Source organism: Lepidochelys olivacea (genome assembly GCF_965140295.1).
Source record: "Lepidochelys olivacea isolate rLepOli2 genome assembly, chromosome: 2".
NCBI classification, from domain to species: domain Eukaryota; kingdom Metazoa; phylum Chordata; order Testudines; family Cheloniidae; genus Lepidochelys; species Lepidochelys olivacea.
In genome coordinates this window covers 52,429,444-52,573,622 of record NC_140412.1, presented here as the reverse complement: position 1 = coordinate 52,573,622, position 144,179 = coordinate 52,429,444, and the positions used below count along the sequence as shown (strand labels likewise).

The 144,179-nt window shown below is 42.9% G+C and overlaps 3 protein-coding genes across 5 annotated transcripts; 1 reads left to right on the top strand and 2 right to left on the bottom strand.

Annotated features, from left to right (window-relative positions):
• Positions 1-83,245: 83,245 nt before the first annotated feature.
• LOC311516503 (myelin P2 protein-like) lies at positions 83,246-88,711 on the bottom strand. The gene is made up of 4 exons (XM_084620639.1): positions 88,542-88,711; positions 85,140-85,312; positions 84,775-84,876; positions 83,246-83,480 (listed from the first exon to the last, which is right to left on the bottom strand). Exons 1-4 carry the CDS (start codon positions 88,612-88,614, stop codon positions 83,430-83,432), a joined length of 399 nt encoding a protein of 132 aa, XP_084476765.1. The 5' UTR covers positions 88,615-88,711; the 3' UTR covers positions 83,246-83,429.
• A 10,010-nt stretch (positions 88,712-98,721) lies between these two features.
• On the bottom strand, positions 98,722-133,513 carry LOC311516504 (myelin P2 protein-like; the record flags this gene model as incomplete). The annotated part of the gene is made up of 4 exons (XM_084620640.1): positions 98,722-98,908; positions 99,798-99,899; positions 131,557-131,729; positions 133,441-133,513. 4 exons carry the CDS (start codon positions 133,511-133,513, stop codon positions 98,858-98,860), a joined length of 399 nt encoding a protein of 132 aa, XP_084476766.1. The 3' UTR covers positions 98,722-98,857.
• On the top strand, positions 111,902-138,374 carry LOC311516498 (fatty acid-binding protein, adipocyte-like). Of its 3 annotated transcripts, XM_084620631.1 has the most exons (7): positions 111,902-111,986; positions 121,698-121,792; positions 122,792-122,906; positions 127,192-127,302; positions 135,687-135,859; positions 137,116-137,217; positions 138,169-138,374. In XM_084620631.1, exons 3-7 carry the CDS (start codon positions 122,876-122,878, stop codon positions 138,217-138,219), a joined length of 468 nt encoding a protein of 155 aa, XP_084476757.1. In that variant the 5' UTR covers positions 111,902-111,986; positions 121,698-121,792; positions 122,792-122,875; the 3' UTR covers positions 138,220-138,374. The 3 variants fall into 3 exon arrangements, with proteins under 3 accessions (XP_084476757.1, XP_084476758.1, XP_084476759.1); XM_084620632.1 differs by lacking the exons at positions 111,902-111,986; positions 121,698-121,792 and adding an exon at positions 122,456-122,569; XM_084620633.1 differs by lacking the exons at positions 111,902-111,986; positions 121,698-121,792 and adding an exon at positions 122,604-122,692.
• Positions 138,375-144,179: the final 5,805 nt, after the last annotated feature.

Below are 144,179 nucleotides of genomic sequence, written 5' to 3'. Positions count from 1 at the left end.
GGTTTACCCTTCCCTTTATATTTATGACAGGTCATTATACAAAGTAAAACTATTTCGCCATGTTTATTCCCCCCCCCCCCCCGACTGTTCCTCAGACATTCTTGTCAACTGCTGGAAATGGCCCACCTTGATTATCACTACAAAAAGTCCCCCCACCCTCCCGCTCTCCTGCTGGTAATAGCTCACCTTAAGTGATCACTCTCGTTACAGTGTGTACGGTAACACCCATTGTTTCATGTTCTCTATGTATATAAATCTCCCCACTGTTTTTTCCACTGAATGCATCCGATGAAGTGAGCTGTAGCTCATGAAAGCTTATGCTCAAATACATTTGTTAGTCTCTAAGGTGTCACAAGTCCTCCTTTTCTTTTGGGGAATACAGACTAACACGGCTGCTACTCTGAAACCTTTAAAATGAATGCGTCTACACAACCAAACCCGTTCCATTGACCTAAAGGGCTCTTAAAATTGACTTCTGTACTCCTCCCCAGCGAGGAGAGTAGTGCTAAAATCGATCTTGCTGGGTCGAATTTGGGGTAGTACAGATGCAATTTGACGGTATTGGCCTCTGGGAGCTATCCCAGAGTGCTCCAATCTGACCGCTTTGGACAGCACGTTGAACTCCGATGCACTAGCCAGGTACACAGGAAAAGCCCAGAGAACTTTTGAATTTCATTTCCTGTTTGGTCAGCGTGGCGAGCTCAGCAGCACAGGTGACCATGCAGTCCCCCCAGAATCACGAACAAGCTCCAGCATGGACCGAAAGGGAGACACTGGATCTGATTGCTGTATGGGGAGAAAAATCTGTGCAGGCCTGTCATACCCATAAGGGTAGCCTAAAATTCCCCCTTACCTGTAAGGGGTTAAGAAGCTCAAATAACCTGGTTGGCACCTGATCAAAGGAACCAATGGGGACAAAAGATACTTTCAAACCTGGAGGGACGGGGGGTGGGGGGGGCGAGGCTTTGTTTTGGGTTCTTTGTTTCTGTGTTCGTTTGCTCTTGGGACGAAATGGGACCAGACATCAATCCATGTCCTCCAAACCATCCTGAACCAGTCTCTCATATTACAGAAACTGTAAGTACAGCCAGACCAGGCGTGTTAGTTTATCTTTGTTTTCTCAACTTGTGAATTTTCCCTTTGCTGGAGGGAGGTTTATCCCTGTTTTGTTGTAACTTTGAAACTAAGGCTAGAGGGGGTTCCTCTGTGTTTTGTGCATCTTTTGTTACCCCGTAAAGTTATCTTCCAACCTGATTTTACAGAGGGGATTTTTACCTTTTCTTTTTTTTTAAAATAAAATTCTTCTTTTAAGAACTGATTGATTTTTTTTTCGGTGTCCAAAGATCCAGGGATTTGGGTCTGTGTTCACTTTGTAACCAATTGGTTAGGATATTATCAAGGGTGTGTAAGGGCTTGGGGGGATATTTTGGGGGAACAGGAACTCCAAGTGCTCCTCTCCCTGATTCTTTGTCTAAATCACTCGGTGGTGGCAGCATACTGTTCAAGGACAAGGTGGAATTTGTGCCTTGGGAAAGTTTTTAACCTAAGCTGGTAAAAATAAGCTTAGGGGTTCTTGCATGCGGGTCCCCACATCTGTACCTCAGAGTTCAGAGTGGGGAAGGAACCCTGATAAGGCTGAACTCTGATCAAAAAGAAGAAATGCTAATATATATGCCAAAATTGCACAGGGCATGGTGGAGAGAGGCTACAATAGGGACACACAGCAGTGCTGAGTGAAAGTTAAGCAGCTCAGGCACGCCTACCAAAAGACAAAGGAGACAAACGGTTGCTCTCGGTCAGAACCCCATACATGCCGCTTCTATGATCAGCTGCAAGGGGGGAGTCTCACACAACAGGGATAAGGACGTGCAGCAGGCAAGCGGTGAATCCGTTCTCCCCGGCAGCCAGGACCTTTTCATCACCCTAGAGCCAATACCCTCCCAGGGCGGGATCCCCGACCCTGAAGCCGGAGAAGGCACCTCTGGTGAGTGCACATTTGTAACTACAGTATAGGGTTTAAAAGCAATAGTGTTTAATGTTTGATTTGCCCTGAAGAATTGGAATGCATTCGCAGCCAGTACAGCTACTGGAAAAGTCAGTTAACGTGTCCAGGGATGGAGCGGGAATCCTCCAGGGACATCACCATGAAGCTCTCCTGGAGGTACTCGGAAAGCCTTTGCAGAAGGCTTCTGGGGAGGGCTGCCTTATTTTGTCCTCCACGGTAGGACACTTTACCATGCCAAGACAGTAGCAAGTATTCCTGAATCATTGCAGCACAAAGCATGGCAGCGAATGGTCCTAGGTTTTGGCTGCATTCAAGCAACATTCAGTCTTTATCTTTCTGTGTTTACCTCAGGAGAGTGATATCATTCATCGTCACCTGCTTGAAAGAGAGGAATTTTTGTAAGGGAACAGTAAAAGGACCCTGTTCATGCTGGGTTGTTTGAGCTAGGCTACTTGGATCACAGCAGTCTCCACAGTAGACTTGCCCACTCCAAACTGATTCCCGACTGACCAGTAGCAGTCAGGCGTTGCAAGTTTCCACAGGGCTATCTCCACTCGCTTCTCAGCTGTCAGGACAGCTCTCATTTTGGTATTCCTGCACATTGAGTGGGGGAAAGCAATTCACAAAGTTCAAGGAAAGTGGCTGTATGCATACAAAAGTTTTGCAGCCACTGGGAATCATCCCATACTTGCAACACTATGCGGTCCCACCAGTCTGTGCTTGTTTGCCGGGCCCAGAATCGGCGTTCCACTGTATCAACCAGTCCCACTGCCGCCATGATGTCCCAATTGCCACAGCCCGTGCATTCAGGAATGTCTGTGTCCATGTCCTCATCACAATCGTCCTCATGCTGGTGTCTCTTAGCCCGGTTCTGCACATACTCCAGGATAATGCGCGAGGTGTTTATAATGCTCACAACAGCTGAGTGGGCTCCATGCTTGCCATGGTATGGTGTCTGCACGGGTAACCCAGGAAAAAAGGTGTGAAACGATCGTCTGTAATTGTTTTCACGGAGGGAGGGGCGACTGACGGCATGTACCCGAAACCACCCACGACAATGTTTTTGCCCCATCAGGCATTGGGCACTTAACCCAGAATTCTATTGGGCAGCGGAGACTGTGGGAACTGTGGGCGAGCTACCCACAGTGCACCATTCTGTAAGTCGATGCTAGCCACGGTCGTGAGGATGCACTCAGCCGACTTAAAGTGCTTAGTGGGAACATACGCAATCGACTGTATAAAATCGATTTCTAAAAATCTACTTCTATAAAATTGACCTAATTTTGTAGTGTAGACATACCCTTAGAGGTAAAAGGAAAGTGCTTAATTTTTAAGACACTCATACTATGGGCTGTTCAACAGGTTTAATGTTGTAAAATTTAGCATATGAGGGTTCTTTCCTGTTTTTATGAATTCGGTGATGTTAACAATTCAACACAGTTAGAGGCAAAAGGAAATGATGATCGGTTACTGTTTCTATTTTTGGTCCAATATGCTGGTAATGCTAACTTTTAGCAATAGAGGGATGAGAATGGCATTGGTACTCAACACTTCTTAATACATTACCTGGCTCTGTTTTATTCCTGGAGTAAAATAAAACATAAGAATAGTGTGTGGAAATGAAGTACAGGACAAAACACATTTATTCTGCCAAAGTTATTCCAATTAATTACTTCATCACAGGCAAAACATTTCCTTTACATTGTGTATTGGCCTTGGATAGTATCAACATATTTCAGTAGGAAGGATATTCAGTTGCATCTCACAGTAACACTTCCCTGATAACTCCATTAATGTTATGAATGTGTCCAAACAAGTAAAAAAGCATTTCTAATCCACTGTCACATACTATGTTAAAAATAAAAGTACTGATTGAAATAGCTTCTGAAACACCTACAAAGCACATGGTACAGCATTAAATTCCTTATGTCTTTACAATTATTTCATACTTCTAGTGAGAAAGCTATCATTAATTTTCTTCATTACCCATTTCCAATGGGCTTGGTTCTCAGCAGAATTTGTAAATAAAACTGTTATTTTTCTTGATTGACCACGCAAAGTGACTGTGCAATGGCACGTACTTACTAAGCAGAACTGCGTCCTATGTGCATTCAGTTGCTCTGCTTAGTTAAATGAAAAAAAGTAAGATTTGACTCCTTGCTGCAGGGAGCCCTGTAGAATCAATGTTGTCCTGGAAAAGCCAGCTGCATTATTTTATAGCTTGAGCATCATCAACAGAGTTAATAACTTAATTCCAATTACAGGGATGCCTTTGTGACCCCAGTGACTTCACCTGTTGCCTATTGAAGACAATAGGGTTGTGCTTGGTGTAACGGAGGACAATGGGGTTATATAGGTATAACTGAGCGCAAGATTCTTAGACGCTTCATTAGCAGTGTTAATGCACAAGCCAGAATGAACAAGCTCAGACCCTTTTATGTGATTTACATCTCTGGGGTGCAGTGTATAGACACAGTTCTTATATGGCTTGTGTTTGCTAGTTACAAGACTAATATTTATACGGCCATATCCTCACACCAAAATAGAAACTGCTTTTCTGGAAAGCTCAGCTGTAGCTGAAGAGTTATTAGCTCAGTCATTCCTCATAGCACAAAGAGGTATCACATTTAATTGGAAACGCAGGACAATCCCTCACAATTTGTTCTTTGCATGTAGGAAATGTTACAGTTAATGCCACTAGAAAAAAAGACGTTTACTCTTCCAGAAAAATCAAATCTGAGGAATTTCTCTTTAACGGGAAAACCAATGTGGAATTTTTCCATAGCTGCTCCACCCATTGATAAGACTAACATTCTCTACACTACTAAAACTCTCTGAAAGCAAGAAAACAAATTGATGAAGGTGTAAACATTTTGATTTTATTTTTCTTATATAAATTCTAACACTTAAATTCGGATTTTTTTTTGTCAAAAGAAGAGGATTTTAGCAGCCCCAGAAGTAGTTGAACATTTGCTATGTCGTCTCCAATGGCATTTCTAGCTGAAAAGAAAGGAACAGGAGCACAGACAAATTGCACAAGGATGGTTACTGTCCCCTTACTGAGATTTTTAGGCTAGATGTTAAAACATCAACTTTGAACCTAATTGGCCCAATTTTGATCTCAATTACACCAGTGTAAATTGAGCGTGACTCTTTTCAAGCCAATGGAGTGATTCTGGATTTACCATGGTGATCCTGAAATCGAACACTGCAAAGATAAGAAACTAATGATCTTGTAATTTCTGGTATTTCATTATTCTTGCACCTACGTATGGATCAAATTTATATGAATGTTACATTCATTCATGAAAAGAAAAAGAAAAAAACCTAACCACTTTTATAGCTTTATCTGGTGCAATGTTACTCCCTGAGCCCTACCCTAGAACCATAGACTGGTGGCAGTCTCCTGCTGAGGTCACACATGGATCAAGAAGACAGCTCCTTTCTTAGCTGCTCTGCCTCTTCACAGCTTCTCACCCTGGCTGCACAATTGACTCCCCTATCCGGCCCTTCCTTTTCTTGCATGTCAACTCCTTCTGGACTTCTGCAATCCAGGCTGCTGACTATTAATCATCCAAGCCACCAGTGGGGTCTCATGTCCAGCTGCTTCTAGTCTCAACTTCTCTTTACTCTCCAGGGCTTTGAATAATAGCCCAGGGACATTGTGAGATTACAGTGTGGCTCTAGATTTGTCCTGCCAAGTTCCCATACACAAGACTGCTTCAGATCACAGAAGGATGGCATTAAATCCCAAAAGAGTGACTCTGCTGCTCTGACCTGATGGGTCAATGTTTCTTGGCTTACTTGCAAGTCTGAGGCCCTGGGTGGGAAAGTGGAGGAATGGAATTTGGAGCCATTCAGACGATTCAACTTTCATTCCTAACTGTTTCCATTGTGCAGAGGAAGGCACGAGGAAAGTAAAGTGATCCTGTGGCATAGCCCCAAAATCAGTTTCACTCCTTTTTCTGTTGGCAAATATTTACCCCATCTCTGGATCACATACAACTTGTACCCTAGTTACTATATGAGATTAGAATTCTTCTGACCATTTCTGATAGAACATCACCTGATGATGACTGATGGGACTGGCAAATAGAGTTAACACAGGTAGGTCCCAGTCAAATGATCACTCACAAAGCCTAACAGCAACTGGCAAAAACTGTCTTTAGGGAGTGACATAAAGAACTGTCAATCCCGTGCATCCCTAAGAATTCTAAAAAATCATACAGTTATTGTGATCCAAAGTTTCTCTACTGGTTGGACAAACCTTACAATAGTATTGACATAAATTGAACAATATGTATGACCACATCTGTGGTTGGTGTAGTCAGGCTGGATAGAGATTCTCTGTCTGGAAATGAGACAGCAGTAAACTGGGTTTTAAAAGGGAATCCCTTCTCTTTCCTTCATACATTGGAACTGCCCAGTTGAGAAGACCACCCATCTTCTTCTTCTTCTATCCATCAAAAGCATACTTGTGAGTGTCCTGATAGTGTTGATGAAACTCAGTTATCCATAACTCCTGGGCCTCCCTATTGGGGCAAAATCTGTTTGTAAGGCAGCCTTTAATTTTCCAAGTTAGCCTTTTCATTTGCTAGAAGACGTGCTTTAGAGTAATATGGCTCAGTTCTGCAACAAAGCTAGGAGGCTGCATAATTGTATCCCATTATTTAAGTATCAGCCTTACCACAGAACTCAAACCTCTTTAATCTCCATACCCATCTCAAAATGTTTTTGTAGCTAGTGCTCTTCATTGCTAGATGGCATATCTGGTTCTGCTGGCTCAGGCACCGCAAAAATATTCACATCAGTGTCAATGGAACATTTTTAATTCACAGTGTCCAACAGCATTTGTGTTCCACCTCTACAGTCACCAGGTTCCTCCCCAGATTGTGTTTAACCCTTCCTTTCCCCAACCCCCCCTCTGTCTCCACCTCCATCTCTACCTACTTCCTCTTCCTTTAATGACTTGTGCATTACTCTAGGTCTCAACCACTAGGTGTCACAAGTACTCATATCAAAACCACAACTGACTGAATGGCCAACTGCTTTAAAGTGCTTTCCTGGACATCTTGACATTTTCCTCATTGGGAAACAATAAGCCAAACATTGGGACACAGGATCACAAAACAATGTGGAAACTCCTAAATGGGTCTATATAGAAAAGGAATACCCTCTCTCTGAGCCCTATATAATTGTATTTTTTAATCCCAAGATAGGTATTTCCTGTCCCAAATTTTCCTTTTTCCTTTCAAAATTTCACTCCTTATCTGACAGGATCTTAATACGCACACACACACACGCACGCACGCTTTGCATTACATTAGAACATAGGGGCCTTATTCAGGATTAATGCTCCACATTCCTTACCCCAGAAAACTTCCTATCTTGGGTCCTAATTCTACACTGTAATACGCATGGGCCTGGGGTACCTGGGGGTCAGGGCAAGTGTGGAGAAATCAGCCTTCAGGATCGCTGGCTGATTTAGGGCAAGACACAACAGTGGGTATAACAGACTGCAGGAAGGAGCAGAGCAGAGTGAAGGAGGCAAGCAGCAGAAAGAGCATGTGTAAACATAGTCCAGCTATGTGCATGGCTAGGTGCTTGTTGTCAAATCATAAACTAGGGGGTCACACACTTTGTGGCGTGTGTCAGCCAAGCTTATTAGACACACTAGGGGCTCCTTGCATCCCTCCATTTCCACCCCTCCCCCACAAGCTCCATGTCTGACACCTTCCCATTCCCTGTAAACCCCCCCCACACACACACACACCCTCTCGCTCATGCCCGGGGCTCTGTGTCCCCTGTATTCCCCCCATACCATTGCACTTCATCCTCCACCCATGCCAGGGGCTCTGTGTACTCCCTCCTGCTCCCCATGTTCCCCTCCCACCATGTCAGGTGCTCTGTGTGTCCCCCCCCAGTTCGGCAATCCCTGTACACTAGTGTGCCCCATTCTCTACCCATGTGAGAGGCTCTGTGTGCTCCCTCATTTTCCCTTCCTCCCATGTCCTCTTCCCCCCACCATGTCAGAGGCTTTCTGTGCCTCCCCCAATTCCCGTGTATCATTGTGCCCCATTCTGCTCTCATCCCAGGTGCTGTGTGATCCTCATTTCACCATTACATCAGGGTCCCCCCATTCTACCTGGCCCCCAAGCCAGGGGCTGTGTGTGTCACTTATTTCCCTTTTTCCTCCATATTGGGGTCCCCCGTTCTCGTCCCATGCCAGAGGCATGTTGTGTCCACCTTTTCTCATTCCCTCCATCATTCTTATTTATTTTCTTTAAATATGGGAGATAACATAAGTGGTCAGTATTTTAAACACTACTGGAATTATGGGCAGAGCTGAGATGGGTTGGGGGTGTTGCTGGAAAGTGCTACCAGCTGCCATCCACTGGTTCTTTGACTTATAGTCAATTATAGACCTGATGCAAGAAGATCTATTTGTCCCCCCATCTTCCCCCATCATGGTATTATGATTTTCACCAAAATCAACAGGGTTCTGCCCATTATGCCTAGAACACTCCCTAAAATTTTGGAATTGATCAGATGCAATATTCAAAAGTTATCGCATTACGTCCAGATAAGCACACAGAGAAATGCCGTCAAGTGAGTGTAGGATCTCATTGCAATTGGTCAAATAATAGATGATTATCAGAAGTCTGTAGAGCCTAACTGTGCAGCCATTTTAAATGGGTAGGTATCATGACAGAAGTGGGCCTTGAGGAAGGATTAGAAAGAGGAATGGGTAATGGTTTCTGTTTATAGTAGGAGAAAGATAATGACTAAATTTGCCATTGGGGCAACTCCTTTAACTTCAGCAGGATTGTGCCATCTTATGGCAGTAATTAATTTGGCCCAAAATGCACTGTTGTATATATGGAGACCATACAGTATAAATGCTTAGTGTTATTAAGCATTATTAAGTAACAATTTGCATCACAATCTATAGTATTTCACATAATGGTGTAATAATCTAAACTGTATTTATATTTAGAGTATAATCCCAGCTAATGTTTCTTCATCTGTCTATCATATAAGCAAGCACAATTACTTATGGTTCGGAGTGAATCAGTGATGAATCAGTCACTTACGACACCACTAACATGAAAAGTAAAGTGGATTTCAGAGGATTTTCCAGTTGTACTTGTATTTGCTGGTGGTGGATGTGTCCCAAGCTAGCCAGGACATGTTCAATTACAGAGACAAGGTTTTAAATGGTACTAGCTATTCCTGTAAATTTCAATACATTTTTGAGTGATTTTGGTAATCAATAAATATTCCAAAGGTCTACGCTCCTTTGTCACAGAACTGGAATTTCACCAGCAGTGGCAGTGCAAAGCTCCCCATGCCACCTTTGTGCCCGAGCCTTGCCTTTTGGGAGAGACTAGGGGTGAAAGAGTAGCTTACCAACTAGACTACAATAACTGAAATGAAAATTAATGTCACATTCTGTTATGGCTGCGGGGGAGGGGTGCCACCTCAGCACATTCTGTTTTATCCATAATAATTCCCCCTCATAGGATTCATTGCAGGATCACTCCACCATGCAAGATTGAGTCCATATAGCCCTTTTTTACATATAAACCTCAACTCACTTGTTTATCATTATCCTTATATTACAAATGGAAGACAAAGACCGGAGAGGGGAAGTGACATGCCCAGGGTCAAATGGCAGGACAGTAAAAAAGTCAGGGGAAAAACCCAATAGGTTTCATTTTTCTTAGGCCAGTTCCTGACCCACCAGATCACGCTGCCTTCTGTAGCTGTATTTGGGTGGATGTTTATACACATATATAATATGAATACATATTGCAGATTGTCTGTTAAGGCAATGTTGTACTATATGCAGAAAGGATTTGCCAATCACAAGAGCCAGTCAAGGCAAATGTCAAGAAAATGAAGAGCCCAGAGGAAATGCAAACTTGTTTAAAGAGAAACCAAAGTGAATAGTCACTTGAATTTTGTAAAGTTTGAGAAATGTTTAGTCTATGCCCTAAATATTGCAGCTAATGGCACGTGGAACCTGATTTAGAACTCTGCTGACATTTGTTTTGGAGGGTGATAAGTTCCTACAGTCCTTTAGAATGAATCCTGCTGAAAAGTATGTAGCCAAGTAAGTCCTTGATATTGCTTTCTCAATGTCCTGCCAACATACTTTACTATTGCAAATAATGTTGCACAAAAAGAAAAATGAACACAAGGGTAACTCAGTACAAAAAGATCAGTGTTAAATTCCCATGTTTAAATGGGATTCTGTAATGATTTCTATTGTCAAAAGTTCATACAAAGTGCCCAGGATTGTCCCAGTTACTCATCCTCCCTAATAAACAATAAAAAATTGGCAGTTCCCCTTCTGTTGGGAAACAGATGAAAGCGAGATCATGCTAGTTAGAGCTTGTGGTAAAATGGGTCAAATGGGTCCAAACCTTTACAACAGGTTGAAAACTGGGATGACATTTTCTTGAAAATGTTGTGAAGATTTTCACTCATTTTTTTATGTGCAGATTTGAAATTTCTCTGGAAAATGTTGCCAGCTTTAATATGACCCCCTGATATACTAAAGAGATGGAGAACTATTACCCATGTTGGGGGAATCAAATAATGAATTCCAAGAAATGTGAGCAAGTATGTAGCATTGCTAGGAATCTCACAATTGTGTCCATTTGCCCTGCAGTTGTGTAATATAAAGGAAGGATGACTCAGTGGTTAGGGCTTATGTGCGATGCTGGACAAGTCACTGAGCCTCTCTGTGCCTCAATTTACCATCTGTGAAATGTAGATAGTAGTACTTTCTTACCTCACAGGGGTGTAGTGGGGTGTTCAGACACTATGGTAATAAGGGCCATATATGTAACTTAGATAGATTAAGGGAGATGGTGAAAAAGGAGGAGGAACTGGGCAATGGGTTTTAGAAACTAGAACTTCCCTATACTAGCCTTCATGAAAATAATGCAATCATATCCACACTCTTGTCAACCATACCCGATGTGAAATTCTTTGACCCTGAGCCCACTAAAATTTTAACTCAGCACACACAATGCCAGATTCATTTTGCTCTTTTGTCCATTAGGATTCAGAGCCTAATAACAAGAGCTGCTGATCACCTGCAGCTCCCTTTGACTTACATGGAGGTTGCAGTTGCTTAGCAGCACCTCTCCGGATCAGACCCTGAAGGCATAATCTCTTCTTTGAAAGTGCTTGCCATGAAAAAGAATTGAACTAACCATTGTTTTTTTTTCTAGGCTAGAGCAGTCTGTTGCTGCTGTAACACTTAAAAATTAAGCAATTCCTTACAAGTGAAATTAATCCAGAAATAATGGAGGTATTACAGTCTTTACATACTTTAAAAAAAATTAATTGAATAATAATAAAAGAGACTGTTTAATCTGTATTATATACCACACAATGTTTCTTTTGCTCCCTATTTGAGAGCTTTGTGTTGTAAGCAAGACACTGAATTTCATCTCTAGGCTTAATCCACGCCCAACTGCTGTTGTCCTTCACTGACGCAGCAAAATCCAGTTTCCAGGTCAGACTGGTGATTGCAGTGAATTTCATCCCTTTAACATGAGATCCTTTTGATTTTCTTGGAAACCTCAAATGACCATGTCCCCTTCTCCTATTTTGCTGAATGACAGAGAGTGAAACCATTCTACATGTCAATCAGTGGGAATGAAATGAAAATTCTGGACAGGCTGATAGAGTTCCACCCACAAACTCAAAGCTACAGTATTCATCATTAAAAATCCATAACCTGCCAACTGGCACCTAACTGTTACCCCAGCTATTTCCTATTCTGAATGTATAGGGTTAGATTTTGATCTGTCCCAGGTGAGCATAAAGAACCCCTCTCCTCCTTTGCACAGCCTACTAAAGAGCAGAGGACAACAGCAGTGCCTGTGAGCAGGGACTGCTGACCATTGCTTCCTCAGGGGAGCAAACTACCCAGAAGGGGGCAGGGATTTGTGGGGAGGAGCCAGAACATACAATCTCCTCGCACTTGGAACAGCCCTGGGGGAGGTTTATGCTTCATGATGACACCTCACTTTCCTCATGAAGCACAATCTTCTCACATGGGGTAATGAGGCCCTGCAGTGCCCCCCCCCCCCCACCCCAGGCAGGGCTCTGTGCACATTGCAACATTGTTCAGAGAAAGTGCAGTGTGGTAACGCTTGGCAAATGCTGACTTGTCTAGTGGTGAGCACTGAAGCTCTTTCATCGATGCCTGTCTTGAAACCACAATTGTGGCCAGGTTTCCAGTTCCATCAAGTGGGCTTAGCAGGAAACAGTTTGCTATTCTCATTCCATCTGTCCACAAGCAACTCCACTGTTCCCAGCTTCTGAGATAGTTCAGTTTTGGTCCTTTGGATGAATGGATAAGCAGTGCTGTTTTCTTCAGATGAAGGGGGCTGAATTACTGAATTGTATGTTCCTCTGTGTTGGAGGAATGTCTTTTAGAATGTAGGTTTGTCATTTATAAAACTTTCAACAGTATTCCTCTAGGTCTGGGTTTTTTCCCCTCCCTCAATACTTCTCTTGTTTTTGGTAACTTTTATCTTCCTTCATAAATTCCTTAGTGGTTTAGGCTGAAGAGTTTTCTTCAGGCTGAAAGTCACATATTAGTTAACACATTGCCTTCCATGTCATGATGATATTTTGTCTTTAAAGTTCACGCATAAGAATAATATCTGGCTCTGCTATAGTGCTTTCCAGCACTAGATCTTACTGTGCTTCATAAAGGAGGGCAGTATCATTACTCACATTTTACAGACAGTCAGAGAAATTGAGGCACAGAGGGGAGAAGTGACTTGCCCAAGGTCACTCAGCAGGCCAGTGGCAGAGCTGAGAATAGAAGCCATGTCCCACCCCAGTGTTCTGTATTAATAGCACAGGAAGCTGACGTCCTATATTCACAGAACAAGAATAGGATTGTCCAAAACTGTCCACGCTGCCTTTCCCAGCCAATGAGGCTAACCCCTGACCTGCAAAGACCACCCCTCAGGTTCATTCTCCACACTTGTACAATGTGAAGACTTTTGGTTTCCAGTGAGTGTCTGAATTGGTATCACACATCATAGTAATTTTTGTGATATAGTTACATGTGGTGATGAGGTTTACAAACCCCACACTAAGGTGGAGACAGGAGAAGGGCTGGAGCAGTACTGGTCCCAGAAGGCCCCCGCACCTCAGGCACTGCTGAGCATGCTCCTGGGGAGAAGACCAGTATAAAGGGAGCTTCAGCACATTAGATGGGGGTGGGGGGGAAGAGAGGCTGTTTCCTGGAGAAGCTCTGCTCTGCAGCAATAGGAGAAGATTCTTCTACCATCTGGACCTGTAGGTGAGTCTTCCCCACCCCTCCTAGACATTCCGCAAGAGGGGAGGAGAACTGTGGGCAAGGGCACAAGAGAGCTGCAGGGATTGGCTCTAGACAATGAGAGTTTTGAATAAAGGTTTTAAGTTAACTGCAACCATACCCTGAACTGAGAGACAGTGTGTGGTAAGAAGTGGTCCAGGGGAAAGTGAGCAAGGGGCTGGCTGAATCTAGGCCATCTCATGCTGCTGCACTTTTAGGGTCCTGGGCTGGGGCCTAGTGGAGGAGAAGGAGGGCCCAGGTGTCCCTATCCAATCTGGACCCAAGGAGGGCACAGCACGGGTTTACCAGAAAAGAGACCAGTTTAGCTGGGACCTCATCCAGAGGCTGAGATACCTTGAACTGATAGAAAAACTGGAGTTGGAGCCCTAGACCACTAGGCCTACTGAGTGACCAAACCACCCTGCTACCCATGTCCTACCAGACATCAGAAAGCAGGAACCGAACTGAGAACTCCAACTCAATTCACGGAGATCAAAAAAGAGCTGACATTGTATATTAACAAACTCAGCCTTTTGACATTATTGGCCTGAGGTAGGTTCAAACATTGACTGAGAGATAAAAGACTCCTACTCCAACCATTACTAATCCTTTAGGTCTTTTAGTCCCACGCTAGAATACTTTTTAAGTGGCTTCATTTGCTTTCAGATGTTTGGATATTTTCTCCTTAGCAATATTTTTAGGGCTCAATTTATTTTCCCATAAAACTACATGCTGCTTTTATTATCCATTCTGTTAGTCTTTTGAATTCACACCCCAAATTAATTCACTTTGAATTTTGCCAATAAAGTTAGAAAATGGAAGACTTTAAATTCATTTTCCCAGAAATATGAGGTTTTCCTTTTCTCTCACAAAAGGTACTTTTAAGTCTAAGAAATTAATCCTTTGGATTTTTTCATTAAACTTGCATTTCACTGCATAAAGCAGCTCAAACTTCCATATGATTGTCATTCCAGCCAAATTTCTGTCTCCAAGCAATATAAATAGCATTAAGTTTCTACTTGGTTTCTACTGGCAAATTAACAAAGTATTCCGTGTAATCAGAATGAAAATCGAGCTATCCAAACATGCCTAACTTTTCTTAGTTAGAATTTTTGGTATCTCCAGAACCTCAGTCTGTTTTTTGCTTAACAAAGCAGCTACTGTTTAAAATGGTGCCTTGCGTCTTTCTGGAGATAAATTTATGTTGATCTCTTTTATTCTGAAAATCTTGTCTTAGATGTGGCTGCGCTAATTTCTTTACTATTTTTTCCTCGATATGTAGGGATGGGACATGAGGTAAAGGTTTTTTGTATGGGTTGAGGGTGTATCTCCATAGCTTCCTGGCATGCATTCAGATGAGACTCCGCTGGAGGTTATTGTGCATTTGCTCCTTACTGCAGCCATAACACCAGCGAGGCTGCCCTATATTACTTCCAAAATAAACTCCTTGTAGTAAGAAGCAATCTTCCCTGGAAGCTAGAAGAGACAGTCTGGTTGTACTTGTCCTGCAGACAGAGTGGACTTTTGTCTCTAGGGCTGTCAAACTGGCACCTTTGGGGAGCACTAAATTTATTCAATCTTTTAGGTTATTTTTGGAAAAAGGGAGTGGATTCCTGAACTTCTCTTATATATAATTTCCTAAATAAGGGGCGAGTCTGCTGTGCCCAGTGAAGGATTCATCAGTATATAGGTTAGGCTTTCCCTACAGGGCTTTTGATTTGATACAGTATAATCTTAACCAGTCTATCTTAGATTACTTTATTTTAGCACCTGCTACTGTACTAAGTGCTGGTCAGGTCATTAAGATCTGCACATTATCCAAAGTAGACTTGGTAGTAGATTCTGCTCTTTGCCGCTGGTAGATTCAGATAGATCTTCTAGGTCCGTCCCCCCAATCCCTCCCTATGGTAATGTTTCCCTGTCTCTCATCATGATGGGAAGATAACTGGGTCTTGTAGTTTGTTCTAAAGATGACCAAGTTTTAGCTTAGCCACCTCCTTTTGGTAGCTTCTTGCAAAGTCTAGCAGCCTTAATCAAGAACACCTTATTTCAGGTTCTCACATATTTTGTCTGTCTTAACTGGTTTTTCTTGAAGAGCACATGTCTCTGAAAACTGATGGGTGGAGAAAAAAAATCACAGATCTATGTCAACTGTGGTAAATTGTCTCTCAGAGCAGCTTTCCATTTCACTTTTACCTGCCCATTCAAAGGTCAGTACATGTTTTTAAAGTATCTCTGTACAAATCTGTGTCTCCAGTTTTTTTATAGGCTCTGCTGCATTGGACATCTAAAGAGTTCCTTGATTTATTATTTACAATTTTATAGAGCCTCACAATAACAATATTTTTGAGTCTTTTTCTCAAACACTAATTTTCTTCACTGTTGGCTAAATTCTTTTCATAAAGACAAAGAAATCAAACCAAAATCTAAATGTCATCAGTTGTGAGACTATTTTTCTTTTTTTCACACAACTAATCATCAGCACAGATTGTAGCAAATGTTTGACTTTTTTTTTTTATATTATTTGCTCTTTAGCCAGCTGAGGGGAAGCTGTTTTTTCCAAAATTTCACTGCTCTTTCAAGTTAGTCCTCTGTTTTAGCTCCTCTCTCCAAACTCTGCTTCAAAAAAGAATATTCCTTCTATTGGTTGCATTCTCAGCAACACCCAATAGCTCCCCTCATAGAAATGACATAAGCTGACTTATTTGTACCTTACAATTCCAGAAAAGACTTAGCTTGTTCCTGTTCCTATTGAAGTCAATGGCAATTTTTTCATTCACTTCAGTGAGAGCAGGTGCTTCCAAATAATGTTTTATAAATACACCATACTGAAATGCCAGGCATCAAGCTAGCAAATGAAAGCAGCTTTATCATAGCAGCCAGATAACATATGCAGCAGGTTTAAAAAATCAAATATTTACTTTGTGGGGATTCTTATAAGAGTGGTGGGAAGTGAATAACGTGTTGCCAATAGCTACAGATTGTGTACTGTAAGGCCCCAGATACAGAGTCACAAGTCTGCCTATGCACTGATTTGTCAGAGATGAGCCTGGAGTGTCAAAGGAAACTTGTTGGGACTGCAATTCCCATTGCCAGGAGCTGTGTAATGCTGCACTCGATCAGACAACTTCTGTTTAAAAAGAATGGATTAATGAATTGGATTGATATACTCTCCTTGAGAAAATAACTTACAGACAGAGGGGCTTTCCTAAGTCCTTCAACAGAGTATAGGGACTCTGTCTGGGCACAGAATAATCTATGGGTTCATTTGTTCCAGTAATAATGCTAAGGGGATCCATTCCAAAAGTAAAATGAACCAGGACTACACACAAATATGTAACTATCTGCCTAGCTATTACAGATTTTTATACCTTGCCATCACCACAGTACCTCAGAACTTCTTGTATCCTATTGAGAGCCACTTGTTCAAATGTTGCTACCAAATTTTAAGAAGATTGAGGGGTAGAGGGAGTTACACTGCCTGAAATGGAGCTTACTCCTTCTTGAGTTACTGGGGCTCATTAAAATACTTCAGAAGGAACTTTTACCTTTGGAATCGATCAGATTTTTTTCTTTTTGGCTAATTTCTTTTTCATAAAGCTGAAAAAACAGGAGAATTTCATTGGTTACTACTAGATGGGAGAATATTTTTCTCTTTTCACACAACTAAGTGTCAACACGGGTCCTAGCAAAATTCTGGATTTATTATACAAAACCATTGTGCATAAATAAAAAACCCCGGGGAGGCCTCCTACCAGGAATCCAAGCCCTGATTTCAAATTACACAAGCAGAGCTCTGTGGTGAATTATCATTGTACTCAGCATACTTTTCAAGAACAAAGTTCTCTATAAAATACTAATGTATGAACAGCACTTACTGTACATACATTAGTTTGCCATGTGATACTGCCTCCTTCCTTGGCTATGATTATAATGACAAAAACGTGTTTTTGTTTCAATGGGAAAACCAGTGATTTCCCACCACCTCAGCCTCCTGTGTGCAGCAAGACTGCGTGTGCTTAAATTTTTTCTCAGGCTAGGGTAAAAATATGGAACCCCCTTTGTTAAAATATTGGCAGCACATCACTTACTACACTTGTCTGATCGTAAAATAAAGATCACTTGTGCCAGATCCACTGGAAAAACTATTTATCATTACAGAAAGATCAAACCATAATGTCTTCAGGGCAAGGGAGACATTCGATTATACAACTTTTGGGAAGAGTAATTAAAGTTGTCCAAAATTTGCATTCCAGAATCAGCATTTCTAGTTACAGAGTAACAGCCGTGTTAGTCTGTATTCGCAAAAAGAAAAGGAGTACTTGTGGCCCCTTAGAGACTAACCAATTTATTTGAGCATGAGCTTTCGTGAGCTACAGCTCACTTCATCGGATGCATACCGTGGAAACTGCAGCAGACTTTATATATACACAGAGAATATGAAACAATACCTCCTCCCACCCCACTGTCCTGCTGGTAATAGCTTATCTAAAGTGATCATCAGGTTGGGCCATTTCCAGCACAAATCCAGGTTTTCTCACCCTCCACCCCCCCACACACAAATTCACTCTCCTGCTGGTGATAGCCCATCCAAAGTGACAACTCTTTACACAATGTGCATGATAATCAAGTTGGGCCATTTCCTGCACAAATCCAGGTTCTCTCACCCCCTCACCCCCCTCCCAAAAACCACACACACAAACTCACTATCCTGCTGGTAATAGCTCATCCAAAGTGACCACTCTCCCTACAATGTGCATGATAATTAAGGTGGGCCATTTCCAGCACAAATCCAGGTTTTCTCACATCCCCCCCACCCCCATACACACACAAACTCACTCTCCTGCTGGTAATAGCTCATCCAAACTGACCACTCTCCAAGTTTAAATCCAAGTTAAACCAGAACATCTGGGGGGGGGGGGTAGGAAAAAACAAGAGGAAATAGGCTACCTTGCATCATGACTTAGCCACTCCCAGTCTCTATTTAAGCCTAAATTAATAGTATCCAATTTGCAAATGAATTCCAATTCAGCAGTTTCTCGCTGGAGTCTGGATTTGAAGTTTTTTTGTTTTAAGATAGCGACCTTCATGTCTGTGATTGCGTGACCAGAGAGATTGAAGTGTTCTCCGACTGGTTTATGAATGTTATAATTCTTGACATCTGATTTGTGTCCATTTATTCTTTTACGTAGAGACTGTCCAGTTTGACCAATTTCTAGTTAATTTGGGATTGAATGGCTCTTCTCCCCCTCCCCATGATGAGCTGTCCCCTTTATAGATTCACTTATCCTCTGACCAAAGTCTGAGTAAATAAACTTCACTCACTCACTGGAGGGGTGTGTGTGTGTGTGTCTCTGTGCTGGTCATGGATAATAGAATTCTCTGCTCCTGGCCTCAGAATGACAGATGAGCACTATTTGTGATGGACATAAGAGTGGGATGAGATCCAGAATTAGCTTCTCATGCTAATTGCTTCTCATTAGCTTCTCATGCTCTTAATTTGTGGTACCATCCTGTGTATTTGTAGTCCAGGTTCATTTCATTAGCACTGAGTATCTAAATCCTTCATCTAATGAACAAGAGAAGTGTAGGTATGTGTGAAAATGAAAACTGTTAAGCCTATTGGTTGAACTTAATTAACCTGGTATCTGGGCAGTGTCCAGCTTTAGCGTTTAAAAAAAAAAAGAAGAAAAGTCAAATGAGATACTAGTGTGAGGGCTGGTCAAAATTTTTCCGTCTAAACTGTTTTGGTGGAAAATAGGTTTTGACAAAACTATATTTTTTTTTCAGAAAAAAATGTCTGCTTTCCATGGAAGATGTTTTGCCTTTTCATCAAAAAACTGAAAACCCTAGAACAGGAAACTTCTGGCTTTGTTTTTCAACAAAAGTCAAAATTCTCCACAAAAAAAGAGAAATTTCTGACTCTGTCAACTAGTGCGTATTATCAGAGAGACTAAAAAACAGAAAAGGATATACTGATACTGTCAAAAGGTATTTTAGTAATGAAGGGACACTTCTCCAAAGCAGAATCTATTTTTAATTAAGCCTGGCCATTTAGCTGTTTTTAGATTCCTAGTAATCTGAACTGAAAAAAGAAAGTTTGGCCTTCAGGTACTTAAAATAGCCCCCGGCATTTGGTAGTGGCCATTATAAGTACTTTTCAGGCTCTCTTCTGCTTGAAGGCCTGCCTCCTACCACTCCTTTTGCCCATGGCATTCACCTTAGACTCAGGTTTGACTCCATCCAGTCAGCAATTGCTCATCTTAAGAAGCTTCTCATTCCTTCCTTCCTTCCTTCCATCTGGCCTGTATCCTGCTACTGCTGAGTAACCAAGATTCATATCCACCTCCATTGCACAATGATGAACATATTCGCTGTTAATTTTCAAATCTCTGCTGGATTACTGCACGTCATGCTAGTCACTGTATAGGAAGAAGGGGATTGTGGCTAGTTTTAGAGAGCTAGCTCAGTCAAACCTAGCTCAGGTATGCCCATACATATTGTAATCAATCGCACTTCCCAGGTGCAGTGTAGACACAGCGTGAGTGTATACTGTGCCTGGCTCCTGCATGGATGGGGTCCCCAACAGAGGAGTTAGTCTCTCCTTTCATCTTTCTCTCTAGGCTGGAATTTTCTTCAGAGAAATTGGTGGCAAATAAGACACACAGATAGGAGTACTGGACTTTGTGCAAAGAGTAACTTGTAAATATATGGAGTAAATTACTAGGAAAGGCATGTAAAATAAACACATGATTTCAACTGACACCAAGATCTTTTACTGGAGAAGGAAAGAATTCTTGCTTTCTCACCATAATCCTTAAAGCAGAATTAACAGACTGTAAATCCATAAATTGACTGTGATACTCTTCTTATGTGCATAAAATGTGATGTTCGTGAATACAGGAAACATAGCTTAACCAATTCAACGGGAGAAAAAATGACCACATGGAAAAAGTACTGATCATGCAAATAAAAATTCACAAGTAATCACCATGTACAACAGCACTCTTTTTGCTTTCCATTGATGTACTCTATCCTGAATAGGAATATCCCTGATTGCTAAGCACTGGCAGATCAATCCTGAGTCAAATAATGAAGAGATGAAATAGAGACAACTATTGCTCACATGCACTAGTAGAATTTGTTTCCAAATCAATTGGGTTGGTTTAAATACCAGACTTTCCAACACCCCTTGTGCCCTCCATTTTTTTTTTTTTTTTTAAATTTTCATCCAGGGCCAGATTCTTCAGTCTAAGTCCACTTTGCACTGGGAAAGTGGAAGAGTGGTGCATCTTTACACTGGATAGAGATGATCAGCTGAGTATTTCTATTTGCATAAGGGAGCTTTCCTCTGGTATAAAGCTGATGGAGGCAGCTCTTCCCCCTCCTGCCAGGTGCTTCCCACTCCCTCTATCAGCTCAGGAAGGGGGCAAGACAGGGCAGGCAGTGCTTGATCCTCCACTAATATAAATATGAGCTACTCCAATGCTGCTCTAAATTGCACTAGGACCTGGCAGCTGAGGACTGGGGAGCTGCAACTGATCCCTTCCCCACACCCATTCTTTCACTGCAAAGAAATTGCCTCCGAAAGTTTAATTCCTTTATGGCTATGTTGGATGTGTCATTGACAAGGATTGGTGCTTTTTTCTAGTTCAAGGATGCCTTTTAAAAGCTGCTCAGATTTCATGGTACCACATTTGTGTTGTGTTTGATTGCACTGAAATGGTTAACTTATGTTGAAACTGCAATGGAGTCCATGATTATATATCATACGGAATGTTGCAAAGGAAGAGACAGAAGTAGCCAAGAAGGCTGTGTCCTGTATCATGTCCAGGTTTACAAGTTTTGCAAATCTCCGATCCTGTTGCATATCCATTAGGTTAGGACTCCTCAAATGCCCCGTCTTATATTGTTTTCCTGTACATTGTTCTCTAAACACCCTTTATGCATGAACTAATTCTATGCCTTTGCTTTGATTAACTATATTTATAAAATATATTTAACTAATCTGTGTCACAGTGCTCAGTGTTCAATCCCATTTTAGCCTAATGCCTTCCCACAAGGGCCAGAGTTAAAACTAGCGTAAGAAGGAAGTGGGGAGTAGGACAAAGAATTAGATCAGAGGCGAAGGGGAAGGATGAAACAGACTTTGAATTGCCAAATGATCCATTTAGCTGAAATAAGGTCACGTGAGCTAAAAGCTGCACAGTATGACACTATGGTCATGGGACAGGCAAACTTTGGGCACCTTTAAACTCCTTGCTTTCATCTAAACTCCACCTGTTGAATCCTGCTGGACTAGCTATGCTGATGCCACCATTTTTTTTAAACCCTTTATTTTAATAATTTGATTTTAAATCAAATGTCTTGTTTCCCAGCCCTTTTCTTCACTTCCTGCGAAGAGTCAGGGGCTGTGATACATAGATCAGAATGTGTCAGAACTGTGCTAGGGGACTGGCAGCCAGAATCCCAGCCTAGGGACTCTGCCTGTAGGATCAGAAATGTCCTTATGCTCCCTCCAGTGTCCAGAGGAGGCTATCCTGGAGGGCACCACGGGGACACTGCCACCAGGAGTAGCTCTAGAGAAAGTGTTTTTCGTCTGTTCATCTCATCTTTGTCCCTCTTTTCCCCAGGCTGCCATTCTGAAGCAGTTGCTCAGGGCCTTGGGGGCCCACTGGGCTCGCCTCTCATAGATCAGTGTCACTATGTGCATTCTTCTCCCAGTACACAGTTACTCTCCTGCCACTCACACAAACAACTGCTGCAGCCAGTCTCAGTCTTCTTACAAAGCAGAGTATCAAAGGTGGCAATGCACTGGTTGCAACAGGTGTATGCTTTGTAGCTAAATCATGGCTTTTCTCTCCAGAAAACTGGATCCCTATGGGTGGAAGGTGTGAGAAAGGAGTGTGTAATGTGTGTGTTCAAAGTGAGTGAGAGATCTACTGCCAACCACAGCTCTTCTCTTTATTTGGTCAGTTTAGTTACTGCAAACTCACTTTTCATTCAGAAATTATAAATCACTGAGGCAAGCGGAAATATTTACTGCTAAAGTTGCAGGAATAGAGAAAAATAGAAACCTACTGGCTTTGATTCTGTTTCTGCCCACACACAGAGGTCGGTATTCACTGTATGTGATAGTAGGAGTAGCAGTGATTATTGTGCTTATGGTTGCACAAGCATTTCAGTTCTAGCTGCCTGTTTTCAGTTATTCATACCTTTGCAAACCATTCTTTAGGGCTGTAACTTTTTAGGCTTGGTCATTGCTGAAATGTTTTTTATTGTCCAGATTTGAGCAAAGTGTGATGAGGAAAGCAGAAAAAATACTTTCCCCATTTTCTCTTTTTCCATGTGTTCTGGGGAGCTCTGGCATTAAAATGTTTGGGGCTCAGAAGATTATACATGGAAAGAACCCCACAATGAAGAGAAGAGCCAGTGAAAATTCAGTTCAGTTTCACTGACCTCTGAAAAAATCTCACTTTAGCCTGGCATATGAGGCTTTTAACACTTTTGACCAACGTTTACTGGCAATGTAGTCGGTAGCTATGCATGCTTGGCTAACTTAGCCATATAGTGAAAAATACAGTATGTGTGTTTCTTGGAAGGTGAGCCATTGCCTGAGTCTTTGCACATCTCATAAGGTGGGCAGGAGAGGCTCCCTTCTGCAGACTTGCTGCTAAAGGAATACTTAAATATAACTATAATAAAGGTTTTTAGCCACTGCTAATCTGTACCATGGGCGCTGACTCCGTGGGTGCTACGGGGCTGGAGCACCCACAGAAAAAAAAATACTGGGTGCTCATCACCCACCAGCCACCCACCAGCCACCCACCAATCAGCTGCTCAGTAGGCCCTGCCGATTAGCTTCTCCCCCTCCCCCCCGCAGTGCCTCTCACCCACTGCCAATCAGCTGCTCAGTGATGGGCAGGAGGCACTGGCTGGGGGAGGAGTGGGGTCTGGAAGAGGCAGAGTGAGGGTGGGGCGTACTCGGAGGAGAGGGCGGAATGGGGGTGGGAAAAGACAGAGTGGGGGCGGAGCCTTGGCGGAGGGGACAGAGTGGGGGCAGGAAGAGGTGGGGTGAGGGTGGGGCCTTGGGGGAAGGGGCAGAGTGGGGTCAGGGCCTTGGAGTGGAGTGGGGGTGGAGTATCCCCGGGGCAAGCTGAAAGTTAGCACCTGTGATCTATACAACTCATATCATTCTCCTCAGACCCCTGAGAGGTAGAGAAGTACTACCATCCCCATTTCACAGATGGGGAACTGATGCAGAGATGAAGTGACTTGCCCACAATCACGCTGGAAGCATGTGACAGCACATGGAATTTGTCCCAGACCTCCCAAGTCCCAGATGAGCACCCTCACTGGGAGGCCATCCTTCTCTTCACAGCTTTCTGCCCATTATCTTAACAAATGTCTCAAAACTAGCCAAACAGAAGCCTGGCAAGGCAAGCTTTAGCTATGTCCTCACTGAAAAGTGGGCAGACTTGGCCACAGGCTACAGTGGAACATGGGCTTGTAGCGATACCCCTTGTGCTCTGAAGGGATGCAGGCATGTGTCAGAAGGCATTGTGTGTGGACAGTAAGGAGGTTTGGGCGTAAACTTGTGTCAGTCCCCATGTCTAAACTACAGTGTAGACATATGCTTAGTGACAACTATAGTCAGCATGCAAAGTATGTGCTCTGCACAACAAACTAGCCTAAAATTGTTGTGAATTATTTTAGTGCATTTTTATCTGCAAATACAAATACAATGATTAATAATGTACAGGAATCACTTTGAATTTGATGATACACCATGATATCACTGTACATCCAATCCTGGCAGCCAGTGACATGCAGAAATCCAATTTCTTTTAATGTTCTGTGTGAACAGACAAGATTGGGATCTATATGCTGGCCTAAACTTTCAGCTGGATCGAGGTCTGGTCTCTCTCCCTAAGGGGTCACTTTATGCTTACGTCTTTGTGTGACCTCAGACTAAATTGCTGGAGCAAATCAAACTGCTTGCACCTCTAGATACTTGATTTTCACCCATAACTAGGAATTTTGAGGCGTACATACTCAGATCAGCACCCATAATTCAAATGTTGGTGTAAAATTAGATGCATGTTACATCCACAAAAAGGATCCAATGTGTTTAAAAAAAACTGATTATAAGCCATAAAGAGCACCGCCAGACCAGGATTATTGTAGGTGGGGCACTGCCTCACTTCCTGTATGTCATGTCTTATAAAGCAGGCAAGAAAGGTAAGAGGATAATAGCACAATGAGAAAGAAACAGTACAATGTGACAGGAACAGATACCAGTGAAGTCAGGATGAAGCTCTCAGAATAGTGCAATAAGCAGAGAAGCTCTTGAGAAGAAGTCAGATGGGGTATCATGAAGAGAAAAAGATATATATCATAAGCCATCTTCCCCAACAATTAAACAGTACTTTTTGAAAACTGAAAGATGGGGGTTTAGCTGTCAATAATTGGATATTGAATGGACATAATTGAAAGAGGTAAATACTGGTAAATTTTATCACTATATGTTTAAATGTAGGGTCACAAGAGATGGTGGTCTTTTTGCCAGGAAAGGAAATGTTAATCTCATCGGAGACAGTCATACTCTAGTCTGGGAGAACATTTACACATATCTAAAGCTGGGACAAACAAAGATACACAACTGAATGTTAGTCTGATCAATGAGGAAGCTAAGACAAAGAATGTATGCATCGTTACGTGGCCACACCCTGAGTTCAAAGAACCCTTTGAGGTCAAATTGTCTGTCCCCAGAAAGGGGAGAGAAATGTACTTCCCAACATATGTATAAACTAAGAATATGGAAATGCAAGTGAACAGCTATATTCTAAAGATATTGAGTAAGGGCTTGTCTACATTCAAAACACTCCAGTGCCACAGCTGTTGCGCTTCAGTGAAGATGCTAACTACACTGACAGGAGGGGTTCTCTGGTTGGTGTACATACTCCACCTCTGAAAAAGGTGGTAGCTAGATCGACTGGAGAATTCTCCGTTCGACATAGCAGTATCTACACTGGCATTTAGGTTGGTTTCACTGCATTGCTTGGTGTGTGGATTTTTCACACCCCTGAGCAATGTAGTTATAACAACCTAACTACCAAACCCAGATACTGAGATGATTCCTCTGCTCCTGTGGGTCACCCTTTATACAGGAGAGGATAGCATTTTTTTTCCTACCAGTTCTCCAGGTCCAAATTGCAGTGAGGAGGAGAAGGGGAGTGGGAGAGGAGATGAGAGAGGACCAAAGGGTGGAGGAAACAGAGGGGGCACACTCTTGGATATTGCATACAGACACACATACACACATTTTATTTCTGAAACATTGACAGGTCTATCAGGTTTTTTCCACAGGAAGTAGATGTTCCCCTGAATACAGGGTAACCAAGTAATCTTGATCTTGGATACTGTCCACACTAGTGAGGACACTGATACAGGAACTGGTTTTAAACACCGTTAAAAATGGACTCCTGATAGCTTTGTTTAAACAGTTTTCCTGGCTGGTGTTGGCAGGGTAGAACCAGTATAAAACCATGTTTAAAACACATCCTGTAGAATAGGAAGGGGTTGGGTAAGGATCTAGGACCAAATTCACTAGTGATGTAAGTGGGTCCAACTCCACTACAGACACAATTTGATTTGTGCTGTAGACAGGACCCTATTTCAGATCTACAGTACTGTATAGCAATGCAGAAGTGCTTTCAATTCCCAATGCAGAGCATTAACGAGGCTTAAAGTCACTCAATCATTACTCAACAGGAGTATTTCACAATCTGAAAAAAAGATTACTCACGGCTCCAATAGCTTTTTATTTTTAAATCCTGTACATGAATACTGCTGCTTCCTCTGCTGAAGTTGGAAGTATTTGGGTTGTTTGAATTTGCCATCCTAACACTGGGCGATTGCATCAGCTGGCTTATAGCCTACCAGTGACTCAGAGTGTGGTGTGGCACTCCATCAAAGGTGACACTACGAGTGGCACAGAGCCACACTGCCCCATCACGAGCACAGGGAAGCCTTTTGTCTCTGGAAAACAGAACACGTCCCTGAGTTTCTGGGCATCCCAGCCTCTCTGCAGCTGCTTCCACATCCATTCATGGGGTGTGCATTACTTCCCCTGTGCAGCTAGTGAGCTCTAAAGGCTGACTTATTGGGGATGGGTATCCCAGCCTCCTGCCCACCTTTCTCTGCCCATATGAACACTCCTCAAAGTATAGAAGCAGAGCAGCCCCTATCCTCCCCTGAGCGCCAGGGTTGCAATTTTGTGTGGTCTGTGTAGAAGCAAGGCAAAGTGGGAGGAAAGGGGAAGACTTCTTACACTCTTTCCCCTAACCCCTTTTGTGCATCCTCACAAGGGCCAGGCAGAGCCCGTATTGCAAATCCCAAGAGAGAAAAATTAAGACCAACTAAAGTTAACCCCATGAAAGAGAATTCCTACCTGAAGTGTACACAGAGCCCTTCCCCACTGTTTGTGTCCCTGTGCCAGGCCATGTGCACGATGGCACCAAATCCGGCAGCATCATGTCCTGAGAAGACAGGTGTAACCCTTCTGCCCGTCAGAGTTGGCAGCAACAAGGGCCGGGTTCAATATCTAGGGGTTCCATTCCAATAACACAATGCAAACCGGCTCGAGCCCCCACCCAGTGACCTGGGACCAATATATACCACCCCCGCTGGGCGCCTCCAAGAGGCAATACTTCCCCTCTCGCAAGCACATAGTCTGAGTGTAGCAAAAGTCTTTTAATAACAGAGAGAAACAATGTGGCATTATGTTGGGGAAACACCACCAACAGGATTCATAACACAACCCATGAGCAAAAACAACCCCACCCCAGGCAAATTGGGGCATGCCCTTTTCCCTTTGGTTCTTGAGTCCAGCAACCCCAAATCACCCAAAGTCCCAAAAGTCCAATGCCCCAAAAGTCTCTGTCCCTGGTCAGGGCAGCCCCAGAGTTCGAAAGTTTATCGGCGGAGCTTTACCTCCCAATCTGGGTGGAAATGGGACAGGGGTAAGAGGCACCTTACGTGATCTGAAGCTGACCGCCCCATAGCTCCATAGCGGCGCTCCGCTCCGCCAGCCGCCCCACGAACTCCTTCGCTCAGCTGCGCTCCGCTCCGCCAGCCGCCCCACGAACTCCTTCACTCAGCTGCGCTCCGCTCCGCCAGCCGCCCCACGAACTCCTTCACTCAGCTCCACGGCCCACAAGCAGCTCCTGCCATCCACACACTGCTCCGTGTCGAACTGCTTCACCAGCCGTCCCGCAAATTGCTCCACAATATATCTTCAGGCTCACCCACTACTTAACACAACACTCAGTGATTTCAGCTCTTAGGTGAATTCAGCTTATAGTAGGGGAGCCCCAGTGCTGGTGCACTGTCAGCCCAAAGTGAGCTCAGCAGCCTATAACTAGACTTCTAATGAAATCAAAATTAGCTCTGATATTCCACAGTGGAGAGAGGAGGAAGTGCAATCAGCATGTAAGGCCCTCACCAAGGGGCCCATGCCACCAAGTATTAATACTTGTCCCCAGCCTCTCTCCATTCACACAGTTTTGGAACCCATGACCCTTGCCTAGCGAGTGCTACTTAGTTGATGGTGAATCCCTCCATCATAACAAAAGGCCACGTACAGTTCCAAGCACAGTTCCCATAATCAGGGTAATAGCAATTTATTCTTCCTGCCCCAATAACAGAGACACTGGGGATCCCACAGCAGCCAAAGTGACCATTTGGGCAGCTATGGTCTCATTCTAGGCGTGGTGGGTGTGCCTATGCAAATGAGATCGGCCCCTGAAGTTCTTTTCCACAACTTGCCACACCTCACCACCAGATGTCAGGGTGGAGCTCATCCTGACACTGCTTACACAGGCAATACTGACTTTCCTTATAGCAGAGTGCTGTTGTGCTATCTTTGGTGATGTGCTGTCCTTAGTTGTATCTAGCTAAGTTTTCTCTGGGCATTCAACACTTCTGTTCAATGGATTTTATGGTAAGGGGCACGGTGGAAGCATTCATATTTTTGTTCAGGGGACCAAAAATAACCACATCTAATCACTCTTATAATGGACTGAACAAAGTGGTACATTCCAGCCTCTTGACCTATAGTACCCAGAAGGAGGTATCCACCTTTACTCTAATTTCCTTTCAGAGTATTGCCGCAAAGTTTCCATCTAATAAATCAGACAAAGCGCTTGCTGACTGGAAGCATGCCAGCTGCTGTGTGCTTGTGGCTGCAGGGAGAATTTAATCTCCCCACCAAGGAGGGGGTTGCATATGGGAAATCTCTGAATTTTAAAAGACTTCAGCTTCAAGAATTCCGACTGCTTCCCTCTTATAAATGAACTAACATTTGCTACTCCAAGCCCTAGGTTCTAGCAAACCCTTGGAGATCCTTGTAGTATGTTAGTTCATTTGTGAGTTTGAAATGTCAGTTATTTTAAGAGCTTGGCAGCTCTTAAATGTGTAGTCTAAACACATTATCAATTTTTCTCTTCTTTTACTTGCCACAGACTGATTTTGCAGAATGTGGGGCAATATCACAGGCCACTTACCATGTAAGTGGTGTGATGACACGGCTGGTCTGTGAATGGAAAATTCCAGACTCAACATGATCAACCTGCAGAATGCAGTGCTTGTTCCATTAGTGGCATGAAAAGTGCTTTGTAAACCAATAGAAAGGCTGAGAAATGACCTAATCAAAACAAAAGCTGACTCTAGCTATATACACCAGGGCAGCCTACACAGGGAAATGTGATCAAGCATTACACTACCGTCCCAAATAATTCTTTAAAGCCACAAAGCTTGCAACTGTTCATTTTCTGCATATTTCTCCCACATCTGTGGAAACGATATATAGAGGGAAACAAATGCCATTTAACTAGCAAACTTTAAATAATATCTTCTTTAAAGTGCTTGAATAACCAAAGTGTACTTTGAATGGCTCATTTGTAAAAATGTACAGTATGAAGTTACACTAAAAATGTGTGGCTTAAACAAACCACAAGCCTTCTACTTGTGTTTTTATAATTGTTCTCCTCTTCATATTAAGGGGGTCTGTAAATCCTGTGTTTTTTCTTTCACATAAACTGGTAATACACTTATATGTAGAAAACTAGGTGCATAAATAGGCAGTCAGTACTATAAAAATGTTATAATGCAAGCTGGCAAAATCATATGAATCCTGAGTTAATTCTTACAATACTAGCATTGTCCAAACTGAAATCCACATCATATTTTTCAGTTTAAAAAATACCTAGAAGCTGCCTCTTCACAGTGATCCAAAACTCAGTATTGAAATAAACTCAGTCCTAGAATGAAGTCAATGGAATCAATGGATTTACTGCTTACTGGGCCAATGAGAACATAACTATTCTCATCACTTCAGACTCAGTAGATAAAAGAACAAGCATGACTGGATGTCTTGAAGATCGGATGTCTTTTTAAAAGATACACTAGCTCAAACAGAAGTTATGGGCTTTATGCAGAAATTACTAGGAGAGGTTCTATGGCCTGTGTTGTGCAGGAAGACAGACTAGAGGAGATCAGTCGTCCCTTCTGGCCTTAAAATCATAAACAATTACTTTGTTTGCAACACTTGAGCAGTAGAGCAGTAATGTTTCCTTGGGAGCATGTCAGAAGAAATCCGCCTTTGACTCCAGATCAGCCCCAACAATGCATAAGAAGAGGTGACTGAATATTACTTCGAGTCCTGGGGGAATTCTGTGCCACTGAAAATGATGGAGAAGCAAAGGGAATCCACAAGAGTGGTCATGCGCCCCTCCCCAGCAGCACGGGTGCCCCATTTCCAGTTCCTGGAGCAGCAGGCAGAGAGTGCTAGGGATGTGCTCAGCCCTCAGTGCAGCTGGCGGAGAGTGCTGGGGATGCCCATGGGCGTAGTTTGGGGGGGGGGGGCATGGCCCTCCAAACATAGGTGAGGCGTTGGAGGCATGTGGAGTCACATGCCACTGCCCTGCCCCCTCGCCCTCTGTGAACACAGAGCAGTCTGGGTGAGGGAGGGTGTCGCTCGGCTCGCTGACTGTGCAGATGGATGTTGCCTCCTGTGTCCTAGCGTCGGCCGTGTTCCCCGTCTATATGTGCTGGGCACCCTGCATGTTTTATGTACAATGGTAAGTGCCCTGGTGGGGTGGGGAAAATGTGGGCTGGAGGGTGGGGCAGGGGAAAGAGGCAGTGGTGAAGGAAGGGGATGGGCTAGGGCTAGGGCTAGGGCGGGGGGGGGATGTGGGAGTGAGGGGATGGGGATAGGGGCAGGGGACTGTGTGGAAAGGAAGGGGGTGGGGATGAAGTAGGGGGCAGTGAGGAGGGGCATGGGGAGGGAATGGGGCAAGAGGTAGTGGGACACGGAAGGGGGATGGGATGGGGCAAAGGGAGTGGGGAAGGGGGATGGGACAGGGAAGAGAAGGAGATAGGGGAATGGGGGAAGCAGGAGCCCAGCATGCTGCATCCCCTTGACAGCAGGAGTAGCTGGGGCTCCCCCATTAAGCAAGCCCATCGAACCCCCCACCCCGATGACCCCCACCTCCTGCACCTGGACTGCCCTGATGAGTGGCACCCAGACCCCCACCCCACCAAGCCCCACTCCCCCAACACCCAGACCCCACCTGCTGAGCCCCATCCTCCCACACCCAGGCACCCCTCCCCTGCTCAGCCACAACCACCTTCACCTGACTGCTCCTCAGAGTCCCATTGGCCTTGCACCTGGAACCCCCTAACAAGCCCTTGTGCATCCAGACCCTCCACTGAGCCACCTGCATCCAGACTGCCCCACACAGAACCCTCCCACCTCACCTGAGCCCCCCATAGAAAGGCACTCCACATTTGGATCCTGCTGGGTGAGCCTGCCTGCTCACACCTGGTGCACCTGGCACTGAGGGGTGAGGCCTTGGGGTATTTCTGGTGCAAGCCTGGCCCTTGTGCTCTGTCAGGGTCGGGTGCAACCTCACCACTGAGTCCCTATGCATAGAAATTATGCTGCAGTATATAGAAATTAAGGGGCCATTCCATGTTTGGAGGGGAAAGAAGTAAACATTTTTGTAGCGGGTTGCTTGGCAGCCCTTTTGAAATTACTCAAGGGTTTGGAAGCAGTCTCAGGGATGGATTAGCAGGCTGATGGCAAGTGAGATAGTCAAGGTGCATGATAACTGCAACTGATCCCATGGCTGTGCGATTCATTGCATAGCTACCATCTCATTTAGTATGTGCAGGTGGAAATTAAAGCTGCAGATAGGTGCCTAGTGGGATTTTCAAAAGGCTATCTGCATCTTTAGGTGTCTAAATACCTTTAAAATCTGGCTGTAGGTGCTCAGGGGTTGAGTGGAAGTGAGTGACTAACGAAAGGGAGAGTTGAAAACAGTACAACACAATATCTCAGGCTCATAGACTCTAAGGCCAGAAGGGCCCATCATGATCATCTAGTCTGACCTCCTGCACATTGCAGGCCACAGAAACTCACTCACCCACTCCTATAATAGGCCCATAAGCTCTGGCTGAGGTACTACAATCCTCAAATCTTGATTTAAAGACTTTAAGTGACAGAGAATCCACCATTTACTCTAGTTTGAACCAACAAGCGAGCATGCCTCTCACTGCAGAGGAAGGTCGACACAAGGCAGCTTACCTTACCCTAACTACGAAGTGTCTACACTGACACAACCACCCTGCTACACTGACTTAATTCCACCTTCATGAGACGTGTAGAGTCAAGGTCAATGTTGTTCGGCCAGCACAGTGTCCGTGTCAACTGTTGTTGGCCCACAACGCACCACCCTAACAGTACTATCAGTACAAACGCGCCTGGTGAGGATGGGTACCGCTGACACAAAGAGCAAAGTGTGTACTCGCGCAAGCAGTGTAATACTACAGCAGCTGTATGCTGATGTAAGTTAAGTCGATTTAATTTTGTAGTGTCGACATGGCATTAGTTTTGCTCAAAATAGTTATTAGTCTTAAAAGAATGCTTTTACTGTTGTAAGGTGCTGCATGCATTAGTCTCACTTGAAATGTCTGTATTCCAGGCTATAATATGTAAGCTTCGCTTTACAACTTTGAAAATGTTTGCTGTGAGCTCAGGCATGGGAATCATTCCCTCCTCCCATCCAGCCAGAAGGACTATCAAAATCTGATGGTCAGTTGAGGATCCTTGCAATACAAAGGATTGGTTAATGGCCCTATCACAAATGGGAAATGCTACGTGCAAGGAAACTCGTCCTGTAGTCTTGGAAGCTGAATGAAGGACATAAAACAAAGCCACAGGAAAAATTTCCATCTTTTTGGCTGTTTGAACGCTGAAGGAACGGAGACTCTAAACTGAAGCCAGAGATTTGCAGGGCTGCCTCCTGGGTCTGCCCTGAAAGACACTTTGAATTGACAGATCTCTACAACTCTGTCACTCTTAGGATTTAGCTGGTAACTCATTTGTGTGTATGTTTGCTTGCTTTAACTTGTAAATAACTTACTTCCTCTTCCTAGTTGTTAAACCTTTAGAGAGTTTATTACAGGATTGGCTGCAGGCATTGTTTTTGGTGTAAGATTCTAGGATACCAATTGATTTGGAATGAGTGACTGGTCTCTTGGGACAGGAAGCAACCTACATGTGATGTGATTTTGTGGTGTAAGTGATAAATGGTCACTTAAGTCCTGTTTGTCTGGGTGGCAAGATACACTGGAGAGTCTAAGGGGACTGTCTGACTCCCTGGTAGGACTGTTATAGTGATCTAGGAGTTCACGTTTCTTACTGGGTTGGTGAAATCTAATTATAGAACATATTACGAGTGTGGGATGGCTGCCCTGTTTTTGACAGTCGGCCCTGGGGTAGGCACTCACGGTCATGAGCCACTCCAGACAGCATGACAGGAACATCAATTATTACATGAAGTAGCTGGCTACCTCGTTTGTCCTGGAGTGCTCCACTGCATCCAAACAGCAATACCCCCTCTGAAAGCACAGCTTTGGTGTAGCCTGCCTCTCAGATATGGTGATACCATGCATTATAGGGCTCCCAGAGTGTTATCCAACATTGTTGCCAAGAGCAGGGTCTATCAGTTTATTTTGGGGCACATGGGGTCCTAAATCCAAATTAGGAAGAACACTCTTTATTCTATCAGTGAGAGTCAGCCCAGATAAGGGCTGCAATCTCTGTGGACAAGAACACAGCTGCTGCTTTGTGGGAACAGGCTACAGATATAAAGTACCACTTGCTGATACCCATGTTTCATGATGGCAAGTCCACATTTGGAGCCAGTGGGCTAAAGGTGTGTACAGAAATAAATGAGGCCATGAAGAGACACTATTAAAATTACTCTTGGGGTAATAAGAGGTTTCAGGCAAATGAGGAGTCCCCATTAGTGGAAAATATTGATGGAACTCAGGTGCCCACTCTTTGCCCATCACAGGAAGCGTGTAACCAGAAAGGCCACTACTTTGTTACTGCTGCAGCTAGGGTGACCAAACAGCAAATGTGAAAACCTGGGACGGGGGTGGGGAGTAATAGGAGCAGCCTGCAGCAGAAGGGGGAGTAACCCATTACTTCAGATCCGTGGCCAGTGACAGCTACTGTAGGCAGTAAGGAGCGTAATAATTGATTTTAGTCATAAGTGTCCTGATTATGCAAAATGCTTTTATTTGATTTGGATGTGGAGGGTTGGGCATGGGAATGCTTTTATGGGCACATGATTATGAATTATCTTATTGTACCTCTCTTTGACACTAATTAAAGCATTTCAAATCCCATATGATGTCCTTTCTTCTGGCTAAACAATAAAAATGCTGATGAGTATTTTTTTTTATGAACAAACTTTTTACTAAACAACCACACACTCAAACTGGGGGTTCAGGGGAGGAAATAGTTTGCAGGGTCTGAAAATGGGGCTCTATTGTATTGAAAAATAAGGGTAAAATTAGAAAGACACTGGTCTAGCAGGACAGTATAAGAGGGTATAGAGGATGGTGGGTAGAAGCAGAAGGGCAAGAGTGGCACATAAAAGGCAATATGGTGGTGCCACTCAGCTACAAATCTCCTTCTTGGCTTCTGTGACCAACTCAGATGGCAGAGATGCAATAGAGTAGAGTAGATGACAAACTTGGACATCCCCTTTTCATAGATTCCAAGGCACCAAAGGGACTACTGTGATCATGTAGTCTGACCTCCTGTACAACACAGGCCATAGCACTTCCCCAAAACAATTCCCAGAGCAGATCTTTTAGAAAAACATCCAATCTTGGTTTTAAAAATTATCAGTGATGGAGAATCCACCATGACTGTTGGTAAGTTGTTCCAATGGCTAATTACCCTCATTGTCAGAAACTGATAATTATTTGCGGTCTGAATTTATCTAGCTGCAACTTCCAGCCATTGGATTGTGTTATACCTTTCTCTCCCAGATTGCAGAGTCCATTAAATATTAAATAGAGTCTGTTAAATATTTGTTCCCTATGTAAATACATAAGACTGTCTCTTAACTGTCTCTTATTAAGCTAAATAGATTGAGCTCTTTGAGTCTACCACTGTAAGGCATGTTTTCTAATCCTTTAATCATTCTCATGGCTCTTCTCTGAACCTTCTCCAGTTTATCAACATCCTTCACTTTTCAAATGGCCATATGAAAAAAGTGCATGGGAAAGGCTCTGTGCAGCCCATTGTTAGGTTGGGACCCTAGGAAGAACCCAATACACAGTGTCCTAAATCCCACTGATCTAATGAAGAGAAAAGGACATTTTTAGGACTTATAGAGCAAAGTAAAGAGTACAGGTGTAAACTTATGCTTTGGGCAGCACCCCTTGTGAAGTGGTAAGACAGGCTCTATATTTCTGAATGGCTGTTCTGCCCCATCCCACAACCCTACCAAATCTTACAAGTTAGTGTCTTGCTTGATTGCCTTCCATAGAGTCTGCATTGATGAAAACTGGTTTATACATCTAGCTCTCAAGGGTGAGGTTCTCATGTTCTAACATGAGAAGTCATGTTATGGTGAATCACTGATAGGGCCGTATTCCAATTGCCTGCAAGGTTATGAGCTCACTGGGAAAATCCTTGTTGTGGATTTGTGTAATAGGTTGCAAAATACACTCTTTAAAAATTTTAATACAACTATGGCAGATCACACTTTGTGCTGAGAGGAGCCATATAATATACCTGGATATCCAGATTCAGGTGTGCATCGTTGTGATACTGACTAAGGGAAAATATTAATTTGAGAGGCAAACAAAGGTGCTTGAGTCAATTTCTAGGTCATCTCTTGATACAGCACAAGAGATCAAGAGTGGACATTACTCTATAGTGCTTTAGAAGCTAAGATTTCCCCCTCCCTCCCCAAAAGAAGTTTATGCCAGACTTCCTCAGGAACTGAGGGCATTCATATCTCACAAGAGTGGGCTCTTGTAATGGTTGTTACAGAGGGCTCTGAAAATATTTCTGATTGGTTCTTTTAATGACTTCAGAGTTAAAAAATCATTTTCTCAAAAGGAAAGTTCTTTCTTCTGTTCTTCAAGAATTATACCAGGCCCGTCGCAAGGGTAATAAAGTGCCTTCCAACAATGCATTTCTTTACACCTATTCAGTGTGAGCTTATACCATTGGAAAAAAATTCTGCCAATCATTTCTCACTGTGCATATTTTCTCCAGCTATAATATTGCATTCATTTAAGAACTGAATTGCAGAAATTATTCAGAAGGACACGTCTGGGATAGCGGAGTGTGATACCATTAGCACTTTGACATCTCTACTTTATCTGGTGCACACAGTGAGCATTATTACAGTCTTGACATTTACTACACCACAGCATTAGCTTTGCTACATATGTAGTAATCCCTTTACTTAGAATGGGGAATACTGAACAAAACATGGTAGATTAATATTTGCACCTGAAGATACAGCAGATAAAGTGAACTCACAAGTCCCCCTGGCAGTGCTGCTTTGATGTAATTCTCCCCTTACCTGCAAACACTGATGTGCCATTGGTATTTATGTTGAATGTGCTAATCCTAGTTTTGATCAATATTCTCCTGTTTGAGAAAATCCTTAGTTTCAAGGAGCTTTTGAAGTTGTGGCTATATACTCTGCACAGCTCTGCTACTGCAGCTACACTGCTGCTATCTATACTCATGCTAGCTCAATGCCCAGTAGTGCAAGTATGTGTATGTGAGCAGGGGAATCACATCCCTAGCTCGTAGTGTAGACATAATCGAAGACAGAGGAGTTGGCTGGCAGGATGATCACACCTCTGTGCTCCTCTCTGTCTCTAGGCCTGGTAGAAAAGACAGAGGGGCAGATCCTCAGCTCATGCAATTCAGCATGAAGCAAGGCTGATTTAAATCAGTTGAGGATCTGGTATGGGGGCCTTTCCCATGGAAATCAGTGGTCAAGATTTTCTTTCGCTGTCAGTTAATCAGCCTTGGAGTGATTTCACAGGCTGTTTGCAAAGAAAGAGTGTGCTTTACTTCAAAAAATGTTATTGTTTAATGCCTGTTCCATTGTTATACAAAGCTGCATGATTCTGAAACTTTGTGAGAAAAAATCTCTGGTGTTTTCCTTTAAAGCAGTAAACTGTCCGCCTCAGTCACTCATCTCACTGAACACGACTGTCATTCAATCTACAAGATTCAGCTTTTAAATGTCTCCTCCATGAGGTGATCTCAGGTATAGAAAGCTCACCCGGAAAGTCCGATGAAGTGAGCTGTAGCTCACGAAAGCTTATGCTCAGATAAATTGGCTAGTCTCTAAGGTGCCACAAGTACTCCTTTTCTTTTTGCAAATACAGACTAACACGGCTGTTACTCTGAAACCAGAGCTAATTACAGTTTGCAGTGTTGTTGTAGCTGTGTTGGTCTTAGGATATTAGACAGACAAGGTGGGTGAGATAATATCTTTTATTGGACCAACTTCTGTTGGTGAGAGAGGCAAGCCTGTAAGTTTACAGGGAGCTCTTCTTCAGAAGCTTGCAAGCTTGTCTCTTTCACCAACAGAGGTTGATCCACCTTGTCTCTCTAATAGCTAACTATGATGACTGCATTTCTAAAACTGATCAGTGTGGTACCTCAACTGGAACAGATTCTCAAGCTGGTCTACAAAAGGAACTCTCCAGATATATACCTGCAACTGGCACTCCCTTTGCTTATTATGTTGTAGCTTGTATTGAATGTCTTAAGATTTTAACGTTGTAACAACGTTAAGCAATAATAACCTCTTCATCTATTACCACATACTCACCAAGTATTACAGGGGAAGGAAAAAAAGTCCACTACCATGAAGTACTGGGAGAAAGATTTTCTTTAATGTAACAGAAGCTGCTTATTGAGGAAGGCTGTTTTGCAATGTTAAGACATGTTCTGGCATGATCTCAGATGCTTGAATGGATAAATGCAAGGAGTACGCTGGCAGCTTGCTGAGTTCGCCTTACAGAAGATAGTGGGAAATAAGAGAACAAAAGAAATGAGCCAGCATTAGTTGTGCTCGGAACTGGTAAAGTCACTCTATGAACTAAGCGGTTACGGTCGCGACTCATATGGATAGGGTAGTGTTAATGTGACAATGCAGGCTCCTCCTTTTGGCTTGACACTATAGCAAATGATGTGAAATAGATGATCAGGAAAGCCCTGTTGCAGTGGTACCAACTATTTTCCATCAATGTGTATTTGGCAGATGACCTTCAACTAATTTTACACAGAGCTGTAGGTTTCCTTTATCTTCACATTATAAAGAGACCCTAGCAGTTAAAGCTACCACAAATCAGGTCTCATCTTAAGATAACATGCTGCCTAATGTAGGTTAATGGTGTGTGATCGTTTATTATCTATTAAACATTTTGAACTATGGTAAAGAATTGTACAACTTGTCCTCCAAAAGAAATTACAGTTGATGGTCTATTGTATAAGCATTTCCATAACTTGAAGAAAAATCAACTGACACAATATCTGTGTTTCCCTTCTCTCACAATCCTCACTTTTGCCTCTTCTTGCCTTTCTTAATTCATCCACAGATTTATTTCATATCACAGAGCTAAGCAGATCTCAGGCAGAAAATGAAGCTTAAAAATAATGGGGAAAAGGTTCAAAGAGGCTCAAAGGGAACACTCATCGCATTACTGCTGCTGCAGGATTCTTTATTTACCCAGGGCCAGATTCCACCACCCCTTACTCACATTCAATAGTACCTTTATAGCAGGACTAGTCACACTACCTTCATTGGAGCTGCTTCTGAAATAAGGTCCTACTCAGCCTGTGTAAGCGGGGCAGAATCTGGTTCTTAAAAGCCTTATATTTCTGTAATATACAAGAGCATGGGACCTTCAAACTTTGAGATGTAAAAGACCCAGTCGACTGAATCTGCTTGCTTGCCAAGAGTAAGGCTATAGTCCCTCAAGAGAGGAAATAGCATGTATTAAATTTATAGCAGTCTTTGAATGTCTCCAAATTCTGATTTTGATCATCTATTCGTTGTCTGTCCCTGGGCATCTAAAACACTGCTAATTCTGAGAGAAACTTGATTTGAAACTTAGGGCCAATATGTGTTAAAATGGTATATATAAAATACGCTTTGGAGTTACAAGTCTAGCACCTCTGAGGTGTGTCCAAGGTTACTGGAGGCCTTTCAGTAACACATTAAGACTCAGTGTTGATGAATTAGCAGCTTTATTTAATATATTCAATTTGCTGATGCCTGAAATTAGGTTGAACTAATGGCCTATCTCAGAATGCCTTTGGTCATATGCAAAACCTGAGATGGATTCTTTGTGGGGGTAGGAGAGGAAGTGTCATAGAATCATAGAATATCAGGGTTGGAAGGGACCTCAGGAGGTCATCTAGTCCAACCCCCTGCTCAAAGCAGGACCAATCCCCAACTAAATCATCCCAGCCAGGGCTTTGTCAAGCCTGACCTTAAAAATATCTAGGGAAGGAGATTCCACCACCTCCCTAGGTATTTCAGTTTTTCCAAAGACCCGGTCAGGAAAGAGAGAAGGGATGTTACAAGATGTTCCATTCAGTGTCAGAGGTGCTGGAACTATGGGTGCTGGGGGTGTGGCAGCACTCCCTAGGTTGAAGTAGTTTTCATCATTTACAGGATTCACTGTTTTGTTTAATGGCTTTCAGCACCCCCACTATAGCACCTATGTTCAGTGGTAGCTCAGGTTCCACTGGTGATGTCACCTTTCATACAGTCAGGGATGTGCAGCATGAAGTACACAGAAACAAACCCTTAATAACAGAGGGCCTTGTCCAAGTAGGGGCGATGGGAGGACACTGCCACGTGATTCTCTCTGCAGAGATTTCTCCCATCATTCGGTTATGGGGGAGGTGAATGAAAAATTAATTCTTCATTCCTGAGTGAGCTCATAGAGAAGCTAGCCAAAGGCAATCAATACAAGTTCATCTAATTTAAATTAATATCCTAGGCCTGGCATAATCTGGATTCAGGACATAGGATGGAAACAGCTTTAATGGCACTGATGGATGATCTACTGCTATCAGTGGATGCGGGGCACACATCCATTCTCATTCTCCTGGATTTGTCTCCAGCATTGATACTGTCAACCATGAGATATTGCTGTCCTGCCTGGGTGAGTTGGGGGGGGGGGTCCAGAGGAACGTGGGAGGAAGTGGCTAGTGGACAGAGCACTGGACTGGGACTCAGAAGACCTGGTTTGCTGTGTGACTTTAAGGCAAGTCATTTGATCTCCCTGTGCCTCAGTTTCCTCATATGTAAAAGTGCTTTGTGATCTGTGGATGAAAATCATTATATAAGAGCTAGGTAGTATTTAAAAGGGTTAAGTCCTTCCTGGATAGATGCATCTAAAGAGTAATGATGGAAAATTGAACCTCCATCACTAGAGCTCTCCCTTGTGGCATCCGTCAAGGACCAACCCTCTCTCCAGTCCAGTCCCACAACTACATACAGTGACTAAGATGACAGGGACTCAAGTGCCAGCAGTATGCAGATGACACAGAGTTCTAGCTATCCTTCATCACTTACAATTACTACCACCAGGATGGCCCAGTGCATGGATGAGATCAGCTCATGAATGTAAGAACAGCTGTTGAAGCTGAACCCAAGCAAGACAGAGATGATGCTAGCGGGCAAAGAAATGCATTCTGAAGAGTTTACAGCCAGGATGCAGTCTCCTTTTGCTGAAGGCACACACCTACAATTGGGTGTATGTCTTCAGCACTCTGTGATCACTCCATAGTTCAGGAACGCTCCCGGGTTCCTTGCTGATGAGCTCTCACATAGCAGCTTCCATTAATAATACTTTGTCATTTTCAGTTAACTAGGAGACTCTGTCTCACCCTGGAGTATAATGACCTGGCTTCAGCTATACATCTTTGACACCTTGCATCCCAAGAAAGGGGAAAAAATTCATAGGCAGGAGTTGTAGACCAAGCTGGATGAGCAAGCATCTCAGAGAGGTGATTAAGAAAAAGCAGAAAGCGTACAGGGAGTGGAAGATGGGAGGGATCAGCAAGGAAAGCTACCTTATTGAGGTCAGAACATGTAGGGATAAGGTGAGAAAGGCTAAAAGTCAAGTAGAGTTGGACCTTGCAAAGGGAATTAAAACCAATAGTAAAAGGTTCTATAGCCATATAAATAAGAAGAAAACAAAGAAAGAAGAAGTGGGACCGCTAAACACTGAGGATGGAGTGGAGGTTAAGGATAATCTAGGCATGGCCCAATATCTAAACAAATACTTTGCCTCAGTCTTTAATAAGGCTAATGAGGATCTTAGGGATAATGGTAGCATGACAAATGGGAATGAGGATATGGAGGTAGATATTACCATATCTGAGGTAGAAGTGAAACTCGAACAGCTTAACGGGACTAAATCGGGGGGCCCAGATATTCTTCATCCAAGAATATTAAAGGAATTGGCACATGAAATTGCAAGCCCAGTAGCAAGAATTTTTAATGAATCTGTAAACTCAGGGGTTGTACAGTATGACTGGAGAATTGCTAACATAGTTCCTATTTTTAAGAAAGGAAAAAAACGTGATCCGGGTAACTACAGGCCTGTTAGTTTGACATCTGTAGTATGCAAGGTCTTGGAAAAAATTTGGAAGGAGAAAGTAGTTAAGGACATTGAGGTCAATGGTAAATGGGACAAAATACAACATGGTTTTACAAAAGGTAGATCATGCCAAACCAACCTGATCTCCTTCTTTGAGAAAGTAACAGATTTTTTAGACAAAGGAAACGCAGTGGATCTAATTTACCTAGATTTCAGTAAGGTGTTAGATACGGTGCCACATGGGGAATTATTAGTTAAATTGGAAAAGATGGGGATCAATATGAAAATTGAAAGGTGGATAAGAAATTGGTTAAAAGGGAGGCTCCAGCGGGTCATACTGAAAGGTGAACTGTCAGGCTGGGAGGGAGGTTACCAGTGGAGTTCCTCAGGGATTGGTTTTGGGACCAATCTCATTTAATCTTTTTATTACTGACCTCGGCACAAAAAGTGGGAGTGGGCTAATAAAGTTTGCGGATGATACAAAGCTGCAAGGTATTGCCAATACAGAGAAGGACTGGGATATCATACAGGAGGATCTCGATGACCTTGTAAACTGTAGTAATAGTAATAGGATGAAATTTAATAGTGAGAAGTGTAAGGTCATGTATTTAGGGATTAATAACAAGAATTTTAGTTATAAGCTGGGGACGCATCAATTAGAAGTAACGCAGGAGGAGAAGGACCTTGGAGTATTGGTTGACCACAGGATGACTATGAGCCGCCAATGTGATATGGCCATGAAAAAAGCTAATGTGGTCTTGGGATGCATCAGGAGAGGTATTTCCAGTAGAGATAAGGAGGTGTTAATACTGTTATACAAGGCACTGGTGAGACCTCACCTGGAATACTGTGTGCAGTTCTGGTCTCCCATGTTTAAGAAGGATGAATTCAACCTGGAACAGGTACAGAGAAGGGCTACTAGGATGATCCGAGGAATGGGAAACCTGTCTTATGAAAGTAGACTCAAGGAGCTTGGCTTGTTTAGCTTAACCAAAAGAAAGTTGAGGGGAGATATGATTGCTCTCTATAAATATATCAGAGGGATAAATACCGGAGAGGGAGAGGAATTATTTAAGCTCAGTACCAATGTGGACACAAGAACAAATGGATATAAACTGGCCATTGGGAAGTTTAGACTTGAAATTAGATGAAGGTTTCTAACCATCAGAGGAGTGAAGTTCTGGAATAGCCTTCCAAGGGAAGCAGTGGGGGCAAAAGACCTATCTGGCTTCAAGATTAAACTCCATAAGTTTATGGAGGAGATGCTATGTGGGATAACATGATTTTGGCAATTAATTGATCTTTAACTATTCATGGTAAATAGGCCCAATGGCCTGTGTTGGGATGTTAGATGGGGTGGGATCTGAGTTACTACAGAGAATTCTTTCCTGGGTATCTGGCTGGTGAATCTTGCCCACATGCTCAGGGTTCAGCTGATCGCCATATTTGGGGTCGGGAAGGAATTTTCCTCCTGGGCAGGTTGGAAGAGGCCCTGGGGGTTTTTCGCCTTCCTGTGCAGCATGGGGCATGGGTCACTTGCTGGAGGATTCTCTGCACCTTGAAGTCTTTAAACCATGATTTGAGGTCTTCAATAGCTCAGACATAGGTGAGAGGTTTATCGCAGGAGTGGGTGGGTGAGATTCTGTGGCCTGTGTTGCGCAGGAGGTCGGACTAGATGATCGTAATGGTCCCTTCTGACCTTGGTATCTATGAATCTATGAAAACCTTCTGTCTGGACTACAGCAGTGAAATAGTACAGGGCATGAATCCATCAGCAATAAGGGAACTCCGCGTAGTACAGAAAGCTGGAGCACATCTCCATAGTAACATGGGCTACCAAGGGGGCTGGGTGCCAGAGCTAGTGGAAAGGGGGGTTAGCGCCCCCATAATGGAAATATTGCATGTGGGGATGGATCAGCTTCTGTTCCCGCACCCCCAATATATTGTGGAGATGAGGTGAGACTCAACGGAGGGGCTGGAGCAGTAACTTTGTCACACAACATTGGGCTGGCTACCAGAGAGTGGGTAGGATGCCCCGGGTCAGCCTGGTCCCACCTTCCACCCACCACAGGTCCCAGCAGAGACAGTGATCCAGGGGTAAGGGCAGGAGCTAGGGTGGGTAGGGGACAAGGCATGGGCACCTCAGCAGGGGTCAAGTGGTGTCAGTGCACAGGATGCCAGCTGCGAAAGGGGCACAGGAAGCCCTGGGTACCAGCCGCCAAGGAACTGCTGTAAGAGCAGTAGGAATTACTGGCATGTCCCTTCCTAGCTTGGGGGCAGCTTCCCTCCCCTCCCCCCAATCCAAGTCTCAATAGCTCCTGTCACTCCCCCACTTATCCCTCCATGTGACACTCACAGGGAGCTTCTCTTCCCCCTTCCCCCCGCGGGTTACCATAAACACCCCCGTTCTCTATGCTAGCTTCCGTTGGAATATCGAGTCAAGTTCATGGTCTCAGTCATCATCAAGGTACCCAGTAGCCTGGGCCTAGCATATCTAAAAGTTCACTTAAAGCCCTGGGATAAAGACTGTGGTTGTAAATGACACAGTGGAACTTTCCAGCACAAGGATAAACTTCAGCTTTGCCAGAGGATCTATAACACAGTTCAAAAAAGAACTAGATAAATTCATGACGGACAGGTCCATCAATGGCTATTAGCCAGCCTGTGTTTGCCAGAAACTGGGAATGGACAACAGGAGATGGATCATTTGATGATTACCTGGTCTGTTCATTCCTCTGGCATTGGCCACTGTCAGAAGACAGGATACTGGACTAGATGGACCTTTGGTCTGTCCCAGCATGTTCTTATGTTCATCTGTTCATGAGACAGAGCTTTCTCAGGGATTGATCCAAAACTGAGGCACAAACTCCCACAGAGACTTGCAACCTTAAGAATGTTCTTTTAATGTAGTTTTTTGTGTGTCATAGTAAAATATTGGCCATTGTTCAGACTGTTCTACAAAGACAAAAACCTCTTCCTGTATTTTGTCAGATTTATAAATGAAGACAAACTGTGTCTATTGCATTTTGTAACAAGCCTGCCTATCTTTATGAACATGTGAAATGGTACAATGCACAGCAATAAACATAAAATGAAAACTGATATTATATGAGTTGCCATTAGAAGAAATGTAAGGGCTTGATTCCAGAGAAAATGTATCCGCAAGAAAGATCTGGGGCACACAACTTTTTTTAAAAGATTTTGTTTCTTTGCATTGGCTTTTTGATGGAAAAAGCAGTAGCCCTTCATAAATGAAACAGTTAACTTTCTCTATTTCTCTTTTCACAAAATCCCCAGTTGGAAGATTTGATATGTGACTGAATGCCATTACAAACCAATGTAAAGCTTGCCATCTGGCTTAACCCACTTCCAGAGTGTAACTTCATAATCTCTAGCTCTGTTAACCTATCTATATTCTCCAGTGTTACTTTTGTAGCACTAGGCTACAAAGTACACTTAGCGCTATGAACAGCCATTTTGACCAAAATGTTTGTATTCACACTGGGAATTTTAGGCACATGAAGGTAAAACACATTCCTCAAGATCTTTACCCTCCTTGAAGATTAAGATTAAGAATACAATAGATTGAAAGAATCCAGGAGTCAGATGGGCTCCAGGGAGTAATCACAATATTTTTGTAAATCTAGAATGATTTGATTTTTGGATCATTTACAAAAATCTTAATAGAAATATTTGAAATATTTTCCGGACACCTTTATTACATGAAGAAAAGCTGTGGCTCACGAAAGCTTATGCTCTAATAAATTTGTTAGCCTCTAAAGGGCCACAAGTACTCCTTTTCTTTTTGCGGATACAGACTAACACGGCTGCTACTTTGAAACCTTTATTACATGGTCTTACTTTCCATCAGCTTTTAGTTTTGACTGAAATCCCCCTAAACAGGTTGTGCCCTTGTTCATGCTGTCCAATTTTTTTTGGTTATACAGCGCCCTAATTAAGTGTCAGAGGCCCATCATGGTTTATCTTCACCCTGATTAGCATTTCTCATTCTCTGCTGAGATGTCAGCTCCTGCCTTCGATGTTACATGTTACATGTTAATGCTACCCACTTGTTACATTTTCAAACAAGTATCTTCATGATTTTTCCCATGCTGCTCCTTATGCCTGGGAGGAGCTCCCTATAACCTGCACAAACTAACATATTATCTACCTACAAATTCCTCCTTAAAAACCTTTTGCCATGATGACAAAATCCTATCAACAGGCCACTGGTGTGCTGAGGCAATTGCCGACCATGCTGACCAATATTGTTTCCTTGTACTCCCATCAGTCTGTCTGCATCCATCTGTTTTCTCTTGTCTTATACTTCAATGGTAAGCTCTTTGGAGCAAGGTCCCTCATGTTGTTTTGTGTGTGTATAGCGCCTAGAACAATGGGGGCTTGGTCCATGGCTGGGAGTCCTAGGCATTGCAATAATACTGATAATTAGTAATAAAGTTACACAGATTTATTAAAGCTGGAGTTTTATTCCCAGAAAGCCAGCATTTCAGAAGTGTAGTTGTCTGATTCTAATAATCAACACTTTTGTTTAGCACTTGTGTAACTTGATTATCAGTGAGTTTGAGGAAGAATGACAACGTGATTCTTATGGTTATTTTATTAATGACCATTTTATGTATCAAAGATGAGCGATATGAGATAACAAAGATGAGCGATATGTCTGTTTAGCTCTAAAACCCAAGTAAACACTTTGGGGAAGATTCACCACAGTCAATGGAGCTATGCTGATTTACACCAGCAGAAAATCTTGAGCATTATCTAGGTCACATTAAGAAATGAAAATTGATGTTGGAGTCTTATTTCAGAAACGGTTAGTGAAGGGTGAATTAAGGTAAAATAAGATAAACTCATTGATCTTTTTAAAATATAGAAACCAAACAGTACATATGACAAAGTCACTGAGCAGTTGCTAGCTCGAAAAATAATAAAAACAGCAGCACTAATAAACTGTGAATGGCTCGATTGCACAAAGAATTTATAATTTATTGTTTGTTATGGGTAGCTTGAAAACAGTCAGAACTCTCTCCTGGCATTAAGTGATTCTTTCTGAATAACATCTCTAAAATTCAGCTTTTCTTATCCATCCACACAGCTAAAACTATCATCTTGTGTCTCGATTACAGTGTTGTGATTACAGGTGTCTTAGTTGCCTCTGGCCTGAGCGAATGCAGCTTTTCCCTGCTCTTAGCCATTCAGAATGGTGCTGCAATGATCATTCTCCTAGCCTGTTACTTTGACCATGTTACCGTCTCTTTGTATCCCTACGCTTGTCTTCATTTTCAAGGCCCTTCATGACCTATGCCCACCTTCGTATCCTCTCTCTTTCAGTATTGAAAGAAGAAAAGGAGTACTTGTGGCACCTTAGAGACTAACCAATTTATTTGAGCATAAGCTTTGGTGAGCTACAGCTCACTTCATTAACTCCTGTCTCCAGTTGGTCCATAATGCAGGTCTTTTATTGTTCCATTTGCTAAATTTTCAAACAGACACCTTCCTGCTTTCTCCCACTCTGCCCATGATGCTTGGGACAATCTCCTTATAAACATCTGAAAAACCAACTCCCTTTCCACCTTCAAAGCTCTCCTTAAAACTCCCCTTTCCTATGATGCCTACAAAAAACTTAACAATGGCTAGGCTGCTGGTGCACTGATACCATTGCTTATCATGCTGACCAATAGTGTCTCATTGTTTCCTTGGACTTCCCCATTGGTTTGTCTGTTGTCTCTGGTTTTCTACTTAGATTGTAAGGTCTTTGGGGTAGGTACCATCTTTTTGTTATAAGTATGCATGGCACCTAGCATTATGCGGTCATGGTTTGTGACTGGTGCTGCTAGGTGCTACAGTAATACAAATAATAAGTGCTATTTTAGTAATGTTCATACACACTGAGTGTACAAAAAGAAGTGTCTGTCTCTTTTATGATGGGACAGTATTGTTTTGCATCTTTGCTTGGAACTTTCATTTTCAGCTGAAGGCAGAATCCTAAATTCAAGGTATATTTTGTAGTACATCGGCAGGCTTTGCCTTCCAGTTATGAGAAATTTCAAGTCAAAAGCCAAGAGCTAAATGAAAATCTGCTTTGGGTGAATTTCATCCTCATATATGAATAGTTACATCTTCATCTTTGAAAAAAATATATTTTTCTTTGAAATGGGACAAAATACACCATAAAAGTAATTGTGAAGATTCATTTGATTGAAAACCATGACGTCACTACAATGATATTTACAAGGTACCCATTTTGGGGTAAATATTTATAGTGGTGAAGTTTGTTTGCAAAAAGTGAAAATACGCATAAATATTCATGCAAATATGTCTCTGCATGAACAATTGGGAAAAAAGTGTTCACATGGCCACACTGAAAGCTCTTTGAAAGATTTCAGGGAGCCAAAACACTCCTGTGTGATATAGGATTAGACTATTTTATTTTCTGCCAAGGGTCAGAAACTGGAATTCATACATTTACTTTTTCATTTGGATGCAAGTTGAGAGCACAACATTGTCTTTAGCAAAATTTAAGTACTTAGAGCCTGATCCAAAAGCCTTTGAAGTAAATGGCAAGCCTCCACATATTTAGCAAAAACCATGACACTTGCAAACACTGGAATCTACACTAGTAATTAAATGCAGACAGTGCTATAATCAGATGTTGTTTGTTAATAATAAAGACATAGTTAGACTTGCCCTTTACCCATTTACCCCAGCCCTTTGCATGAATGCCAAGCACACTTCACTTGCTCACATATACAGTTTTGCTTTGGCTGGTATAGTTAATTAAAAGCGTTTTTTGAAGTAATTTGGCATTTCCACATCCTGATGGTTATTCATAATCTCTCTTGTGAGTTTAAGGGCTCCCAATGCTATAGCCTGGAGGGAAATGCAGGCTGGAATGGTTCTATCTGACTCCTCTATAAATGCATGGAGGGGCAGGTCTGCAGCCCCTCAGAGGGTACTGAGGGGCATCCAGGGGACAGCCTGGGCCTATGTTGACTCTGCAGCTGGGAGTGAGCCTCCCAGCTGGGCTAAATGGACTCACAGTAGTGGGGCTTGAGCTAGCACATGAAAAATAGCAGTTTGGACATTGCACTTGGGCTGGAGCTTAGGTTCTGAAACCTAGGGGGTTGGTGGGCTTGAGAGCCCAAGCTCCAGCCTGAGCTGCAATTTTCACACTGCTGTTTTTAGAGTCCTGGAGTGAGTCTGTCTACCTGGGCTGGGCCGCTTGCTCCCAGCTGCAGTATAGCCATACCGAGGCCAGGGAGCATTGGTACATGCATCTTAGCAAGCACACCCCTTGATACACCCACTTCCCCTCATGCAGCTTTCTTGTGGTCCTGACAGGAATAGTCAGTCTAAGAAAGAAAGGGGAGAACTGCTGCGGGTATGGGCAAATAAAATGTAAGGGCAAATGGATGCTCCTTTGCAGCATTAATCTGAGCCTATTTTAGGGGCAAGAAAGAAGAGGTACAGAGTTTGGTGCCATAGGGTCTGTTTTTCCATATGCCACTATGTACAAGCAATTTTTTTAGCATATTCCACCTTTTAGGGGCCAAGGGTCTATTAACAAAAAATTAAATGCTTCATTGTTCATGCTCACATGTTTTCTGCCTAAAATTAGAGGTAGATTGGTGCCAGTGGGAAAGTCACTTAAATCTAGCCCAGATTCATTTCTGTGGATTCTGAACCTTAAGATCCTATCTGCTCCAGCAGCCATAGAGCCTGCTTTGTCTTTGGAGAGGGCACTTACTTCTTGGTCGTGGTTGGTGAAGCTCTGAAGGCTCTCAGACTCAACCCAACCTCTACTTACGGGAATGAGGTCAGAGAAAACTCCTTGAGCAGGATCAAGGAGTCCCTCCTGAAGTTTTAATGTAGTGTGGTGGGTTCTTCGTTGGCTGATAGGAATCATCCAGGAAAGAACTGGAAAGGGGTCACGTCCAAGCGATCTCTGATTTGGCTGTGAAATAGCACTGTTAACCTGTTAGATGATGCGGGGCCATGTAGCTTCCAAGATTACTGCCACCCATCCATCCCCTGAAACAGCAATCAGAGTAGTGAAAAACCAGGGACCCCAGCAGATCCCCTATTTGTTCATAGTGGACATATGATATGTATTTGATTAAACCATTATCCATACAGAAGTGAGCAGTTAATGGGCTGTGAAACTATAATAATAATAATAATAATAAATTCATGCATCCAATGAAGTGAGCTGTAGCTCACGAAAGCTTATGCTCAAATAAATTTGTTAGTCTCTAAGGTGCCACAAGTCCTCCTTTTCTTTTTGCGGATACAGACTAACATGGCTGCTACTCTGAAACCTATAATAAAACTGAGTGTGCAACTTTAATCGTGAAAAACTGTCTACGTTTAACAATTGTGCATGTTTTAAAAACATGACTAAGCAATTATCCAAATTGACCTACACGATGAGTAAACATAAAAAAGGTTGTTCTTAGTGATGCAGTAATCTGCAATCAGCCTGTTTTGATTCATGTTGCTAGGAGCACAGGAATTACCATCCTGAGTTAGACCAGTGGGCAATTTAGCCAGGGCTCTGTGTCTGACAGTGGGTGAAATCTTAGTCCTATTGAAACCAATGTCAGATGATTTAGAGGACAGTGTGAGAAACACCATGGTAGAGGAATCTGCCTATTGGGAAAGTTTCTTCTGAACTCCCCACAGTTAAGGGTTGGCCAGGAAGCATGAGAGTCATATGCCTTGTATATTGTTATCCTTCCTACTGTAACTTTGGCAACACTTGTATAGCTGGTCACGCAAATAAAGTTTCATTGAATTAAAATGAATTGGGAAGGAAAGGACTGAGTGCATTTTTTGGGGGAGGGGAAGGTTTTCTTTTGCCAATTTTGGCTGGTCAGCTATCTTACATAGTGTGATATTTCAAAATAACAACAAATTAAAAAACAAAAACAGCGTTTATAAGAAATTCTGCAGAAAAATGAAAATTGAAATATTGGTCTGGGGGGGGGGGAATTCTTTAAAAACTTGCATTTTTTTTGTGAGGAACTCTTTTGATTTTTCAACCGGTTCTAGTGGAGCATGAAGGTTCAGTCCCTACCTCATCAATGGAAATGGAAATGTTGTCCTAGATTCAAAGAGATGAAATCAAGCCCTCATTGAACTTCTAAGATCAATAGAGGATATTTACTAAATTTAATTGCAAGAGGCTGGATTGCATGTATCAAGACCATTTCTAGCCTGTGATAATTAGATGTATAGCACTTTTCAAATATACAAGGAAAAAATTGTAATGAGCCGAGTCATCAATATGCAATAGTGCTGCATCCTTGCAGTAATGAAGGACTTTTACTGGCTAAGATTAACAGAAAATCATTTCACTTCTTGGTGCAATTATCTATGTGCTTCTAACCTGAGGTTCCAAACTTTGCCATGGAGGAGTCAAAGTAACAGCAGCATTAGGGTTTACAGTACCATGATCTAGTCTGTAATTGGACACTTGACAATCTGCAACATCAGAATGTATGGATGAGCTCATTGAAAGAGTAGGCTATCCACTATCTGGAACAGTTCCACTGTGTGAAACTTCATGGACAATATAGTTGAGGTGAAAAGTGAGTGTTCAAAAAATCTTAATGTTAAAATGTCCATTGTATGGATGAAAAAACTGAGACCTAAAAAGATTCAGTGCAGGGCTGGCCTTAGGGAAAATGGCACCCTGGGTGAACTTGTATTTTGGTGCCCTTGGACCCTGGTGCCTCTCTGGGTTCCCCACCCATCACTCCTGGCCCCTGCTGCTTCCCCAGGATCCCCACCCACCCCACATCACCCCCAGGCCCATTGCCTCCCTCTCCTCCCGACCCGTGCATTGCCCCTGGCTCCTGCTGCCTCCCCATCCATGTCTCCATCCCCCTGGCCCCTGCTGCCTCCCTGGGCTCCCCACCGCCCATTGCCCCAAGCTCCCTTCTGTGGCCTCGCACACACAGCCCACCCTGCTCTTTGCCTCTTGACCATGGTGCCCACCCTCCACGACCACGGCACCTGGTACAGAAATCACCTTCCCTACTTAAACCATTGGAGATCTTCCTGCACCTCCAGTCTTACTGCTGGAAGAGATAATGGTTATTACATTTCCCCAAGAATTCTGGGTCCCAAGCAATTGCTTGTCTTGCTAATGCTTAAGGCAAACTCTAACATCTCTAAGTAAAGAGTAGCTAGACACAAAAATACAAAGCTTTTTTTCAAGGCCCTGAAAAATGATGCCTGCAACTATTCGCCATCAGCATTTGTGCATGTGCTGATCTCTAATCAGATACTGATCTGTTTCTTTGCTGGGTTTTGTTTTTGTTTTAAATCACAATAAATTCAATACCATCTCATGAGCGCTGTGCAGATCAAAATGCTTTTTGTTTCCTTTTTCCATCCACAATAGCCTGCTTCACCAACTAGCTGCGGAAGACAAGGGCACACAAAGTGAATTCCTAATCATTCCGGGATTTGCTCAGCCTAGCAGTCAATATAACACAGAGACACCACTGCATTAGCACTGCCTTCACACAACACAGCATTGTTTGGAAGCCACAGCAGGAATCTGACACAACTGACTATATTCAGAGCCCTCCTGGGTGCTGATGGAGAATGTTCTTACACAGAAAACTGATTCCCTCCTCCATTTTCTTTTATTAGCTGTGAGACTTTCTATTCCTGACCAATGCTTTAAACCCCGGGCTTCTTTTATGAACATCTGGTTCAGTAAAGTATGGTCCATCCTTACAAGGGACAAACTTGCTGCTCTAAAGAATAACAAATAGCCATATACTACCATGTGAGCCATTTAGTACATTGAAAATAGAAAAGGAGTACTTGTGGCACCTTAGAGACTAACAAATTTATTTGAGCATAAGCTTTCGTGAGCTACAGCTCACTGCATTGGATGAAGTGAGCTGTATCTCACGAAAGCTTATGCTCAAATAAATTTGTTAGTCTCTAAGGTGCCACAAGTACTCCTTTTTTTTTTTTTTGCGGATACAGACTAACACTGCTGCTACTCTGAAACTTAGTATATTGACTGAGTATAATTCAAAGGGCAAGCACAGTATTAACTGTCTGGCATAATGGAGCAGTCTGAGGCTAGTTTATAAGGATTCTGATAACAAACACAATATCAGAGAGAAATGTTGCTCACAAGGTAGATGATCAAGTATTTTACAAACCTAGGCCATGATCCTGCAAAGCACTGAAGCCATTAACATCCCTGGGATTACCTAAAATTAGGTACACACTTACATGCTTGCAACTGTAAGGAATGACACTGAATCCAAGCTACCAAAGACCATTGGAGTATTAGCTAATTAATACTTGTCAGCACACAGGGCAAGCACTACAATCACTGCATAAACCTCTCCTTGTCTGGCTTTGCACAGTTTTTGGGCCTGATCCAAAGTGCACTAAAGTCAGTGGGAGTCTTTCCATTGAGCTCAACAGGGCTTCTGATCAGGCCTTTTGCTATTCTTTATTTACAGGCATTTTTATATCACTCATTGCCATGATAACTGACTCCCACAATTTGGCCATGTTGAGCCTGAATGGGAAACTATGACCAACACAGTTACAAATGTAATTAGAATGGCTAATAGGTAGGAAATCTGCATTTCATAGTGAACTCTGCCTTGGATGACCAGATATCCCAATATTATAAGGACAGTCCCAATATTCAGGGCTTTGTCTTATATAGGCACCTATTACTCTCCACCTCTGACCCAGCTTTTCACACTTGCTATCTGGTCATCCTAACTCTGCCCAATGGCAAGAACCCAGGGAAACTTTAAAACAAAACTTTGTTGAGTGGGGATAACTAGGGAAAGGTTGAGCCTGTGCTACTAAGCCAAAGCAGGAGGTTAGTTCAGATTTTGGCAGGAGCAGCCTCTTTTATCAAAATGGCAGTTTTCATAGTGTAATCAGGAGCCCTTGACCCACCACTGGGTGAAATGCAGCAACTGTTTAACAGGGCAAAAACCACGACATTGCAGATCAGTGGGAATTGAAGTAGGCAGAATATAATGACTAGAGTCTGAGTTTTATAAAAATGACATGGGACCTTTAGTGACCACAATGGCCTCTCCTTTACACCTCAAAGGAAGGAAGGTACCTATAAGAGCATACAGCCCTTCCATCATTTCAGGACAGTGTTTCTTAATTATGATTAATGATTAATTATTATAATTTATTATTAATTATTATTATTTACATGGCACCACAGAAGAGTCTGGCACTTTAAAGACAAAGATGAAGTCATTCCCCTTATTCTCCTAGGTTAAGACAAAACCCTCAAGAGGAGATGGCAGAGACTGCAGTGAAAAGTGGTAGGGCAGGGAGAATAACAGTGGTAACAGGGATCATCTGGTAACTTTTTCCTTAAAGGTTTAACTTCTCTCCTCTTAATTCAGAAGAGAAGTGCAGGGTTTACAGTTCTCTTTAAAAACGTGTGTTTGGATATTAGACCGGGCATTTGTGTCAAAAAGCCAGTGTTGTGCCAGCGGTGATTCAAAGAGCAAAGCGGCACCAACCAGCTCCAGTTCCCGCAGCTCCAGTTCCTGTTGCACCATTTTTACTCTAGTTGGGCAGAAAAGTATCAGAAGGATATCTGCAGTGTTGTGTTTTAGATTCATTTGTGCAACCACATCACAGCTACCTGCATCTCTGGTATAATGTGACCCATGAGAGAAAGAGAAAGAGCCCAACCAACCTTTGTGAAATACCATTTGTCCTAGTGAGGAGGTGTCCTAGCCTGGGAGTCAGGAGCTCTGGTCTTACCTCTTCTACTGCCTGGTGTTAATATTTCTGTGAAGTTCACACTCATTAGTGCTGATCATGGCCTCATACCCTTCCCCTAGGAGTCTGCATTTATCATTCGCCCTGTTTAAGGTAAAGGAGAGGATCTTCTGAAGATCACTTCTGTAAGAGCTGGGATTGGAACCTCTACTACAACAGACCCAAGTCTCATCCACAATACCTTTCAGAATGAATGTGCCAAATCTATGTGCTTGGATCTGCCACTAGACCACAGTCTGTTTCTAGAACTAGGAATAGAGCACAGGAATCTTGGTTCCCAACATTGCACTGCTCTTTCACAAATACTTGTGACAAAGTATGTGTCTTGTCTCCCTCTAGAGGCTGGTCCACAGAGACAATAGACTATTTCTGCTGCCAGTAGTCATTCGGCTCAAGTAGAATGTGACCTCTGAAGGGCCTGGGTTCAAATCACCCTGACAACTCATGTGGAAAAAGAAGCATGTGATCTTGTAATTCAATATTGTATCATAATGCATATACACATAAGGTTATTGGATAACCTTAATTCAGGCATTTCCTAACTGCTGAATGCTTGACCTTGTACTCATGCTATTCTTTATACATTATATGGCTACCTATAAAACCCTCTCTTAAGTGAGGCCTTAACTTGATAATGTCTTTCACCTGCAGGTCGATAGTTTGAATCCAGCCCAGCAAAGCAGGAGTTCAAAGTTGTTCGCTTCCTATAGGTGTTTGGTGGCCGCTCTGAGATGAATTTGGTGAGTGTCATTTCCATGTCCCACATCACTAACTCACCACCAGACTTTGCACTAACTGGCCGATTTGGCAGAGAAGCCAAGAGCTGTACAAGCCATGGAGAGAGAACGACCTTTGTTTCAGTTCACCCCAATCATGGGTAAAGTATGCCAGCAGAGACATGGGCTTGAGAAACTTGTCCTACTGCTGCCCCATAGCTAAACAGAAGCCTTCATTCACCAGGGCTGTCAGTCACATACCTTTCACCAGCACTAAATCAATACAATTTTTTTAAAAGTGAAGTTTATGACTGTACATAAATTATATATAAACAGGCAGATTAGCACAAAATGTAAATTGTAAGTGCTTTGTGTGTGTACAGCGCCTAGCACAATGGGGCCTGATCCCTGATTTGGGGTCTCTAAGAAATAACTGCATTACAAGTCATAAATAAAATAAAATAATAACAACAATAACAATAATAATAATTTGCATAAAATCTCTCTCATAGAGCTGCACAAAACTTGGCAGCTGTGGACTTTATGTAGCCAGCTGTGGCCTTTATGCAGCGGGATTGGGATTCTTAATACCAGCCTTTGACTTCTAAAAATTCCCTCTGCACCTGCGATGTTCACCTGCCCTTTCTACTGCCCGCAGAATAGTCTTTATTCCTTGTGCTCTGTCATACCCAGGTTCCCAGTCAGATAATTTAAAATGGCAATGACAGTCAATGATAAAGTGATAGTGACACAGGATGAGGCTTTCAAGCCAGCAAACCTCTAGAGGTTTTGCCTTGTATTAAGGGAAGGTAGCCTCAAAATTTGACCTACCATTTTAAATTTAGTTTGCAAAGTCTACACAATTCTTCATACTGTTGCTCCACCACACACGTTTCTCTTTAGATATAACTTCAGTAACCCTCTCCCCCACATCATTCATCATCATCTCCCAAAGAGATGTAGCCTCCTTCCAGACTGAGCACTAGATCTCTAGGTAGGTACTTAAGATGGTCTGGCTGGATCCTCAGTCTGTGTCTGTCATTTGCAATCTTATTATGCTACCAAACCTTTCGGGGACCTCATGATCACCAGCCCTGTAGAGGCATCCTTTGGTAAGCACGGCTTGTAATTTGTTGGTCTTCCATCCATACCAAGAAGGCCACTGAAACTGAACCAGTGCCAATGACTAATGAAAAATAAAAATGAAACTTTGTCTCCCCCACCCCATGCACTTGAGTAACTCTACAACAACAAACCTATGTGAGTGTGAGGCACTGTAAAATAGAAGAAAGAAAATAAGGCCAAATGCTGGAATCAGGATTTAACCCTTCATTTCAGTTTCAAGCATCTAAATGTTATAAATATAATGTCAAATACTTAAAAAACAACAACAACAAAATAAAAAAACCAAAACCAAATAATGCAACTACGCCATTTAAACATTCTTCATGTGCCCCCTTTGGCTAGTAGTGGCACTCAATTAGCATCAGATACCATAAGCAGTAAAATAGTTACCCTACAGGGATGTCTCACTGTCTTCATTCTGAGTAAGTTCCAACTTTTTTCCCAGCAGATGGGACCCAATATCCAAAGTTTTGTTTTGTTAATGTTATTTTATTGCCAGGAAGTTAGAGTGCGTTCCTTATAAGCGGAGGATATAATGTCTTGGAACACATATGGCCATATGACTAAACTGGAAGCAAAGTAATAAACATTCTAAGAATGCTCAAACCGCTCCATGATACCAGGCTCACTGTATCGTAACAGGTTGTGTTATCAGTATTTGACAATGCAAGTTCTTATCTAGTACTAATGATATGCAGCCAGCTATTTTATAAATCATCTATTATTATATCTATCTATTATTATATAAATCATCAATAATATATATATAGTATATATATATTATTGATTTTCAAGGCTTTGTGAATCATCTTTCGTCAACTGCATCCTTATCCAAAGAGCTTTATAAAATAAAGGAATCATATGACCAGAAGTGGTCCCTGGCTCAGGACACATGTGACTTTTTAACATAAACCTTAATCCAGGGCACATGATTATTTCATACATATTTAAAATACCAAGAAAGAAAAATGACTTGAACAGATCATTCTTTTACTCTTTTAGTCTCCGACTAGTGGTGATGAATTAAACAGTATGTTATAGATTATATATATGCAGCTACTTGGTCCATTTTTAAGAGACCCAGAATACTTCTTGGACTTGAGATGAATCATGCAATTTGCAAATGATTTTCTGGCTAAAATTTCTTTGATGACTTAATCCAGCCCACCCCCAAAGTAGCTATTGAACTGTAATGTCAAGGTATCTCAGAGAGAGAAGTTTGGTGAGGTAATATCTTTTATTGGACCAACTTCTCTTAGTGACAGAGATACGCTTTCAAGCTACACAGAGCTCTTCTTCAGGTCTTTCATCAACAGAAGTTGGTCCAATAAAAGATATTATTTCACCCACCTTGTCTCTCTAATATCCTGGGACTAACATGGCTACGAAAACACTGCAAACAAGATATCGCAGAGCTTTTCTAGTGAAACAATAAAATACTTGATGTGTATATGGGTTGCCTTAGTAAACAATATCGTTTGTCTTAAAAAGTGAAATCAAGCAAGCACAATATCAGTCTTTATTACAGACTCCATAGTAACCTTTTGGGACACAGTGTCTGAGAAATTAATAGTGAGCACTAAGGGACTGCTGCTCCTGATGATACTCAGACAACCACTCCTCAATCAGTGAAAGCATAGTGACAGTACAGCAGCAGCAAGGAGGGCCTACGTGGTTAGAAGTGGAAATCTGGTACAACAGAGCAAGCCTGCTGTGGCAGTCTTACAATCTTGCTCGCACCCAGTGAAATTACTATAGGCTCAGTGTGGGTGAAGGACAGGGAGAAAGAATCCTACAAAATAAAATCCTTCCATTACATAGTGTCCTATAGCCCTACAATCTGCATTAACTGCATTTGCAGCAGACAAGGCCAACACATTCTTGTGACTGTGGCTTTCTTAAGAACTTGCAGTCAGGACCAGAGTGGATCAATCCAGAGGATTGTAAGTGTATGCTCCTCTCTCTGTGGGTAAGCATATTCCTCCTGCAGTACAGCAGACTTAGAGAGCTTGGGCAGCAGTATATTACGCTACAAACTCTCAGACTGATCTTGTTATATGTTTTTTTCTATATGTTTCATACACTGCCAAAGCCTATCCCAGCTGGCACATACCCAGCTCCCATGAATATTCAAATTATACATTGTACTAATTTAATTACTTTTAACATCCTGTCCTAAACTATTGGGCTACTAGCTTTCAGTGGGAGGTGAATGGATTCAATCTGCCAGTCAGTTGGCATATAGATATTATGCTGATGGATGCTGCTTCAGACATGCACACACATGAAAAAGAGATTGAAAGAGAGAGAGAGAGAGAGAGAACATTTTGTTACATGCTACAGCAGCGGTTCTCAACTGTGGTCCACTGCTTGTTCAGGGAAACTCCCTGGCGGGCCAGGTCGGTTTGTTTACCTGCCGTGTCCGCAGGTTCAGCCGATCGTGGCTCCCACTGGCCGTGGTTCGCCGCTCCACACCAATGGGGGCTGCGGGAAGCAGCACGGGTCGAGGGATATGCTGGCCGCCCTTCCTGCAGCCCCTATTGGTCTGGAGCGGTGAACCGCGGCCAGTGGGAGCTGTGATCAGCCGAACCTGCGAATGTGGCAGGTAAACAAACCGGCCCAGCGCGCCAGGGGCTTTCCCTGAACAAGCGGCGGACCACAGTTGAGAACCACTGTACTAGACAGACAGTTTAGGAAATCACTCTTTGTGGCAGCAGCATTTCTATAGTTAGTTTGTTTTAGTGTAAGTTCTTCAATACATAAAAGGGAGCTGGCAGAAAATATAGCAGGGCTAAAGCATCTGAGCAGAGAACAATATTCTAATTTCCTTCAACAGCTTTTAGATTTAAATCTATTTTTACAAAGAGTTTGTGACAGAGTCCAGAAGTCGCAGCAACACAGTAAGCTGCTGAATTAAAAACTCCTCCTAAACATCACCTGAAACAGAAGGCTGCGTTTTAAAAAGAAATTGGCCATGATGAAGGACTATTCACTTATTGTCTTTCTGGGTCATGAATGGAAGCAAAATACACACTCACTGGATAAAATGGGCCTATGAAGATCACACGGATGCCCTGACCCTATTAGTTAATGCAAATGGGTGTCAAATAGCTTGGTAGATCTGATGTAAAAAGTTAAAATTAGCCCACCGTTTTCCAATCTGAATTTTGACAATCACTATTAAAAATGTGATGCCTCGTTGTTGTTGTTAAAGTAGTGGTCTGTGGTATGTGCTGAATTTAAGAATATACAAATGGCCGTACTCAATCAGACCAGTGGTCCATCTAGCCCAGTATCCTCTCTTCTGACAGTGGTCAGTGCCAGATGCCTCAGAAGGAATGAACAAAACAGGACAATTATCAAATGACCTGTCCCTGTCGTCAAGTCCCATTTTCTAGAAGTCAGAGGCTTAAGACTCCCAGAGCATGGGGTTGCATCCCTGACCATCTTGGCTAATAGCCATTGATGGACTTATACTCCATGAACTTATCTAATTCTTTTTTGCACCCAGTTATATTTTTGGTCTTTACAACATCCCCTGGCAATGAGTTCCAGAAGGTGACTGTGTATTGTGTGAAGAAGCACTTCCTTTTGTTTGTTTTAAACATACTGCCTATAAATTTCATTGGGTGACTGCTGGTTCTTGTATTATGTGAAGGGATAAATAACACCTCCTTATTCACTGTCTCCACACCATCCATGATTTTATAGACCTCTGTCATATCCCCCCTTAGTCATCTCTTTTCCAAGCTGAACAGTCAGAATCCTTTTAATCTCACCTCATGTGGAAGCTGTCTATACCCCTAATCATTTTTGTTTTGCTTTGTGCTTTTTCCAATTCTAATATATCGGTTTTTGAGATACGGCAACCAGAAGTGCACACAGTATTGAAGGTGTGGGAGTATCATGGATTTAAATAGTGACATTATGATGTTTACTGTCTTATTATCTATCTCTTTCCTAATGGTTCCTAACTTTCTGTTAGTGTTTTTGACTGCCACTGCACACTGGACATATTTTTTCAGCACTCAGGGAAGTTCTAGATTTGGAATTGCCATTAGAATTAAGGGAACCATTGGGGAAGTAGAAATCCAAGGCAAGAGAGATGTTTTGAGGCACACCACTGCATTGTATTAGCGGGTGAATCAGACTCAGCATTGATTTAACATTGAGCACATCCTATTGTATAGTGAGAAACCAAAATGTGTTAGCTTGAATTTCATTAACAAACGGGTTGGCATAGATTGAGAAGTGTTAGAGAGCACTACAGCAGTGTAATCAGCATCCAAATCTCACTGAAACCCACACTTATATAGACAAAGGAATCCTAATTAAAATACAGATGTATTTGATCAAGTTTGGCCTTTCCAGACCTCAGGCAGTGCTAGCCAATTGGATCACCGCAGACCACATGCTGTTCTAATTAATCCATATGTTGTGCTACACAACCATCTTAATGCGTTAGTTGTTGAATTAAATCACTGTGAAAAGCTATAAAATATTCAGAACTCAAGAGAAAGGAAATTCTGAAAACCATGTAATCAGAAAGTCAGCGTGCCAGAAAATACAAAAGATAGGCTAGGGGAAACAATTGTTTGAAATCAAATAAGAAAAGGAGTACTATTGGCACCTTAGACACTAACCAATTTATTTGCTTATGCTCAAGGCAATATGAAAGGCAAGACAACAGGACCCAAGAACTTTGGCAGCTAGGAATTCAGAAAAATGACGTTTTACTTTTAAGTGCTCCTGTAAAAGAAATACAAATAAAAATCTAAAAATGAATGGTGAAAAAAAGAATTTAATGAAATGCAGCTTATGCAATGGGCTTCCTGTAGGATATGTGAAATAAAAGACTCTCCCTTTCTTTCCCTTGAAATACAAAGGGACAAAAGTGCTTTTAAAATATATTGTTTATTAAAATAATTAAATCAGGAAATATTTATCTAAGTCAAGGCAGTACAGCTGAATTTGAGTAAACATGATAACATGGAAGTTACTGAAGTTAATAGGACTGTCAGCCAATTTGCTCTATATTGCCCCTTTGTCTCAGCAATAACTTTGCCTTCATTTGCTTTTTCTGACTCAGATAACTCAATCCCTCTTTTTTTCTGAGCTTCATACTTTCACTAAATACCCTTCCTTTTAGGATTTTGGAAAATCTACATCTCATACAAAAAAAATAGCTTCCAATCATGTTTTCCTTCCATATATGTCATCCTGTTTACTCAGTTTCAGCTGTATCCCCTCATGTTCATTTGGGAAGCATAGGTTTCATGAGTCCTGCAAATATCTTCTGATCTATCCAAAGGCAAGTTCATTTTCCACAATACCTTGCTCTGACCTGGATATCAGCAGGGATCCTAGTTTTCCACGATAAACCCCCCAAAATTTGCAGATAAAAAACCATAAACATTTGCATTTTTCCACAATTAAAATTAAATCTGACAGTGGGAACCCTGCTGCCCGGGGCTGAAACATCAATTTCCCATATTCCTATGTGAGCACTTGTGGCATGGAGTACTACTGTATATGTTTATATTTTTTCACAAACTGTAAAAACTAAAGATTCTCTCTAAAAATGCAAATTGCACATTTTTCCATGGCAAAAGGATTTCTAGGATCCCTGGTTATCAGTTACATCACAGATAATTCAGCCTCTTATTAGTCCATCTATTAACTGTTCAAATTCACATTACCTAACTTTTTAATGCAACTCTATGAACCATAATGGAGGATGGTGTGGATTGCACTCTCAGCAAATTTGCGGATGATACTAAACTGGGAGGAGTGGTAGATACGCTGGAGGGCAGGGATAGGATACAGAGGGACCTAGACAAATTGGAGGTTTGGGCCGAAAGAAATCTGATGAGGTTCAATAAGGATAAGTGCAGAGTCCTGCACTTAGGACGGAAGAACCCAATGCACAGCTACAGACTAGGGACCGAATGGCTAGGCAGCAGTTCTGCAGAAAAGGACCTAGGGGTGACAGAAACACTGGAATACGTTACCTAGGGAGGTGGTAGAATCTCCTTCCTTAGAAGTTTTTAAGGTCAGGCTTGACAAAGCCCTGGCTGGGATGATTTAATTGGGGATTGGTCCTGCTTTGAGCAGGGGGTTGGACTAGATGACCTCCTGAGGTCCCTTCCAACTCTGATATTCTATGATTCTATGATTCTATGATAATGATCCATGGCCTCACTTAGCAGCTAGTGTCCTGTAAGAAAATGTACATTTCCCATGTGTCCTTCTTGTATGGATCAAAGAGTTCTTGAAATTTCTGAATGACTTTGTTTAGTAGTTTGTTGTGCCCTTCATACTCCCACAGAAATGCATTGAGTCTTTCTATTGCCTCTGAGCCTACCATATGTGGTAGTGAGGAGAATTTCAACCTCTCCGTTTTCTCTTCTATACCACTTGCTTCCAAGAACATTTGAAAGTGCCCAATGACCTCCTGTAGTTCTCTGCCAGATTCCCTTCCAAATTCAAGGAATCAGGGCCCAGATCCTCAAAAGTATTTTGGCGCCTAACTACCTGTGAATTCAAAGATTCTGCTTATGTCTGACACCATACTATATAATATAGCTGGTTGGAAAATGGCAAATATGTTTCACGAAAAGCAAAACAAAACCCCAATTAAACCCTCTAAATAGGTAAGATTTTTGTGACTATTTTTCCAAAATTTTTCATTTTTCAATGAAAAATCTAAATGATATTTTCTGAATGAAAAAAAAATTAAAACATTCATGTTACTTTGATGGGAGAAAAACGCTCTCTCATTTGTTTACTTTTTCCCACTGGGAAAAGGGGGGGGACAGAGGAGAGTACAAGTATGAGAGAAAATTAGGGAAAAAACCCACTTTCTTCTTAATTTTTTAGCTCCTATCCTTTTTTCTCAAATGAAAAAAAGGGGGGAAAGTAAAAAAAAGTGAGAGGAAGTGCTTTTTTTCACCTTAAAAATAATTTTCATTTTGGTCAAAATCCACAATTTGTACTCAAAATTATTTTCATATGAAAGATTTCAACCAGCTCCACTGTATATAATAAATGTGTGACATACAGGAGTATTGGTAAGAGGCTAGTCTTTATTTCCTGGCTGCAGTCATCTCCCATTGTGTTGTAGAGGAACAAAAGGTCAATTCCTCTCTCACATGGCAGGGGGCAGTATTCACTGAGTCCAGTGAGTACTGTTACACTGCTGATCCTTTCTGTATATCTATCTTGAGTGAAAGTCTTAGGATGATGTTAAAACAGAATGTGTTGAAATCCAGGCTGTGCCACTGCACTTCAGAGCCTCTGATTAAGCTGAGTGGTTTTGAGATTAATTTTTTATGGGTGATTTCAACATCCATGCAGCGACTAACTCTAATTCAAGCTCAAGATCTCAGGACTATCATGACTGACACAGGATTGTCCCAGGTTATTTCTGGTTCAATACCTACAGCTCAACACATTTTGGATCACATCTTTGCGCTAAGGTTAGCAGTGGAGAGATGGAAGTTATACCATTTTTCATGGAAAGAGCATTATTTCCTCCATTTTGAGGTCAGAGCCAACTTCTTGATTCCATCCTGAGCTAAGGCCCTGTGCAAATATCTTGTGAGACTGGTCATCATGTCACCTGGGATGAAAAATAAGAGCAGTGGGCTCCCAATGGGTTCCAATTGCATACTAGATACACCAGTGATGGTATTTCACCTTGCCCGGTGAAATCTATGACTCATTCTTTACTACCATAGATTTGCTGCAACAAATCACTGTATTCTAGTTATTAGCCACGTGAAAACTACCAAATTTTGCTTTGTGAATTTTTGCCTGTGAAAATGACCAGAGGCAAAAGTGGCATGTAGTTTGCCTTTTTGTTAATGCACAAAATCATAGCCGAGCAACTAGGGAAGATCACTATGTTCTTGAACAACTAATGCCAGCATGTCTGACTGCTGCAATTGAGAGGAGGAGGGTACTCTGCCTTTGAAATCTATATAGCATCCTTTTTTGTTTTGTTTCTATCAGCATCATTTCACAACAGCTGTGAATAGCAGTTATTGCTGTTTACTATGGTTATATTTTACATACTGTTAGTTGATGAATATTGACCCACTCAGAGACTGTACCTGGATTGTGTGACCATTTCTACACTTATAGACTGAAAGTCATCGAGCCAGAGACTTTCTCTGAAAAAAGACTGTTCTATTGTACTTGCCCCTGAAGGGAAGGGACAGGGGAAAGTACAGTTTAGAAGTGAGAAGTACAAAAAGATCAGTGTACCGCTAGTATAAGAAAATATGGCTGTAATTCTCAGAGAGAACAATGCAGGTGGACCCCTGTGCGGTTTTGTTTTCAGGATCAGGGCCTGTGTTTGTACAGTCCTTGGAAATTACTGGCATTTACATTATAAGGTTTCTTGCTTGCAGTTAGTGAATCCAAATGGAGCTGCTCAGTTTTACTTCAGTATTTCTTTAGGTTACTATTCAGCTGCTATACGGCAGTAAATTCTGAACACTGTATAAACACTGTAGCATGTGATTTGGGAAGCATAGTACTGTACTAAGAAAAGGAGCACTTGTGGCACCTTAGAGACTAACCAATTTATTTGAGCATAAGCTTTCGTGAGCTACAGCTCACTTCATCGGATGCATACTGTAGAAAGTTTAGAAGATCTTATTATATACACACAAAGCATGAAAAAATGCCTCCTCCCTCCCAATAGCTCACGAAAGCTTATGCTCAAATAAATTGGTTAGTCTCTAAGGTGCCACAAGTACTCCTTTTCTTTTTGTGAATACAGACTAACACGGCTGTTACTCTGAAACCTAGTACTGTACTAACACCCTGGGGCCCTGACCCTGATTGGGTCTCTGGGTGCTACTGCAATAGAATTACAGTGGTGACAACAACAAACATTAATAGCACTTGAGTTGGGCAAGGGAGACACAAAACAGAGTTAAAGGTGGCGGGTACAGCGATGTTGGAAACTAAGAAATGTTAGGGCACAATTATCCTTTCATGCACACTATACACTGTCAGTTACACAGAAGGGATGTGTGTGTATGTTGGGTGGAGTGTAATGTTAGAACAGAGAACCACTGTGCACGTATGACAGGAGAATTTGCCCTCAGTTAGACAAAAGAATGCATTTATGAAGGGATATTTGTCTTGGATTTACATAGGTCTGGAAGACACAACAAAATACTACTACCCTGGATCAGAGTATACAGGAAGCCCTAAAAAAATGTTGCTGGAGAATAGTGAATTAAGTTGGTTCCATGCTCTACCACCTTGTGAAAATGTCTATATTATACAGTAATTTCCTTGAGATAAGGAAACCATTCACTTCCACACAAAACCTCCTATAATAAATCACTCTATTGTTATTTTACTATAGTTAAGAAAAAAACTCAACAGACTCAGATAAAACATTATTTTCTAGATGATATGGGCTAATAAAATGATCCTCCTGCATCTACTTCTTACTGATAGGAAGGACCGGATGGGGAATGGGAGAATACTTGAAAACATTAGTAGAGTTGGGGGAGGGATAGTTCATTGGTTTGAGCATTGGCCTGCTAAACCCAGGGTTGTGAGTTTAATCCTTGAGGGGGTCATCTAGGACCAAAAATTGGGGATTGGTCCTGCTTTGAGCAGGAGGTTGGACTAGATGACCTCCTGAGGTCCCTTCCAACCCTGATATTCTATGATTCTATAAACTACCTGAATTTCATGTAGCTTAGACTTGCAGGTACAGGGCCCCAGTCAGTATACCCTTCCAGCTTGACTGTGAACAGGGGTGAAAGTAATATAAACATCTTACTGGTATGGGGGCCCGGGTCTGGGCCACCAGAAAGGGTGGGGCTAGGGGTCAGCCTTCCACAGTGTCTGCCTCATGCCACCTGCGGCTCCAGCCCTTTTAAATCGCCGGGGCAGCTGCCCCTGTTGCCCCCACTGTTGGTGGCCCGGGGGGGACGGGGACAAAAAGGGCAGTGACGTTAAAGCTGTGTAAGGCCCACTTTTACCTCTGACTCTGAACTACTAATAACTACTCTCTGGGAACGCTTTTCCAACCAGTTATTCATCCACTTTATAGTAGCTCCACCAAGGTAGATTCAACTCTTCCGTATCACCCATAGTATATGAGTCAATAGAGTTTAACATAAACTATTTTAAAACCAACCAAACAACTAAAAAAAGCAAAACTCAATCAGTTTCACATTTTGATGCAAAGGTGGCTGGCCCTAGATTCTCCATCTTCCACACGTGTTCTCCCTTCCACCACAGCTCATGAAACTCAGACTTGAGTTTCATGAATCCAGGGGGATGCAAACCAGTTTACCCACATATCTCTTGTTTGGGAGTGCATATATTTGTGAATGTGATATAATAATGGACATGTGTGTAAAGGCACGTAAATTTCAAAGGAGTGACCGAATAATTTATGTTATTTCCCTTAACTAATAGCGCCGATTAAATTCCCAGCAGTGCTTTTAGGATTTTCTGCTACTGAATAAGAATTGATTTCCATTTGGCCGCCTTGCATACTTCCACCACACCTGGTTGTGACGCTATTAACATCATGACAAAGATAAATTACCTATTCTTGTATCTCTTGGCTTCGAATCTGAATTTTCAAATGCTTTATTCAATGTTCAGCTCAGGTCCCTGGGGTGATATTTCTATTATTATCAGTAGAACATATAATTGAAAATAAACTCATGAGCAATTTCCAGGTCTGGATTTTCAGTAAACAAATCACTGTCCCAATTTTGAAATATAGTACATGGTTGCTGAACTCTGACATCCTTTCTATGTTTTCACCCTTTACCCAAATGTTGAGAATGCTTTCTGCAAACAGCACTATGCAATCGTCTTCTGTAAGGCACTGAGTAATTTCCTGCAACTATATAAACTTTCACCCTGAAAATCTTGGAGATGGTTCACATTACGATTTCCTGATGAAAACTGTATTCTTTTAAAAAATGAGAAGCAAAAACTTGTGATGGATAAAGATCAAAAGATTCAAAGATGTTTGGTTCCATTAAGCACCCCAGAGTTTGGATGCTTATCTGAAACATCAGAACCTCATAGAAATGTCATACTGTGCTACAGAGAGTCACCAGAATAATATTATTTCAGTTATAGAGCACCTTTTAGCCCACTGGATCCCAAGGCATCTTACAAACATATACAAACTACATATGTAAGGATTGTTTCCTCAACCATTGGGATGAAGCCACTGCTGGCTTGGAACGTGACAACTGTTGGAGAGCACACATCACTACTACACAACAATTTATGTGAGTACATAGCCAATTGAAAGAACAGGGTGGATATAAGCAGGCAGAATGCAGCTGGGATGAAATGCATGCAAGTACTAACAACCCCACTATTATGAAAAGAGCCCTGGGACGTTAAATGATCAATGGTCAGTTTGACAGACATTGCAATCCCATGCAATATTTTTGGGGACCATATTGTATTAAAGTTATGAATGGTTACCATAGCTCCTACAGGATGTGTAGATGTGATTAAGGTGAGTCACTGAGACTAAACAATTCTAGAGGGGTATCACCCCCTGGAGTGGTTTACATATACTGGTTCAAGCTGAGATGCCCAGAGTCCAGAAAACAAAGAAAGGGTTTTTGGTATAAAAAGATGAGCTTGGACTGACTTGTAGCCTTTTTTCTGATCCAGCAAACAGACAGAACCAGCTGTCCAAAGGGGGTCCCAACCCTTGCGGAAGTGTTGGAAAGACTTTGGCCTACTAGGACGCCATGAGGCTGATGGGTGACTCCTGGTGCTTTTAGTGTGTGTTTAAATCTTTTCTCTGTAACATTTTTGCCTTAAGGATAAATGTGCTTGCGTAGAAAGAGCTGTTTGGTAACTTGTAATTATAGGCACACCGCTGGTCATGGCCCTGGGAGAGAAAACACAGTAGAGGTGCTGGTCATTAGGCAGATTGGCTTGCTGCGGATATCACAGGATAAGGCAGGGACCTGTGCGGCCTTAATAAACCCTGGTCAGGCGGGAGTACGACAAGAGTTCCTCCCAAGACATAGGTGATGGCTGGAGACCTAAGACCTGACTGGGCACTCCTAGAGTGGACCATGGAAGGGGGATGCAGGTGCAGTTATCTTGAAACTGTGACAGTCAGGGCCACCGTTTAACATCTCACTGAAAAACAGTGGGCCAGACTCTCTACTGGTATAAATAACTGAACTTAATTGGAGTAATTGGAGCTGGACCCATTTATACCCGCAGAGAATTTGGCCCAGTAGCTCTAGACTAGTGTCACGTTGTGCCCTTGGCCCAGTATTGGCAGAGACGTATGAGTGTCCCCATTGCATGACCAACATTACTTCATGCAGGAGCTGGGTGTTCCTTGGAGACCTGCCGAAATACTGATCAACCCTAATCCTGTTTAGTTCATAAGAGCTGCCAGAATAACAGCATAAGGTGCTCTAGCTGCAGGACAGTTGGCTTTTACACTAAGTATCAGATAAACAACAGTTCCCACGCAACTCCACCCAGACCAGAGCACAAGGACATGCTCTAGCTTCTGCTCTGTCATGTAGTCGACCTTTGCAGGGGTATGGTATGTAGTCGCACATGGGGTCAAAAAAGTTTCAAAAGCCAAGATTCAAGAGAATTAAGGCTCCACTTCATCAAAACACTTAAGCAAGTGCTAAACATTATACGAGTGCTTGAGGACTTTGCTGAATTGAGTCCTGACTGAGCAGGAGAAACAGTAAATGTTGGTGGAGTAGATGAGATTGCTGTGATGAAGTTCTTCAGGGTACTTGAAAATACCTGTTGCTTGATGGCCTACTATCTAGGAAATGAGTTCCTAGTGAAGGGTTCTCTTCAGACCACAATCTGATTGGTACCCTTATTGACTGAACTTAGATCTCTCCTCTGTCAGAGAGCCTTCCAGTTCAAGTTTGAGGCATTAGCAAGACAGCGTGGGAAGCTTGAACTGCTGCTGCCCATGATTATCCTGTTCTTTGGATCTTGCTCCAGGGCTGTGAATTTGGCACCTTTCATACATATTACATTCACTTAAAACGTTACATTTGACCTGGAATTAAAATGTTACACCTTTTTCTCACTTCTTTGATGCCTTTTTTCTGGCCATCAGCAGAAAAAGTATGATTTAGCCAGATCGCTCCTATGTTTGCCTGGGTTTTGGAAACAGATATAAGAAGAAAAATAGATGGTCAAATTTCTCAGTCTTCCTTGAAAAAATGTTTCAAACTTCATACTTTCAAGCTATAATGATTACATTTTTATTGTCCAGTGTGGTACTCTGCCCAGCTAGGAACAGAGCCAACATAATGCAGTTGTAATGGGACTTCATGTTTACACTGAAAGAAAGACAGAGGGAGGAACCCAGGCCCACATTCCCTTTGCTAATCCAGATTCTTTATGGAATCTGGATGACGCGCACGCACACACCTTTGTGTATAGTGCCTACTTCTTTATCTCTTGTTAACTAAAAACAGGATTTAGTGTTATTGAAGTAAACTAGTCCTTGAACCTGTTGACTTCTAGTTGCTTGAAAGCTCTCTGAGAGAGCTGGCAGAAAATAAGAGTGGAGGACTTTGTCAAAGAATATTTAACTATTGTGTAACACACATATGCCTTTTTTTACAAACTGCCTAAATTAAATTTACAAGTATTAATACACTGTACGACCCTGGACTATAAGTGGTATAAAATACAGGAAACAGTGGTGCAGTAATTAAAAATGTTATCCTTTACTAAGAGACTGTGAAAAATGATACCATGGAGCTCCACATTCATTGTCACTCACTGCTTTTTCATCTCAAATATGTTCAGTTTCCAAATGTATATTTGTGGTTTTTTTAGATGCCAGCCCTGATAACTCAACCTGGGATTAGAAAGGCAAGCTGCGTTCTCTCTGATTCACTTATTACAGTTGATAGTATACAGTAAGCTAGACACACAGAAATTCTTTCCTCACTATATTACTGCTCAATGCAAAATTCACAGTGAAATCTTAAAGCAAGTCAAACTTATTGTAGGCCACCCATTGGTTTGGAATTGCTGACAGGATCTTACACTGCTCCAGTACAGACTTCCCATCTCTGTTGCACTGATGGGCCTCAATCCTGACATGGAGGGACTGGCTCTAGTAGTAGAGTGGAAAGCGTGGCCTCAATTCTCGTAGCATCTTTGACCTCTCTGCAGAGACCAGCTAAGGCTACAAGGGTACCAACTGTAATACCGACATCTGTCTACTAGGAAGCAGATAGAGACCTCCTTACTCATTTCACAAACAACCACTCTGACCAGCAACGTCTTGGTTAATACTGAGTAGCCCACATTCAGATTGGTGACCTATTCCATTTCCAGTCCCCTGAGCTATCCTGTTTTCTCAATAAAACATTTTAATCTCAAAAAGTCAACAACATATGGGAAAAGCATATGTAAATGCTGATTTACTACCTAAACTGTAAAGCAGTTTACTGTTCCTTGCAAAATATTGTATGAACAGTTGTATCCATTTACCATAGGCTTGCCTCGGGGACTACATCATTTTCTAATGTTGTTTTGCCATTAGATAAAAATTACATTGTTATTTTAAGGACTTCTGTTTTCCCATATGCAGTATCATGGCCTATAGCCAATCATGATACTTCACACTGAAATAACAAGGATATGCAGTAATTACCTCCCTAACAAAGAACTTGATTACATCTAAATTCCAGATTTTCTGAAGGTCATTTTTCATAGCATCTTGCACTGGCCCTCTGCTCAAGTGTGAATTCCCCCCCAAGAGAACACTATTGCCCCCAATTTGGCATCCAAGTTCACTTCACCAAAACAGTCTAGGAGAATTAAAAGCTACCATGTACGATGTCTGCAGAGACAAATATTCCCACTGTCACAGGGTAGCTAGCCCCTGTGAGTAGACCAGGCCCAGTGCCACTGTGTCAGAGCAAGTGGGCCCAAATAAGCCACTTAAAGAGGGCACAGCTACAACTGGGGCTATAAAGGCCTCTCAGAGGGCTGGAAGAGGAGGAGCCCCTATTTGGAATATGAGAAAAGCAAACTGGGAACTGTTTAGAAGCAAATGTAGGAAAAGTAGTAATGAACACTGTATAAGTGATGACACTGAGGAGTTTGGTAGCATTATATTTAATGGAATCATGGTGGCAGCAAAGTTAGCTATACCTAAGATATCAAGTCATCCTAAAGGTAGAAATCATATACAGTGATGGAATGAGCAATGTAATAAAGCAATGAAAAAAAGGAACTAAACATATAAGAAAGTGAAAAATACAATGAAGAGTGAGGACTTAATGAAATATAAATGAAGCATGGCAACTGTGCACAGGCCTATTAAAAAGGCAAAAAAAGAAAACTGGATAAAGTATTGTGGGAAAATAAATAAAGATACTAAAATATCGGTGGTATATAGGCAGGTTAGGAAAATGAACGGAATACAGAGTAAGAGCAATTTTTTACCAGACCTCACCGCAGAAGGCCAAGGGCTAAAAAGCTCAAATGAAGAAAAAGCAGAAGGCCTGGCAGAAATATTCCACAATGTTAGTAATGATGAAAATCAAAATATAAGAATGTGCTTAAGGTTAAAAAAAATTATTAAAGAAAATCATCCGAACTGCAGGAGGTTGGAGGAAGATGCTATTGAATGAAACCTTCTGTATGAGGGAACTTCAAAAATCTACAGCTAAAAGGAAAAACTCTGCACCAGGCAAGGGCGGCATATTGACAAAATGCTAAAAAACCTGGACGAAGGGAGTCTGAAAATATTACTAAAACTATACAACAGCATATGGGAAATAGATAAGCTACCAACGGAATGGATTGTAGTTGCAGTGTGGCAACCAGGGAAGCTGTGAACAAGACCTGATGCATACAGTCCAATTTCCTTCCATGGGTATAGGCATGGAAATAATCATAGGGGGGGTGTGAATTTTCCGTTTGGGGAGGGTCACACGTGAGTGCGGGAAGCTCCTTCGAAGTGTGTGTGTGTGGGGGCGGGGGGGGCGCACAGGCACCTGGACCGTGGCCCTGCCCCCACTCAGCCTTTTCCTCATGAGGCCCCGCCCTCACTCCGCCTCTTTCTGCCCCCTCCCCTGAGGCCCTGCCCACCGCTCACTCCTCTCCCCTTTTTCCCCCCAGGTTCCCTCAACCCATTGCTCGCTCCTCTCTGCCTCTTCCCTCAAGGTCCCCCTGCCCACTGCTTGCTCGCCTGCACCACCTCGCCGAGGTCCTGACCACCCGCCGCTCGCTCCTCTCCATCTCCTCCACTGAGGTCCCCCCATCCACCACTTAATCCTCTCTGCCTCTTTACTGGAGCCCCCTCCCACCCGCTGCTGGCTCCTTTCCACCCCTTTCTCTGAACAGGGAGCTCAGGGGGGGCGTGGAGCCATGGCCCCATCACTTTTTCCTGCCTTAGCTGAGCGATGGAGTGGGGGTGGGGTGGAGAGGTGGGGAGTTTTGGGGGAAGAAATGAGTGGGGGTGGGGCAGAGCGCAGGTGGGGCCATGGTCCTGGAGCTGGTGCCCCCCTTTCTATGTAGCTTAACTTCCAGCGCCCCATAGGCGGTGGTGGGGCAGCGTGCCTTTAGAGAAGTGGCTCACGCCGCATCTGCGGCATTTCCTCCCTGCATGGCTGGCCTTTTTTGGGGAGACTTAGCCTCCTCTGGCTTCTTATATGCACTGCCCATGGAAAGAATGATGACGGAAAGATTATTAACATACCTACAGAGAGATGGACTTATCGACAGTGATCACAATTGGTTGAAGGAGTACAGCTGATCATAAAGTAAGAGTAAATAAAGAATATATGACAGTAGCTTTGCTACATATTGAAAAAGCACATGACACATTATGGAGAAAGTGCTTATTGCATAAAATATCATCCCTGGGCATAAACCCAAGACTATATTGGTGGTTAAAGGATTTTGTAAGCGAAAGAACTATGCAGGGCAGAGAAAGCCTATTCTAGCATATATACAATCACAAAAGGCACTTCAAGGATGAGGGTCACCCACCCTATCTTATTTAACATAACAATAAATGATCTTCTGAAAAGGGTAAGTGCAGGAATAGGTATTTTCTTGTTTGCAGATGACTGTGCCATGTTGGCTAAAAACAGAAATCAGGAAATAGCTGAAAAGCAAATTAATGGAGCACTTAGGAAAAGTGCAGTATCGGGAAACATGTCAGGCTTTAAATTTCAATTCTCAGAACTAAAGCAATGATATAGTCACTAAAAGGAAAACTAAAAAAATTGTCAGCTGTCTCTAGATGGACGGCAAATAGGCATAGTTAAAAGCTACAAATTCCTGGGTGTGGCATTTGATAGAAAGCTAACATTTGAAGGATCACACTGAAAATGTAAAGGTAAAATCAATCTATTTAAAAGTATTTCCAAAACAAACTGTGGCACAGACGAGAAAGAAAGGGTAAAGCTTTAGAGAGCATTAATAAATCTGAACAGAATCCAGATGCTAATCATTTAGTTCAGCATCAAAAATGAACCTAAGGAAACAAGACTCAATCCAAGACCAGGGATTATGCACTGCATGTGGTGTTTTCATCATGACATCTTTGTAATGCAAAGAGCTGCTGGTGAAATGTCTGGAGCATTAAGAATGAAGTTATGGACTTAACTTAACCCGTTTGAGCAAATGTCAGAGGAAACAGGAAAAACAGAAACACTAAACAAATATATGAAGAACACTGGACAACATGGGGGAAAAAACCCAAAATGCATCATGTTAATAGGATTAAAGTATGGACAAAGGAACTAAAAGAAAAGAAAGGCCTAAAAGAAAATTAGCATATATAGCCATAGGAACATGCATATGGGTGGGAAATCACTCCCTGTTAAAAATCTGGAAGTATCTAATGAAAGTAAAAGGGGAAAAGGAGAGCTAAAGTATTAAATTTAGCAAATTGATATATCTGTGATAAATTGGGTAATATTGCCAAATATTTATGGATGGTATAAGGATGAAAAAACAGCATTCTGTGTCCCAAAACTTGAAACAAAGAAATCCATTAGACTATCAAATTTTGTACCCATTATGAGAGCAGAACTAGCAGAGATAAAGTTGGTATTATACTTGATATTAGATGTGTAACCTGCCTGACAGATTCACTGCCAGGACTACTGGCTAACAAAAATGGGAATTCAGATAGCAGTATTGATATAATTAATGAAATATTATTACTAACAACAGAATTGGCACAGATGGGAGTTCAAACATTGAAACAGCATGGATCCCAGCACATGTTGGGATAGCAGGAAGTGAAGCAGCTGACAAAGTAGCAAAAAATACTGTAAAAGATGAAAAACTTGACATAGAGATTCCTCTAAGTCAGTGGTCTCCAATCTTTTTATGTACCAGATCACTTTTTGAATTTAAGTGCAACCCAGGATCTACCCCGTCCCTTCCCTGAGGCCCTGTCACTTCCCTGAGGCTCTGCCCTGCTCACTCCATCCCCCACCACCTCCCATCGCTCGCTCTTCCCTACCCTCACTTACTTTCAGCAGGCTGGGACAGGGGTTTCGGGTGCGGGAGGGGGTGCAGGGTGCTGGCTCCAGGAGGGGGCTCAGGGCTGAGGGTTGGGGTGTGGGAGTGGTGTGGGCTTCAGCCAGGCAGCACTTACCTCGGGTGGCTCCCTGGTGGTGGCATGCAGGGCTAAGGCAGGCTCCCTGCCTGCCCTGGTCCTGGCCCCAGGCCACTCCTGGAAGTGGCCAGCATGCCCCTGTGGCCCCTGGGGCAGCACGTGGCTCTGTGTGCTGTCACTCCCTGTAGGCACTGCCCCCGCAGCTCCCACTGGCTGCAGTTCCCTGTTCCCGGCCAATGGGAGCTGCGGGGTGGTGCTTGCAGGCAGGAGCAGCGCATGGAGACCCCTTACAAGGGCCACAGGGGTGTGCTGGCCGCTTCCAGGAGCAGTGCGGGCCCAGGGAAGGCAGGAAGCCTGCCTTAGCCCCACTGCACTGCCGGACTTTTAGCGGCCTGAGATTGTGATCGACTGTTAGTGGCTCCAGGATCGACCAGTCGATTGTGATCTACCGGTTAATGACCACTGCTCTAAGTAAATAGGAATTTAGAAAGCTAATTAAAAATGAACTAAGAGACGAGTGGCAGGAAGACTGGACAAAAGAAACAAGGGGAAAAGATTTCATGATCTATGCCCTAAAACTGAAAATGCTGACATACTGCAAGAGCCTGAGAGAAAGAGTGAGGTATCTCTACTTCGAGTACTTACCAGACACTGTGGCTTAAACAGTAACTTGACCTTAATTAACAAATACAAAGATGGACAGTGTGAGACAAACAAGGTAAAAAAAATAGTTTATCACATCCTCTGGGAGTTTAAAGAGCATAACATTTGTAGGGGGGTTTTGTATGACAAACTCAGACATCCAGAAGTGACAAAGTTTACACTAAAATACCTTGTAAGAACATCAAGAAAATGGGGCACCATTAAGCAAGCAATATTACAATTTCTTTAAAAAGTACTTGACAAGGAAGAGATTGTAACTATAGATTATGAAATCCAGCACCTGGCGGTCATAGACTCCCAGTGTGAGTCTGCAATGCCATTAAATACAGGATGAAGAAGTAGAGGGAGAAGAAGAAGGATGGGGGCAGGCTATGGCTGGGGAGAGGATCCACAGGGAATGGAACTAACTCCAGTGATGGGTCCCTGAAACAAGGGGCTAGGTGCTGAGGGCGGTAACCCTGGGTCTGGTGTTCCAGAGGTAGAACAATGCTGCCTGAATGAGAACTGACTGTGAGAATGGAGCTGGCTGGGATTTGGAAGCTGCAAGAAGCAGGATTACCAGATTCCCCTGGGACGGGAGGCTGTGAAATCCTAGGACAAAGGGCGAGCTGAGGAACTGTGTTATGTGTTTATGTTTGGACAAATAAATCTACTTAAAGGACATTGGGAACGGCAGTGAGTGCTTGTTAAGATGGGGAGAGGCCCTGCTGTGTCATATCCACACATTAAAATCAGTGGTCTCAATTCTTTGTACAGGAAAAAGATGTGTGTGAGAGGTGGCGGGAGGGACACGGAGGCAGCACCGGTGGCTTTAAACTACTTTTGCATTCTGTCTTTACATGGGACTTTCCCATCCCCTGGCATGAGTGAGAGCATCCTCAGGACAGCTCTAATTTATGTTCTGGCTGCAATGACCCCGATACTGCCTCCTATGGGTCATCTACATGCCAAGAAAACTGGAACACCACATGCCATGGCCATGCCCACTCACTTGCCTTTCTCAACCCTGGCACAATCCTATGCCAGGGGATGACAGGAAGGACAGAGAAGGGCAATGATGGCAGTGCTGTGCCTGCCCCTAGTGCCACAGGTATTCCTTGAGGGCAACCGAGAGTCCCGCAGAGCCCTGAAAAAGTACAAGTGTTACAGACAGGATAAGTAGGTTGGCATGGTAAGGGACATAAAGCCATTGAAATCAGAGGGAGTCTTTCCACTGACTTCCGTGGGCACTGGATCCAGCCATTAGTGCTGCATAATAGACTAGTGTGTATATGCAAGTTCTGAGAATGAGTTAAGGGTGTTTGTGAATTAACCAAGTTCCTGACTGTGTGCCCCATAGGATGGGGAAAGAGCAAATAAACTTGCTTGTCTGGGTGTAAGCACAGGTCGAAGTGTAGACCAAAACGTATCGATGTAGTTTGTTGCGAGTATCATGGTGTATGTCCCAACAGCACCTGTTCCATTTAAGAAGCATAGAAGTGGAGAAAAACTAATTTTCTGCGGAAAAATATGTCTCTATAAAGTTTTGTGAGGTTTCAGAAAGCCTCAAGTTTCTCCTGATTCTCCCTGCAGTACTTTAAGGAGGTTAGTGTTATAAAATGCTTCTTCATGGCACTGACTGAATGTAGCACCTACTCCAGCTGTCTCTGCTTTCTTCACTATCAGCTAAGTTGCACTTTTCCGGTTCTGGAAAAATCCCAGCTCCCAGGACAGTTTAAAAATGACTCTTGTATAGAGTGAACATGCCAAATACTGAGTTCATAACAAGTAGTAACATTTATTCAGGAGCTAAAAACCTAGAGCAGCAATTACCCTGGCCCTAAATTGCTGGGGAAAATTAAACCCAAAAACCACTAGGCAGAAGGGGCAGGGTGTGAGTGGTTAGCCAGATACCAGTGAAAGGGATAAAACAAGGAAAGACAAATAAACCCATAAAGAATTAATTGCAGACAGTGAACACAAGATAAGGGTTTCTGAGTGGACGGCAAATGTCCAGGGAGCACTGGAGTTTATGATTTGTTAGGGAATCTTGAAGACTATAACTTTAAAAAGTTTAGATGATTCAGGACCATCAGGCTGTGCACACTAGGCCTGATGGTACATCCACTGAAGTCCATGGAAAGTCTCCCAGTGGCCTTTGAATTGGGTCCACTAATAGCCTATATAACCACATGATATTGTTACCTTTGTCCTCCTTTCCTACTTCTGTCTTGTTTTTTATTACTCTCATTTGTTGCATCTTGTCTTTATTTAGAATGTAATGGAACATTTGAGTCACCTTCTGGGAGAGAGATGCATGAGGAAAGAGCCCAGAAAATTTTCATTTCTGATCTGTACGGTCAGCACGATGTCAATGTGTCTGGTGACTAGCTTTGAACTGTTCACAAGAACTGGTCTTGCTTATTTAAGGACTAGGTGAAGTGTTAAGTGAATAGATTAGTATTAAGAGGCATGCACTTCGATTGCTGTCATTAACTGTAGAAGACAGTTAAACAGAAACTCTGCAGCTTGGCTGCTTTCCTTTTCATCATGTTCCAAACAGTAAAATGATCGGTTTCAGAGTAACAGCCGTGTTAGTCTGTATTCGCAAAAAGAAAAGGAGTACTCGTGGCACCTTAGAGACTCACCAATTTATTTGAGCATAAGCTTTCGTGAGCTACAGCTCACTTCATTGGATGCACACAGTATGCATCCGATGAAGTGAGCTGTAGCTAACGAAAGCTTATGCTCAAGTAAATTGGTTAGTCTCTAAGGTGCCACAAGTACTCCTTTTCCTTTTAGTAAAATGATCATAGATCTAGTGTAATTCGGCAAGATTAGAGATGGGGCTTAACTGAAACCACCTGGAACTTTGGAAAAGTTTGAATCTAGAGCCAGGTCAGGATTTAACTTTAATAGTTTAGGATCCTCTGTCATTTTATATATTAATAGCATTATTACTATTTACTTCTTGTATTTCATTAGTACCTAGAGAAGCCCAAACTGAGATCAGAATCCCATTGTGTTATATTCTGCACATAATGATAGATGGTGCCTACTTTGAAAGCTTTATAACCTAAACTGACAACACAAGCGCTGTAATCTGCACTCTTACAGATGAGAACTGAGGCTCAGAGAGATTAAGTGACTTGCTCAAAATCACACAGGTAGCCACAAGTCTTGAACCCAGATCTCCCAAGCCCCAGTCTACTCCCTTAACAAGGCAACCTCAGCAATATCTATTGACAAATCACTGTCATCTCACCTAGTTAAACCAGTGATTTTATATTAGTGAAAGGGAGAGCAGAATTCAGTCCAGTGTTGTTTGCCCTCAATAGAAAGTGAGTATGATGAGACAATATATTTTTAAAAAACATGTATAGATGTACAAAGAATGGGGAAATGAAACTTCCTAATCTAAATATGTATATATCTAAGAGTTTATCTACACTGGAGCTGGAAGACATTACTAAATGGAACTGCTAAAATTATCAATAGTAATGCAGAAAAGGCAGAAGTGTTCAATTAATATTTCTATTCTGTATCTCGGGAAAAAAGATGAAGTAGTCATATAATTGAAAACAGTATTTCTATTCCACTAGTATTTTGGGAAGATGTTAAATAGCATCTACTAAAGTCTGACATTTTTAAATCAGAAGGTCCCGATTACTTACATCCAAGAGTTTTAAAAGAGCTGGCTGAGAAGATAGCTGGACCATTAATGCTAATTTTTCAAAAAGTCTTGGAACACTGGGGAAGTTCTAGAAGACTGGAAGAAAGCAAATGTTGAGCCAATATTTTAAAAGGGTATATGGGATTACCTGGGTAATTATAAGCCGGTCAGTCTGTCATCAATCCCAGGCAAGATAATGGCGAGGCTGATATGGGGCTTATACTGAAAGTAGGCCATACTTAAAGTATAGGGGACTCTGTCCTGGGAAGCAGTGACTCTGAAAAAGATTTTGGGATTGTATTGGATAATCAGCTGAACATGAACTCCCAATGTGATGCTGTGGCCAAAATAGCTAATGCAATTCTTGGATGCATAAACAGGGGAATCTCAAGTAAGAGAAGAGAGGTTATTTTTATTCTATATTTGGCACTGGTGCAACTGCTGCTGGAATACTGCATCCAGTTCTGGTGCCCACAATTCAAGAAGGATGTTGATAAATTGGAGAGGGTTCCAAGAAGAGCCACAAGAATGATTAAAGGATTAGAAAACATGCCTTATAGTGATAGACTCAAGGAACTCAATTTATTCATCTTAACAAAAAGATGGTTAAAGAGTGACTTAGTTACTGTCCATAAGTACCTACATGGGGAACATATATTTCATAATGGCCTCTTCAGTGTAGCAGAGAAAGATATAACATGATCCAATGGCTGGAAACTGAAGCTTGACAAATTCAGACTGGAAATCAGGAGTAAATTTTTAACAGTGAGGGTAATTAACCATTAGAACAGTTTACCAGGGATCATGGTGGATTCTCCATAACTGGCAATTTTTACATCAAGATTGGGTATTTTTTCTAAAAGATATTCTCTAGAAATTATTCTGGGGAAATTCTATAGCCTGTGTCAAACAGGAGGTAAGATTAGATGATCACAATGGTTCCTTCTGGCCTTTGAATCTATTAAAGATGTAATTTCCAGCTCAGGTAGACATATCCTTGCTAGCTCTGATTGAGCTAGTGCACTGAAAACAGAAGTGCAGCCTTGGTGGTGCAAGTGGCAGGACATGCTAGCCACTCCGAGTACAAACCCATCTGAGACTGTAGGCATGTAGTAGGGTGGCCAGCCCTTCCCTCTGCTTATGCTGCATGGCTCCATTGCTACTGTTAGCACAGCTACACAAGCTAGAGATTGCACCTTCCAGCTCCAGTGTAGACATATCCTCAGTGTACATGTATATGACAGCCACACTTCTTTTTTAACTGCGGTTCATATCTTTAAAGTCAACTCCAGAAATTGGCTGTAGTCTGTATGTTTCCCCTGCCCCTAAAACTGGCTGAACCATTAAAACAAGCCTCACTTAACGTTTTTCCCCACAACAGTCTCAGAGTACTGACCACTTAAATGGTATTGATATTAGCAATGTCGATCTATGGTCCCACATACTGTGATTGCTTTAACACATTGTCCTCTTAAAAATGTGGAAAGTCTTGGTATTAAATGTTTATAACTGCGTTCTCCTGTGTATTAAAATCAGCAGTATCTCTTATATATTGAGTGTTTCCTAATGCCACACGGCAGACTGAAGACTCCCAATATGTACAGAAAGCATGGTGTATTAAGAAGGAGGCTACATGGAAATGTTTAGTGCTCTCCATGAACACAGGCCTTATGCTGAGCACAAGCTGCCTCCCTTCTGCCCCTGCATTGGACCCTGCTCTAGTGCAAGGATGAGTCTACCTCTATATCTGCTTCAGGTCATAAGTGTTCATACTTCACTTTCACAAATGTTAAGGCTGGAACTTGTTCACATTGAAGACAAAGGCAAAATTCCCATTGACTTGTCTAAGGGAATCAGGATAGGAGCCTTATAATTATACATAACCCTTAGAGAGCATTCGTCCATATACCTCGCTGTGTTTTACAAAGGAGGAAAATATAATTATCCTCACTTTTCAGATGGGGAAATCAAGACCAAGACTTGAAATGATATAGTCAAGGTCACACAGCTGGCCAGCATAAGATTCACGCCACTGCTATGCTGCATATCAAGCCAAAGTAAACATTTATTTCTATCACATCAGTTCTAGCCAAGCAGGAAAAGTCATGTAATCCAATGTTAACTTCCCACGTAGCTGGGTCATGGCACAGGGGTCAGTCTGATTAACGAGTCAATAGATACTGCTGGATGTACTCACTTTGAATGACTTGGCATCACAAAGTGGAAGAACTAAAGGAAATAAGTATTGACAAGCCAAATACGCAGCTCAATTAAATATATTTACAGGTGTAGTCTAGTTTTGTTACATAAATTACAAGCATGACAGCTAATGGGATTTAGACTGCTAAGTACCTAAATCCCTTTAGAAAGGCATTGCAGCACTGAGTACAGCAATGCCTAAATAACTTTAAAAATCTGGGCCCTGGTGACATGTTCTACCCCTGGTTATCCTGGTATAAACCTCCAATGAAACTTCATAGGGTGTAAACTGATGGTAGAATGTGACCACCCAATTCAGGATATTGCATTTTCTTTGTGCATCTCACATTCTAGTCAATGTGAGCGCCATGTGCAAGAATAGGTTTTGATGCTACTTTCCTGCTCTGCTTTCATTTAAGCTAGTTCTTGGAAGTGAAGCACAATATGCTTAACTCTAAGTCAAGTCAGGTAAGTGAAAAGGAAGAGTTGGTGTTCAAATGATCTTCAAAATATATGTGCAGTTAAAGTCTGAAAGTATTCTCTTGTGGCGCTCGATCCTTCAAGGTGCAGAGCACAATGTGCATTTAAACACATGCTTAACTTTAAGTATGTGAGTAATTTCATTGAAGTCACAGGGATCACTTGTGCCTAATGTTAAGCACAGGCTTAAGTGCTTTGTTGGATCTGAGCCCGAATGCTCAGCACCTTTAAAGGTCGAGTGCTTGTCGATCTGGGATTTCAAGAATGGATTCAAGACAGCACTTCACATTTCATTTCACAGTGAAAGAAACATTTGACATTAGAGAATCTATTCCTTCCCAGATAGAAATACTGAATGAGACACATGCTGTTTTTTCTCCAGGAAGTGTTTTTGGGAATAAGAGCCAAGATGGCAAAAACATCACATTTAAAGGTATAAACTTGTGCGATCAGATTAGAATTTCAGAGTGAAGTAATAATGTGGTAATACTGATGTACTGCAATTTCTTCTGCAAGCACAATCACTATACATTGTGTGGAGAGCCTTATGAGTTTTGCAGGGTAAGGATGATATCCTGATGTGTACTGTTCAATAGTAAAACCATTTGAGAAAACCAGCAGGACAGTGGGGTGGGAGGAGGTATTGTTTCATATTCTCTGTGTATATATAAAGTCTGCTGCAGTTTCCACGGTATGCATCCGATGAAGTGAGCTGTAGCTCACGAAAGCTCATGCTCAAATAAATTGGTTAGTCTCTAAGGTGCCACAAGTACTCCTTTTCTATTTGAGAAACTGTAATATCAAAGCCATGAAATAAGGATTATTCTAGATAGGATGCTTTCAGTAAAAGTGTCTTAACACCTCCAAAGAAAGATAGTGCCTTGCAGTCTGTACTGTAACATTTCAAACAGAAACAGTCTTGTTCATCCATACATCAAGGAAAGTAGATTCATATCTTCTACGCAGTACATCATCCCTAAGCAGTGGGGGCAAAAGACCTATCTGGCTTCAAGATTAAACTCCATTAGTTTATGGAGGAGATGCTATGATGGGATAACATGATTTTGGCAATTAACTGATCTTTAACTATTCATGGTAAATAGGCCCAATGGCTTTTGATGGGATGTTAGATGGGGTGGGATCTGAGTTACTACAGAGAATTCTTTCCTGGGTATCTGGCTGGTGAATCTTGCCCACATGCTCAGGGTTCAGCTGATCGCCATATTTGGGGTCGGGAAGGAATTTTCCTCCAGGGCAGATTGGAAGAGGCCCTGGGGGTTTTTCGCCTTCCTCTGTAGCATGGGGTACGGGTCATCTGCTGGAGGATTCTCTGCACCTTGAAGTCTTTAAACCATGATTTGAGGACTTCAATAGCTCAGACATAGGTGAGAGGTTTATTGCAGAAGTGAGAGGGTGAGCTTCTGTGGCCTGCATTGTGCAGGAGGTCAGACTAGATGATCATAATGGTCCCTTCTGACCTTAATATCTATGAGTCTAAGGAAAGGCGTGCAATTCCCAATAAAGGAAATCAAAACAATTCTACAAGACAGACAAAAGCTACATTTCACATGTCCGGAAGCTTTTATTTAAACACCACGATACTTTGGATTAGTTACACTACGGCTTTGAAATATCATTTGATAATTTAGTTGTTTTCCTGATAAAGGAAATAAGAAAAAAAGGTGCATAATAGATAGAGCTTTGTTCATTGAACTGGGTTTCCAGAGCCACTTCTAGTCCCGTGTAGAGATGGGATTTCCTCACACTCTCTCATAGATTCGAGTGCAGACAACACCCTTCATATCACATTCCTAAGACAAAAAAAGAAGGGTTAATAGAAACTTCTGAATGACAGTGCATAAGCATCTAATCCAAAGACCAAGGAAGTCAATAGAAATATTTCCTATATATTATTTCATTAATTTATATAGATCCCCAAACAGCAAAATTATTTTTTATCCTCCAAGTGGGAAAGGATTCTACTTCAACAGCATAAACTTTCAAAAGAGTGCTTAAAGAAAACCATACTTCATAAAATTAGACATGACGTGGTAGCTAGTCACAGATTTCAAATTTCTTCCAAGAACACATGTTGCCTTCATGAGTATTATTGCAATGACAACAATATCAGCTCTTGTAACTTAATATAGAAATTCACATGACTGCTTTCATTTTAAAAAGAAGTCCCTGCTTCCTTGTAGTGAGTTCAAAGTGTAACTAGATTACAAACATGGACTGTCAATGGAAAAATGAACTTTTCGTTGCAAGGAGACTGATGAACCACCTAAAATTCATAAGTTGCAAATAAACCAAAGGAGCTTCCTAAGACTGTGGGCGGGGATGGCTGTATATAGCACTTTCTACCCCTTGCTGTTCCCTCATACCCCTCTTATTAAAGGATTGGAAAACATGCCTTCTAGTGAGACTCAAGGAGCTCAGTCTATTTACTTTATCAAAGAAAAGGTTAAGGGTGCTTTGATCAGAGTCTTTAAGTACCTACATGGGGAACAGAAATTCGATAATAGCGGGCTCTTCAGTCTACAGACAAAGGTATAACAAGATCCAATGGCTGAAAGTTGAAATTAGATACATTTAGAGTATGAATAAAGCACACATTTTTACCAGCGCAGGGGCAATTAACTACTGAACAACTTATCAAAGGTTGTGGTGGATTCTTCATAATGGCAAATTTTTAAATCAAGACTGGATGTTTTTCTAAAAGATCTGCTCTAGTTCTGTCATAGCTGTTGGACTTGAACAAGAATTAATTCCGGGAAGCCTCTGGCTTGTGTTATGCAGGAGGTTAGAATAGATGTTCACAATGGTCCCCTCGAGCTCTAACATCTACAAATCTATGAATCAGTCTTATCTTTAACTTCACCTTAATATAGAGGGTTTTTTAGGTGTGAGTGGAATATAATGTTTACTTCATTCCCACTTGCTTCCTAAAGTCATTTCTTGACCCACTCTCTCACTATTTCTGTCGTAAGTGAAACCAAAAAGAAGGTGAAAATTGACAGTATAATTAGATTTAAACTATTAAGCTGTTGCCTACATCATTGCAGCATTCAGTGATTAATGGTTAGGGATGGTCTAGTCACTTACCACCACCATTTTCCCATCTACCAATTTTCTCCTTATTGTGGTCTCTTTGCCATTCCACTTCTGCACTTGAACCAGCGACCCTTTTTCTAAGGTTACGACACTCTGCAAAGACCCAAAGAATGAGTCAAAATGTGACTATTTCCCCAGAGCCTTGCATATTAAAGAGACAATTCACTTAACATTGAGCAAATTCCACATTCTCGGCACACAGCCCACTCAGCAACATTCGTTTTATACACAACATTTGCTCCTCTTATGGTCCTTTTCACTGATGGTTTGCAGATTTATGCTTTTAAGGATAAAAAAATCCTCCCATTTGTCATCCAGCAGATCAGAAACCCTCTGAAGGAAATCATTATCCTCACCTTGGTTTTCCTGTCATCTGCTGTGGTTTCATCAAACACTTGGCCCAATTTGAAGGAAATCTCTGTGTTTTTGAAGGTGCTTTCAGCTCTGATGGTTATCACATCCCCTTTCATTCTGATGATCACATTGGGCCTGGCCAGGCCACCTAGTTTCCTGGTGGTTAAGCCCACTCCTGCAAATCAGACATAAAAATACCATTATACTCTATGAAGGAAGAAATTCTTTATCACTTTACAGAGCATCAGAGCAATTTCCTTTTAAACAGATACCACAGTTTGGAATGTGACACTAATTCCTCAGATTCAGAGGCAACATATAAAACTGCATTTCATAGGCTGAGGCATTCCCCAGTCCAGTGTATGTACAGTACACTTCTGTTTATCTGAATGGGCTGGGGGACTTCTGACAGTTTTGGATAGCTGGGCATTGAGATAAACGGAAGTGCTATTCTGAGCTGCAGTTACACTGATAGAGAGATATGGGGAATGAAGAGTGTAATGCTGATGTTTGCTTAATAATTTGTACTTTATAAAAGAGTAAAAAAAACAACTTGAACAACTTTACTGAGTGGTATTAGAATCATTGTGTACATAACTTAATACTGATTAATTCAAATTAAACATAATTTAATTAGTCTTTCCAAGCTGCTGTTGCTGCTGAAACTGGATTTGGTCTCAGTAACTGCAGGTAACCTCTCAAAACCACTGCAAAAATACAAAGTCATTGATTAGCACTAAAGCTATGTCTACACTACTGCCGTAAGTCAACCTATGCTATGCAACTCACGTATTTCACGTTATTCACGTAGCTGGAGTCGAGCTTTACCTTAGGTTGAGTTACCGCAGGGTATACACCGCGGGGGGTTGACAGGAGAAACTCTCCCGTCGACTTACCTTACTCTTCTTGTTGGGGGTAGAGTACAGGGATTGACTGGAGCGTGATCTGCTGTTGATTTGGTGGGTCTTCAGTAGACCCACTAAAACGACTGCTGGTGGATCGATCTCAAAGCGTCGATCCCAGATGTAGTGTAGACCTGCCCTAAGAGGCTCTCAGAGGCTAATTTAGAAGTTATTAGCAGGTGACTAATTCACATAGGGCTACTTGGGGACACATTGTGGATTCTGAAAACTAGGATTTTCAGATAAAAGGAATTCAGATAACTGTCTAGTTAGAAACCAGGATATACTGACTACACAAGAATTATGTATTTTCAGGTAGGCAGGAACACAGGCAGCTTTAATCTGCACTGCACCTATGTAGAGAATAGAGCTGGTGGCAAACGTTTTTCACAGAAATATTTTTGAAACATTTTCCCCTTGTCTTTTACTAGTCAAAACATTTCAAAATTCAATTTTTTCAACCAGCTGTAGTAGAGAATCAAAGTATCTAGAATCTAGCACATTTCTGTTTGTACTTCACAACATAAAATATACAAGAGACTAATTGGGGTACTCTTAGTTAGTATTCTCTGTTATGGAAGGGTAGTTACAACATTTAAGTGTCTCTGGAATATCTAAACATCAGTAAAAAGAAAAGGAGTACTTGTGGCACGTTAGAGACTAACCAATTTATTTGAGCATTAGCTTTTGTGAGCTACAGCTCACTTCATCAGATGCATTCAGTGGAAAATACAGTGGGGAGATTTATATACATAGAGAACATGAAACAATGGGTGTTACCATACACACTGTAACGAGAGTGATCACTTAAGGTGAGCTTCCCCCCTCCCCCCGCCCTGTACCCCACACTGTTCCTCAGATTTCAGAGTAACAGCCGTGTTAGTTTGTATTCGCAAAAAGAAAAGGAGGACTTGTGGCACCTTAGAGACTAACCAATTTATTAGAGCATAAGCTTTCGTGAGCTACAGCTCACTTCATCAGATGCATATTGTGGAAACTGCAGCAGACTTTATATATACAGAGAGAATATGAACCAATACCTCCTCCCACCCCACTGTCCTGCTGGTAATAGCTTATCTAAAGTGATCATCAGGTGGGCCATTTCCAGCACAAATCCAGGTTTTCTCACCCTCCACCCCCCCCACACAAATTCACTCTCCTGCTGGTGATAGCCCTCAGATGTTCTTGTTCTTGTCAACTGCTGGAAATGGCCCACCTTGATTATCACTACAAAAAGTTCCCCCTCCTCCCCCCGCTCTCCTGCTGGTAATAGCTCACCTTAAGTGATCACTCTCATTACAGTGTGTATGGTAACACCCAGTGTTTCATGGTCTCTATGTATATAAATCTTCCCACTGTATTGTCCACTGAATGCATCCAATGAAGTGAGCTGTAGCTCACGAAAGCTTATGCTCAAATAAATTTGTTAGTCTCTAAGGTGCCACAAGTCCTCCTTTTCTTTTTGCGGATACAGACTAACACGGCTGCTACTCTGAAACTAAACATCAGTGAAAAGTAAACATGTCAAATAGAGAAAAATTCAAATATAAAAGTAAATGGGAGCAAAAAGCTACAAATACAACTGCCATCTACAAGGTTCTTTTTACAAGGTTCACTATACCACACAGCCCACATTCTGGTCAACTAGTTAGAGCAATAGTCTGAGATTTTTATTCTTCATTCTGCCTCTGACTTGCTGCATCTTGGTTTCTTAAATGTAAAATGTGGATAATAATAGTTACCATCTTTGTAAATTCTATGATGTGCTAAATTCAATGAAAGGTACTAGGTATAGTGAGATCAAAGTATTTGTAAAGTACAACATTAGTCACTGCAAATATTCAATGCTGAAATAATTTTCTTAAGACCTGGTATCTTCCCAAAAACCTCCCTAGCAGAATTTATACCCAAAATTGCTTGTAGTTAGTCAATTGGAATTATTCTGCTACTCTCTTTAACCTTTAAAGTAAAGGGAATTAAGGTCTCAGCAATAACAACAGTAATGTTGAGAGTGACCGCTAGTGCAATCATTATAAAATGATGAAGCCAGTATTAAACTAAAAAAAGAATGCCTAATTTGTTTCATTCCCAGAATTGCTCAGTAACAGATTAATTCATTCATGGATTTAGACCCCAGGAAGCTCAGTGTCAGGAGACAGCAGCACCATCACAAGTTGATGGAATACAGTAAGTGATTGTAAGTTCTAAGTTTAACAGTGTATGCAAGAAGGACAAAAAATATGTTTTCCCCCCATTTCTCATTAAATGGGAATAAGAGATGCAGATCAGGTAGTTAGTAAATTTATTATAACAAACCAGAGATTTCTGCTTTTCATTTTAAGATGCTGAAATTGAAGAGAGAGAGGGAAAAAAATAAAGAACTACACCACAGATATAACCAGAGTGAAGAGTCCCCAGGCATGGGAAGAAGACATTTTCCAGGAGCAAATAGAAGAAGAAGAGACATTTCCAAACAAAGATTATAAAAATAGCATTTCTCACCCAATTCTTTCATATAATCATCAAATTTTTCACTGGAGACAAGCTTCCAGGTTCCCACAAACCGGTTGCACATTATATTGGCTTTGTGAGGCAGTGTTCCTCAGGAGAAAGGCAATGACAGCAGCAGCTCTTGGTGGGTGGCAAAAGGACTGTGTGAGCTGTGCATGCCTCAATAGCTTCTTTATAAAGATGCCCTGAACTTGTAATTCTCAAGACTGACCAACCAGGAGAAACAACATCAGGGGCAAGACAATGCACACCTTGTCCAAAGCCACTTGTGTTAGTACCAAGACTCAGTGTTGTGCCTGCCACTGCTTCCTCCACTGAATAAAGCAGAATAATCAGGGGGGCGTGGGGGCCAGCACATGAGGTTGCTGTTGCAGTGCCAGGAGAACATTTCAGTGATGCTGCTGTAGTATCTGAGACAAATCATGATGCCAAGCACGGCACCACCCTACTGTGAACATTAATGCTGCCTTCCTCCCAACACCACCACATCTTCCTCTGCCACCATCATCACTGCTATTGTCACCCTGGTGCCAGTGAATTAAGCTAAAGCCACACAGTGGGTCATCTCACAAGGATCTGAACGTGGGGGAGGCTTGGAATTACTTTGTCAAAGTTGCAGAAGCTAGCTGAAACCTGCATCCCAAGCCAGGGGAAAAAATTCATAGGGAAGGGTTGCAGACCAAGCTGGATGACAAGCATCTCAAATAGGGTTATTAAGAGAAAATAGAAAGCCTGCAAGGAATGGAAGATGGGATGGGTCAGCAAGGAAAGCTACCTCTTGCAGGTCAGAAAGCATAGGGGAAAAGTGATAACACTGAGGATGGGGTAAAGATTAAAGATAATCTAGGTACGGCCCAACACCTAAACAAATACTTTGCCTCAGTTTTTAATGAGGGTAATGAGGCATTGGGAGCAGTGGCAGGGCAGCTAATGGGAACAGGTATATGGAAGTAGAAATTACCATCTCTGAGGTCGAAGCCAAACTCAAATGAATAGGACCAAATCGGGGGACCTGAATAATCTCCATTCAGTAGAACATAAAGGAACAGGCATGTGACATTGCTAGCCCAATAGCAAGGATTTTTAATGACTCTTAAACTCAGGGGTCATACTCTCTGACTGGAAAATTGTAAATATAGTACCTATATTTAAGAAAGGAGAAAAAAAGGTGATCTGGGAAACTATGGGCCCATTAGTTTGACCTCAATTGTATGCAAGGTGTTAAAATAGATTTTAAAAGTGAGGGTAGTAAGGACATAGGGGTAATTGGGATAAAATACAACACGGTTTTCCAAAAGATATATTGTGCCAGACCAACCTGATTTCTTTCTTTGAGAAGATAACTGATTTTCTAAATAAAGGAAATGCAGTAGATCTAATCTATCTGGATTTCAGTAAAGCATTTTGTACAGTTCCACATGGAAAATAGGATTAATACTAGAATCAAAAATTGGGTAAGGAACTGGTTAAAGGGGAGAATACAGTGTGTCATGCTGAAAAGTGAACTGTCAAGCTGCAGGGAGGTTACTAGTGTTGTTCCTCAAGGATTGGTCTTGGGACCAGTCTTATTTAACACTTTTATTAATGAGCTTGGCACAAAAGGTGGGAGTGTGCTAATAAAATCTGTGGATGACACAAAGTTGGGAGGTATTGCCAGGACGGAGGAGAACTGGAATATCACACATGACCTTGAAAACTGGAATGATAGAAATGGGATGAAATGTAATAGTGCAAAGTCATGCATTTAGGCACTAACAACAAAAATTTTTGATATAAGAGGGGATCGTATAAGTTGGAAATGACAGAGGCGGAGAAAGACCAGGGTGTATTGGTTGATTACAGGAAAACTATGAGCCGCCAATGTGATGCAGCCATGAAAAAGGCTAGTGCAATCCTAGGGTGCATCAAGTGAGATATTTCCAGCAGAGATAAGGAAGTGTTATTACCATTATGCAAGGCACTGGTTAGACCTCATGTGGCATACTGTGTGCAATTCTAGTCTCCCATGTTTAAGAAAGATGAATTCAAACTAGAATAGGTACAGAGAAGGGCTACTTGGATGATAAGAGGAATGGAGAATCTACCTTACAAGAGGAGACTTAAGGAGCTTGACTTGTTTACCCTAACAAAGGAGATATGATTGCTGTCTGTAAATTGATATGATTGCTGTCTGTCCCCCAGCGAGGGAAAGAAATTATTTAAGTTAAGGAAAATGTTGGCACAAGAACAAGTGGATATAAACTGGCCATCAATAAGTTTAGGCTTGAAATTAGATGAAGGTTTTTAACCATCAGAGGAGTGAAGTTCTGGAACAGCCTTCAGGGGACTAGTGGAGACAAAAATACCTAACTGGTTTTTAAGGCTGAGTTTGATAAGTTTATGGAGGGGAAGGTATGATGAGATTGTCTACAATGGCAATGGCCCATCTGTGACTGCTAATAGCAAATATCTCCACTGGGCAGAGATAGGACACTAGATGGGGAGGGCTCTGAGTTACCATTGAGAATTCTTTCCCAGCTGTCTGGCTGGTGGGTTTCACGCACATGCACAGGGTCTAACTGATCACCATATTTCTGGTTGGGAAGCAATCTTTCCCCAGGTAAGATTGGTGGAGACCCTGGTTTTTTTTTTTTTTGCCTTCCTCTCAGTGTGGGGCATGGATCACTTGCTGGAGTGAACTAAAGTAAATGGTGGATTGTCTGTAACTTGAAGCTTATAAATCAAGATTTGGGGACTTCAGTAACTCAACCAGAGAGTATGGATTTATTACATAAGTAGGTGGGTGAGGTTCTGTGGCCTGCAATGTGAAGGAGGTCAGATTAGATTACCATGATAGTCCCCTCTGGCCTTAAAGTCCACGAGTCTTTTAGACAGAGAAGAGCTGGAGGCAGAACACTCAGTAATTAAACTACTGAACCACCTTTCTCTCATGAGTCACCTTCAAAATGACATGTCTATTTGATCTTTTAAACATGTATTTCTTTATTCTGCTCTGTCTTTTACCCTTCCACTTGGAGTTCTCATCACAAACTGTGAAATGCTTTTTTCATCACACTATTAAGACCAAACCCCCACACCTGCTGTTTTTCCCTCCCCCATTACTAGTGGACAAGTGGAGAAGAGAGGTGGTTCATAATATAATGACCATGAGATGAGATGAGACCATTAAGTGGTGATTTGAGAACCCCTGTTTTAGAGTTCCATTATCTAAGTTGCATGACATAGAACCCATCAATGTCCTTGTATTTGCAGGCATATAAAGTTCAGCTTCTAAAAAGGACCATTCATTTTATAACTACAGTGTTGCAGTTAACAAACACGTTTGAAAGGCAGGAGTGTAGATCTCTGTAGTTCAAAGAAATACCAAAAATTCTGGAACACTAAAGTGAACGTATTGTTGTGAGTTGGGTTAAACCTTGTTGTTATGGGTTGGGCGTATCCATTGCTTTTCTTTCAGGATAAGTGTAAAGAAATGGCTGAAACAATCTCAGAAGTACCAAACAAAAGCACGTGAAAAAAGCTTGAGTAGAAAATAAATGATGTGGCCCACGGGTTTTCAAATGCTGGGACTAGGGCTTTCATTGGTGTACGTGTGTTTGGGGGTGAGGGTGGCGCGGACACAGAGAGAGAGAAGGCACAAGCTAGGTAGACAGACGTAGCAGAAGTGATGGTAATGAGGTCCTGACAAAAAGCTTTTGGGACACAGAATGCTGTCTGGAAAGGCAGGTTTGAAATAGTGCACAAAGTAGCTATCTACTGCTGTTTGAGTCCTACTGAGTGCAGGAAACAGGACATTATGTATAATCTTTGTAAATAAACAAGATTGCATCAAAGAAAATACCGGGCTCTATCAATTTCTCTTTCTACTGGAAACAACCTATAGGGCCCTGAACTTTGACCAGCAGCTTGGGTCCAAAGGAGTAACAGCATCAACATCACTCATATTTTGCCCCTTACCTTCCCAAATGCTCCTTAGTGGGGAGGGAACTATACTACCTGCTCCTTGGAAGAAATGAGTCTTCTTTCTGAAGTATCTGAATTCTGATCAGATGGTCTTTTTTGCATGATTATAATGTGCTCATGCTTCTGGACTATATTACGTACATTGGGTTCTCAGGCTTACACTGTAAGGATATGCAGAATATTGGGAATATAGATGGTGGGGTTGCATCTCAGGTTGTCATGATGGAAAGAAGAAACAGTATTTATATCAGCTCAAGCTTGAGTTTGGGGCTTCTATCTAATATTGAGATGCCAAATGTGGTACCCAGGAGCAATGAAAAGGGGATCCTATTTGAGTGGGGAAATGATGTGAAGAATGGTAGATAACATGCTGTGGTCTCTGGGACATACCATGAGGGTAGGGGGAGAATTGGGCCTTACATTATTAAATACAACTGTATATGTAAAGAATCTACTTTTATTCCATCAAGTATCTCATAATATTGACAAAAGTAAGCTAGTGTAGTTAAGCTTCCATTACTGCCAGTAGAGCTGGTTGGGAATTTTTTGATAAAATAGTTTTTTGTTGCAAAATGCTGATTAGTTAAACCTTTTTCCCATGAGAGGACCAGTTGGGGTTGCCACCTTTCTAATCATTGGTAATCGGACCCCTGAAGCCCCACACCCGTCCCACCTCTTCCCCCCAAGGCCTCGCCCCTGCTCTGCCGCTTCCATCCAAGGCCTTGCCCCTGCTCCACCTCTTCCCCCATGCCCTGCCCCTTCTATGCCTCATCCCCCAAACCCTGCCCCTCTGCCTCTTCCCCCTCAAGGCTGCACCCTCATTGCTCACTCTTCTCCCACCTCCCCCGTTACTCTCTGGATCATTTCCACCTCCCTCCCCCAACACCAGCTGGGTTCCCTCTGCTCTGGGGCTGAGACAGGAGCTGCTTCAGCCTGACAAGGAGCCTGTCTGCATGTAGGGGTTGGCCCTGGCTGAGTAGGGGCTGGTGTGGGTTAATGACCAGGTGCCTCCCCCAGCCCTGCAGTAACTTGGCTTTTGGCGTTTGATCAGTACATCTGACTGGACACTGCCAAGTTCCCTTTTTGATCAGACACCTGGCAACTTTCAATGGCACCCTGACACAGAAGCCAAAAACCAGTCAGTCTGGGTAAAACCCGGATGGGTAGCAACCCTAGGACCAGTTTTGGCAAACGTTTTGTCAGAAAGTGACTCTGGGCTAGGATGGAATTTCTGTGAAAGCCAGAGAAACACCCTCCCCACATTCTAGCCAATAGTCCAGCAGTTGTGGTGCTCACTGGGGACACAGGAGACATGGAAGAACCAGGTTCTGGTCCCTGCACTACCTGATTTGGGACAGGGATTTTAACCCAGGTCTTTTGCAGCCCAGGTGAGTGCCCTAACCACTAATGCTATTAGCTATTTTGAGTCGAGCTCTCCTGTTGAAGCTGTTCTACTTTGTATAAATAATTAAATATTCATTATGGGAGAAAGAGTGTCAGTCTTTTCAGTTTTCTTAAGAAGAAAGAGTGACCGGGAGTGTAGGGTTGCACCTCTGATATCCGTGAAAATTTTCAAAAAGGTCTCAGTTTTATCCCACTGTGAAATGGGAATTTTTTTGAACTCACTAAACTTCATGCAGGACAGGAAAAGCATTTTCTGCCCTGCTCTATGGCACAGTCCTGATTCCGGTGCTGCAATGGTTGAGCAATATCTGAAATACAGGGGAATGAAAGGTACCAAAAGCAGAACATTTTTTTTAAAAAGTAAAAAAGCGCCAACATGAGAGTAAATCCACAAAATGAAGATTAATGTTAATCTTAGCAGATGTTGTCCATATGACCCGTTTTCCAAAGCACAGATTAATTTATCACATATGTTTCAAAGTATAAACAAAGGCAGCCCCCTTAGAAAAAGTGTCCTAGCTTCTTGGGTAAGTCAGATTCTTCTGTTGTTTCACAAGGCTTCCCCATGTGAATTATACAAGGATCCTACTACAGTTAGTCAACTGGAATTCTTCAGTTTTTCCATTTAATGTTCCCATCCAAAGGGTGGCGCTTTTATAAGGTAACTGCTTGTTGCTGTCATTGGGAGTTGAATGTGCTCAGAAACTCGTAGGATCAGCCCTTAAGACATGCAAGGAGAGAGAATTAAGGCTTGTCTACATGGAGTATTAGTCTGCACTAGAGGAGTGTGAATTTGAGCGTGAACTAGCATATACTGGCCCATGTGGACCCTGAAGGTGCACAAAATGTCCCCTAGAGTAGTCCCATTTCAAACAGTACTAAGTTAATGTGCACTAGGGAATGGTTAGTGCACACCAGAAGGGTCCACACAGGCCAGTTAGTGCATCACACATTATTGTACACTAGAATTTACACCCTCTAGCACGGACTAATGCATTGTGCAAGCCCTTAGTCAGAATACAGCAGTTATACTGCAGTACCAGTAATGTTAAGAATGAAAGGACAGTGCATTAATTATACAGATGAAAAGCCATTCTTAAGCTACTCAAACAGTGTCGACATTGCTACCATCCATCCTTGTGTCCCTATGCAGAAACAGCAGCTCATGCAAAGGATTTATAGCTTAGAAAGAAGAATAGCAAGAAATACCAGCACCATCACAAGTGGAAATAGCATATCTTGAAGCCCAAACCTTTTCTCCTAAGCAAATTAAAAAGAGACAGGAATTCCAAGCTCAGGTGAGTGGGGGAAAGATGGTACATTTCCCTTTGTCAGGTTAAGATCAGAATGAAATTCATTTACCTCAGTGAATTAGTAGCAGCGAACAATAGACAGCACAGGAGCCATGAACGAACAGTCCAGGAATAAAGTCTAAATGCAGATTCTCCTTCTCAAAGAGGATGTAATTAGAAAACTGAAAGGAAGCAAATGTGCTTACAAATTTTACAGAATAAAGAAAGAACGAAGATCTGGACAAATATCATCCAGTTAATCTAACTTCATTTCATCATGGAATAATGGAGAAAATAGTAAAAACAAAAAATCTTGGTGAAACTCAGACCCCCACTGAAGTTGCGCTATTTCAGTGGTGCCAGGATTGCATCCTAGAGAATAACAGTGCCATAAGCAGTAAGAAGCATGCCTTTATTTGAAAAAAGTATTGCCAAGCAAACTTGGATATTTTAAACATAGAACAACAAAAAAAAGTGTGTGGAAAATATAATGGAGATAATATTTTAGTCAACCATTTAATACATTAGGCTTGATTCATATTTCACACTATTTTTGAACTGGTGTGAACTCTACTGACATCAGTGGAATTACTTTAGATTTAAGTGAGATCAGAATGAGGCCCAATTTCTACATCAGTGCCTAATATTTTTAATGACAGGTTTCAGAGTAACAGCCATGTTAGTCTGTATTCGCAAAAAGAAAAGGAGAACTTGTGGTTAGTCTCTAAGGTGCCACAAGTACTCCTTTTCTTTTTGCTAATTTTTTTAAGTGACTAATATTTTTGGATGCCTTGATATTTTTTGGTATCCAAAATAAAGGGGCTTTATTTTCAGAAAGTGCTGAGCATCTATATCTGAAAATCAGGCCCCTTTAAGTCACTCAAGCAGGACACCCAAAATCACTGTGTTTTGAAAACTTAGACCAAAGTGCCTAAATATTCACCATCAGTTGTGTATGGGGAAGAGCTGAAGTAGGAAATTTCAGCAGAAAACTAACCCTATTCTTCCTTCTTTCATCCCTCAATGACTTTCACATGATGTTTAAAATCTGAGCCAGTGTCTTGTCTGACTCAAAGAAATGGGTTTAGTCATACCATAGGAAACTAGGAAGTTGGGAAAAATCTAGTAGGAGATCACCAGCAGTGACAGAGTCACAATGACAATCTAAACCAAGAGCACATTCAAAAATATGGAGATTACTTTTGAACTGGGCAAATAGTTTGAAGAAGCTACAGCAGAGGACATTAATATCAAGGTAAAAAATAGCTGCTGGAAATGGGTGTCTCTCAATGTCACTCATTAATAAATCTGCAAATGATTAATGAGAAATGAAATAGCTGGAGAAAATGTCCTACTGGAACTCAAAGGTACCTTGTGTACTAGGTACATAGACCATGGGACTTGTTGAAAATTAGGTGAACTGCTTCATTTTTAAACTGAAGGACTTTGATGGTAAATACTCATTTCCAACCTGGTGTCTCTTCAGAATGTTGTAACCTTAGAGAATGGCTCACTAGTTCAAGTACAGAAGCGGAATGGACAAGAGACTACAGGAAGCTGGCAGATGGGAAACTACCAATTTTTTGGGGCACAGATCCTCAAAGGTATTTAGCTCTCATGGAAATCAATGAGAGTTAGGTACCTAAATACCTTTGAGGATCTGGACCTGGGTGCTACACAGATACAGAGAATATTGGCGCTCTTTCATGCTGTATATAGTTAGGCTTTCAGATGTAGTTTGTGACAAAAGAGGGGATAGAGTGGGGAAGGAACAAGGTAGATGTTGGAGGGTTAACAAAGAAATGGAGAAGCCATAATGAACTGACAGCATTAGAAGCCAATATGCTGCTATATTATTAATTTGCCCTAAGTTGAAAAGCAATTTGAGAAGGATGAAGACCACTCAGTTTAGAGATGGTCTCTAAGTACCCAGCTCACATCTCAGCATCTCCAAAAACACGATGGTGATTGTGTTCAGGATCTCTTTTCTGGTCATTCTCCAACTGACTTCATTATTAACTTTCTGCCATTGGTGTGCCCTCAGAGAAGTCAATTAGAGACTGACCAGAACAGAGAGGATACAAGAAAAGAGGCTTTGCTTGTTAATTTTAAAGGCTATTTAAAATAAAAAAAAAATCACAAAATTATACTCATTCCTCTTTCATCTCCTTGGGATATGCAATGCCCCCTCCAGCAGGGTTTGAGCATACGAGACAATGCCCTCTTTCTGTACACCAGATAAACTCCAGCTAAGTTAAGAAAGTTCTATACTGCTCTTTCCTTAAGAAAAGGACTGTTGTACACAGGCATATTTTAAAGCAGCATCACTAATGTGAATTGTTGACAATGTTAAATTAAAAACACACTAGAGTGCAAGTGTATTGGAGTTTATAATAAATGAAGTCCCTGGTTTGTGTTGATAATCCAGCCCTAAGTGCATGCAAAAGAGCTTAGCACCCATTTTGGCATCAAAATAAGCAGCCTGATTTTCAAAAGGAGATTAATACATTGGATGCTGAGCTGTTTGGAAAATGGGGTCCTTATGTAGGGGCCTAAAGGAAAGTTGAGTTCTTTTGACAATCTGGCCCCACCTGTGGGCCCTTAGCTTTTTAGGCCACCTTACCCACTAAGACCCATCTGCCTGCCATTCTGAGGGTACTGTTATATTGAATTCACCATACCTTTTCATACTTGTACACCACTTGCCTCCATTAGTGCTCTTGCCCTGGAATGTTTTATACTTCCAAAAGGTATTCTTCCTGCTTTATGGTTTTCTTAGTAGAATTTTTTTTCTTGCTTGGTTTCAGAGTCAGAGCTGTGTTAGTCTGTATTCGTAAAAAGAAAAAGCGTACTTGTGGCACCTTAGGAGACTAACCAATTTATTTGAGCATAAGCTTTCGTGAGCTACAGCTCACTTCATCGGATGCATAAAACTGTATGCATCTGATGAAGTGAGCTGTAGCTCACGAAAGCTTATGCTCAAATAAATTGGTTAGTCTCCTAAGGTGCCACAAGTACGCTTTTTCTTGCTTGTCACCCAATGACAGAAGTCCTTTAGACTGAGAATCACATCTATTTCACATTGTTTTCCCATACTAAGATCCAATATTAAAATGGAGGAAGAAAGTCTTCATCTCTGGGGGAGGAATTCCATTCCTGTGGAAACTTCCCCCTTTAGAAAATTGTGACTATTTACCTGTCTCAGGCATATGGAGACTGAGTTCTGTCAGAAGAGCTTTGAGTGTTATAACATCTTTGTGCATCTGGCTGTCACCATTGCTGCAACCCTATGAATCAGCTTGATTACTTGGTATTTATTAAGATTAAATCTACCTACTCTTGCCATAGTAAGGAAGGGAGTCAAAAGTTACTGGACACCCTGGTCCTTCCCCAGTTTGTTAAGACCCTCTGCCCCCCCCCCTCCCATTAGCTAGTGCTATATTGTACAAATTCCAAAACCACCATTTCTAGACAGTTGAATGTTTTATTGCATAACCACAAGAGTTCAGATTAGCTACAACACTGCTTTGGCATAAAGTCTGTAAACAGTCTGGTTTGGTCACAAAGTAGACTTGTGGAGCTTCACTCCTGGAACTGAGCTGGTTCTCCACAACTTAGATCCCAGTCCATTGTGGAGACAGGGTTTCTTCATGCAGTTTCATAGACTCTAGTGCAGATAACATTGTTCATGGTACATTCCTAGGACGACAGATTGTTGAACAAATGTATGTTAGGCAGCAAATCAAGTACTCACTTTTTATTTTAAACCAATAGCAAGCTTTAGATAACACCTCCATTCCTCCCTTCAAGGAAGTTAATAGGGAACAACTCAAACTCTCTGTACCTAAGGAGTGTATAGGCCTCTCAATCACAGTTTGGTCTCAGCAGGAGGCCAACCTGACAGGAGTATTTTTAATATTCAAGGCAGCATGCGGAGGGAGCATAGGCACCATTTACTTAGCATAGGAACTGCCCATATATGTTTTCTCTGCAACATCCTGGGTTCAGAGTTGCTACAAAAATTCCTTTTTCCAGCACCCAGGAAACAAGAGCAGGAAGAAATATGGCAAAGAGCCACATTGTCAATTCAGTAGTGACAGATCACATGTCAGTCAACATACCACAATGACAAGCAATGATGCAAGCTCACCAGTCAGTGTGTTAGACTATCATGCTGGGATAGTGGCTCTGCAGGGGATGGTGGGGAGTGTCTTTTACAAGAAGATTTACTACAACTGGTCAAGACTTAGATTTTCATGAAAAGGGACACAACTTTCATGAGAATTTGACTTTTGGACTTTTACCCACTCATTGTTACACAGCTTTATGTGCACATTTTTCTTCACTTCACAGTTTGTGATAGGTAGATGGAAGGCTAGGAGAATGCCCATGCCTTGAGGGCTTCTCCAGCTCTTCCATCTTTAACACTCCTGAATTTTAGTGTGCAAGTCTCACTAGTTTTGAGGTTACAGCCCCACCCCCATTCTATCATAATTCACATCCTACATGTTTCCATCCCACCGCCTCATTAGAAGCCAATATGGAACACATGTTGCATTCAGTGATTAAATACCAGGCATTAACTCACCACTACCAGCTTCCCATCCACCAATTTTCTTATTAATGTGGTCTCTTTTCCATCCCATTTCTGCACCTGAACCAGTGAGCCATTGTCTAGTGTTATGATGCTCTGCAGAGACAAGAAAACAAAGTGTTGCTATTTAGTCTGTGTCCCGCAGATTAAAGGAGATTTGACCACAAGTCCAACATTAACAGACCCCAGTTGACTGGGTATACCTATAGTTCTGCATAACACTTGTAGCACTTTCTTCATGTTAGACATGCTAACTTCAAGAGCAGTTTTGAAATCCTTTCCCTCCCACAACCCCAGCTGGTGCTAAGGAAGACTCCCCTTAACTTTCCTGTCATCTGCTGTGGTCTCCTCAAACTCCTCACCCAGCTTGAAAGAGATCTCTGTATTTTTGAGGGTACTTAATGTTCTGATGGTTACCACATCTCCATTGGTGCTTATGATTACATTGGGCTTGGCCACACCAACTATTTTCCTGGTAGCAAAGCCCACACCTGTAGATCATGCAGGAGACTATATTAGATAGTCTATTCACTTCCAGAACACCCTCTTGCCTAGTGTTATTGCTTTCAACTAAGGGAAGGCAGGGAACCAGGGATTTAAAACATTCATGACTTGTTTCCGTGAGAATCTGCCCCTTGCTCTATTTTAGTAATCCTACATTTCAGAGGCTGCCTGAAACTTCTGATAAGGGCATTCCAAGCCCAGGGAGTATGAAGTGAGGATATTTTTGGTACAGCCACTATTCTGAAGTGCAATGCCATGCAAATTCAATCCTTTTACTGAATTGAACATTCAGTTGCATATGCCCTTGGAGTTTAAGGGCCAAGAGAATCCTGGTGAGTCAATTTCACCAAGTTATGCAACCTTTAGTTTCCAGAGAGCCTAAATGCTTTTAAAGGGATTTAGACCCCTCCTCCCCAAACAAACAGTTTGCTACAGAACTAGTAGCAGTTGAAAAGTGACTAAAAGGCAACACTTGTGCTCTCCATAAGATTTAGGAGAGTTTTCCAGGGTGCTCAAGTCTCATTAAGAAAAACAGGATTTAGAAGTCTGAGAATTTTGCTTCTAGTCTCTAAATGAAAGACTTGTTAGATTACAGTACTAACTCAGAAGAAGCTAGTCAGAGTCTCCAGTCAGTCTATGGGAGAGATAAGACCCTTTAAAGTCAACTTCAATTTAAAACTAGGAGTCTTTAGAGAAGCATATTACCCAGTCAAGACTTCTCCAGGTATCTAGTCAGGAGTCCATGCAATTCCTTAATTTAAGCACACACTAGCCAGCTAGCAGCAACTACTTCCAGTCCCTAGGGTACTTAAATTCCAGTTCTAATGAACTAGAAATTCTAGTACTCCAATATCAACATAAGATCGTACTTCAATGAAACAACCACTTAGACAGAAATCCAGATTAGACAAGTGTTTAATTACGGATCTTATTATAGTCTCAGCATTCTACTGCTTTGTGTTTCCAAGGGGCAAAGGTACTGAGTACTCCAATGGATTTTTCTACCCTAGACAATAGCACTACTGAATTATTTCTACTAGAAGTTAATTATGCATTATTCAATTAACAGGATACCACTCCCTCCAGTCCAATTCTTTCTACATTAAGAAGCCTGAACACACTAAACCAAGCAACAGGCTTCCCCAAGAACTCTGCAGTTTAAGATAGTGTGGCTAAGACAGTTAATCAGCCGGGGGGTGGGCAGGAGCAGGGAAGGAAGCCCTCAGTGAATAGTACAGGAAAGTCCCTAAAGCCAGGAAGAAGAAATCTGGATTAAAATGCAAATTCAGTGATCTTTCCCTAAGAAGACACAGATACAACCAGAAGTAACCCCACATAGCATTCCTTACCCAGTTCTTTCATATAATCCTCAAAGTTTTTACTAGAATTGAGTTTCCAGGTGCCTACAAATAGATCATACATTATGTGAGGCTTGTTAAACAGGCTTCTGCAGGAATCAAGCAACAACTCTCACTATCAGACAAGAAAGTAGTATGACTTCCATAAGACCACATCACCTGTTTAAAAAGGATCCTTGACCATGTGACCCTCTGGGATGACCAATGGTGAGAGAGAATATCAGGAACTCCAATTTGAGCATTGCTCCTTTTTTTTTTCCTTCTTAGTAGGTCATAGTGTTGTTATTCCTTTATTTTCTCTCATTGGCACATGGATCACTGTGTTCTCAGCACTTAATGGTCTTTAGCATTCAAAAATAATGTGCATTAAAGAAAAATATTTAAGAAGCATTTTGTTCAGGAAGAAAAGTCTACAGCATTAGGCCCTGATCAGTGGGACAACTCACAGTGCTTAATAAAGTTAAGCACATGTGTAAATTTTTGCAGGATTGGAGTCTGAATCAGTTTCTGTTCACCTGACATTTCTTGCACCTGCTTAGACCTTGCTATGATCCCAGGAACAGATTTTTGCCCTTTTCCTGCAACTGAATGTGCATGAGTGGATCTCTCTGCCCACTTGGAACCCTGTTGTTAGTTGCAGGATCTGGGTGATAGTTTATCCTAACCCCATTAGGGTTGCACATCTATTAAAATAAATTGTATTGTTCCTATCCACGGAATTCTAGTGCTAATTATTGTTATTTGTTAAGTGCCAATGGTGTGCTTACTGCAGAATGGGACAGCAAAGGAGACAATGTTCCTGCTCTTAGAAGCTTATGCCCAGATCCTCAAAGGTATTTAGGCACCTGAAATTCATTGAAATCAATGGGAGACAGGTGCCTAAATACCTTTGAGGATCTGGGCCTTACAGTCTAAACAGATGGACAGCAAAAAACACACTGGTAGAGCCATGCTAAGGTTTGATCATAGAAATTTATGCTCCCTACCTCTTGTTGCATTTCTCCCCTCTTTATTAAACAAATATAGTTAGAGTAATAGATTTTAAGACTAGAAGGGAGCATTATGATCATCTGACCTCCTGCAGAACACAAGCAACAGATTTCACACAGAACACACTCGAGCACACCTAGCACTCCTAGGCTTCATGTTAGAAGTGAGTTTTGAGGAGAGGGACCTCACTGAGGAGCTTCCTATCAAAGCTGGACCTCTCTGATCAAACCAGGCAGCAGGTCTTTTTTCTGTCAAGGTTTCGGTAGCAGAAAGTGTAGTATGCTTGGGCAGGGCGGAGATTTCAGGTCAGTTAAACTGATAAATTTCTGCGGCTCTGGTTGGGTATCTAAGAGGATTCTCCAATGAAACGCCTGCTCTTTGTTGGTTTAAGCCCTGATTCTGTAAGGGGGCTCCGTGGAAACCCATGCGTCTGACTAGATGTTCCTTCCAGCTGCATTACAGGCACAGGCTACACTCTTCTCCACATGTCCCTTCCAACACTTACTTCCAATTACTTCACATTTCTCTTAACTGGGCTTCCAGCAAGTCTTCATTACTTATACCTTGTACAGACTGAGCATTGTTGTGATGATCACAATCACCAGCAATCTTAAATGGGCTATCTAGACAGTAACAGATTGATTTTAAGGTGGTCTTGTCAGTTTTTGAAGTCATGGAAGGGGTTTGGTGGTATTTGAGACCTAGCTCCCCTGCACACACCGCACTCTCCCAGTGAGCAGCATCTTGGCATGTATCTGTGTTCTGGCACCACCCACTATTAGAAGTTCCACTATTGTGATTTATATCAGGGAAAGTGTGGTCTAGTGATTGGAGCACTAGACTGGGACCCAGAGAAGACTTGGATTTTACTCTTAGCTCGTGGCACTGTGCCTTTGTTTCCCCTCCAACCCTTTGCCTTGTGTATTTAGATTGTCAGCTATTTGGGGCACAGACTGATATGTTTGTACAGCACCTAGCACAATAAGGCCCTGATCTCGATTGGGCCTCTAGGCACTATGTCTACACACAAATAATAACTAATATTAGTATTAGAAGGCAACTGAGCTTTTGCCATAGTGGCCAATGCACCATTTGCTGGACCCTCTTCCTAACTGCCCTGTGAAGTTCCAGTGCCAGAAAGCAGCACTTCAAGCACTGGTGTCAGCTCCTGCCAGTGGGAACATTCTGCTGGTGTAGAGCCATTGTGGAAGTTAAAGTTGGGCATCTGGGCCCAAGCAGGGGGGCAGGAACAATTTGTATAGTGGGGGTGCTGAGAGCCATTGAACCAAACTGTAAACCCTGTATGTGATGGAAACCACTTCAAGCCATGCGGTCCTGCCACACCCCCAGGACCCCTAGTTCAAGCACCTATAGGCCCAAGTGCTTTATAAATAACATTATTAATGGCATATGATTAGGAGTTTTTTTGAAACAATTAGCTTCTTGAGCCTTCATACATCTCTTTAAGACTGTGCTGCTCTTGTCTTGGAATGGTGATTTTCTTTTTTTGTTTTTTATTTCTGGAGAAGCTATGTTTTAAATTGGGGCTAAAATTGTGATTTTTTTATATCCTGTGCTGTATTTACTGACTGTGGGTTTGTGCTAAAAGAAATCAAACTAAAATTCTATTCACTGGAGTCCATGATAACTTTCCTGACTGGTTATCTCATAATGTCACATGTTCAGATCAGCTTTAAAAACAGACTTTCAGGGTGTGTATAGCTTAGGCTCTTTTCTTGGCTCTCTTTGAGAGTTGCTATTGTTTTCTTGAGTGTGTCTACTGAGCAAATCCTCACAATGTGTGACCTGTTCCTAGGAACTTGGAAACTCAGCTCCAGTGAAAAATTTGATGATGACATGAAAGAGCTGGGTGAGAAATGTTGTAATGTGTGGGATTTAGAAAGGATATGTTCTAGTTGAACTCTGCTCCTACATTTCTTCACTCTGCAGCTTCCCAGTGCTCATTTCTTCAGAAGGGACATGAGGGGTTTATTTTGAGAACTGTAAGCTGACAAGGGAAAGTGGCTTTCTGATGTGAACTGTTCTCATGAATGCTGCCCCTTGAGCTGCTCTTAGTGGAAGACTGAGCATGTCTTTTGGGGGTGGGGGAGGTAAATGGACTACGGAAAGGAGAGAATAATAGGGGTGAGGTGCCTGCTGTGTACATAAGTAAACTAAACATTATGAAACTTAAACTCTAGGTAACATGGGGTCTAGAGCTCCATTGCATTGCATCTCATGTAGTCACTTTGCACAGGTGTATCAAATGCTACCTATCTTAACTGATCTTGTTATCACTTTGCATGAATGACTCAAAGTGCAAACTAGTAAAGAATTAGACCCATAGCATTGTTTCAACAAAGCTTTGTTCACCTTACAAGTGAACTGGAATATCTTGCTGACTTTTAGACTCTACCGCAACAAGGAAATTGATGTAGGTGCCTTTCTGTAATTTACTCAAACTATACATGAGAGGACTGCTCTGTGAGACATGATACAAGCACAAGTGTAACATTGATGCTGTTTCTTCGTAAGACTACTATATAAATTTTGCTTCACCTCAGTTGGACTAAAGGATCTAAGCCAGAGGTGGGCAAACTATGGCCCACGGGCCACATCCAATCCACGGGACTGTCCTGGGGTGGAGGTTTGTGGGGGAGGCAGTCAGGAGACAGGGAGCGGTGAGGGTTGGAGGGGGGTGGGGTCCCATGGGGCCCTGGGGGGGGACAGAGAGTGGGGGAGTTGGATGGCGGTACGGGAGGGTTGCAGGGGGGGACAGGGAGTGGAGGGGGTGGATGGGTCAGGGGTCCTGTTAGGGGGTGGGGTCACAGGGGGGAAGGGGCAGTCAGGGGACAGGGAGCAGGGTGGGTAGGATAGGGGGTGGGGTTCTGGGTGGAAAGTTGGGGCAGGGGGTCCTGGGAGGGGGTGGTCACGGGACAAGGAGCAGTAGGGGTTGGATGGGTCGGGGATTCTGAGGGGGGTAGTCAGGGAGTGGGAAGTCCGAGGGGGTGGATAGGAGGCGGGGGCCAGGCTGTTTGGGGAGGCACAGCCTTCCTACCTGGCCCTCCATACCATTTCACAACCCCAGTGTGGCCCTCTGGCCAAAAAATTTGCCCACCCCTGGTCTAAGCACTACAGTAACAAACTGCTGGTACAGAGAGCATAGGAGACTAGTCCTACTCTTATTCCTTTAACTTTTATCCCATGACCTTAACGAGTATCTGAGACATCTTGTAACTTGCAGGTGTGAGTTTAGCCACCAGGAAACTGGGCAGCCTCACCAAACCCACTGTGACCATCAGCATTGATGGGGATGTGCTAACAATCCAAACCAAGAGCACTTTCAGAAGTATTGAGGTCTCCTTCAAGCTTGGGAGGAGTTTGAGGAAACCACAGCAGATGACAGGAAAACAAAGGTGAGGGCTAAACAATGGGGGCAAAGTGACAAGCCTTATAGAGGCAAAAACCCCAATCTTTCCTAACCTCCTGCAGACTGAATAACTTCTAACCTGCAGGACAGTGGGCTAAACTCTTTACTTTGAGGTTTGTGTTTGTTTTTGGTAGAGTATTGTAACCTTAGATGATGGCTAACTGACTCAGGTGCAGAAGTGGAATGGCAAGGAGACCACAATAAAGAGAAGATTAGTGGATAGGAAGGTGGTGGTTCCATTCCTGCTATTTGATCACTGAGCAGTGTATCTCCACAGTAAATGCTTAGCAAGTTGAACTGTAGCAAAGATGACTGACTAACTTTTTTTAACCTGAAGGAAACTCTTAGAGGCAAAGAACTCTACCTTATGTCAGCATTGCATTGTTGCTTCTCTAAGTGTTTTCTGAAAACCATGTGTGATAGTACTTGTTGAACTGCATATGGAGGCATTTTAAAATCATACTGTGATAACTTCCCCCTTTTTAGGAATGTACCACGAACAACGTCACGTGCATCAGAATATATGAGAAAGCAAGAGGACATCAATCCCTGCCCACTGGACTAGAAACTCCCTGAGACGGCCCTTGACAAGAAAGCTCCAGTACAGGCTTCTGTTTCCAACTCCAATGTGTACAGGCTTGTCTCAGAGTAACAAAAACGCTTTCAGACACTGAATATTGGAGGCCATATTCTTTGTTAGCTTGTAACTATGCCTGAAGATTTGACCTTCAGAATTGTAAAAACAGAGGTGAGATGAAGGTGTCCAGTCCACCTTCTCCAGCCTACTCTGTCCTCCTCTATTCTTGTAGAATAATAATGTTTCCAAGTTGCTTGTCTATTCTAGTTTAAAGTGCTTTAAAAATCCCACTAATTCTTTCTAATCTATGTAAGGGGACAGTTGCCCCTTACTAACATTCAGTGGGGGTGTTTTAGTTGCTAGCTCCCAGTACTAAAAGGGGGAAGGGTCGATGGGGAATCAGGACCTTGAGACTGACAGCCCTCAGGAACAATGGGGAGAGGCCAATGCTCCAGGTCAGCCTGAATGACAGGGCGGGCAGGCTAATCAGGGAGTCAGGAGGCCAGGGAGGTCCCGTCCTCCATGTGAGCTGGAATTTCCTGGGTCAGACAGAGTGGGGCCCAGCTAAGGAGAGAGCAGGGGCCCAAGTTGAGCTGGGGAGCAGAGCTGTGTCAGATCCAGAGGGACCAGACCCTGTCCTGGGAGCAGAGCTGCAGCCCCAAAGCCAGAGGCACAGCCCAGAGAGAGCAGACCTGTCCTGGGAGCAGAGCTGCAGCAACCTGAGCCAGAGGGGCCAGAGAAGCAGCCCAGGGAGCTGGAGGCAGAGCAGCAGCAGCAGTGCAGAGACCGAGTGGTGCAGCTGGGGCTGGAGCAGTCCGGAGCCGGGTGTCGTGAGCAGCTGGGGAGACCGAGGGGGACCCTGGGCAGTGGGCCCAGCACAGGGAGATGCCTCAGCCAAGAGGCTCTGCAGGCCAGGCTTGGATCATAACCGTGACAGGGCGGGGGCGACACTGGGAAGAAGGGTCCTACCACTTAGAGCCTGAGACCGTGAGGCCACCACCAGAGCAAGTGTCCAACCCACAGCATCCCTGCAGCACAGCCAGGGCCTGAGAGGAAGGCCTGGGACTTACAAGGAACAGACTGTGAACTGCCCTGACATTCCAGAGACGCTGTTTGTGATGTTTCCCGCCACAGAGCGGGTTGATGTGTTTCCTTTAACCTTTCCCATTTTCCCTTATTCTTTTTAAAATTAATTGTTGATTAAATAACTTGCATTTGCTTCAAATTGTATGTAATGGTCAGTGGGTCAGAAGTGCCCAGTGCAGAGAGTACCCTGGAGTGGGGACACCCTAGCCCCTGTCCTAGCTGACGACAGCCGGGTTGGGGGTCGAGCCTCCTAGGAATCCTGGGCCCAGCCTTGTTGGGGTTACGAGGACTCCGCCAGACGGAGTGGAAGGGTAGCCCTCAAGGGCAGGGAGGCCACTGGTTAAAGGAAGTGGGAGCAAGGACTCAGATCCTTTTGCTTGCCCACTTCACCAGGGTAGTGCAGAAGCCAGGAAAGTTCCCCACAATAGCGGGACTATTCCCCTGCTTACATCTAGTCAAATAGATCTATTTTAGTGAAAGTCCCCTTCTAGAAAGCTTTTCTATAAATATAGGCTTGGTTTTTGGAAGTTGTATAAAGGCATAAGTGCCTAATTCCCTTGAGGTTTGTGAATATTCCATCCTAATATTATAGGAACGCTTTCTTAAGTTATGTCCCCTTGATCTACCCAAAACCACAACATCTTCCCCACAGACATCTAAACTGTACATTAATATCTTAATTCTTGTCCTCCCCACTGCTGTAGTAATCTTAAAGGCTGTATCTCCTTCCCTAACTGACTATATTAGAGATTAAACAAATTTAACATGGAGCCTCACATGATGGGACCCAGGGTGCAACTTTCCCCCACCTCTGTATGCTGGATTACCACTGCTTAACTCATAGGGTGAGTCACATTCCTCATAATACACAAACCAATAATTCACACCAAAGTCTCTATCTTAACGCATGAATGGGCTGGATGCCATTCTAATTGGTCTGAAGAAATGCAATGCACAACAGAATATACAATGCTTCCCTTGAGAGTACACTGCTATATTTCCTCACCTAAAAATACCAACTGATGAAGGCAGCTGCTTTTCTCAAACACCCATGTTAAATAAATGAATGATATTGATGCAAACGAGGAAGAGTACTTTTGATCTCCTTCTTCTGAAGCATCAGGGATGGCCATGACTAGAGCTGGTACATGGGAAGGGGTGGGCCAGGATTCTGGGGTGGCACCAAGCATTTTCTCTCCGATCACCAGATGTGGGGTTTGGAAGGAATTTCCCCCTAGGTCAGATTGGCAGTGATCGTGAGGATGGGGGGGGGGGTGTCCCAGATTATTTGGGTATATCTCAATCATTTCCCTGTCACTGTGGGGGCCATGGGCAGTGGTGTACCTCAGTCCCTCCTATTTTCTGCCTGTGGAACATAATAGTCTAGTCTCTTATGGGCTGTGATACTTAACTCTAATTTCAGTTGTTGGATCTAGCGTGAGCCTGCTGGCCTGGGTTATACAGCAGATCAGTCTAGATGAGCTGGTGGTCCCTTCTAGCCTTGAATGCTATTGTTCTATCTGAAAGTGTAATCCACAGTGAACTCAAACTTTAGCAGAGCATTCCCAGCCAGCTTTTCTTTGAGGACAAATCTGACAGCACAAATGCCGTTCTTAGGGAGATTAAGCACAGTAGTTCTTTCTGTTACCTTGCACCTTGATTAGTCACTTACACATGTGTTTACAATGAAGCCAGGCTGATCAGCTAGCTTTTTATACTCGCTCTGTAATGTACAGAGGAGAGAATTGACCTGTCTCTGGAATGTGGTACTGTTCACTGTAGCTTCTCTTCTATGAACCAGTCCTTGAAAGAAGAACATGGGTGTGTGCCAGTCTAGTCATTCAATTTACACAAAACAATTAAGAAGCTGCAGCATAGGGGTGTCTTCTTAAGATCCCATTCCTAGAAAAGCAACAAACAATTCCACTGCTATAATTAAACAGATAAAAAAGGAGAGAAAATAAGAATATTCAGCCCAAGTCTTTACATCAATACATTAGGCCCTAAGAGTAGGATGGATGAAATTTTTAACTTTTCATGCACTTCTCCCTAGGGAACTTACCATTTTATCTTCCCCATTCCTCCTGGGGTTGGGAATGCTTCTTCTTTCCGGTAGTCTGCATTTAGTACAGTAGACTTGCTTTCTGGGTCCTGAGGGCTTTTGTTTGCAGAAGTCCTCATCCAAACCCTACCAGCAACGTGTCTATCTCAAGTAAGGTGAACCCTTGCAGAAGCCACCTAATAACTTTACCATCCAGGCAGCCTGGAGACAGGCTTGCAGAGCCTGCAAAATCATCAGCCCAAGAAGACAGAGGTTAGGGCAGCTTGGAATGTGCTAATTCAGACGATCTCATGGGGAGATTTCACTGTCATCAGAGTCTAAAGGTGTCTTCCTGTGAGTGGAAAAGGTGGGGATATTGCACATGCTTGAGCTCCAGGGGATAAATCTTGCCTACTGTCTGTATGGTTCAAAATGCAGAAAGCAGCATCAGCTTAGTTAAAAAGCTGGCACGCAGCTGGCAGCATCAGAAAAACTCTGCCCACTTGGCACTCCGGGGGGTGTCTCAGCATGAAGGAAAAGACAGGATGAGGCTCATGTTATACAGTGTTGAAGATGACAGTGGTGGGCTATATAAAGGAGACTAAAATGAGTCCTCAAAAGAAGCATTTTGGGTAGGTGACAAGAAAGACAGAAGAGGGTGGAGGTGTCTTGGGAAAAACAAACAAACATACAAACAGACTGGACGGACACCCCCTGGTGGCAGATAACGGTGTGAATTTCTTCTCTCAACTGAGAACTGCAGGTACAATGGTTCATGAACCATTGTATCTATTCCAGCTTGGCTTGTCCAAGCCCACACCCAGGCAAGCTAGGTTTAAAGGCTGCACTTTAAGGTGTTTTTTCTATTGCTTAAACAAACAGTATTTTGTATGAATGCCATGATGGGGTCTGAGTTTACCACCCTGACTCCTCATGTAGCGCACTGATTGCGAAGAGCAAGGTACCACTGTGAGCGAGTAAGGGCAGTAGAATCTGGCCCATAATTTTGGATTTGACTGCTGACTTTGGTTACAAATGCTAATTGAACTTAGGCCCAGAAATAATCTCGACCCTTGGAGGAAAAAGAGATAATAAATGGGTAGCACTGGTTCCAAGGAACCCAATGTCAAAAAGGAGGATACATATCCAGCTATATCCATACCACAGACAGCAAGATGCGGGGAGGGGTCATCTGTGCTAGCGTAGAGTGACCCTGTGTTCTAGCATTCTGAGGGATGTGTCCTGATGACATAGGTAACCTGGTTTTTATCTTAACTCCCCTATTGTCCATACTAAACAATCTCTGACCCAGAAAGTGCTTTAAACCCAATCTATTTTACCTGGCTGGGGCTATAGATTAGAACCCAGAATCCCTGGGTTGGAAATCACCCACTTTACAATGGGGATGCAGGCTAACTCATGCGTGTGATGACAGTCTTCCACTGCTGTAATTACTGATGCACCAGATTTGGTTCATTGAGTGCCAGTCCCACATTTTTCTTGTTTCCAGGCATAATCTTAACACAGACTTTGAATTATATCAGTAGGCCTTTTTGTTTGATCTAATTCAGTCGTTTCTTTTGCACCTTTGCCCATCTACATTTGTTGTTATAGGTTATTGTGATAATTTATGAACTTTCACTCACTTTTCACAGTTGAGCTCACGACTAGGATAAATGTTTAGGCCCAGTTATCACAATGTAATCCCTTCCTCTTATGAACCCATTCCACCTAGGATTGGACATTTTGTTCATAAAGTCACAATTGCAATCAAAGACAGATCTTCATATGGCTGGACAATGTGCTTGGGAGCCTGAAGTCCTGGATTCTATTCCCAGCTCTGTGTGGATTTCTTCTGCAACTCTTTTACCCTGGGGGGGGGGGGGGCACTTTCTTACAGCCAGTCTTTGAGCTGTTTACTGCCAATGCCTTAGATTTTGGTTTTCTGATCAAAGCAAAACTAGTGAAACGCTGGTAATTGGAACCTCTGACTCCTCATTGGTCCTCCTGGCTTTCTCATTGGTCCTCCTGGCTTATCACATATTCATGGCATCCTCAAAAAAAAACAGTTGAGAGTTTCGTAATTCACTCCAATCGTTTGTCTCTTGCTATGTGCTCTCAAACATTTGTGACCTATTTCTAGGGACCTGGAAACTTGTCTCCAGTGAAAACTTTGAGGTTTATATAAAAGCACTGGGTAAGAAATGTGTGTGAGTTTAATGTCTCACTTTCTTTTTAGAAGTTATTGCTGGTTGTAAGGTCTTGCCATGGCTGTAATGAAAACTAACAGAGCTCTTGCTGCCTCTGTGACTCTCTGCTCTGCAACTCATTGGGGGAGGGGGTGAAGCTTTATTACTGGTTAAAACATTTTTTGGAAGCAAGTACTTGAGGGTGGGATTTTAGAAGTCACACTGAGACTATCTGAACCTTCTTGTCTCTTTCAGTTCTCACAACTATCTATGGAAGGGATTGGTTGAAATTCATTCTCATGGGGGGCGGGGGAGGGTTAGTGCTTCAGAAAAGACTTCATCTGAGCATGAAAAGATGGTCACACATATGCTCACTAAAACCTGTTTTTCTTAATTATGAAAAAGCTAAAAACCTGGAGACCTAAATTCCAGAAACTGGTGACACTAAAGCAGAAGTATGGCTTCTTCTGGCAATTTATCTTGGCCTTATGGGGCTCAAATTATCCCTCTGGGGTTGTTACAAGGACTGATGAGTTGGCGATGCATGGCTTGAGGGGGGAGATGGTGTGGGGCCCTTGCTGGAAAGAAAAGGGAAGGAGAATAAGGGGTTCAGTAAGAGAGAAGCTAATCTTGGTTTGGCTTTAAATCTGCAAAACTTCACTGGCCGTGACTTGGTTTTGCAAAATGTGTGGTGACTAGTCAGTCCCCATTTTCTTCAAACCACCGAAATCTAAGGGAGGGAGCAGGTAGGAGCTTGTCTAAATAGTTCAAAGCTGGGCTGGATGGGAAAATGCTCCTGTGCCTTGTAGAAAAACACTAAAGCAAGGATCTGGTTTAACACATTGTAAGTTAGCACCATTGCCTGTGGCTTTCTGCTCCTGTGGGATAGCTCAGTGTGTAGGAGGAACAGCTTGCAGATAGCTGTAGTCACAAGGGCTGCAATACCCTGATTGAATTGAACTAACAACCTCAGATAGCTGTGTGGGAAGGAAAGCAGTCCTGTTGAGTGAATGCTAACATTGGGGACTGGCAAGCAGTAGGTATCTCTATTTACTCAATATTCTGTAATCAAGTTGGAAAGTAGAAATACAGTCTTTAACACTTCATCCACTGCTATTCATCTGGTTAGTTTTTAACTTTCCTGAAGGACACTCTTTACCTCCAGGGTTTTACACCGCTATCCATCATTGTAGTACCTGAGGGACTGCACAAAATCAGGAAGAAACAGTCTCCTGATAATTCCCTTCTTGATCTATATGGTAAAGTCTTTCCAGAGTTTCAATTTTGGAGAAACAAAAAGGCAAATCTGTAGCAACTTGCTACAAATCACAGATGTGGTATTTAGTAAGCACTAAGAGAGTGGGTTGTTGGAATGAAAGCCTGGCTACCCGGCCTGCTTCAGACTTTCCACAGTTATTCTTGAAAAGGAAACTTGCAACAAAGCCTCATTTCCTCACCTATTTAATTAAACACCAGGAAAAGCTAGTGAGGAAGCTGTAGAGTATATTCCTCCGAGCTAGGAAGAAGGAACCATCCCATTGCACTACACCCCAGAGGCCAATTCTTGAACTACCTAAACAAATGTTGTGGTTAAATCTCCTGCATACTGGTGCTTCTTATCTAAATCTTCAGTTAATTTGCTGGGTACAGGAGCCAGATCACAAGTTTAAGGCCCTTGAGTAAGATTGTGTTTAGTCCTAGTTCTTTAATGGTTACTGAATTGCTGCTGGTAAGGCATGAGGTAACAACAAGAACTCAACTCACCAGTATACTCTGTTTTCCATAATTTGAGGGTAAAGGCACTAGTAACCCACATTCAGAGTAATGTGAATTCTACACTGTTTGAGGCAAAGTACCACCCTAAACCTCTACCCCAATAGCCAGTAAGGGTTGACGAATGCTGCAGTAGCAATGATTCTTCCAAAAGATCTTTCTTCAGAAAGACAAACTAAATGAACAGTCAATGCAGTGGCTTCAAAATGCTTCTGTGTTTAATTAAGTCAGAGGGGAATTAGGCCTCATCAAGAGGTGGGGGTGAAGGTATAGAAAGACATTTTGAGGTTAAGTGAAGTGAGCTGTAGCTCACGAAAGCTTATGCTCAAATAAATTGGTTAGTCTCTAAGGTGCCACAAGTACTCCTTTTCTTTTTGCGGATACAGACTAACACGGCTGTTACTCTGAAACCAGTAAGGAGATAATAGTTTCTTCCTCTATTTCTGTGCTCAAAGTGGCCCACTTCCCAACACCCTCTCTCCTGATGTAGGCCATGGAGAAGGCCGCTCCTTGGTGGGAGTAAGGCTATTGGAAAGTGGGTCGCTATCACTTATTTATGGTAGTGCTCAATCTGCTTACCAGTCATACCTGAAAATGGCTCTCCCCTATGGAGCTCCTTATCTAAGGGCAGGTCTACACTTAAACCGCTGTATCGGTGCAGCTGCACCACTGTAGTACTTGAATGAAGAAGCTCTAAGCCAACAGGCGAGAACTGTCCTGTAGGTGTAGTTAATCCGCTTCCCTGAGAGGTGGTAGCTATGTTGGCGGGGGAAGCTCTCCTGCCGACATAGTGCTGTCTTCAGATCAGTGTAACTACATCATTCGGGGGTGGATTATTCACACCCTTGAGCAGTGTAGCTATAGCAAAGTAATTCTATGCCTAAGGGTGACCAGGGAGGGTAAAGGGATCAAAGTGGTAGTTGCCCACCTCTGGGGAGAATGTGGCTATCTAGATTTGCTGTTGGTAGTACGACACACTGTTAAACTGGATTCTTTGGGGCAACTGCAGGTGCAAATGTCCTAGTCTTATAGCGTGCTAGGGGTGTGCCTCTTGAATGGTGGTCTCAGTGTAACTTGTTTGCTGGAGCTGTGAAAGACTCACTGGTAACATCTCCTGTATTTTATAACCCATTCCAGAATGCTTGCAGTAGCAGAGGTGAATCTCTGATGTGGTTAACCGAAGAGGATTTCAATTTACTGTGTAACCCATAATTGACTTGATTTTTCTCCAAAATAACTAAAACATTCCAAAAACATGCCTTAAACCAGCCTTTAATAGGAGAAGGGCAGGGTTTTCTGGGTTGTTGAGCATAACAAAAAAGAGAAGAGTTGTTGCTAGGAGGTAGCTAGAACAATCATTTCTCTAATGTGGACTCTTGGGTTCCTCTCTTTACTATCTTCTCTTTGTAACACAATTATACAAATACAAAATTGTTTGTTAGCACTATTCATAACTTAAGTAGCTAATTTTAGAGTCAATTCCATCTCTAATTAGGAAAGAAAGCCTGGATTTAGTTTTGCAAAAGCTCATCATCCAAGTTTTGGTTTTCAGTGACAAGTTGAGGCTGAAGTTTCCACTTTGTGCCACCAAATTTCAGGGAGATTGTCACTGAATAAAAGGATCAGAGTTTTACCTTTTCTCTCACTAAGCTTTCTCCTGTCTCTGGCTTCGGTAGAGATCAAAAAAGGGGAATTCAGCAAGAAGTTCAGCTGAAACCAGTGACTTTTAGTGGTGAGGGTTTTGTTACAAAACTCATTGTGTCTCACAGTGAACCCTTCTAACGGCCAGTTTCAGAGTAAAGCTGAGGAAGCACTCCAGTCTAGCTGAGGGTTTTGTTTTTTTTTTGCAGGGAGGGTATTTAGGTACCTGAAACTCAATTCACACCACCCAGCGAACTGGACAGTTTTGTCCAAACTGATGAACGTAGGGTTATAAATAAAGCTACTCAGTTGTCTTTAATCATTAGTTTTTGGCACCATATTAGTTCTATGATTAAAAGTTACTCTTATAATTATGCTTACCCAAAGGCTCCATTAATAATTGGGACCCCATTGTGTAGGCATTGTACAAACATATGGAAGTACGTAGTCCCTGTCCTGAAGAGCTTATAATCATTTTAAAACAAGACACAACAACTGAGTGTAACACACACCAGGACCAAATGGGAGAAAGGACAAATGGTATGCTAAGAGCACATGATTATGTAGTTCTGTGCACAACCTGATAGTCTTATATTTAAAAAAACCTATTAGTAATACTTACTAGTCATGGTCAGTTGCAAATGTTTAAGGAAATTAAACTTCTGCTATAAATAATCAGGTTGTCATAAAAACAGGAATTCAGTCATATTAACACATTTGAGTCATTGAGAGGACTGGAACCTTTAGATCCATTCCCAGACCTCTGCCACTTGAGCTAATGGAGTAACTGGTAACAGTAATAGATTGTCTTCCTTTATGTGGACCAGCATTAGTAGGGGAGAGGAGACACTCTTTGCCAGGGGTTTCACAGCTATTTGCTGACATCAAACTCAGCAGACTGTTGACAGCAGATTCAGGAATCTGAGTGCCATTCTCAGCTCTGGAGAAGAATGTGGAGTAGTGTGTACACTCTTCTGTCACCTCTGAGCTCAACCCTTCTGCCCTTCCCCTGAAGGCTGTCACCCTTCCAATTCTCTCTTCCCCACCTCTGCCTCCTTGTCCCAGTCCAAGCCTCCACTCCTCAGTCTTCTCATCCTTGACTACCCAGTCCCTTTGCCCAGCTAGTCCCAGTTGCCACTGCATCCTAGTTCCTTGTCAAATCTGTCCCCACACCTCTACCTCCTCCTACCCCACGGATTCCTGGCCTTGTCCAGCCATTGCCAGTCTCCCCCTGGATCTTCATCTGATCTGTTTTCCCCACTCCCATTAGCCCCTTGTCCTCTCTCTGTTTCCCTCATTACTCCCAATCACATTGCCTAGCCTATCCCGGTGTCCATCCAGGGTCCCAGTCTCCCCCATCCCACCCCGACCCCCAATACTTAGCCCTAGTTTCCTTCTCCCTCTTTGCTAAGCCTCCAGTCCCAATCTCCCCAAACCCCAGGGTCCTTCTCCCAAGCTACTCTCCCCCACCTCCTCAGTCTGACTGTTGTCCCCTCTGCATTTGAATCATGCAGCTTCCTCCTCAATACCATGGAGCGTCAGCAGTGGGAGCACTGAGAGCATGGAAGAGACAGCCCCCCAGCTTTCAGTTCTGGTTCCTGGACTCAGACCCGCGATTGCTGGGAAAGTCCTGGGCTGGAGCATGCTCACTGGAATGGAATCATTGAGGAATTTAGCTCTGAATGTCTCGAAAATCTCTACAGAGCACGTGTGAACTGTGATTGTCAAAGATTTATAACCTGGCCAAAGTTGGGTGGATTTTCACAGAGATGGCAAAAAGTGACACATTCTCAGGACAAAGGCCATCCACTCCCTCCCCACACCACATGCACATTTCTGGTTCAGTGCCCGGGGCAGTAAAACTTGTCAAAGAAAAGGTTGCTAGAATTTTTTAAGTTGGGTAAAGCAACATAATTTTTTCTGTAACTTCATCCGAAATATCTGAATGGTTTTGGCTGAAATTTTCCAAAAACAAATTCAGCCTGAGTGGACATCTACCATGGAAAATTTCAGCCCAGACAGTAATAAGCAACTAAAAATGGGACTTACTTGATAATGGGATGACTCAGGTAATGTTAATAATAGGTGGTGCTACCAGCCTGCCTATAATATGTAAGGGAGAGAATGGTTTTCTCAAATGAAGAACTGTGATAGTCTTAAAGGGACATGTGGACACTCAGAAATTCATAGAATCATAGAATATCAGGGTTGAAAGGGACCTCAGGAGGTCATCTAGTCCAACCCCCTTCTCAAAGCAGGACCAGTCCCCAATTAAATCATCCCAGCCAGGGCTTTGTCAAGCCTGACCTTAAAAACTTCTAAGGAAGGAGATTCCACCACCTCCCTTGGTAACGCATTCCAGTCCTTCACCACCCTACTAGTGAAAAAGTTTTTCCTAATATCTAACCTAAACCTCACCCACTGCAACTTGAGACCATTACTCCTCGTTCTGTCATCTGCTACCACTGAGAACAGTCTAGACCTTCTAGACCTCTTTGGAACCCCCTTTCAGGTAGTTGAAAGCAGCTATCAAATCCCCCCTCATTCTTCTCTTCCGCAGACTAAACAATCCCAACTCCCTCAGCCTCCCCTCATAAATCATGTGTTCCAGTCCCCTAATCATTTTTGTTGCCCTCTGCTGGAGGTTTTCCAATTTTTCCACATTCTTCTTGTAGTGTGGGGCCCAAAACTGGACACAGTACTTCAGATGAGGCCTCACCAATGTCGAATAGAGGGGAACGATCACATCCCTCGATCTGCTGGCAATGCCCCTACTTATACAGCCTAAAATGCCATTGGCCTTCTTGGCAACAAGGGCACACTGTTGACTCATATCCAGCTTCTCGTCCACTGTAACCACTAGGTCCTTTTCTGCAGAACTGCTACCTAGCCACTCGGTGCCCAGTCTATAGTGGTGCATGGGATTCCTCCATCCTAAGTGCAGGACTCTGCACATGTCCTTTTTGAACCTCATCAGATTTCTTTTGGTCCAATCCTCTAATTTGTCTAGGTTCCTCTGTATCCTATCCCTACCCTCCAGCGTATCGACCTCTCCTCCCAGTTTAGTGTCATCTGCAAACTTGATGAGGGTGCAATCCACGCCATCCTCCAGATCAATTATAAAGATATTGAACAAAACCGGCCCCTTGGGGCACTCCGCTTGATACCGGCTGCCAACTACACATGAAGGCATTCATCACTACCCGTTGAGCCCAACAATGTAGCCAGCTTTCTATTGACCTTACAGTCCATTCATCCAGCCCATACTTCTTTAACTTGCTGGCAAGAATACTGTGGGAGACCATATCAAAAGCTTTGCTAAAGTCAAGGAATAACACATCCATTGCTTTCCCCTCATCCACAGAATCAGTTATCTTGTCATAGAAGGCAATTAGATTAGTCAGGCATGACTTGCCCTTGGTGAATCCATGCTGACTGTTCCTGATCACTTTCCTTTCCTCTAAGTGCTTCACAATTGATTCCTTGAGGACCTGCTCCATGATTTTTCCAGGGACTAAGGTGAGGCTGACTGGCCTGTAGTTCCCCACGATCCTCCTTCTTCCCTTTTTTAAAGGTGGGCACTACATTAGCCTTTTTCCAGTCATCTGGGACCTCCCCCGATCGCCGTGAGTTTTCAAAGATAATGGCCAATGGCTCTGCAATCCCATCCGCCAACTCCTTTAGCACTCTCGGATGCAGCGCATCTGGCCCCATGGACTTGTGCTCGTCCAGCTTTTCTAAATAGTCCCCAACCACTTCTTTCTCCACAGAGGGCTGGTCACCTCCTACCCATGCTGTGCTGCCCAGTGCAGTAGTCTGGGAGCTGACCTTGTTCGTGAAGACAGAGGCAAAAAAAGCATTGAGTACATTAGCTTTTTCCACATCCTCTGTCACTAGGTTGCCTCCCTCATTCAGTAAGCGGCCCACACTTTCGTTGACTTTCTTCTTGTTGCCAACATACCTGAAGAAACCCTTCTTGTTACTCTTAACATCTCTTGCTAGCTGCAACTCCAATTATGATTTGGCCTTCCTGATTTCACTCCTGCATGCCTGAGCAATATTTGTATACTCCTCCCTGGTCATTTGTCAAATCTTCCACTTCTTGTAAGCTTCTTTTTTGTGTTTAAGATCAGCAAGGATTTCACTGTTAAGCCAAGCTGGTCACCTGCCATATTTACTATTCTTTCTACCCATTGTATCTACTTGAGGAAATATGGTAGTCATATTGTTCTGGACACCATGACTCTGTCTGTATTAGGGACGCAGGGTATGAAATGCTAACATAGCACGTAGCCATCTCCTGGGTGGTTCTTACCTACCTCTGACAGATACCTGAGGAAATCTGTCTCTTTTTACACTTCTATAGCTTGCCAAGCTAATAGAGTAGAGCCTTCCAATCTGACCCAAACCTGATGTGACCTGACTTCATGTATTGGAAAGGATCAGAAAATAACCTGACCCTATTGGGCTCAGGTCATCTCTGATCACCTCCTCCTGCCTGTGGGATCGGTGTGGTGGTGGCTGCCTGTCCAGGTCCTGCCAGTTGCCGCCTTGCTGTGCTGCGTGCGTTGAGGACCGAGTATGCTGACAAGTTGCAGTACCTCTCTCTCCGCAGCACATACGGTGCAGAGAGGCGGTGGCAGCTGGCAGGACTAGGACTAGGACTAGAGATGGATTGTGGGCACAGGGGGTGGGGAAGAGGAAGCCCACAGAGGCCAAGCCCCAAGGATGAGGTGGCAGCTCTGATACGGGTCTAGAGGAAAGTGTTGGGTCCAAGTTGGGGTGGATTTGAAAGGGACTCAATGCCCTTGGATCGGATTCAGGACAGCTCTGTCCGGGTTGGGTTCAGATCTAGGATCCTTTAAAATTAGGCCCGAGCAGACCTCAATAATACAGTCTCACTGAAATGAACGGAGTTGCATACATTTTTATATGTGGAATAGTTCTTTAAATTCTTTGAATGATTCCAAAAGAATAAAGCCAATGCATTTGTGCTGGAGGGGGTTGTGGCTCCTCTCCTGACTTAGGCCCAAGTCCTGCCAGTAAAATTACTCACATGCATAAGAGTTTGAAGGATCAGAGCTTTAGTGTCTGTGCCTCAGGAACACGCCCTTTTTCCCAGCACTTCACTATTTGTTTGCCATCCCTGCATCAAGAGCTTCAGCCCACAGGCCAACAAGCGTGACCCAGTTTTCCTGTTCTCTATGCCTCTCCAGTAACAAGGAGTTTTCCAAGAACAAAGCTGTCCTGATTCCACCCTTGAACAACAGGTCTTTTTGCAGAAGCATTACATAAACAGAGCTGCCAGTTCTATCAGTCGTAATCCACCCCCACTGGATCTCACCTCAGGCTGAAGGTTCTTAAGGAGTCATCCCTACAAATTAGCTTCTCCCGAAGCAATTTGTTCCTTGCGGAGTGCAAATGATGGATAATCACTTCGGAGGAACCTTGCCATTGATTCCACAGACAACAAGACATGACATTCAGGGTGAAACCGGAGGCTAGGAATGAGCTCCTTCCCTTCTGTTCAAAGAGCACAGACTGCTAACATTTGAGATAAAGTCACCACTAGGGGGCAGCACTATAGACAGCTTTATTATTATTTATTTATTTGTTGTTAAGGTGACCACGTTCACAAAATTGTGGGGAAAAAACCCAACACAGAAAAGGTAAAACTGTCATTACTCCCCACGAGGGTTGCCACCAGTCCAGGTTTCCCAGGATCCTCCCTGTTTTGAGGTAGTTGCCTGGGAAATCTGCAAAGGTGCTCAGTACACACTGCCCGGTGTCCAGTTTTATGGGCTCAGAAGAATCCTAGATGTCCCCTTTTTTTTGGATCTCAGAAGTGGCAACCCTACTCCCCACCCCTTTGAGAAGCTAGTTTCTCACACTCATCCTCTTCCCTCACCTTAGGGGTTGGTGCTACCAGCAGCTGGGTTCCACTCCGGCAGCCTGGGTGGCGGTTCTGCTGCTAATGCTGGCCTGGTGGTGGTGCTGCTCGCTGGGGTTTGGTGATGGTTAATTGGTGGGGGTGATCTGGTGGCATTGCCATGGTCCTCTGCCTGCTGTAGCTGCTCTCCCAGTAGGCGGGGGATAGGGAGTATGGCTTCCTGCAGCTTGTAGCAGTGCCCTCTGCTAGGTCAAGGAGTGAGGAGAGATGCTGTGCATAAAATGGGACACTCTCAGTTGTCCCATTTTAAGATGTCAAATTTCCAGAACAGAGTCAAGACCGTTGAAAAATGGAACTGTCTTGGGGGGCGGGGAAGCAAGACACTTGGTCAGTTCATTTGTTATTTGAATTACAGGGGTCCAAACCAACATCAGGTCCTACAGAAGAATTGCAGCCACCACCGTTATCAGAATAAACTCAGCCCATTCTATATAATCAACCTATGTGGAGGTGAGTAGGTTCTGTGCGATAGTGTAACTATAGGCTTTCAATGTACTACCTAGCATGGAACTGCAATCGATGAGACTTCTGTGCTTTAGTGAACTTCAGGATGTTCATTAAATAGAGTCCCCCTGGTAGCTCACTGGAACAGAGCAGCAGGTTAGAGCAATAACTGAGCAGCTGCATCCATAACATCAGCAAATTTAAGAATCGGTTGCGGCACCTGGTTTGTAAAATTTGATGCTTATTCAGTGGTGTGAACTTCACCCCAGAACTCGTGGAACAGACATATCTCCTGTGTGAATGTTCTGCTGTATCTTTTCTGCTCCAGTCCTTTGGGGTCAGTGTTCTCTAGCACCACCTACCGCTGGAGCTGGCAAATCAGCACTTAATAGGTCAGAGGAATGTACCAAATGTCAGCAAGCTGCAGGGATGGAAACATTTAGATGTTGAATGTTTTTTGTTCATGAGCCGAGTCTAAATACACACAGTGCACGTGTTTAGCCCACTGGATAACTCTGAACATAAAACTCTGTGCTACTAATATTTGGTTTTTGTGTCTCAAAGGTGATTTAACCCTGCTTAGGGGGTTGTGCGGACCCCTGTGTCGGTAAGATGTGTGGTTCTGGAGAGTTGTGCAGAAAAACAGCAGCAGCAGTTTTAAGTAAGGTGTGTTTAGAACTGATCTGCTGGAACATAAGAATTCTAGATTGCAGCGTCCATCTGCGGATTTGAAAGCACATTACCAAGAGGAGTGAATTTAGCTACTCGGTCACTGTGAGGAAGGTATGTATTGTTCCCATTTTAGTGAAGGACCAGAGCTACAGAGGGCCACATTGTGAACACCTTCTGGTGGGAGCAGATACTACTCATGCAAATGCTTCCATTGATGTCAGTGAGACACCCTTTGTAAGTAATCGTTCAGCAGTGTGAGTAAGAGGCTCACAATGTGGTCCCGAGAAATACAGCATGTTCTGTGTTTGATATCTTGGTTTTCTTTCTCAACAGATGATGTGGCAGTAAAGAACCCTGCTTATGACTGGGTGAACACTGATCCTGAGCAGAAGCCTGGCCTTTGATACCTGCTCCACCATGTACCTGTTCCATCCCCTGTGGAGTGCTGGTATGGAATACTTCAGCTATATTACCACATGGGAGTTGCAGTGCATAAAGCATAGATGATACCCATGAAACTGCAATCAGTTTGCATATCATTTATTTCTCCTAATCGTGAAAATGGAGGCTTTTTATTTTAATACCATAGCCCATTTTCACTAATTGTTATTAAAAGGTCACTATGTCCCAACGAATTACCCCATCAATGATAGCTGTGTCTGCAAATGCTGGTTTTTCAGTTTCTTCTCCTGGACTCAAGTACGCTATATTTCCATGTACATTTTAATTCTGGAAGCCTATATCAACTCTTCTATTTCCAGTGTTCCTGGCAGTTGAAAGGTTGCATCATCAGATAGAAGACTCAGTAAATGTAATATGTAATTAAAGTTATTGGGGCAAATTCTATCAATTACACCCGTGCAGCCCAACTGACTTTAAGTTTGCATGGGTGTAACTGACTGGAGATTTGAACCTATTAACTGTAGTGTGGACATTAATGAGATATTATATTAATGGTATATTTCCTAATTATTTTTGATCCTAAATTACTATCATAATGCACAGTCAAAGGAGCCAATTCCCATATCTAAGAATTCCTTCCCAACCTCCAGTTGTCTGGCCCAATTCTCTTTCCCTGGTATTGTGGTAATCTGGTGTCTAGCACCAGTGCAGCTCTTCTTCAGACTCACTTCCATAGTGTGATCTAATCTATGACTCTTGTTTCCTCTTCCCAGTTTAGTTCACTTCTTTCATTGACTCTCCAGTATATCCAGTGATGAGCTGCCAAAATCTTAACAACTGGTTCCCTCCTCACCCCACGAGGGGGTCGTTGCCCACCCCCGCCCCTCGGGGACTCCTGCCCCATCCAACCTCCCGCGTTCCTTGATGCCCCACCCTGGGACCCCTACCCCATCCAAGCCCCTCTCCTGTCCCCTGACTGCCCCAGAACTGGGCAGGAGGATCTTGTGGGCCACCATACTGGGTGTCCACCCTGCCCCTAAGAGCCAGAGGGACCTGCTGGGGGGCGAAGTGGGGAGTCCCAGCGGTGCTTACCTGGGGCAGCTCCCATGAAGCATCCGGGAGGTCCCTCTGGCTCCTAGGGGGGAGCGTAGCTGGGGGGGGAGCAGGGGGAGCGGCTGCTCCCCCCACAGATCACATCAAAAGTGGCGCCTTAGGCGCCGACTCCCTGGGTGCTCCAGGGCTGGAGCACCCACGGGGAAAATTTGGTGGGTGCAGAGACCCCACCGGCAGCTCCCCGCTCCTGACCCCAGCTCATGTCGGCTCCGCCTCCTCCCCTGTATGCCCCCCCCCCCCCGGCTTCCCACGAATCAACTGTTCATACGGGAAGCCTGGAAGGGCTGAGAAGCAGGCAGTGGCTTCGCGCTCAGGCCCAGGGAGGCGGAGGTGAGCTGGGGCGGGGAGCGGTTCCCCTGCGCGCCCCACGGGTTACCTGCTGTGGCGCGGACAGCCCTTCTCGCGCCCCCCCGCCCAGCTCGCCTCTGCCTCCCTGGGCCTGAGCACGAAGCCGCCGCCTGCTTCTCAGCCTGCCCCAGCTTCCTGCGCGAACAGCTGATTCGCGGGAAGCCTGGAAGGGGGGGGGGCAGAGAAGCAGAGTGGGGCAGCACGTTCAGGGGAGGAGGTGGAGTGGAGGTGAGCTGGGGCCGGGCGCGGGGAGCTGCCGATGGAGGCTCTGCACCCACCAAATTTTCCCCGTGGGTGCTCCGGCCCCGGAGTACCCACAGAGTCGTCGCCTAGGGCGCCACTTTTGGCCGCTTGTTAAATTTAGAAGCCCTTGTAGAACCGGTTGTCCCTCGCGGAACAACCGGTTCTAAAAGGGCTTCGAAATTTAACAACCGGTTCCAGCAAACTGGTGCGAACCGGCTCCAGCTCACCACTGAGTATATCCAGACTCATCCCCCAGCAAGTCCCAACTTCTTCCCAGCTGAAGTAATCTTTTCTCCCTTAACTATCTCGCTGAATTGTCCCCCACTGTTAAGTATGTGACAGTGTGGCACAGGGCCTTGCAGATTAGAGGTGATTCATCCCTCACCCCACAGCTGCTTTTGGATTTCAGCAGAACAGTCCCTTCTGCTGTATTGGAGATTTATTACTGCTGCTTTTAAAAATGCTCCCATCCCCCTTTCCAGCGGATCAGGAAAACTTTAGTCCCCAGGTTGTTTTTCTAGTTTTGTAGTCTGGTTTCTTCAACTCTTATACCGGTTTGAAGGACAGACTGTCCAGACTGAGAACATCTTTGAAACACCATTCTCCTCAGTGAGCCAGTCCTTGCTGATGTTCACAGTGGGTCTTTCTAGGGAATCCAATTTTCCTGTACCGTCTTGTTGGAAAGGAATGCTTCACAGACAAAGGCATTCTCTAGCCCAATTTATAAAGGGCCCATTTAAGTCAATGTGAGTCTTTCTTTGTCTTCAGTGGGTTTTGGGTCAAGCCCATAATGAGAAACCAAAGTATAATTGACTATAAACCCTTCCCTTCTTGGGGTGTGAAATCTTTAATGGGGATCAGACAAGGCCCTATTCTCTCACTTCAGAGCCCTAATGAGAGTGTAGTTCAGCAAGCAGGCTTTAAAACTTGGTGAGAATTTCCCACGGGTATTAATGTATCTGCATTTAAGAAATGAACATGGTTTATTGTAACAAACTACTCACAACAAAAGATATGTAAGAGGGGAAAATGTATGTCCACTTTTGCAAAGTCTAGAAGTGTCTCTGGAGCATGTGTGTGTCAGTAATATCACTGCAAGTACAGAAAAGAGGCTATTGAAATAATTGTTTGATTAAAAACATAACAGTTGGAAAAGAAAGCCAGAAAATGAAGATTTGAACCAGACACTACCAGAAACTTTGCATAGGCCCATTAGTGCTGTGCATTCTCTCTCTCTCTCAGACACACACCAAGTTTGGGTGAGACAGGAGCAAAGGAATTGATTTCATTAGAAAACATTTTAAACTTTGTAAATTGCCTGGGATGGTAGAAACTGGATCCACTGTTACGTCTGGCGTATGGCTTCTGGCCGCACAAACAATGAATTAGAGGTTGGGTAAGTGATGTAGCCGCTCTATCACAGCAGCATTATCTAGAGACATCAGGCACATCCATCTACCATCAAGATGATAAAGAGGGCAGTCCATCATCAGATGGCACGCTGTTTGTCCTTGAGCTCCACAGGGGCAGGATGGGGAGCTCAAGTAGCTTAACAGTAAAGATGTAAGTTAAATCGCCCATGACTTCAATATATCCTGTTGTAACAAAGAAGGATCTTTTGGTTCATATGGTTGTCTGTGGGGCATGCAAGAACTGATCCAGAGACACTAGAGGATGTGGATATGAGTTGTCTATCTGTCAAGAAATGCTACATCAATGCAAAATATAGTCCTGAACCTCCTGTTGCTGCCATTCCTTAGAAAGGTTGTGTCTGAGGTACTGTCTGGGAGGCTCAATGGTTTCAAAAAAGTGGTCACATTATCTGGCATTTTGGATGTGGCTTTGAGATGAAATTGTGACATAAGCTGTCTTGGTGGTTGACTGTGCGCAACAGTGCAGCCCTGGCTCTGCCCTCACACCCAATTGCTGGGGCAGCAATGGGAGCTGGGAGTGGAAGGGTGGGGCGATGTAAGTTGTCTGGGTCACACCAGATGACACAAAGGCCATAGTGGATACTTGAGTCCAGCTTACCACAATGGTAACTAGAGATCCAAGCTGCCGCACAGTATTCCGTGGATACAATAATTATGGGACTGGCAGATGTCTGTCAGGTTGCAACACTGCCACCATACGAGTTGCTGGCAAGGCTGAAGAGACTTGTGATTCCTGACTGGATTTTAGCATGTTTGCTTGCTGTGTTGTTGAAAGGACAGAGAGCTGTCGAGCTTTATTTCCAAATAAGTAAGTCATGGTTAAAAAAACAATTGGCTGATTGCTCAGAAGGATCGATAGCTGCCAATGGCATTGTTATTTAGATTAGGTAATTTTTTATCTTGCTCATTTTGGTCCCCACTTTTAAATATGGCCGTCTAGCATAAGACTTACATTTTTGATGGGTATTAGAGTCAGGGACTACCAAACTGTAGGGCATTTACTGTAATTAGCTCTGCTTTCAATATCGTGGCTAAGGAAATAAAAATGCTGGTGACTGGAATCTGATTCCTAGCATTGTTTTATCCCTACACTGTCTGTCACTAGTTGGCCTTGAGTATTACGTATTCAAGCCATTTTTAAAGAGAAGTTGTCAGGGTTCACATATCTCACGCCTTCTTTTTTCTCCACGGTAGCAGCAGCTCTTCTTGTCAATGCCCAGCAAACTCCCACAACTCCTGAGCTCTTCCTGGGAACTTGGAAACTCATCTCCAGTGAAAACTTTGAGGAATACATGAAAGAACTGGGTGAGACATTATTATTTTGACAGGGGACTGGAAATGCATCTGCCTTCAGAGAGAAGGTGCTGAGTCTGTCCTTTGCTCCTCTGCTTGTCTGAAGTGGCAAAGCTGTACTTGGTGTATATCCAGAAAAGGGCTGGAAGGAAAGGTGACTAACTCACCTTCACATTTTGCTGATCCTCGGGCCATCAGGCACTGGCCTGGTCCCTAGCACAGGTTTGAGCAGTCTACAGGCTGCTGTAGCTTGTATTGGCTGCAAAAAAGCTCCCAGAGGTTATGGCAACTGATGATGAGCCAGCTGCAGGGACGCTTTAGCTATATTCACCATGGTAGATTTCAAGGACAAAGTAAAAGGGGGAGCTATGTTAGATTTTATCAGTGGTGTAAGTAGGGCGGTCTGGTCTGGTCCAGTCCGCTGTACCAGTAAGCTGTTTAGAGCCAGTATGGCATAGCAGAAAGACACAGGAGGAGCAGAATGTCGGGCTATCAGGCGGCCCCACAGCAGCAGCTCCTCCAGCACGGCTGTACCTCCCCGAGTCCTTCCACAGAGCTGCATGCCTGTGTCTCCTGTCCGGGGTCTGTACGGCAGCCCTGCCTGGGACGGTACAGCCATGGCAGAGGAGCTGCTGGTGTAGGGCTGCCAGGGCTCCTTTTGCCGTGACGGTTCCTGGGAGAGACATGTGGTTCAGGGCTCTCCCAGGAACTGCAGCGGCGAAAGGAGCAGAACCCCACGCCGGCAGGGCTGTCCCATCCTAGCCTCCCGCACCCAGCCCTGTCCTCCGGCGGGGCTGCTTTACAGACCTTGGCCAGGACTCAGGAGACACAGCTGTGTGGAAGGGCTGGGGGCTGTACAGCCACGCCAGAGCAGCTACCAGCATGGGGCTCGGTTGCCAGCATGTTTGACAAAAATATTCTCTGCTGTCAGAGGGAGTTGGTTTGAAGCTCTTCCGCTGGCAATTCCCTAAGCAGGTTTGACTGTGAACTGGCTCTTGTTCCAGAGAGCAAGCTCTCTTCTCTTAGCAGTCCACACAGCAGCTGTGCTGTGTCTACCCACTGGGAGCGCCCCCCCTGCAAATAACGTGGGATGGATCATGGGGAGGGAAGGGAAGGGAAGGGAAGGGGAAAGTGCAGAGCCCTGGGCTGGGGTCAAGTGAGGAGCCACATGCCCTTTCCCAGGCCCCTGCTTTAACTAGTGTGGCGTACCAGTAAGAAATGAATTCTACTTGCACCACTGGATCTTATCAAAAAGAAAAGGAGTACTTATGGCACCTTAGAGCCTAACCAATTTATCTGAGCTCAAATAAATTGGTTAGTCTCTACGGTGCCACAAGTACTCCTTTTCTTTTTGCGAATACAGACTAACACGGCTGTTACTCTGAAATGGATCTTATCAGTCTCTACTAAAGTCAACATCTTGTATTAAGAGGAAGGGGAAATCTAGGTTTCTGAGTGATAGAAACAGGAAGCAAATAGATTGCTCCATCATTGAAGAGCAGGACTTCCTGGAAAAGGTTAGGGGTGAAGGTGGGCCAGACAGTGCCAAAGGCAATACTATAATTATCTGTTTAATATTCAAGCTACTACTGATGGTTAAGTGAAACTCCTATGTCATGCACTTTCTCTGTGTCAGAAAGGGGCGTGGAATGAGATTTTCTCCAGCTCTTCTGCTATTGCTTCATCCCTCTTAGAGGTCTAGAATGCACCACTGGAACTCTTACGCTTTTGAGTTTCCAGTGCGTGTCTCTTTCACCAGCAGAAGTTAGTCCAGTAAGAATTACCTCACCCACCTTGTCTCTTTAATAAAAAGCCACACACACAGTCCATTCCTATAGCAGGAGACTAACATTGTACCTAAATTGAGAGGCATTGGAGCCACCTAGGAAGGTATAGGCCAACAAACCTTACTTCAACATCTGGCAAAGTTAATTATTCCCAACAATAATTAAAGGCAGAGCTCTAAAAGCCAAAGATGAAAGTCAAAGAAACAAGCCAGAACATGTTTTGAAATGTTAAGTTGTCTTCCCCGTAGAATTGAGTGCCAGTTAAAGTAGAAGAAAAACAGTTGACTTGTCTTTTGAAAAAAGCTTTTTTGTAAGTCTCTCTCAAGAGACTATGGTGGAATATAATTAGTCTCAGGGGAAAGGCCAATAATTGGCAACTGGTAAAGGAGGATGGTTATGTAGTTTTGAACATTGTAAAGTAGTGCACATTCCTGGAGTGCTGCACTTGTAAGAAGACCAGTCTTATGTTTGTTAATGATCCTGAACAGGGGGTTTTAGAGATGTGAGAATTTGCAAGTAATTTGAAAACTGATTAGGTGAGACTAAGGAAGATTGTTTGCCTTGCTCTTGGGGAATTGCAGACTTACAGAACAGCTTTGTTGAGATGAGCAGCACAAATGCAGGTGAAAATCATTGTTGGTAAGTGAAAGGTAATTCATACGGCAAGGATCAATTTGAGCTACTTACACACACTACAGAATTTTCAGTCAACAACAATTACTCCAAGACAAGTGTCATTGAAAGTGTGCAGCAATTCAAAACCAGAATGTATTGAGATGGGACTAAAGGAAGAAACTTCTTATGCCACTATATAAAATTGTTAGCACCCTCATCTTGAGCATTGTGTTAATCTCTGAGTGTCCATCTCAGGAGAGGGAGACATCAGTAATATAAAGATCTAGAAAAGAGGAGATAAGTGATTTTTTAAAATAGTTTAGGAAGTTGGTACATTTCTAAGACATCCCCGGGAAGCTCTGACTTTATTCCTTCTCCCACCTGGACAGAGTTCCAGTGGGGCATTCTAGACCTCTAACTTCCTAGCATTCTTCTTGGAGCAGTTGGGTTTTCCATTTGGTGTTCCCTATCCCATATTCTTTTGACCCTCTCATCCAAGCATTTTGGGGTCTGTCCCTCAAATAGATGACCCCCTCACCCCCATTTCTTTTTGTTAACCCCCCAGAATGGGGAGAAGCTTATCTTGTGCCTATGGTTTGGCTTTTTGGGGCACTCCTGCCCTAATCCAGGTCAAGTAGGCCACTTCAGGTATATCTTCTCCCCAGTTAGACATCTGTGGGTGGCCTTTGCCAGCTGATGTGGGTTGGGGTGAAGGGAGTGTTTAATTGCAGTGTTGATGTTTGGGCTCAGGCTGCCCTGGGCTCTAGGGCACGGAGATGGAAGGGGCCCAGGTTGCGGCCTGATTGCAATATAAGCATACCTTTCCAAGGTATCAGGCATCACCACAACACAAATACTCTAGGTCATTAGCCTGGAAATATTTTATTCACTAGCCACAGTTCAAACAAGTAGCAACTAAGCTGAAGTATGGTACATTGCAGGCACATGACTATTCAAAACTTTTACAAACAAACAGAGGGAAAAAGACAGTAGCCTTTATCTTGGGGAACTGAGCCAGTTCCCCGCAGCAGGTTGCAGTTAATTGCAGATAGTTTCCTCATGCTTTCTCATAGACTCTAGTGCAGATGGCATACTTCATGGTACATTCCTAGAAGGACAAAGAGGAGTTCAATGAAATTACAATAGCAATACAAGAGAGAAATGTCTCAACAAAGCTGTTCTGTAAGTCAAGCATGCACCTGAAGGTAGAGAGCAGTAAAGTAGACTGCAGTCTAAGTCACCACACTTAGCACTGAATTACATTAGTAATCCACTGGTCTCAAAATTTCAGTTTAGAAGAAGTCATTGTACAGCAATGGTCTTTAAGCAGTACTTAAAAGTGGCTAAAACAATTTCCAATGCTGTTCAAAGATACAGTATGAGGGCTTTTCACTTGTTAATAAAAAACACTGGTCCACATTATCCAAAATAAAGAGATTATGATGAGGATTCAACGATGTGTTAAGAGCAGTGTTCATTGATCAGATTGCAGGAACGGTCTCACTTACCACAACCATATTCCCATCCACCACCTCTCTCTTTATTGTGATCTCTTTGTCATCCCATTTCTGCACATGAATCATTGAACCATTGTCCAAGGTTACAACACTCTGGAAAGACATAGCAGCAAGATGAGCTATTTTGCCCAGTATCTTGCAAATTAAAAGGGCTATTTGCCCCCTGTGTACCGTACCATGTTCTCAGCTCTGTCCTAATCAAAATTCCAGATCCATGGTACAGCTGTATCTGATGGTTTTCAGACTGTAGTGCTTTCAAGTAGATTATCCTATCCCTCCCTCCGCCCAAAAGAGGAAAAAAATCCACACAACACAAGCTGATCAGTAACACCAAGCACTCCCCTCACTTTAGTTTTCCTGTTATCTGTTGTGGTTTCCTCAAACTCTTGGCCCAGCTTGAAGGAGATCTCTGTATTTTTAACAGGGCTCTCTGTTTTGATTGTTAGCATATCGTCATCAGCACTGATGATCACAGTAGGCTTTGCCAGGCTGCCCAGTTTCCTCATGGCAAAGCCCACTCCTGAAGAAGACACACAAGATACCATCTAAGATTTCACTCTGTTCTGAAAACAAAGGAAAGACAGGAGTTCTGTCTGGCAATGAAGGAGAGAGCACAAAGGGTGGCCTGGAAACAGAGACTGGGACAATTAGAAGGACATGAAGAGCTTGTCCCCCCCGGCAAAAAAGGCATCATAAATATAGGTGTGCATTTCCCCCCACTCCTCAGATAGTCAGCAGGCTTAAAGAATCCTTATCTGGTCATCTCTTACTTCAGAGAGTGAAATTTTCCTTTTGATAAAATATTTCCAGGTATCTATAAAGATGTGATGAATCCACACATTTTGGGGAGTTAGAGGTTTCCCTATCTCCCATGTCAAACCAAACACTGAAGGAGTAGGTAGAGGAGAAAATCAGGGAGGCCCATTTATGGGAGGCTGTGTTGTCTAGTGGGTTTAGCACTAGATCAGAACTCAGGAGACCTGGGTTCTTTTCCCAGCTCTTCCACTGGGCTGCTGGGTGACCTTGGGCAAGTCACTTAACCTCTGTGTGCCTCAGTTCCTCATCTATAAAATGGGGATAATGATACTGATGTCCCTTGTAAAGCACTTTAAGATCTACCAATGAAAGTTACTATACAAGAGCTCAGTATTCGTTATTATTGTGTTACTACACCATAGCAGCTGCCATTTTACCTTTAGCTGTATGCCTTTATGCATACATACTTTTTTATTTTGGGTCTACAAGTCTATCTTAATAGCAGGATTATTATGGAAGCCAGTTTGGAATCTTGCCCCTTTCCATCTCACCTATTTAGAGGTTAGGCTTCATTTAGGACTCCCCATATAAGCCACTGGATAGGTTGCCTCAGTGACACCTGTGTAATTGATTTGAATACGGATTCACCTATGGAGCACAGAATTGACTCTAGAGTGTGTCAGTTACCTAGTATTTCATATCCTTCAAGGAGTCTTCGTAGTCTAAAGAGCCCCCACATGAAAGCACCTTTTTACTCAATAGATGTGGCCTGTGGATTTAGTCATTGCTACTTACATTAGTGACAAAAAGAAGTTGTTACCTCTTTTGACTCCTATTTACCCAACAGAAGCAGAACAAACATGAGTCAGGGAGCTAGACTTCATACAATCCTGTTTACACACAATGGGTTAGTAAGTTCCAGTCATTGACCCCTCTGCAAGCCCACTGAATGCAGTCGAGTTGCACAGCAGCCACAGAAAGCATAGTCTGACCCTCATCACTGCTGAGGATGTACAAAATAGAAACAAAAATCCAACTTAACTCTCATAACCTAACTTGTGTTTGGTACCAAGGAATTCTCTTTTTACTTGTAAGCTAAGAACATTAGATATGGAGTTATTGAAACACAATGAGGGAACTCTACAATGCCTTTTTACCTCCCTCCCCACTCCAGTATAGCAATTTAAGACTATAAGTAGTGTAGTGTAATTTTCATCTTGAACAGTGATCTTGATGAGAGCTAATTAAATAACTATGTTATATAATCTCAGGTAGTATCTGAGCCCTTCACAAACTACATGCTCCAGGAAATACAGCTGGAACGCTATTGAGTAGAATTAACTAGCATCCCCTGAAAATCAGTATAAGTTTGAGGTTTTTTTAAGTCACAAGAGTAAATTCCAGACCCACTACAGTTTATATAAAAAGAGAGAAAGAATCACAAGATTATTAATTAAGAAAACAGTATATCTCACCTAATTCTTTCATATAATCTTCAGATTTTTCACTGGAGACAAGTTTCCAGGTTCCTAAGAACTGATCACACATTCTCTATGGATTTACTAGACAATGATCCGGGGGGGGGACCCCAAACTTTCAGCAGGAAACCAACAAGCAATACATCATAACACCCCCTCCCCAACAGCTTATTTTTAAAGATTTTCTGAACATGTGATACTAGGGTGATGACCAATGGGAGAAAATTATGTCAGGCCCTCTAATTACCAATATTTCATTTGTATTTTTTCTTGTAACAAAGTTAAACTCAAGGTGCTTACGGTAAAAACCACAAGGGCAGAAAGAATCCACAAACTCGGGCCCTGGTTCTGCAAATACGTATGCAGTATTAAGTATTCTCTTTGGCTTCAGTGTTTCTAAAGTTAAGTACATATTTGCAGGATAATGATCGTGGCTTTCACCTACACTACCGGGGATAATTTGAAAAAAAAATAGCCTTCCAAAACAAGAGTTGCATCTATCTGAAAGGGACGGGGTCAACTATTTAAGCCCCCATAAAGTAAGTGGAATCTAAAAACCAGTGGATTATATTCCTAAAGTCTCCATGATACCTAGCATATAATATTGTATTTTAAAGAAACCAACAACACAGGTTCTGCCTCCCTTCCCTCCCAGCAACAGCTGAGCCAACAGACCTAGAACACAAATCAGGGAATCAGGACTGTCAGGAGCTCTGGGGCACATAATGATTAGTGGGGGTTAGGGATTACAGGTGGAATGAATTGGGAGGATTCTTAACTGATGCAGGTATTGAGGGACTTTTGTGGTCATGGCAGTGCAGCCCTCGGCACTGAAGCTGGCAGGGGCAGGAGGGGGAAGTTGACCAAAAGTTGAAGTACATCACCACTCCCTGCCCCCCAATTTGAGCACTGTATTTGTGAGGGGAGGAGATAGATGTTGCAGGAGCCAGGTTTGAGAGCAATCAGAACTTGCTCAGTCTAGGGGCACGATCAGTACTTGGTAGGAGCCAGGAAACATCACCACAGGCAGTAATCAAGCCCTGTGTAGGGCCTCACAGGCACATCAGGAAGGGATTCTTTGAATCTACACAAACTGACAGGTCTGTTTCAGCTGATCCCTCTCTAATTGGGGAAAGCTGATTCTTCATATTTACTGTGTCTCTCCATTGAAAACATTCAGTTTTGAATAGCAGATTAATTTGGGATGAGTGACCTTTATTAATTGCCCTTCTGTGCTAAATGAAATAAAAGTGAAAGTGATTGGAGTCCTCACATTGCCTCTTCTGATTGGTTGTCCCTGAGTATCACATATTTAGGGCATCTTTAAAATGAAGTGATTGAGCACCTATATTTCATAGACATTTCTGGTTTTAGAAGGTTTTAGTTTCCTCTTTGCTTAGTCGTCCTTCCAGTTACATTTTCTATCATGTGTGAGTCCTTTTTAGGAAGCTGGAAACTCATTTCTAGTGAAAATTTTGGGAGCTATATGAAAGAATTGGGTGAGGAATATATTATAAGTTAAACAAGGCTCATCTTTCTCCCTCCCCTCTCCCCCCCCCGTTTAAAATAGAAAATACTGAGATAGTATTTGGGGTTTGTTTGGTTTACTTTATTTATAGATGATTCACTTTGGTAACAGAATAGAATGTCTCTGTAGTCTTGATTGTTTGATATTATTTGGGGTGACAGAACACTTTCATTACAAATATTTCTTTCCTAATGAATAGTCATAGCTCTTCCTTCCTAGTAAAGGGAAGGCTAGAAGTTTTGTATCTGCATGGTGCTGTTTACCGATATTGCATTCTTAACTATTGATAGTTTGTACATCTACAAACTAATTCTTACTCATAAGCAGGAAATGTTATGAGGGCTCTAACGTAATTCCTTGAATGGCTGATACTAAGTATGTGGCCCCAACAAACACCACTATTATTTAGGAAAGCTTGGATTAGGATACAAACGCCACATCTATGGCTTGTATCTAGCTGTCTCTTAGAGCGTACTAGTACAACTCAATTTACTGTTTCAACTGCTAAGTTGACTATTAAAATGCTACCTTCTTACAACATACAGAGGGAAGAGGTCTATATGGTATCTGCTGATCTCTTTTGTACTCCTCTTAGAACTGCAGAGCCTACATGGTTGAGCGTGAGATGCCTTCTAGTACATTCAGACCTATTTACCAATTTCTCTCATGGGTGTGTATGTAAAATCCAAGCTGCTAATTTGTTTTTCTTTTCAAGGAGTGGGTTTTGCTACTAGGAAGCTTGGCAGCCTGGCCAAGCCGAGTGTGATTATCAGTACTAATGATGACATAATAACCATCAAAACAGAGAGCTCCTTTAAAAACATTGAGATCTCCTTCAAGCTGGGGGAAGAGTTTGAAGAAACCACAGCAGATGACAGGAAAACCAAGGTGAGGGTTAATCTTTAAAGGTGACTTGCAAAGGACTCCTGGGTTTGTGCCCTTCCTTGCTTCATGATTATTTTTTTTAGACATGGTTCCCCTCTGCCCTGGCCTCATAAGAACTGGGGATGTCATGCCTGGCACTTCTGGCTGGCTCTGGGGCAATCCTCATGCCCATTGTACTCCCACAAACTGAAGGCCTCCCTTGGATCAATAAGGTGTAACAACTTCCTTTCTTTGAAGTGTTCACTAGTCACTGGAACTAACGGATGGTAAATAAAATGCTTACTCTAAAAAATGCCTTCTATAAATGGCTTGGCTTTCAGTGTTTGTTTAAAGTAGTAATTTGACTACTTAAGTTGCTATTGCCTTTTTGGGTAGGAAATACCTCAACTGCTAACGCTCAACTAAAAAGACAACTAAAAAACTGACTACATCCAGCCCTCCTTCATTCTATGTAAAGCAGAAAATGGGCACAAGCCCAGATCTTCCCTCTAAAGGCTGACCAGTAAATGCTCCTTATCTGCTGCATGGTGTAGAATAGGACTGTCTCTCAAAATGACTAGCTGCAAAATGTCAACGGGACGTTTTTACTGAATACAAGGTGCCTGAGGCAGACAGAATTACATGGGGAAGACAAGTGCCTCTGGGGTGAGGGGAGGGCTATGTAGTAGCCTTGGCAGTGGCATCTCTTACTATGTCTACTCACCCTCACATCAGTCCGGATGGAAAAGGGAGGAAAAACCCCTATAGATAAGGCTAGAATTTCTACTCCCCTTTTTTGCCATGCTTTCTTAAATCTCAACATGCAGCTGCACCTACTGGAGAAGCTTCTGTGGCAGGCCAAAGCAGATGGTGCCCCTATGCATCCATGTAATGCATTATCTGATAGGGCACTGCATCAAATCACAAGTGATAACCACAAGGTAGTGGGGACTAGCCCAACTCCAATCCCCACCTGTGTCCTGACTTTTCTTCCAGCCGGGGGGGAGGAGGGCTGACCAAATGGATGTATTGTGGTGGCACATGTCTCCTATGCTAGTTAAGGCTCACAGCCACAGTACAGTGGGATCTGTGCCTTCTAAGAAGCTGTGCAAGCAGTGGTAAAGAAGCTTCTGAAACCTGGATCTTCCCAGGAAGCTTCCTGAAAGTCAGCTTGAATCTCTCCTGTGAACATGGGATTTGTTAAATGATTTGAAGAGGCAAATCTTCCGTGTGCTGTGACTATCTGACCCAGAGTCCCTCTGCTTCTTTTGTCTTGGCAGAGCATTATCACCTTGGACAATGGCTCTTTGATTCATGTGCAGAAGTGGGATGGCAAAGAGACGACAATAAAGAGAAAACTGGTGGATGCTAAGCTTGTGGTGGTGAGTTCAAATTTTTTTTTAAACCCTCGTGAGCACTAAATGCTCTAGCTGAAACAGAAATGCTCATTAAGAAAGCTGCTGGTGCATGTAAGAACCAAGTGGGGTACAAAAATATGGTTACCCCTCTTGCCTGAGCAGCTAGGCAAAACTTGGTCTAGTGGGCTCTCTTTGCTTAGGAGGAAGAGTCGATTTGACATCTGGTATTTACCGTGCACAAAGTCCTGTTTCCCTGAACACACAGTATCTTTGCTCCGTTCCAAGCCCCTCTCCTGCCAGTACTTAGTCCAAAAGTATGCAGTCTCTTGAGGTTCTCAAGGTTAGGTTCTAAGGTTCTGGCTCTATCCTTGTTCTCTGCTTCTCTGCCACTTCAGTGTCTTTCCATGCACAGAGATGCAAACCTCCACCAAACAAAAGCCTAGATTATGCAAATTCTCCATCTGTTCTTAGGTGGTGATATACCTGTGTTTGGGTGGAGGCTCCTAGTGTTTCAGTGTCTGGTTCCAAAAAGGCACGTAATTATTTCTTACACTTCTCACAAATGAAGGGGGACTGTACACCCACCATTTTAAACAAGGTTAAACCCAACCCATAACCTACAAAGTAGGCAAGTTCCACTTGTAACAAAACTAGTGGAGAGACCCTAAAGAGACCAAAACCCAAGAGTTTGTATTCTTGTACTAAACACCAATCTGAGTGCTGGATAGAAAGTTAGAGGCAGACATGAAGCGTGCTGTTCAAGTGTACTAGTGCTAGCTGATAATTTAAGCTCATATCAGGATCACTCGAACCTGTTCCAGGAGGCAAGAAATGCTTGACTCTTGTGCTGATATTAAATATCAGAGTGACATACTAAATAAACATCTTAGACTCTGATATGACAGATATCCCTGTTCACTTAGACTCCTAGAACTCTGCTGTAATAGAAACCTAATTCATCATCTTGCCTTCTAGGAATGCACTATAAATAATGTCACCAGCACAAGAGTCTATGAGAGGGCCTGAGGAATTCCCATCTCCATGTTGGATCAGAACTTGCTGTTAAGAATCTGTTCAATGACTGCTGCACAACACTGCTGTCCAGTTCTACAAGTTTCTTCAATCACTTTGAGATACAAGCATATTCCTAGTAAAGTTGTAACTAATCTGCAGTTAGTGACTGTGGCTATTAAATCATTTCTGAGCATATAGTGGGGATTGTGTAATCTTAGTTTATTCTTTGCCAAAGGAAGGTTAACTGTCTGTCTAATACTGACCTCTGTAGTGATGGAGTAACATAGGCTTTGAGAGCAATCGTCTCACTGTGTGACTACTAGAAGAACAATATTTTGACAGGGCTCACAACGCTGTCCTAGCTAAAGCAATAGTTGTCCTTAGACAGCTCTTCTCTTCTGACTGTTTGAGGATATGGTTTGAGAATTCAAGTAGGGAAGCCCCTCCATTTTAAGTTCCGTAGTACTTGAGAGCTAGATGTTCCCAGACCCATGCTTCAAGACTGTACCTAGTCTCTGAAATCTAATAGACCCTTGTGAAAATAACTGACCATAGTATTATCCTGCTGCTAGCTTATGCAAGTACATGTAAAAATTCCAACAGCTTGCAGCTCAACTTAGGTCAGAACAAAACCCAACTAAAGCAGTAAGACCTTCTAAAGCTAACAAAACCAGTCTTCCACACATCAGTGTAAATAGCATTACACACTGACCACTTCCATACCTCCCAGTCTCTGAATAGTGACATAGATACCTGAATCAGGTGTATATCATTGTCTCTTGTTTAGATCTTCAGTTTCTATTAACACAGGGCTTCACAATCTTATGTGACTGGAAGCCTATTATTAGGGCCTTACCAAATTCATGGCCATGTGATTTGAAAATTGGTAAATTTACCATTTTCAGATGTTTAAATCTGAAATTTCATGGTGTTGTAACCATGATGGTCCTGACCCAAAAACAAGGTGGGGGAGGAAGGTGCCCCACACCTGTTGTGGGTGGGGGGAGGAGAATCATGGGATTGCCACATCACTTTTGTGCTGAGCCCCTTGAGAACAGCTATACCTGTTGGTATCCTGGAGGTGGGTCTGATCTCCCCATGCTGCCTGAAGCACCCAGTCTGGGCCGCCTACTTGCTAATCCTGGCCAGGCTGGGGATGAAAGGGGCTTGCTCTTTCCCCTAGATGGCTGCTCTTGAGGCAAGAGGGAGGGATCAGATCCACCTCCAGGTACCTTCTCGTTGCTGCAGGAAACCAGGCTGGGCTAGGACTTGCAGCTAGGCACCCCCCAGGTAGGGTGCTCCTAGCAGCACAGGGGAGATCAGATTTCAAAAGGAGGGGTTTATTTCATGGTCTGTGACACATTTTTCATGGCTGTGAAATTGATGGGGTGGGGCCCTGCTTATTATATATCTCAATTCAACTATCCAAGAATTAATGGATGAAAATCATCTCAGGGTCATTCCTTTGTTGCTCATCAACCTAGAAGCAAAATTTCATTAGGGTGAAATTCTGGGTCTGTTTGTACTGAAATCCCAGGGTATGTCTGCTTAAGCTGCAATCATGCTAGTTAGCTCAGGTCCCAAAGCAGGGAAGCTGCACCACCATGCAGGCTCCTTATGGGAATGTGTGTTTGTATTTCTTGTCTACAAACTGCAGGTTATTTAGGGGATACTATGCTGACAGCTCCCCTCTCAGTAGTGAGGTTATCGAGGGGGAGGCTACCAGTAGAACATGAGGCAGTGATATTCCAATGGGGGAAGAGCCCCATGGGCTGGATGCTCTGGAATGGTGTGTATGGAGTCTCAGGAACCTTGGGCATAAGCCTTGCTACAAAGCAGCCTATCACCTGCAGATCCTCTCAAAGCAGCCTAGTTAATTCATCTTAGATCATTCTGATGCTGGACTTTACAAGATGACAATATGTATCTCCTTACATGTGAATTGGGACAGGGGTGTCCAGGAGATGTAAAATAGCTAGAAGTGATTTTTAATAGTGTCCATTAGCTGCTGCAAAATATCAGCCTAGCTCTTGGGAAAGTGCTTACAGACCTGCTGATAGAATATTGCTAAAACGACTAAGGGAAAAAAAAGGAAAGAACACACGGAACAAGCAAACTGTGTACCAAACCCCACTCCTCGTTCCCTTTGCTTTCTGTTGCTTCTTATCCATCTTTCATTTGTATGGTTCTAGTACAGCCTTTGATCCTGCACTAGGAGACCCACAGTGGTTCACAGTCATGCTGGAGGGCATAAGGAGTGGGGTCCCGCAGGGATCGGTTCTGGGTCCAGTTCTGTTCAATATAATGGCATAGAGAGTACGCTTATAAAGTTTGCAGACGATATCAAGCTGGGAACAGTTGCAAGTGCTTTGGAGGATAGGATTAAAATTCAAAATGATCTGGAGAAATGGTCTGAAGTAAATAGGATGACATTCAATAAGGACAAATGTAAAATACTCCACTTAGGAAGGAACAATCAGTTGCACGCATACAAAATGGGAAATGACTGCCTAGGAAGGAGTACTGCGGAAAGGGATTTGAGGGTCGGAGTGGATCACAAGCTAAATATGAGTCAACAGTGTAATGCTGTTGCAAAAACAAACATCGTTCTGGGATGTTTTAGCAGAAGTGTTGTAAGCAAGACACGAGAAGAAATTTTTCCGCTCTGATTAGGCCTCAACTGGAGTATCATGTCCAGTTCTGGATGCCACATTTCAGGAAAGATGTGGACAAATTGGAGAAAGTCCAGAGAGGAGCAACAAAAATTATTAAAGGTCTAGGAAACATGACCTATGAGGGAAGATTGAAAAAATGGGGTTTGTTTAGTTTGGAGAAGAGAAGACTGAGAGGGGACATGATAACAGTTTTCAAGTACATAAAAGGTTGTTGCAAGGAGGAGGGAGAAAAATTATTTTTCTTAACCTCTGAGGATAGGACAAGAAGCAATGGGTTTAAACTGCAGCAAAGGCAGTTTAGGTTGGACATTAGGAAAAACTTCCTAACTGTCAGAGTAGTTAAGCACTGGAATAAATTACCTAACGAGGTTGTAGAATCTCCATCATAGGGGATTTTTAAGAGCAGGTTGGACAAACACCTATAAGGGATGGTCTAGATAATACTTTGTCCTGCCTTGAGTGCAGGGGACTGGACTAGATGACCTCTCAAGGTCCCTTCCAGTTCTATGATTCTATAAACATCACAACTGAAAAAGATAATAGAACCAAGAGCCTCCTCTCTCTCTCACACACATCTGCAGATAAGTCCTCTCCATCCTGACCAGAGAGGCTACTAACCCACTGACAAGACAGCAGGAATGAAATCCTGTCCCCATTGAAGTCAATGGGAGTTTTGACACTGATGTTGCTCCAAGTCTCAGCAGCAAACACCCATAATTAAGCTCCCAGTACTATCTGCCACAACCTCCCCTACTGTGACCACAGTAGCAGCAGCCTCTTCATGGTTTCTGTCTCCACCATCATAGACATCAGTACCTGTCATCTTTCTGTATACACTATGACTCCAGTCTCCATTTGCAACAGCCAAGGGATTTGTCCATTTACCCACCCCGTTCCAAAAAAAAAAAATTGGTTCAACCTAAACTGTAAATTTCAAAAAAACTGGTGAAACAAGAAAGTCTCCCGCTGAATGCCCCGGCTGCTAGGTAAAAGAGAGATTCTCACTCTCTCTAGTCCACTGATTAGTCAAGGATTTTCTGCAAAGTAGAACACCTTCAACAGGAGACACTGAGGGAGACCTACCCCAGACTATGCTATAACCAAGTGATTAGGGCACAACAGGCAGAGTGGGGAACTGAACCTGGGTTTCCTACATCCCAGGTGAGTGCTCTAATCACTAGCCTAAAAGCTTTAACTTGGGTGTTTCCTGCTACTGTTGCTGCTCCCTCCCTCCGTGCCCACCACTGCTTTGTTTATGGCAACTCACTTCCCCACAAAATTTTATTTTGGCCTGAACTATTCAGTGAAATCATGGCAAATACCCAACAGTTTTGGGTTGACCAAAAGAGCATTTTTGGCAAATAAATTATTTGTCAAAAAAATCTCACCAACTCTGCTCTGGTCTGACCACTCTGCCTTGCCTAGCATACTTCCTACCTCAGCCTTTCTCATCTGAGTTTTAAGGAACCCAAACCATCCTTGAATAATGAGCGACCCCCCAACCCTTCCCCATAGGGTCTAGGACTTGCTGGTGAAATGGATTGGAGAGAATTTTTGAATGAATTGGAGTGACTGGGAGAATTCTTAATGGACGTGGGTATTGAGGGTCATATGTAGTAATGACAGAGCAGCCCTCTTCACTGCATCTAGGTGGGGGGAAAGTTGACAAAAAGTTGAAGTAAATCACCACTTCCCCCAGCCCCCGTTTGAGCACTGTACTCATGGCGGGGAGAAGATGTTGATGGAGCCAGGTTTGAGAGCAATCAGAACTTGCTCAGTTTAAAGGGAAGTACTTGCTCGGAGTCAGGAAGCATCACCACAGGCAGTAATCAAGCCTTGTGTGGGTCTCACAGGCACATCAGGAAGGGACTTCTTTAGTCTACACAAACTGACAGGTCTCTTTACAGCTGATCCCTCTCTAATTTGGGAAAGCTGATTGAAAAAAACTCAATTTCATTTAGGGTATGTCTACACTACGAAATTAGGTCGAATTTATAGAAGTCGTTTTTTTAGAAATCGGTTTTATATATTCGAGTGTGTGTGTCCCCACAGAAAATGCTCTAAGTGCATTAAGTGCATTAACTCGGCGGAGTGCTTCCACAGTACCGAGGCTAGAGTCGACTTCCAGAGCGTTGCACTGTGGGTAGCTATCCCACAGTTCCCGCAGTCTCCGCTGCCCATTGGAATTCTGGGTTGAGATCCCAATGCCTGATGGGGCTAAAACATTGTCGCGGGTGGTTCTGGGTACATATCGTCAGGCCCCCATTCCCTCCCTCCCTCCATAAAAGCAAGGGCAGACAATCGTTTCGCGCCTTTTTTCCTGAGTTACCTGTGCAGATGCCATACCACGGCAAGCATGGAGCCCGCTCAGCTCACTGTCACCGTATGTCTCCTGGGTGCTGGCAGACGTGGTACTGCATTGCTACACAGTAGCAGCAACCCATTGCCTTGTGGCAGCAGACGGTGCAATAGGACTGGTAGCCGTCATCGTCATGTCCGAGGTGCTCCTGGCCACGTCGGCCAGGAGCGCCTGGGCAGACATGGGCACAGGAACTAAATTAGGAGTGACTTGATCAAGTCATTCTCTTTAGTCCTGCAGTCAGTCCTATTGAACCATCTTATGGTGAGCAGGCAGGCGATACGGATTGCTAGCAGTCCTATTGCATCATCTTCTACCGGGCAGGCAAGAGATGAGGATGGCTAGCAGTCCTATTGTACCATCTTCTGCCGAGCAGCCATGAGATGTGGATGGCATGCAGTCCTTCTGCACCGTCTGCTGCCAGCCAAAGATGTAAAAGATAGATGGAGTGGATCAAAACAAGAAATAGACCAGATTTGTTTTGTACTCATTTGCTTCCCCCCCTCCCCCGTCTAGGGGACTCATTCCTCTAGGTCACACTGCAGTCACTCACAGAGAAGGTGCAGCGAGGTAAATCTAGCCATGTATCAATCAGAGGCCAGACTAACCTCCTTGTTCCAATAAGAACAATAACTTAGGTGCGCCATTTCTTATTGGAACCCTCCGTGAAGTCCTGCCTGAAATACTCCTTGATGTAAAGCCATCCCCTTTGTTGATTTTAGCTCCCTGAAGCCAACCCTGTAAGCCATATCGTCAGTCGCCCCTCCCTCCGTCAGAGCAACGGCAGACAATCGTTCCGCGCCTTTTTGCTGTGCGGATGCCATACCAAGGCAAGCATGGAGGCCGCTCAGCTCACTTTGGCAATTAGGAGCACATTAAACACCACAGACATTATCCAGCAGTATATGCAGCACCAGAACCTGGCAGAGCGATACCGG

Excerpts from the sequence above, each read along its gene's own strand:
- LOC311516503 (XM_084620639.1), bottom strand. The coding sequence starts at position 88,614 with ATGTGCAACCGGTTTGTGGGAACCTGGAAGCTTGTCTCCAGTGAAAAA. Across the intron at positions 84,877-85,139 it reads CAGATGACAGGAAAACCAAG|AGTGTCGTAACCTTAGAAAA; the intron begins GTGAGGATAATG and ends GGGTCTTTGCAG. Across the intron at positions 83,481-84,774 it reads TAGATGGGAAAATGGTGGTG|GAATGTGATATGAAGGGTGT; the intron begins GTAAGTGACTAG and ends TTTTTGTCTTAG.
- LOC311516498 (XM_084620631.1), top strand. The coding sequence starts at position 122,876 with ATGTACCTGTTCCATCCCCTGTGGAGTGCTG. Across the intron at positions 127,303-135,686 it reads GGAATACATGAAAGAACTGG|GAGTGGGTTTTGCTACTAGG; the intron begins GTGAGACATTAT and ends TTTCTTTTCAAG. Across the intron at positions 137,218-138,168 it reads TGGATGCTAAGCTTGTGGTG|GAATGCACTATAAATAATGT; the intron begins GTGAGTTCAAAT and ends CTTGCCTTCTAG.